The following is a 144,179-nucleotide window of genomic DNA, read 5'->3' as shown; positions in this document are numbered from 1 at the left end:
ATACAGATGTAACTCTGTGAGATGAATTAACAGAACACTAAGCAGTTTCACAGAAAGCTTCTTTCCAGATTCCATCTGAGGATATTTCCTTTTTCACCATAGCCCTCTATGGGCTTCCAAATATCACTTTGCCAATTCCACAAGAACTGTCTTAGCGAAAGGCTTCTTGAGGGGAAAGCTGTAACTCTGTGACATGATTTCACAGAACACAAAGAAGTTTCTCAGAAAGATTCTTTCTCTTTGTTATCGGAGGATATTTCCTTTGGCCCAATAGTTTTCCAAGGGATCCGTAATATCTGTTCTCAGATTCCACAGAAATAAGGCTAGCAAAGAGATCCGCGACATACAGATGTAACTCTGTGAGATGAATTAACAGAACACTAAGCAGTTTCTCAGAAAGCTTCTTTACAGATTTCATCTGAGGATATTTCCTTTTTCACCATACCCCTCATTGGGCTTCAAAATATCACTTTACCAATTCCACAAGAACTGTCTTAGCGAAATGCTCCTTGAGGCGAAACCTGTAACTCTGTAAGATGATTTGAGAGAACGCAAAGAAATTTCTCAGAAAGCTTCTTCTCTTTGTTATCGGAGGATATTACCTTTGGCCCTATAGTCTTCCAAGGGATCCGAAATATCTGTTCTCAGATTCCACAGAAATAAGGCTAGCAAAGAGATCCACGAAATACCGATGTAACTCTGTGAGATGAATTAACAGAACACTAAGCAGTTTCTCAGAAGACTTCTTTCCAAATTTCATCTCAGGATATTTCCTTTTTCACCATAGCCCTCTATGTTCTTACAAATATCACTTTGCCAATTCCACAAGAACTGTCTTAGCGAAAGGCTTCTTGAGAGGAAAGCTGTAACTCTGTGAGATAATTTCACAGAACACAAAGAAGTTTCTCAGAAAGCATCCTTCTCTTTGTTATCGGAGGATAGTTCCTTTGGCCCTACAGTCTTCAAAGGGATCCGAAATATCTGTTCTCAGATTCCACAGAAGTAAGGCTAGCAAAGAGATCCACGAAATACAGATGTAACTCTGTGAGATGTATTAACAGAACACTAAGCAGTTCCTCAGAAAGCTTCTTTCCAGATTTCATCTGAGGATATTTCCTTTTTCACCATAGCCCTCTATGGGGTTCCAAATATCACTTTGCCAATTCCACAAGAACTGTCTTAGCGAAAGGCTTCTTGAGGGGAAAGCTGTGACTCTGTGAGATGATTTCACAGAACAGAAAGAAGTTTCTCAGAAAGCTTCTTTCTCTTTGTTCTCGGAGGATATTTCCTTTGGCCCTATAGTCTTCCGAGGGATCCGAAATATCTTTTCTCAGATTCCACAGAAATAAGGCTAGCAAAGAGATCCACGAAATACAGATGTAACTCAGTGAGATGAATTAACAGAACACTAAGCAGTTTCTCAGAAAGCTTCTTTCCAGATTTCATCTGAGGATATTTCCTTTTTCACCATAGCCCTCTATGGGCTTCCAAATATCAGTTTGCTAATTCTTCAAGAACTGTCTTAGCGAAAGGCTTCTTGAGGGGAAAGCTGCAACTCTGTGAGATGATTTCACAGAACACAAAGAAGTTTCTCAGAAAGCTTCTTTCTCTTTGTTATCGGAGGATATTTCCTTTGGCCCTATAGTCTTCCAAGGGATCCGAAATATCTGTTTTCACATTCCACAGAAATAAGGCTAGCCAAGAGATCCACGAAATACAGATGTAACTCTGTGAGATGAATTAACAGAAGACTAAGCAGTTTCTCAGAAAGCTTCTTTCCAGATCTCATCTGAGGATATTTCCTTTTTCACCATAGCCCTCTAAGGGCTTCCAAATATCACTTTGCCAATTCCACAAGAACTGTCTTAGCGTAAGGCTTCTTGAGGGGAAAGCTGTAACTCTGTGAGATGATTTCACAGAACACAAAGAAGTTTCTCAGAAAGCTTCTTTCTCTTTGTTATCGGAGGATATTTCCTTTGGCCCTACAGTCTGCAAAGGGATCTGAAATATCTGTTATCAGATTCCACAGAAGTAAGGCTAGCAAAGAGATCCACGAAATACAGATGTAACTCTGTGAGATGTATTAACAGAACCCTAAGCAGTTTCTCAGAAAGCTTCTTTCCAGATTTCATCTGAGGATATTTCCTTTTTCACCATAGCCCTCTATGGACTTCCAAATATCACTTTGCCAATTCCACAAGAACTATCTTAGCGTAAGGCTTCTTGAGGGGAAAGCTGTAACTCTGTGAGATGATTTCACAGAACACAAAGAAGTTTCTCAGAAAGCTTCTTTCTCTTTCTTATCGGAGGATATTTCCTTTGGCCCTATAGTCTTCCAAGGGATCCGAAATATCTGTTCTCAGATTCCACAGAAATAAGGCTAGCAAAGAGATCCACGAAATACAGATGTAACTCTGTGAGATGATTAACAGAACACTAAGCAGTTTCTCAGAAAGCTTCTTTCCAGATTTCACCTGAGGATATTTCCTTTTTCACCAGAGCCCTCTATGGGCTTCCAAATATCACTTTGCCTATTCCACAAGAACTGTCTTAGCGAAAGGCTTCTTGAGGGGAAAGCTGTAACTCTGTGAGATGATTTCACAGAACACAAAGAAGTTAATCAGAAGGCTTCTTTCTCTTTGTTATCGGAGGATATTTCCTTTGGCCCTATAGTCTTCCAAGGGATCCGAAATATCTCTTCTCAGATTCCACAGAAATAAGGCTAGCAAAGAGATCCACGAAATACAGATGTAACTCTGTGAGATGAATTAACAGAACACTAAGCAGTTTCTCAGAAAGCTTCTTTCCAGATTTCCTCTGAGGAAACTTCCGTTTTCACCATAGAACTCTATGGGCTTCCGAATATCACTTTGCCAATTCCACAAGAACTGTCTTAGCGAAAGGCTTCTTGAGGGGAAAGCTGTAACTCTGTGAGATGATTTCACAGAACACAAAGAAGTTTCTCAGAAAGCTTCTTTCTCTTTGTTATCGGAGGATATTTCCTTTGGCCCTATAGTCTTCCAAGGGATCCGAAATATCTGTTCTCAGATTCCACAGAAATAAGGCTAGCAAAGAGATCCACGAAATACAGATGTAACTCTGTGAGATGAACTAACAGAACACTAAGCAGTTTCTCAGAAAGCTTCTTTCCAGATTTCACCTGAGAATATTTCCTTTTTCACCATAGCCCTCTATGGGCTTCCAAATATCACTTTGCCAATTCCACAAGAACTGTCTTAGCCAAAGGCTTCTTGAGGGGAAAGCTGTAACTCTGTGACATGATTTCACAGAACACAAAGAAGTTTCTCAGAAAGATTCTTTCTCTTTGTTATCGGAGGATATTTCCTTTGGCCCAATAGTCTTCCAAGGGATCCGTAATATCTGTTCTCAGATTCCACAGAAATAAGGCTAGCAAAGAGATGCGCGACATACAGATGTAACTCTGTGAGATGAATTAACAGAACACTAAGCAGTTTCTCAGAAAGCTTCTTTCCAGATTTCATCTGAGGATATTTCCTTTTTCACCATAGCCCTCTATGGGCTTCCAAATATCACTTTACCAATTCCACAAGAACTGTCTTAGCGAAATGCTCCTTGAGGCGAAACCTGTAACTCTGTGAGATGATTTGAGGGAACGCAAAGAAATTTCTCAGAAAGTTTCTTCTCTTTGTTATCGGAGGATATTACCTTTGGCCCTATAGTCTTCCAAGGGATCCGAAATATCTGTTCTCAGATCCATAGAAATAAGGCTAGCAAAGAGATCCACGAAATACAGATGTAACTCTGTGAGATGATTAACAAAACACTAAGCGGTTTCTCAGAAAGCTTCTTTCCAGATTTCATCTGAGGATATTTCCTTTTTCACCATAGCCCTCTATGGGCTTCCAAATATCACTTTGCAAATTCCACAAGAACTGTCTTAGCGAAAGGCTTCTTGAGGGGAAAGCTGTAACTCTGTGAGATGATTTCACAGAACACAAAGAAGTTTCTCAGAAAGCTTCTTTCTCTTTGTTATCGGAGGATATTTCCTTAGGCCCTATAATCTTCAAAGGGATCCGAAATATCTGATCTCAGATTCCACATAAATAAGGCTAGCAAAGAGATCCACGAAATACAGATGTAACTCTGTGAGATGAATTAACAGAACACTAAGCAGTTTCACAGAAAGCTTCTTTCCAGATTTCATCTGAAGATATTTCCATTTTCTCCGTTGTCCTCTATGGGCTTCCAAATATCACATTGCCAATTCCACAAGAACTGTCTTAGCGAAAGGCTTCTTGAGGGGAAAGCTGTAACTCTGTGAGATGATTTCACAAAACACAAAGAAGTTTCTCAGAAAGCTTCTTTCTCTTTGTTATCGGAGGATATTTCCTTTGGCCCTATAGTCTTCCAAGTTATCCGACATATCTGTTCTCAGATTCCACAGAAATAAGGCTAGCAAAGAGATCCAAGAAATACAGATGTAACTCTGTGAGATAAATTAACAGAACACTAAGCAGTTTCTCAGAAACCTTCTTTCCAGATTTCATCTGAGGATATTTCCATTTTCACCATACCCCTCTATGGGCTTCCAAATATCACTTTGCCAATTCCACAAGAACTGTCTTAGCGAAAGGCTTCTTGAGGGGAAAGCTGTAACTCTGTGAGATGATTTCACAGAACACAAAGAAGTTTCTCATAAAGCTTCTTTCTCTTTGTTATCGGAGGATATTTCCTTTGGCCCTATAGTCTTCAAAGGGATCCGAAATATTTGTTCTCAGATTCCACAGAAATAAGGCTAGCAAAGAGATCCACGAAATACAGATGTAACTCTGTGAGATGAATTACCAGAACACTAAGCAGTTTCTCAGAAAGCTTCTTTCCAGATTCCATCTGAGGATATTTCCTTTTTCACCATAGCCCTCTAAGGGCTTCCAAATATCACTTTGCAAATTCCACAAGAACTGTAATAGCGAAAGGCTTCTTGAGGGGAAAGCTGTAACTCTGTGAGATGATTTCACAGAACACAAAGAAGTTTCTCAGAAAGCTCCTTTCTCTTTGTTATCGGAGGATACTTCCTTTGGCCCTATAGTCTTCAAAGGGATCCGAAATATCTGATCTCAGATTCCACAGAAATAAGGCTAGCAAAGACATCCACGAAATACAGATGTAACTCTGTGAGATGAATTAACAGAACACTAAGCAGTTTCACAGAAAGCTTCTTTCCAGATTTCTTCTGAAGATATTTCCATTTGCACCGTTGTCCTCTATGTTCTTCCAAATATCACATTGCCAATTCCACAAGAACTGTCTTAGCGAAAGGCTTCTTGAGGGGAAAGCTGTAACTCTGTGAGATGATTTCACAGAACACAAAGAAGTTTCTCAGAAAGCTTCTTTCTCTTTGTTATCGGAGGATATTTCCTTTGGCCCTATAGTCTTCCAAGGGATCCGAAACATCTGTTCTCAGATTCCACAGAAATAAGGCTAGCAAAGAGATCCACGAAATACAGATGTAACTCTGTGAGATAAATTAACAGAACACCAAGCGGTTTCTCATAAAGCTTCTTTCCAGATCTCATCTGAGGATATTTGCTTTTTCACCATAGCCCTCTAAGGGCTTCCAAATATCACTTTGCCAATTCCACAAGAACTGTCTTAGCGTAAGGCTTCTTGAGGGGAAAGCTGTAACTCTGTGAGATGATTTCACAGAACACAAAGAAGTTTCTCAGAAAGCTTCTTTCTCTTTGTTATCGGAGGATATTTCCTTTTGCCCTATAGTCTTCCAAGGGATCCGAAATATCTGTTCTCAGATTCCATAGAAATAAGGCTAGCAAAGAGATCCACGAAATACAGATGTAACTCTGTGAGATGATTAACAAAACACTAAGCGGTTTCTCAGAAAGCTTCTTTCCAGATTTCATCTGAGGATATTTCCTTTTTCACCATAGCCCTCTATGGGCTTCCAAATATCACTTTGCAAATTCCACAAGAACTGTCTTAGCGAAAGGCTTCTTGAGGGGAAAGCTGTAACTCTGTGAGATGATTTCACAGAACACAAAGAAGTTACTCAGAAAGCTTCTTTCTCTTTGTTATCGGAGGATATTTCCTTAGGCCCTATAATCTTCAAAGGGATCCGAAATATCTGATCTCAGATTCCACAGAAATAAGGCTAGCAAAGAGATCCACGAAATACAGATGTAACTCTGTGAGATGAATTAACAGAACACTAAGCAGTTTCACAGAAAGCTTCTTTCCAGATTTCATCTGAAGATATTTCCATTTTCTCCGTTGTCCTCTATGGGCTTCCAAATATCACATTGCCAATTCCACAAGAACTGTCTTAGCGAAAGGCTTCTTGAGGGGAAAGCTGTAACTCTGTGAGATGATTTCACAGAACACAAAGAAGTTTCTCAGAAAGCTTCTTTCTCTTTGTTATCGGAGGATATTTCCTTTGGCCCTATAGTCTTCCAAGTTATCCGAAATATCTGTTCTCAGATTCCACAGAAATATGGCTAGCAAAGAGATCCAAGAAATACAGATGTAATTCTGTGAGATAAATTAACAGAACACTAAGCAGTTTCTCAGAAAGCTTCTTTCCAGATTTCTTCTGAGGATATTTCCATTTTCACCATACCCCTCTATGGGCTTCCAAATATCACTTTGGCAATTCCACAAGAACTGTCTTGGCGTAAGGCTTCTTGAGGGGAAAGCTGTAACTCTGTGAGATGATTTCACAGAACACAAAGAAGTTTCTCATAAAGCTTCTTTCTCTTTGTTATCGGAGGATATTTCCTTTGGCCCTATAGTCTTAAAGGGATCCGAAATATTTGTTCTCAGATTCCACTGAAATAAGGCTAGCAAAGAGATCCACGAAATACAGATGTAACTCTGTGAGATGAATTACCAGAACACTAAGCAGTTTCTCAGAAAGCTTCTTTCCAGATTCCATCTGAGGATATTTCCTTTTTCACCATAGCCCTCTATGGGCTTCCAAATATCACTTTGCAAATACCACAAGAACTGTAATAGCGAAAGGCTTCTTGAGGGGAAAGCTGTAACTCTGTGAGATAATTTCACAGAACACAAAGAAGTTTCTCAGAAAGCTTCTTTCTCTTTGTTATCGGAGGATATTTCCTTTGGCCCTACAGTCTTCAAAGGGATCCAAAATATCTGTTCTCAGATTCCACAGAAGTAAGGCTAGCAAAGAGATCCACGAAATACAGATGTAACCCTGTGAGATGTATTAACAGAACACTAAGCAGTTCCTCACAAAGCTTCTTTCCAGATTTCATCTGAGGATATTTCCTTTTTCACCATAGCCCTCTATGGGGTTCCAAATATCACTTTGCCAATTCCAGAAGAACTGTCTTAGCGAAAGGCTTCTGGAGGGGAAAGCTGTAACTCTGGGAGATGATTTCACAGAACACAAAGAAGTTTCTAAGAAAGCTTCTTTCTCTTTGTTGTCGGAGGATATTATCTTTGGCCCTATAGTCTTCCAAGGGATCCGAAATATCTGTTCTCAGATTCCACAGAAATAAGGCTAGCCAAGAGATCCACGAAATACAGATGTAACACTGTGAGATGAATTAACAGAACACTAAGCAGTTTCTCAGAAAGCTTCTTTCCAGATCTCATCTGAGGATATTTCCTTTTTCACCATAGCCCTCTAAGGGCTTCCAAATATCACTTTGCCAATTCCACAAGAACTGTCTTAGCGAAAGGCTTCTTGAGGGGAAAGCTGTAACTCTGTGAGATGATTTCACAGAACACAAAGAAGTTTCTCAGAAAGCTTCTTTCTCTTTGTTATCGGAGGATATTTCCTTTGGCCCTATAGTCTTCCAAGGGATACGAAATATCTGTTCTCAGATTCCACAGAAATAAGGCTAGCAAAGAGATCCACGAAATACAGATGTAACTCTGTGAGATGATTAACAGAACACTAAGCAGTTTCTCAGAAAGCTTCTTTCAAGATTTCACCTGAGAATATTTCCTTTTTCACCATAGCCCTCTATGGGCTTCCAAATATCACTTTGCCAATTCCACAAGAACCGTCTTAGCCAAAGGCTTCTTGAGGGGAAAGCTGTAACTATGTGAGATGATTTCACAGAACACAAAGAAGTTTCTCAGAAAGCTTCTTTCTCTTTGTTATGGAGGATATTTCCTTTGGCCCTATAGTCTTCCAAGGGATCCGAAATATCTGTTATCAGATTCCACAGAAATAAGACTAGCAAAGAGATCCACGAAATACAGATGTAATTCTCTGAGATGAATTAACAGAACACTAAGCAGTTTCTCAGAATGCTTCTTTCCAGATTTCCTCTGAGGAAATTTCCATTTTCACCATAGCCCTCTATGGGCTTCCGAATATCACTTTGCCAATTCCACAAGAACTGTCTTAGCGAAAGACTTCTTGAGGGGAAAGCTGTATCTCTGTGAGATGATTTCACAGAACTCAAAGAAGTTTCTCAGAAAGCTTCTTTCTCTTTGTTATCGGAGGATATTTCCTTTGGCCCTATAGTCCTCAAAGGGATCCGAAATATCTGTTTTCAGATTCCACAGAAATAAGGCTAGCAAAGAGAAACGCGAAATACAGATGTAACTCTGTGAGATGAATTAACAGAACACTAAGCAGTTTCTCAGAAAGCTTCTTTCCAGATTCCATCTGAGGATATTTCCTTTTTCACCATAGCCCCCTATGGGCTTCCAAATATCACTTTGCCAATTCCACAAGAACTGTCTTAGCGAAAGGCTTCATGAGGGGCAAGCTGTAACTCTGTGACATGATTTCACAGAACACAAAGAAGTTTCTCAGAAAGATTCTTTCTATTTGTTATCCGAGGATATTTCCTTTGGCCCTATAGTCTTCCAAGGGATCCGTAATATCTGTTCTCAGATTCCACAGAAATAAGGCTAGCAAAGAGATCCACGAAATACAGATGTAACTCTGTGAGATGAATTAACAGAACACTAAGCAGTTTCACAGAAAGCCTCTTTCCAGATTCCATCTGAGGATATTTCCTTTTTCACCATAGCCCTCTATGGGCTTCCAAATATCACTTTGCCAATTCCACAAGAACTGTCTTAGCGAAAGGCTTCTTGAGGGGAAAGCTGTAACTCTGTGACATGATTTCACAGAACACAAAGAAGTTTCTCAGAAAGATTCTTTCTCTTTGTTATCGGAGGATATTTCCTTTGGCCCAATAGTCTTCCAAGGGATCCGTAATATCTGTTCTCAGATTCCACAGAAATAAGGCTAGCAAAGAGATCCGCGACATACAGATGTAACTCTGTGAGATGAATTAACAGAACACTAAGCAGTTTCTCAGAAAGCTTCTTTCCAGATTTCATCTGAGGATATTTCCTTTTTCACCATAGCCCTCATTGGGCTTCAAAATATCACTTTACCAATTCCACAAGAACTGTCTTAGCGAAATGCTCCTTGAGGCGAAACCTGTAACTCTGTGAGATGATTTGAGAGAACGCAAAGAAATTTCTCAGAAAGCTTCTTCTCTTTGTTATCGGAGGATATTACCTTTGGCCCTATAGTCTTCCAAGGGATCCGAAATATCTGTTCTCAGATTCCACAGAAATAAGGCTAGCAAAGAGATGCACGAAATACAGATGTAACTCTGTGAGATGAATTAACAGAACACTAAGCAGTTTCTCAGAAGACTTCTTTCCAAATTTCATCTCAGGATATTTCCTTTTTCACCATAGCCCTCTATGTTCTTACAAATATCACTTTGCCAATTCCACAAGAACTGTCTTAGCGAAAGGCTTCTTGAGAGGAAAGCTGTAACTCTGTGAGATAATTTCACAGAACACAAAGAAGTTTCTCAGAAAGCATCCTTCTCTTTGTTATCGGAGGATAGTTCCTTTGGCCCTACAGTCTTCAAAGGGATCCGAAATATCTGTTCTCAGATTCCACAGAAGTAAGGCTAGCAAAGAGATCCACGAAATACAGATGTAACTCTGTGAGATGTATTAACAGAACACTAAGCAGTTCCTCAGAAAGCTTCTTTCCAGATTTCATCTGAGGAAATTTCCATTTTCACCATAGCCCTCTATGGGCTTTCGAATATCACTTTGCCAATTCCACAAGAACTGTCTTAGCGAAAGACTTCTTGAGGGGAAAGCTGTATCTCTGTGAGATGATTTCACAGAACTCAAAGAAGTTTCTCAGAAAGCTTCTTTCTCTTTGTTATCGGAGGATATTTCCTTTGGCCCTATAGTCCTCAAAGGGATCCGAAATATCTGTTTTCAGATTCCACAGAAATAAGGCTAGCAAAGAGAAACGCGAAATACAGATGTAACTCTGTGAGATGAATTAACAGAACACTAAGCAGTTTCTCAGAAAGCTTCTTTCCAGATTCCATCTGAGGATATTTCCTTTTTCACCATAGCCCCCTATGGGCTTCCAAATATCACTTTGCCAATTCCACAAGAACTGTCTTAGCGAAAGGCTTCATGAGGGGCAAGCTGTAACTCTGTGACATGATTTCACAGAACACAAAGAAGTTTCTCAGAAAGATTCTTTCTCTTTGTTATCCGAGGATATTTCCTTTGGCCCTATAGTCTTCCAAGGGATCCGTAATATCTATTCTCAGATTCCACAGAAATAAGGCTAGCAAAGAGATCCACGAAATACAGATGTAACTCTGTGAGATGAATTAACAGAACACTAAGCAGTTTCACAGAAAGCTTCTTTCCAGATTCCATCTGAGGATATTTCCTTTTTCACCATAGCCCTCTATGGGCTTCCAAATATCACTTTGCCAATTCCACAAGAACTGTCTTAGCGAAAGGCTTCTTGAGGGGAAAGCTGTAACTCTGTGACATGATTTCACAGAACACAAAGAAGTTTCTCAGAAAGATTCTTTCTTTTTGTTATCGGAGGATATTTCCTTTGGCCCAATAGTCTTCCAAGGGATCCGTAATATCTGTTCTCAGATTCCACAGAAATAAGGCTAGCAAAGAGATCCGCGACATACAGATGTAACTCTGTGAGATGAATTAACAGAACACTAAGCAGTTTCTCAGAAAGCTTCTTTCCAGATTTCATCTGAGGATATTTCCTTTTTCACCATAGCCCTCATTGGGCTTCAAAATATCACTTTACCAATTCCACAAGAACTGTCTTAGCGAAATGCTCCTTGAGGCGAAACCTGTAACTCTGTGAGATGATTTGAGAGAACGCAAAGAAATTTCTCAGAAAGCTTCTTCTCTTTGTTATCGGAGGATATTACCTTTGGCCCTATAGTCTTCCAAGGGATCCGAAATATCTGTTCTCAGATTCCACAGAAATAAGGCTAGCAAAGAGATCCACGAAATACAGATGTAACTCTGTGAGATGAATTAACAGAACACTAAGCAGTTTCTCAGAAGACTTCTTTCCAAATTTCATCTCAGGATATTTCCTTTTTCACCATAGCCCTCTATGTTCTTACAAATATCACTTTGCCAATTCCACAAGAACTGTCTTAGCGAAAGGCTTCTTGAGAGGAAAGCTGTAACTCTGTGAGATAATTTCACAGAACACAAAGAAGTTTCTCAGAAAGCATCCTTCTCTTTGTTATCGGAGGATAGTTCCTTTGGCCCTACAGTCTTCAAAGGGATCCGAAATATCTGTTCTCAGATTCCACAGAAGTAAGGCTAGCAAAGAGATCCACGAAATACAGATGTAACTCTGTGAGATGTATTAACAGAACACTAAGCAGTTCCTCAGAAAGCTTCTTTCCAGATTTCATCTGAGGATATTTCCTTTTTCACCATAGCCCTCTATGGGGTTCCAAATATCACTTTGCCAATTCCACAAGAACTGTCTTAGCGAAAGGCTTCTTGAGGGGAAAGCTGTGACTCTGTGAGATGATTTCACAGAACAGAAAGAAGTTTCTCAGAAAGCTTCTTTCTCTTTGTTCTCGGAGGATATTTCCTTTGGCCCTATAGTCTTCCGAGGGATCCGAAATATCTTTTCTCAGATTCCACAGAAATAAGGCTAGCAAAGAGATCCACGAAATACAGATGTAACTCAGTGAGATGAATTAACAGAACACTAAGCAGTTTCTCAGAAAGCTTCTTTCCAGATTTCATCTGAGGATATTTCCTTTTTCACCATAGCCCTCTATGGGCTTCCAAATATCAGTTTGCTAATTCTTCAAGAACTGTCTTAGCGAAAGGCTTCTTGAGGGGAAAGCTGCAACTCTGTGAGATGATTTCACAGAACACAAAGAAGTTTCTCAGAAAGCTTCTTTCTCTTTGTTATCGGAGGATATTTCCTTTGGCCCTATAGTCTTCCAAGGGATCCGAAATATCTGTTTTCACATTCCACAGAAATAAGGCTAGCCAAGAGATCCACGAAATACAGATGTAACTCTGTGAGATGAATTAACAGAAGACTAAGCAGTTTCTCAGAAAGCTTCTTTCCAGATCTCATCTGAGGATATTTCCTTTTTCACCATAGCCCTCTAAGGGCTTCCAAATATCACTTTGCCAATTCCACAAGAACTGTCTTAGCGTAAGGCTTCTTGAGGGGAAAGCTGTAACTCTGTGAGATAATTTCACAGAACACAAAGAAGTTTCTCAGAAAGCTTCTTTCTCTTTGTTATCGGAGGATATTTCCTTTGGCCCTATAGTCTTCCAAGGGATCCGAAATATCTGTTCTCAGATTCCATAGAAATAAGGCTAGCAAAGAGATCCACGAAATACAGATGTAACTCTGTGAGATGATTAACAAAACACTAAGCGGTTTCTCAGAAAGCTTCTTTCCAGATTTCATCTGAGGATATTTCCTTTTTCACCATAGCCCTCTATGGGCTTCCAAATATCACTTTGCAAATTCCACAAGAACTGTCTTAGCGAAAGGCTTCTTGAGGGGAAAGCTGTAACTCTGTGAGATGATTTCACAGAACACAAAGAAGTTACTCAGAAAGCTTCTTTCTCTTTGTTATCGGAGGATATTTCCTTAGGCCCTATAATCTTCAAAGGGATCCGAAATATCTGATCTCAGATTCCACAGAAATAAGGCTAGCAAAGAGATCCACGAAATACAGATGTAACTCTGTGAGATGAATTAACAGAACACTAAGCAGTTTCACAGAAAGCTTCTTTCCAGATTTCATCTGAAGATATTTCCATTTTCTCCGTTGTCCTCTATGGGCTTCCAAATATCACATTGCCAATTCCACAAGAACTGTCTTAGCGAAAGGCTTCTTGAGGGGAAAGCTGTAACTCTGTGAGATGATTTCACAGAACACAAAGAAGTTTCTCAGAAAGCTTCTTTCTCTTTGTTATCGGAGGATATTTCCTTTGGCCCTATAGTCTTCCAAGTTATCCGAAATATCTGTTCTCAGATTCCACAGAAATATGGCTAGCAAAGAGATCCAAGAAATACAGATGTAATTCTGTGAGATAAATTAACAGAACACTAAGCAGTTTCTCAGAAAGCTTCTTTCCAGATTTCTTCTGAGGATATTTCCATTTTCACCATACCCCTCTATGGGCTTCCAAATATCACTTTGGCAATTCCACAAGAACTGTCTTGGCGTAAGGCTTCTTGAGGGGAAAGCTGTAACTCTGTGAGATGATTTCACAGAACACAAAGAAGTTTCTCATAAAGCTTCTTTCTCTTTGTTATCGGAGGATATTTCCTTTGGCCCTATAGTCTTAAAGGGATCCGAAATATTTGTTCTCAGATTCCACTGAAATAAGGCTAGCAAAGAGATCCACGAAATACAGATGTAACTCTGTGAGATGAATTACCAGAACACTAAGCAGTTTCTCAGAAAGCTTCTTTCCAGATTCCATCTGAGGATATTTCCTTTTTCACCATAGCCCTCTATGGGCTTCCAAATATCACTTTGCAAATACCACAAGAACTGTAATAGCGAAAGGCTTCTTGAGGGGAAAGCTGTAACTCTGTGAGATAATTTCACAGAACACAAAGAAGTTTCTCAGAAAGCTTCTTTCTCTTTGTTATCGGAGGATATTTCCTTTGGCCCTACAGTCTTCAAAGGGATCCAAAATATCTGTTCTCAGATTCCACAGAAGTAAGGCTAGCAAAGAGATCCACGAAATACAGATGTAACCCTGTGAGATGTATTAACAGAACACTAAGCAGTTCCTCACAAAGCTTCTTTCCAGATTTCATCTGAGGATATTTCCTTTTTCACCATAGCCCTCTATGGGGTTCCAAATATCACTTTGCCAATTCCACAAGAACTGTCTTAGCGAAAGGCTTCTTGAGGGGAAAGCTGTAACTCTGTGAGATGATTTCACAGAACAGAAATAAGTTTCTCAGAAAGCTTCTTTCGCTTTGTTATCGGAGGATATTTCCTTTGGCCCTATAGTCTTCCAAGGGATCCGAAATATCTTTTCTCAGATTCCACAGAAATAAGGCTAGCAAAGAGATCCACGAAATACAGATGTAACTCAGTGAGATGAATTAACAGAACACTAAGCAGTTTCTCAGAAAGCTTCTTTCCAGATTTCATCTGAGGATATTTCCTTTTTCATCATAGCCCTCTATGGGCTTCCAAATATCAGTTTGCCAATTCCAGAAGAACTGTCTTAGCGAAAGGCTTCTGGAGGGGAAAGCTGTAACTCTGTGAGATGATTTCACAGAACACAAAGAAGTTTCTAAGAAAGCTTCTTTCTCTTTGTTGTCGGAGGATATTATCTTTGGCCCTATAGTCTTCCAAGGGATCCGAAATATCTGTTCTCAGATTCCACAGAAATAAGGCTAGCCAAGAGATCCACGAAATACAGATGTAACACTGTGAGATGAATTAACAGAACACTAAGCAGTTTCTCAGAAAGCTTCTTTCCAGATCTCATCTGAGGATATTTCCTTTTTCACCATAGCCCTCTAAGGGCTTCCAAATATCACTTTGCCAATTCCACAAGAACTGTCTTAGCGAAAGGCTTCTTGAGGGGAAAGCTGTAACTGTGTGAGATGATTTCACAGAACACAAAGAAGTTTCTCAGAAAGCTTCTTTCTCTTTGTTATCGGAGGATATTTCCTTTGGCCCTATAGTCTTCCAAGGGATACGAAATATCTGTTCTCAGATTCCACAGAAATAAGGCTAGCAAAGAGATCCACGAAATACAGATGTAACTCTGTGAGATGATTAACAGAACACTAAGCAGTTTCTCAGAAAGCTTCTTTCAAGATTTCACCTGAGAATATTTCCTTTTTCACCATAGCCCTCTATGGGCTTCCAAATATCACTTTGCCAATTCCACAAGAACCGTCTTAGCCAAAGGCTTCTTGAGGGGAAAGCTGTAACTATGTGAGATGATTTCACAGAACACAAAGAAGTTTCTCAGAAAGCTTCTTTCTCTTTGTTATGGAGGATATTTCCTTTGGCCCTATAGTCTTCCAAGGGATCCGAAATATCTGTTATCAGATTCCACAGAAATAAGACTAGCAAAGAGATCCACGAAATACAGATGTAATTCTCTGAGATGAATTAACAGAACACTAAGCAGTTTCTCAGAATGCTTCTTTCCAGATTTCCTCTGAGGAAATTTCCATTTTCACCATAGCCCTCTATGGGCTTCCGAATATCACTTTGCCAATTCCACAAGAACTGTCTTAGCGAAAGACTTCTTGAGGTGAAAGCTGTATCTCTGTGAGATGATTTCACAGAACTCAAAGAAATTTCTCAGAAAGCTTCTTTCTCTTTGTTATCGGAGGATATTTCCTTTGGCCCTATAGTCCTCAAAGGGATCCGAAATATCTGTTTTCAGATTCCACAGAAATAAGGCTAGCAAAGAGAAACGCGAAATACAGATGTAACTCTGTGAGATGAATTAACAGAACACTAAGCAGTTTCTCAGAAAGCTTCTTTCCAGATTCCATCTGAGGATATTTCCTTTTTCACCATAGCAACCTATGGGCTTCCAAATATCACTTTGCCAATTCCACAAGAACTGTCTTAGTGAAAGGCTTCATGAGGGGCAAGCTGTAACTCTGTGACATGATTTCACAGAACACAAAGAAGTTTCTCAGAAAGATTCTTTCTCTTTGTTATCCGAGGATATTTCCTTTGGCCCTATAGTCTTCCAAGGGATCCGTAATATCTGTTCTCAGATTCCACAGAAATAAGGCTAGCAAAGAGATCCACGAAATACAGATGTAACTCTGTGAGATGAATTAACAGAACACTAAGCAGTTTCACAGAAAGCTTCTTTCCAGATTCCATCTGAGGATATTTCCTTTTTCACCATAGCCCTCTATGGGCTTCCAAATATCACTTTGCCAATTCCACAAGAACTGTCTTAGCGAAAGGCTTCTTGAGGGGAAAGCTGTAACTCTGTGACATGATTTCACAGAACACAAAGAAGTTTCTCAGAAAGATTCTTTCTCTTTGTTATCGGAGGATATTTCCTTTGGCCCAATAGTCTTCCAAGGGATCCGTAATATCTGTTCTCAGATTCCACAGAAATAAGGCTAGCAAAGAGATCCGCGACATACAGATGTAACTCTGTGAGATGAATTAACAGAACACTAAGCAGTTTCTCAGAAAGCTTCTTTCCAGATTTCATCTGAGGATATTTCCTTTTTCACCATACCCCTCATTGGGCTTCAAAATATCACTTTACCAATTCCACAAGAACTGTCTTAGCGAAAGGCTTCTTGAGAGGAAAGCTGTAACTCTGTGAGATAATTTCACAGAACACAAAGAAGTTTCTCAGAAAGCATCCTTCTCTTTGTTATCGGAGGATAGTTCCTTTGGCCCTACAGTCTTCAAAGGGATCCGAAATATCTGTTCTCAGATTCCACAGAAGTAAGGCTAGCAAAGAGATCCACGAAATACAGATGTAACTCTGTGAGATGTATTAACAGAACACTAAGCAGTTCCTCAGAAAGCTTCTTTCCAGATTTCATCTGAGGATATTTCCTTTTTCACCATAGCCCTCTATGGGGTTCCAAATATCACTTTGCCAATTCCACAAGAACTGTCTTAGCGAAAGGCTTCTTGAGGGGAAAGCTGTGACTCTGTGAGATGATTTCACAGAACAGAAAGAAGTTTCTCAGAAAGCTTCTTTCTCTTTGTTCTCGGAGGATATTTCCTTTGGCCCTATAGTCTTCCGAGGGATCCGAAATATCTTTTCTCAGATTCCACAGAAATAAGGCTAGCAAAGAGATCCACGAAATACAGATGTAACTCAGTGAGATGAATTAACAGAACACTAAGCAGTTTCTCAGAAAGCTTCTTTCCAGATTTCATCTGAGGATATTTCCTTTTTCACCATAGCCCTCTATGGGCTTCCAAATATCAGTTTGCTAATTCTTCAAGAACTGTCTTAGCGAAAGGCTTCTTGAGGGGAAAGCTGCAACTCTGTGAGATGATTTCACAGAACACAAAGAAGTTTCTCAGAAAGCTTCTTTCTCTTTGTTATCGGAGGATATTTCCTTTGGCCCTATAGTCTTCCAAGGGATCCGAAATATCTGTTTTCACATTCCACAGAAATAAGGCTAGCCAAGAGATCCACGAAATACAGATGTAACTCTGTGAGATGAATTAACAGAAGACTAAGCAGTTTCTCAGAAAGCTTCTTTCCAGATCTCATCTGAGGATATTTCCTTTTTCACCATAGCCCTCTAAGGGCTTCCAAATATCACTTTGCCAATTCCACAAGAACTGTCTTAGCGTAAGGCTTCTTGAGGGGAAAGCTGTAACTCTGTGAGATGATTTCACAGAACACAAAGAAGTTTCTCAGAAAGCTTCTTTCTCTTTGTTATCGGAGGATATTTCCTTTGGCCCTACAGTCTGCAAAGGGATCTGAAATATCTGTTATCAGATTCCACAGAAGTAAGGCTAGCAAAGAGATCCACGAAATACAGATGTAACTCTGTGAGATGTATTAACAGAACACTAAGCAGTTTCTCAGAAAGCTTCTTTCCAGATTTCATCTGAGGATATTTCCTTTTTCACCATAGCCCTCTATGGACTTCCAAATATCACTTTGCCAATTCCACAAGAACTATCTTAGCGTAAGGCTTCTTGAGGGGAAAGCTGTAACTCTGTGAGATGATTTCACAGAACACAAAGAAGTTTCTCAGAAAGCTTCTTTCTCTTTCTTATCGGAGGATATTTCCTTTGGCCCTATAGTCTTCCAAGGGATCCGAAATATCTGTTCTCAGATTCCACAGAAATAAGGCTAGCAAAGAGATCCACGAAATACAGATGTAACTCTGTGAGATGATTAACAGAACACTAAGCAGTTTCTCAGAAAGCTTCTTTCCAGATTTCACCTGAGGATATTTCCTTTTTCACCAGAGCCCTCTATGGGCTTCCAAATATCACTTTGCCTATTCCACAAGAACTGTCTTAGCGAAAGGCTTCTTGAGGGGAAAGCTGTAACTCTGTGAGATGATTTCACAGAACACAAAGAAGTTAATCAGAAGGCTTCTTTCTCTTTGTTATCGGAGGATATTTCCTTTGGCCCTATAGTCTTCCAAGGGATCCGAAATATCTCTTCTCAGATTCCACAGAAATAAGGCTAGCAAAGAGATCCACGAAATACAGATGTAACTCTGTGAGATGAATTAACAGAACACTAAGCAGTTTCTCAGAAAGCTTCTTTCCAGATTTCCTCTGAGGAAACTTCCGTTTTCACCATAGAACTCTATGGGCTTCCGAATATCACTTTGCCAATTCCACAAGAACTGTCTTAGCGAAAGGCTTCTTGAGGGGAAAGCTGTAACTCTGTGAGATGATTTCACAGAACACAAAGAAGTTTCTCAGAAAGCTTCTTTCTCTTTGTTATCGGAGGATATTTCCTTTGGCCCTATAGTCTTCCAAGGGATCCGAAATATCTGTTCTCAGATTCCACAGAAATAAGGCTAGCAAAGAGATCCACGAAATACAGATGTAACTCTGTGAGATGAACTAACAGAACACTAAGCAGTTTCTCAGAAAGCTTCTTTCCAGATTTCACCTGAGAATATTTCCTTTTTCACCATAGCCCTCTATGGGCTTCCAAATATCACTTTGCCAATTCCACAAGAACTGTCTTAGCCAAAGGCTTCTTGAGGGGAAAGCTGTAACTCTGTGACATGATTTCACAGAACACAAAGAAGTTTCTCAGAAAGATTCTTTCTCTTTGTTATCGGAGGATATTTCCTTTGGCCCAATAGTCTTCCAAGGGATCCGTAATATCTGTTCTCAGATTCCACAGAAATAAGGCTAGCAAAGAGATGCGCGACATACAGATGTAACTCTGTGAGATGAATTAACAGAACACTAAGCAGTTTCTCAGAAAGCTTCTTTCCAGATTTCATCTGAGGATATTTCCTTTTTCACCATAGCCCTCTATGGGCTTCCAAATATCACTTTACCAATTCCACAAGAACTGTCTTAGCGAAATGCTCCTTGAGGCGAAACCTGTAACTCTGTGAGATGATTTGAGGGAACGCAAAGAAATTTCTCAGAAAGTTTCTTCTCTTTGTTATCGGAGGATATTACCTTTGGCCCTATAGTCTTCCAAGGGATCCGAAATATCTGTTCTCAGATTCCACAGAAATAAGGCTAGCAAAGAGATCCACGAAATACAGATGTAACTCTGTGAGATGAATTAACAGAACACTAAGCAGTTTCTCAGAAAGCTTCTTTCCAGATTTCATCTGAGGATATTTCCTTTTTCACCATAGCCCTCTATGGGCTTCCAAATATCAGTTTGCCAATTCCAGAAGAACTGTCTTAGCGAAAGGCTTCTGGAGGGGAAAGCTGTAACTCTGTGAGATGATTTCACAGAACACAAAGAAGTTTCTAAGAAAGCTTCTTTCTCTTTGTTGTCGGAGGATATTATCTTTGGTCCTATAGTCTTCCAAGGGATCCGAAATATCTGTTCTCAGATTCCACAGAAATAAGGCTAGCCAAGAGATCCACGAAATACAGATGTAACACTGTGAGATGAATTAACAGAACACTAAGCAGTTTCTCAGAAAGCTTCTTTCCAGATCTCATCTGAGGATATTTCCTTTTTCACCATAGCCCTCTAAGGGCTTCCAAATATCACTTTGCCAATTCCACAAGAACTGTCTTAGCGAAAGGCTTCTTGAGGGGAAAGCTGTAACTGTGTGAGATGATTTCACAGAACACAAAGAAGTTTCTCAGAAAGCTTCTTTCTCTTTGTTATCGGAGGATATTTCCTTTGTCCCTATAGTCTTCCAAGGGATACGAAATATCTGTTCTCAGATTCCACAGAAATAAGGCTAGCAAAGAGATCCACGAAATACAGATGTAACTCTGTGAGATGATTAACAGAACACTAAGCAGTTTCTCAGAAAGCTTCTTTCAAGATTTCACCTGAGAATATTTCCTTTTTCACCATAGCCCTGTATGGGCTTCCAAATATCACTTTGCCAATTCCACAAGAACCGTCTTAGCCAAAGGCTTCTTGAGGGGAAAGCTGTAACTATGTGAGATGATTTCACAGAACACAAAGAAGTTTCTCAGAAAGCTTCTTTCTCTTTGTTATGGAGGATATTTCCTTTGGCCCTATAGTCTTCCAAGGGATCCGAAATATCTGTTATCAGATTCCACAGAAATAAGACTAGCAAAGAGATCCACGAAATACAGATGTAATTCTCTGAGATGAATTAACAGAACACTAAGCAGTTTCTCAGAATGCTTCTTTCCAGATTTCCTCTGAGGAAATTTCCATTTTCACCATAGCCCTCTATGGGCTTCCGAATATCACTTTGCCAATTCCACAAGAACTGTCTTAGCGAAAGACTTCTTGAGGGGAAAGCTGTATCTCTGTGAGATGATTTCACAGAACTCAAAGAAGTTTCTCAGAAAGCTTCTTTCTCTTTGTTATCGGAGGATATTTCCTTTGGCCCTATAGTCCTCAAAGGGATCCGAAATATCTGTTTTCAGATTCCACAGAAATAAGGCTAGCAAAGAGAAACGCGAAATACAGATGTAACTCTGTGAGATGAATTAACAGAACACTAAGCAGTTTCTCAGAAAGCTTCTTTCCAGATTCCATCTGAGGATATTTCCTTTTTCACCATAGCCCCCTATGGGCTTCCAAATATCACTTTGCCAATTCCACAAGAACTGTCTTAGCGAAAGGCTTCATGAGGGGCAAGCTGTAACTCTGTGACATGATTTCACAGAACACAAGGAAGTTTCTCAGAAAGATTCTTTCTCTTTGTTATCCGAGGATATTTCCTTTGGCCCTATAGTCTTCCAAGGGATCCGTAATATCTGTTCTCAGATTCCACAGAAATAAGGCTAGCAAAGAGATCCACGAAATACAGATGTAACTCTGTGAGATGAATTAACAGAACACTAAGCAGTTTCACAGAAAGCTTCTTTCCAGATTCCATCTGAGGATATTTCCTTTTTCACCATAGCCCTCTATGGGCTTCCAAATATCACTTTGCCAATTCCACAAGAACTGTCTTAGCGAAAGGCTTCTTGAGGGGAAAGCTGTAACTCTGTGACATGATTTCACAGAACACAAAGAAGTTTCTCAGAAAGATTCTTTCTCTTTGTTATCGGAGGATATTTCCTTTGGCCCAATAGTCTTCCAAGGGATCCGTAATATCTGTTCTCAGATTCCACAGAAATAAGGCTAGCAAAGAGATCCGCGACATACAGATGTAACTCTGTGAGATGAATTAACAGAACACTAAGCAGTTTCTCAGAAAGCTTCTTTCCAGATTTCATCTGAGGATATTTCCTTTTTCACCATAGCCCTCATTGGGCTTCAAAATATCACTTTACCAATTCCACAAGAACTGTCTTAGCGAAATGCTCCTTGAGGCGAAACCTGTAACTCTGTGAGATGATTTGAGAGAACGCAAAGAAATTTCTCAGAAAGCTTCTTCTCTGTGTTATCGGAGGATATTACCTTTGGCCATATAGTCTTCCAAGGGATCCGAAATATCTGTTCTCAGATTCCACAGAAATAAGGCTAGCAAAGAGATCCACGAAATACAGATGTAACTCTGTGAGATGAATTAACAGAACACTAAGCAGTTTCTCAGAAGACTTCTTTCCAAATTTCATCTCAGGATATTACCTTTTTCACCATAGCCCTCTATGTTCTTACAAATATCACTTTGCCAATTCCACAAGAACTGTCTTAGCGAAAGGCTTCTTGAGAGGAAAGCTGTAACTCTGTGAGATAATTTCACAGAACACAAAGAAGTTTCTCAGAAAGCATCCTTCTCTTTGTTATCGGAGGATAGTTCCTTTGGCCCTACAGTCTTCAAAGGGATCCGAAATATCTGTTCTCAGATTCCACAGAAGTAAGGCTAGCAAAGAGATCCACGAAATACAGATGTAACTCTGTGAGATGTATTAACAGAACACTAAGCAGTTCCTCAGAAAGCTTCTTTCCAGATTTCATCTGAGGATATTTCCTTTTTCACCATAGCCCTCTATGGGGTTCCAAATATCACTTTGCCAATTCCACAAGAACTGTCTTAGCGAAAGGCTTCTTGAGGGGAAAGCTGTGACTCTGTGAGATGATTTCACAGAACAGAAAGAAGTTTCTCAGAAAGCTTCTTTCTCTTTGTTATCGGAGGATATTTCCTTTGGCCCTATAGTCTTCCGAGGGATCCGAAATATCTTTTCTCAGATTCCACAGAAATAAGGCTAGCAAAGAGATCCACGAAATACAGATGTAACTCAGTGAGATGAATTAACAGAACACTAAGCAGTTTCTCAGAAAGCTTCTTTCCAGATTTCATCTGAGGATATTTCCTTTTTCACCATAGCCCTCTATGGGATTCCAAATATCAGTTTGCTAATTCTTCAAGAACTGTCTTAGCGAAAGGCTTCTTGAGGGGAAAGCTGCAACTCTGTGAGATGATTTCACAGAACACAAAGAAGTTTCTCAGAAAGCTTCTTTCTCTTTGTTATCGGAGGATATTTCCTTTGGCCCTATAGTCTTCCAAGGGATCCGAAATATCTGTTTTCACATTCCACAGAAATAAGGCTAGCCAAGAGATCCACGAAATACAGATGTAACTCTGTGAGATGAATTAACAGAAGACTAAGCAGTTTCTCAGAAAGCTTCTTTCCAGATCTCATCTGATGATATTTCCTTTTTCACCATAGCCCTCTAAGGGCTTCCAAATATCACTTTGCCAATTCCACAAGAACTGTCTTAGCGTAAGGCTTCTTGAGGGGAAAGCTGTAACTCTGTGAGATGATTTCACAGAACACAAAGAAGTTTCTCAGAAAGCTTCTTTCTCTTTGTTATCGGAGGATATTTCCTTTGGCCCTACCGTCTGCAAAGGGATCTGAAATATCTGTTATCAGATTCCACAGAAGTAAGGCTAGCAAAGAGATCCACGAAATACAGATGTAACTCAGTGAGATGTATTAACAGAACCCTAAGCAGTTTCTCAGAAAGCTTCTTTCCAGATTTCCTCTGTGGATATTTCCTTTTTCACCATAGCCCTCTATGGACTTCCAAATATCACTTTGCCAATTACACAAGAACTATCTTAGCGTAAGGCTTCTTGAGGGGAAAGCTGTAACTCTGTGAGATGATTTCACAGAACACAAAGAAGTTTCTCAGAAAGCTTCTTTCTCTTTCTTATCGGAGGATATTTCCTTTGGCCCTATAGTCTTCCAAGGGATCCGAAATATCTGTTCTCAGATTCCACAGAAATAAGGCTAGCAAAGAGATCCACGAAATACAGATGTAACTCTGTGAGATGATTAACAGAACACTAAGCAGTTTCTCAGAAAGCTTCTTTCCAGATTTCACCTGAGGATATTTCCTTTTTCACCAGAGCCCTCTATGGGCTTCCAAATATCACTTTGCCTATTCCACAAGAACTGTCTTAGCGAAAGGCTTCTTGAGGGGAAAGCTGTAACTCTGTGAGATGATTTCACAGAACACAAAGAAGTTAATCAGAAGGCTTCTTTCTCTTTGTTATCGGAGGATATTTCCTTTGGCCCTATAGTCTTCCAAGGGATCCGAAATATCTCTTCTCAGATTCCACAGAAATAAGGCTAGCAAAGAGATCCACGAAATACAGATGTAACTCTGTGAGATGAATTAACAGAACACTAAGCAGTTTCTCAGAAAGCTTCTTTCCAGATTTCCTCTGAGGAAACTTCCGTTTGCACCATAGAACTCTATGGGCTTCCGAATATCACTTTGCCAATTCCACAAGAACTGTCTTAGCGAAAGGCTTCTTGAGGGGAAAGCTGTAACTCTGTGAGATGATTTCACAGAACACAAAGAAGTTTCTCAGAAAGCTTCTTTCTCTTTGTTATCGGAGGATATTTCCTTTGGCCCTATAGCCTTCCAAGGGATCCGAAATATCTGTTCTCAGATTCCACAGAAATAAGGCTAGCAAAGAGATCCACGAAATACAGATGTAACTCTGTGAGATGATTAACAGAACACTAAGCAGTTTCTCAGAAAGCTTCTTTCCAGATTTCACCTGAGAATATTTCCTTTTTCACCATAGCCCTCTATGGGCTTCCAAATATCACTTTGCCAATTCCACAAGAACTGTCTTAGCCAAAGGCTTCTTGAGGCGAAAGCTGTAACTCTGTGACATGATTTCACAGAACACAAAGAAGTTTCTCAGAAAGATTCTTTCTCTTTGTTATCGGAGGATATTTCCTTTGGCCCAATAGTCTTCCAAGGGATCCGTAATATCTGTTCTCAGATTCCACAGAAATAAGGCTAGCAAAGAGATGCGCGACATACAGATGTAACTCTGTGAGATGAATTAACAGAAAACTAAGCAGTTTCTCAGAAAGCTTCTTTCCAGATTTCATCTGAGGATATTTCCTTTTTCACCATAGCCCTCTATGGGCTTCCAAATATCACTTTACCAATTCCACAAGAACTGTCTTAGCGAAATGCTCCTTGAGGCGAAACCTGTAACTCTGTGAGATGATTTGAGGGAACGCAAAGAAATTTCTCAGAAAGTTTCTTCTCTTTGTTATCGGAGGATATTACCTTTGGCCCTATAGTCTTCCAAGGGATCCGAAATATCTTTTCTCAGATTCCACAGAAATAAGGCTAGCAAAGAGATCCACGAAATACAGATGTAACTCAGTGAGATGAATTAACAGAACACTAAGCAGTTTCTCAGAAAGCTTCTTTCCAGATTTCATCTGAGGATATTTCCTTTTTCATCATAGCCCTCTATGGGCTTCCAAATATCAGTTTGCCAATTCCAGAAGAACTGTCTTAGCGAAAGGCTTCTGGAGGGGAAAGCTGTAACTCTGTGAGATGATTTCACAGAACACAAAGAAGTTTCTAAGAAAGCTTCTTTCTCTTTGTTGTCGGAGGATATTATCTTTGGTCCTATAGTCTTCCAAGGGATCCGAAATATCTGTTCTCAGATTCCACAGAAATAAGGCTAGCCAAGAGATCCACGAAATACAGATGTAACACTGTGAGATGAATTAACAGAACACTAAGCAGTTTCTCAGAAAGCTTCTTTCCAGATCTCATCTGAGGATATTTCCTTTTTCACCATAGCCCTCTAAGGGCTTCCAAATATCACTTTGCCAATTCCACAAGAACTGTCTTAGCGAAAGGCTTCTTGAGGGGAAAGCTGTAACAGTGTGAGAAGATTTCACAGAACACAAAGAAGTTTCTCAGAAAGCTTCTTTCTCTTTGTTATCGGAGGATATTTCCTTTGGCCCTATAGTCTTCCAAGGGATACGAAATATCTGTTCTCAGATTCCACAGAAATAAGGCTAGCAAAGAGATCCACGAAATACAGATGTAACTCTGTGAGATGATTAACAGAACACTAAGCAGTTTCTCAGAAAGCTTCTTTCAAGATTTCACCTGAGAATATTTCCTTTTTCACCATAGCCCTCTATGGGCTTCCAAATATCACTTTGCCAATTCCACAAGAACCGTCTTAGCCAAAGGCTTCTTGAGGAGAAAGCTGTAACTATGTGAGATGATTTCACAGAACACAAAGAAGTTTCTCAGAAAGCTTCTTTCTCTTTGTTATGGAGGATATTTCCTTTGGCCCTATAGTCTTCCAAGGGATCCGAAATATCTGTTATCAGATTCCACAGAAATAAGACTAGCAAAGAGATCCACGAAATACAGATGTAATTCTCTGAGATGAATTAACAGAACACTAAGCAGTTTCTCAGAAAGCTTCTTTCCAGATTTCCTCTGAGGAAATTTCCATTTTCACCATAGCCCTCTATGGGCTTCCGAATATCACTTTGCCAATTCCACAAGAACTGTTTTAGCGAAAGACTTCTTGAGGGGAAAGCTGTATCTCTGTGAGATGATTTCACAGAACTCAAAGAAGTTTCTCAGAAAGCTTCTTTCTCTTTGTTATCGGAGGATATTTCCTTTGGCCCTATAGTCTTCCAAGGGATCCGAAATATCTGTTCTCAGATTCCACAGAAATAAGGCTAGCAAAGAGATGCGCGACATACAGATGTAACTCTGTGAGATGAATTAACAGAACACTAAGCAGTTTCTCAGAAAGCTTCTTTCCAGATTCCATCTGAGGATATTTCCTTTTTCACCATAGCCCCCTATGGGCTTCCAAATATCACTTTGCCAATTCCACAAGAACTGTCTTAGCGAAAGGCTTCATGAGGGGCAAGCTGTAACTCTGTGACATGATTTCACAGAGCACAAAGAAGTTTCTCAGAAAGATTCTTTCTCTTTGTTATACGAGGATATTTCCTTTGGCCCTATAGTCTTCCAAGGGATCCGTAATATCTGTTCTCAGATTCCACAGAAATAAGGCTAGCAAAGAGATCCACGAAATACAGATGTAACTCTGTGAGATGAATTAACAGAACACTAAGCAGTTTCACAGAAAGCTTCTTTCCAGATTCCATCTGAGGATATTTCCTTTTTCACCATAGCCCTCTATGGGCTTCCAAATATCACTTTGCCAATTCCACAAGAACTGTCTTAGCGAAAGGCTTCTTGAGGGGAAAGCTGTAACTCTGTGACATGATTTCACAGAACACAAAGAAGTTTCTCAGAAAGATTCTTTCTCTTTGTTATCGGAGGATATTTCCTTTGGCCCAATAGTCTTCCAAGGGATCCGTAATATCTGTTCTCAGATTCCACAGAAATAAGGCTAGCAAAGAGATCCGCGACATACAGATGTAACTCTGTGAGATGAATTAACAGAACACTAAGCAGTTTCTCAGAAAGCTTCTTTCCAGATTTCATCTGAGGATATTTCCTTTTTCACCATAGCCCTCATTGGGCTTCAAAATATCACTTTACCAATTCCACAAGAACTGTCTTAGCGAAATGCTCCTTGAGGCGAAACCTGTAACTCTGTGAGATGATTTGAGAGAACGCAAAGAAATTTCTCAGAAAGCTTCTTCTCTGTGTTATCGGAGGATATTACCTTTGGCCATATAGTCTTCCAAGGGATCCGAAATATCTGTTCTCAGATTCCACAGAAATAAGGCTAGCAAAGAGATCCACGAAATACAGATGTAACTCTGTGAGATGAATTAACAGAACACTAAGCAGTTTCTCAGAAGACTTCTTTCCAAATTTCATCTCAGGATATTACCTTTTTCACCATAGCCCTCTATGTTCTTACAAATATCACTTTGCCAATTCCACAAGAACTGTCTTAGCGAAAGGCTTCTTGAGAGGAAAGCTGTAACTCTGTGAGATAATTTCACAGAACACAAAGAAGTTTCTCAGAAAGCATCCTTCTCTTTGTTATCGGAGGATAGTTCCTTTGGCCCTACAGTCTTCAAAGGGATCCGAAATATCTGTTCTCAGATTCCACAGAAGTAAGGCTAGCAAAGAGATCCACGAAATACAGATGTAACTCTGTGAGATGTATTAACAGAACACTAAGCAGTTCCTCAGAAAGCTTCTTTCCAGATTTCATCTGAGGATATTTCCTTTTTCACCATAGCCCTCTATGGGGTTCCAAATATCACTTTGCCAATTCCACAAGAACTGTCTTAGCGAAAGGCTTCTTGAGGGGAAAGCTGTGACTCTGTGAGATGATTTCACAGAACAGAAAGAAGTTTCTCAGAAAGCTTCTTTCTCTTTGTTATCGGAGGATATTTCCTTTGGCCCTATAGTCTTCCGAGGGATCCGAAATATCTTTTCTCAGATTCCACAGAAATAAGGCTAGCAAAGAGATCCACGAAATACAGATGTAACTCAGTGAGATGAATTAACAGAACACTAAGCAGTTTCTCAGAAAGCTTCTTTCCAGATTTCATCTGAGGATATTTCCTTTTTCACCATAGCCCTCTATGGGATTCCAAATATCAGTTTGCTAATTCTTCAAGAACTGTCTTAGCGAAAGGCTTCTTGAGGGGAAAGCTGCAACTCTGTGAGATGATTTCACAGAACACAAAGAAGTTTCTCAGAAAGCTTCTTTCTCTTTGTTATCGGAGGATATTTCCTTTGGCCCTATAGTCTTCCAAGGGATCCGAAATATCTGTTTTCACATTCCACAGAAATAAGGCTAGCCAAGAGATCCACGAAATACAGATGTAACTCTGTGAGATGAATTAACAGAAGACTAAGCAGTTTCTCAGAAAGCTTCTTTCCAGATCTCATCTGAGGATATTTCCTTTTTCACCATAGCCCTCTAAGGGCTTCCAAATATCACTTTGCCAATTCCACAAGAACTGTCTTAGCGTAAGGCTTCTTGAGGGGAAAGCTGTAACTCTGTGAGATGATTTCACAGAACACAAAGAAGTTTCTCAGAAAGCTTCTTTCTCTTTGTTATCGGAGGATATTTCCTTTGGCCCTACCGTCTGCAAAGGGATCTGAAATATCTGTTATCAGATTCCACAGAAGTAAGGCTAGCAAAGAGATCCACGAAATACAGATGTAACTCAGTGAGATGTATTAACAGAACCCTAAGCAGTTTCTCAGAAAGCTTCTTTCCAGATTTCCTCTGTGGATATTTCCTTTTTCACCATAGCCCTCTATGGACTTCCAAATATCACTTTGCCAATTCCACAAGAACTATCTTAGCGTAAGGCTTCTTGAGGGGAAAGCTGTAACTCTGTGAGATGATTTCACAGAACACAAAGAAGTTTCTCAGAAAGCTTCTTTCTCTTTCTTATCGGAGGATATTTCCTTTGGCCCTATAGTCTTCCAAGGGATCCGAAATATCTGTTCTCAGATTCCACAGAAATAAGGCTAGCAAAGAGATCCACGAAATACAGATGTAACTCTGTGAGATGATTAACAGAACACTAAGCAGTTTCTCAGAAAGCTTCTTTCCAGATTTCACCTGAGGATATTTCCTTTTTCACCAGAGCCCTCTATGGGCTTCCAAATATCACTTTGCCTATTCCACAAGAACTGTCTTAGCGAAAGGCTTCTTGAGGGGAAAGCTGTAACTCTGTGAGATGATTTCACAGAACACAAAGAAGTTAATCAGAAGGCTTCTTTCTCTTTGTTATCGGAGGATATTTCCTTTGGCCCTATAGTCTTCCAAGGGATCCGAAATATCTCTTCTCAGATTCCACAGAAATAAGGCTAGCAAAGAGATCCACGAAATACAGATGTAACTCTGTGAGATGAATTAACAGAACACTAAGCAGTTTCTCAGAAAGCTTCTTTCCAGATTTCCTCTGAGGAAACTTCCGTTTGCACCATAGAACTCTATGGGCTTCCGAATATCACTTTGCCAATTCCACAAGAACTGTCTTAGCGAAAGGCTTCTTGAGGGGAAAGCTGTAACTCTGTGAGATGATTTCACAGAACACAAAGAAGTTTCTCAGAAAGCTTCTTTCTCTTTGTTATCGGAGGATATTTCCTTTGGCCCTATAGCCTTCCAAGGGATCCGAAATATCTGTTCTCAGATTCCACAGAAATAAGGCTAGCAAAGAGATCCACGAAATACAGATGTAACTCTGTGAGATGATTAACAGAACACTAAGCAGTTTCTCAGAAAGCTTCTTTCCAGATTTCACCTGAGAATATTTCCTTTTTCACCATAGCCCTCTATGGGCTTCCAAATATCACTTTGCCAATTCCACAAGAACTGTCTTAGCCAAAGGCTTCTTGAGGCGAAAGCTGTAACTCTGTGACATAATTTCACAGAACACAAAGAAGTTTCTCAGAAAGATTCTTTCTCTTTGATATCGGAGGATATTTCCTTTGGCCCAATAGTCTTCCAAGGGATCCGTAATATCTGTTCTCAGATTCCACAGAAATAAGGCTAGCAAAGAGATGCGCGACATACAGATGTAACTCTGTGAGATGAATTAACAGAACACTAAGCAGTTTCTCAGAAAGCTTCTTTCCAGATTTCATCTGAGGATATTTCCTTTTTCACCATAGCCCTCTATGGGCTTCCAAATATCACTTTACCAATTCCACAAGAACTGTCTTAGCGAAATGCTCCTTGAGGCGAAACCTGTAACTCTGTGAGATGATTTGAGGGAACGCAAAGAAATTTCTCAGAAAGTTTCTTCTCTTTGTTATCGGAGGATATTACCTTTGGCCCTATAGTCTTCCAAGGGATCCGAAATATCTGTTCTCAGATTCCACAGAAATAAGGCTAGCAAAGAGATCCACGAAATACAGATGTAACTCTGTGAGATGAATTAACAGAACACTAAGCAGTTTCTCAGAAAGCTTCTTTCCAGATTTCATCTGAGGATATTTCCTTTTTCACCACAGCCCTCTATGGGCTTCCAAATATCACTTTGCCAATTCCACAAGAACTGTCTTAGCGAAAGGCTTCTTGAGGGGAAAGCTGTAACTCTGTGAGATGATTTCACAGAACACAAAGAAGTTTCTCAGAAAGCTTCTTTCTCTTTGTTATCGGAGGATATTTCCTTTGGCCCTATAATCTTCAAAGGGATCCGAAATATCTGATATCAGATTCCACAGAAATAAGGCTAGCAAAGAGATGCACGAAATACAGATGTAACTCTGTGAGATGATTAACAAAACACTAAGCGATTTATCAGAAAGCTTCTTTCCAGATTTCATCTGAGGATATTTCCTTTTTCATCATAGCCCTCTATGGGCTTCCAAATATCACTTTGCCAATTCCACAAGAACTGTCTTAGCGAAAGGCTTCTTGAGGGGAAAGCTGTAACTCTGTGAGATGATTTCACAGAACAGAAAGAAGTTTCTCAGAAAGCTTCTTTCGCTTTGTTATCGGAGGATATTTCCTTTGGCCCTATAGTCTTCCAAGGGATCCGAAGTATCTTTTCTCAGATTCCACAGAAATAAGGCTAGCAAAGAGATCCACGAAATACAGATGTAACTCAGTGAGATGAATTAACAGAACACTAAGCAGTTTCTCAGAAAGCTTCTTTCCAGATTTCATCTGAGGATATTTCCTTTTTCATCATAGCCCTCTATGGGCTTCCAAATATCAGTTTGCCAATTCCAGAAGAACTGTCTTAGCGAAAGGCTTCTGGAGGGGAAAGCTGTAACTCTGTGAGATGATTTCACAGAACACAAAGAAGTTTCTAAGAAAGCTTCTTTCTCTTTGTTGTCGGAGGATATTATCTTTGGTCCTATAGTCTTCCAAGGGATCCGAAATATCTGTTCTCAGATTCCACAGAAATAAGGCTAGCCAAGAGATCCACGAAATACAGATGTAACACTGTGAGATGAATTAACAGAACACTAAGCAGTTTCTCAGAAAGCTTCTTTCCAGATCTCATCTGAGGATATTTCCTTTTTCACCATAGCCCTCTAAGGGCTTCCAAATATCACTTTGCCAATTCCACAAGAACTGTCTTAGCGAAAGGCTTCTTGAGGGGAAAGCTGTAACAGTGTGAGATGATTTCACAGAACACAAAGAAGTTTCTCAGAAAGCTTCTTTCTCTTTGTTATCGGAGGATATTTCCTTTGGCCCTATAGTCTTCCAAGGGATACGAAATATCTGTTCTCAGATTCCACAGAAATAAGGCTAGCAAAGAGATCCACGAAATACAGATGTAACTCTGTGAGATGATTAACAGAACACTAAGCAGTTTCTCAGAAAGCTTCTTTCAAGATTTCACCTGAGAATATTTCCTTTTTCACCATAGCCCTCTATGGGCTTCCAAATATCACTTTGCCAATTCCACAAGAACCGTCTTAGCCAAAGGCTTCTTGAGGAGAAAGCTGTAACTATGTGAGATGATTTCACAGAACACAAAGAAGTTTCTCAGAAAGCTTCTTTCTCTTTGTTATGGAGGATATTTCCTTTGGCCCTATAGTCTTCCAAGGGATCCGAAATATCTGTTATCAGATTCCACAGAAATAAGACTAGCAAAGAGATCCACGAAATACAGATGTAATTCTCTGAGATGAATTAACAGAACACTAAGCAGTTTCTCAGAAAGCTTCTTTCCAGATTTCCTCTGAGGAAATTTCCATTTTCACCATAGCCCTCTATGGGCTTCCGAATATCACTTTGCCAATTCCACAAGAACTGTCTTAGCGAAAGACTTCTTGAGGGGAAAGCTGTATCTCTGTGAGATGATTTCACAGAACTCAAAGAAGTTTCTCAGAAAGCTTCTTTCTCTTTGTTATCGGAGGATATTTCCTTTGGCCCTATAGTCTTCCAAGGGATCCGAAATATCTGTTCTCAGATTCCACAGAAATAAGGCTAGCAAAGAGATGCGCGACATACAGATGTAACTCTGTGAGATGAATTAACAGAAAACTAAGCAGTTTCTCAGAAAGCTTCTTTCCAGATTTCATCTGAGGATATTTCCTTTTTCACCATAGCCCTCTATGGGCTTCCAAATATCACTTTACCAATTCCACAAGAACTGTCTTAGCGAAATGCTCCTTGAGGCGAAACCTGTAACTCTGTGAGATGATTTGAGGGAACGCAAAGAAATTTCTCAGAAAGTTTCTTCTCTTTGTTATCGGAGGATATTACCTTTGGCCCTATAGTCTTCCAAGGGATCCGAAATATCTGTTCTCAGATTCCACAGAAATAAGGCTAGCAAAGAGATCCACGAAATACAGATGTAACTCTGTGAGATGAATTAACAGAACACTAAGCAGTTTCTCAGAAAGCTTCTTTCCAGATTTCATCTGAGGATATTTCCTTTTTCACCACAGCCCTCTATGGGCTTCCAAATATCACTTTGCCAATTCCACAAGAACTGTCTTAGCGAAAGGCTTCTTGAGGGGAAAGCTGTAACTCTGTGAGATGATTTCACAGAACACAAAGAAGTTTCTCAGAAAGCTTCTTTCTCTTTGTTATCGGAGGATATTTCCTTTGGCCCTATAATCTTCAAAGGGATCCGAAATATCTGATATCAGATTCCACAGAAATAAGGCTAGCAAAGAGATGCACGAAATACAGATGTAACTCTGTGAGATGATTAACAAAACACTAAGCGATTTATCAGAAAGCTTCTTTCCAGATTTCATCTGAGGATATTTCCTTTTTCATCATAGCCCTCTATGGGCTTCCAAATATCACTTTGCCAATTCCACAAGAACTGTCTTAGCGAAAGGCTTCTTGAGGGGAAAGCTGTAACTCTGTGAGATGATTTCACAGAACAGAAAGAAGTTTCTCAGAAAGCTTCTTTCGCTTTGTTATCGGAGGATATTTCCTTTGGCCCTATAGTCTTCCAAGGGATCCGAAATATCTTTTCTCAGATTCCACAGAAATAAGGCTAGCAAAGAGATCCACGAAATACAGATGTAACTCAGTGAGATGAATTAACAGAACACTAAGCAGTTTCTCAGAAAGCTTCTTTCCAGATTTCATCTGAGGATATTTCCTTTTTCATCATAGCCCTCTATGGGCTTCCAAATATCAGTTTGCCAATTCCAGAAGAACTGTCTTAGCGAAAGGCTTCTGGAGGGGAAAGCTGTAACTCTGTGAGATGATTTCACAGAACACAAAGAAGTTTCTAAGAAAGCTTCTTTCTCTTTGTTGTCGGAGGATATTATCTTTGGTCCTATAGTCTTCCAAGGGATCCGAAATATCTGTTCTCAGATTCCACAGAAATAAGGCTAGCCAAGAGATCCACGAAATACAGATGTAACACTGTGAGATGAATTAACAGAACACTAAGCAGTTTCTCAGAAAGCTTCTTTCCAGATCTCATCTGAGGATATTTCCTTTTTCACCATAGCCCTCTAAGGGCTTCCAAATATCACTTTGCCAATTCCACAAGAACTGTCTTAGCGAAAGGCTTCTTGAGGGGAAAGCTGTAACAGTGTGAGATGATTTCACAGAACACAAAGAAGTTTCTCAGAAAGCTTCTTTCTCTTTGTTATCGGAGGATATTTCCTTTGGCCCTATAGTCTTCCAAGGGATACGAAATATCTGTTCTCAGATTCCACAGAAATAAGGCTAGCAAAGAGATCCACGAAATACAGATGTAACTCTGTGAGATGATTAACAGAACACTAAGCAGTTTCTCAGAAAGCTTCTTTCAAGATTTCACCTGAGAATATTTCCTTTTTCACCATAGCCCTCTATGGGCTTCCAAATATCACTTTGCCAATTCCACAAGAACCGTCTTAGCCAAAGGCTTCTTGAGGAGAAAGCTGTAACTATGTGAGATGATTTCACAGAACACAAAGAAGTTTCTCAGAAAGCTTCTTTCTCTTTGTTATGGAGGATATTTCCTTTGGCCCTATAGTCTTCCAAGGGATCCGAAATATCTGTTATCAGATTCCACAGAAATAAGACTAGCAAAGAGATCCACGAAATACAGATGTAATTCTCTGAGATGAATTAACAGAACACTAAGCAGTTTCTCAGAAAGCTTCTTTCCAGATTTCCTCTGAGGAAATTTCCATTTTCACCATAGCCCTCTATGGGCTTCCGAATATCACTTTGCCAATTCCACAAGAACTGTCTTAGCGAAAGACTTCTTGAGGGGAAAGCTGTATCTCTGTGAGATGATTTCACAGAACTCAAAGAAGTTTCTCAGAAAGCTTCTTTCTCTTTGTTATCGGAGGATATTTCCTTTGGCCCTATAGTCTTCAAAGGGATCCGAAATATCTGTTCTTAGATTCCACAGAAATAAGGCTAGCAAAGAGAAACGCGAAATACAGATGTAACTCTGTGAGATGAATTAACAGAACACTAAGCAGTTTCTCAGAAAGCTTCTTTCCAGATTCCATCTGAGGATATTTCCTTTTTCACCATAGCCCCCTATGGGCTTCCAAATATCACTTTGCCAATTCCACAAGAACTGTCTTAGCGAAAGGCTTCATGAGGGGCAAGCTGTAACTCTGTGACATGATTTCACAGAGCACAAAGAAGTTTCTCAGAAAGATTCTTTCTCTTTGTTATACGAGGATATTTCCTTTGGCCCTATAGTCTTCCAAGGGATCCGTAATATCTGTTCTCAGATTCCACAGAAATAAGGCTAGCAAAGAGATCCACGAAATACAGATGTAACTCTGTGAGATGAATTAACAGAACACTAAGCAGTTTCACAGAAAGCTTCTTTCCAGATTCCATCTGAGGATATTTCCTTTTTCACCATAGCCCTCTATGGGCTTCCAAATATCACTTTGCCAATTCCACAAGAACTGTCTTAGCGAAAGGCTTCTTGAGGGGAAAGCTGTAACTCTGTGACATGATTTCACAGAACACAAAGAAGTTTCTCAGAAAGATTCTTTCTCTTTGTTATCGGAGGATATTTCCTTTGGCCCAATAGTCTTCCAAGGGATCCGTAATATCTGTTCTCAGATTCCACAGAAATAAGGCTAGCAAAGAGATCCGCCACATACAGATGTAACTCTGTGAGATGAATTAACAGAACACTAAGCAGTTTCTCAGAAAGCTTCTTTCCAGATTTCATCTGAGGATATTTCCTTTTTCACCATAGCCCTCATTGGGCTTCAAAATATCACTTTACCAATTCCACAAGAACTGTCTTAGCGAAATGCTCCTTGAGGCGAAACCTGTAACTCTGTGAGATGATTTGAGAGAACGCAAAGAAATTTCTCAGAAAGCTTCTTCTCTTTGTTATCGGAGGATATTACCTTTGGCCCTATAGTCTTTCAAGGGATCCGAAATATCTGTTCTCAGATTCCACAGAAATAAGGCTAGCAAAGAGATCCACGAAATACAGATGTAACTCTGTGAGATGAATTAACAGAACACTAAGCAGTTTCTCAGAAGACTTCTTTCCAAATTTCATCTCAGGATATTACCTTTTTCACCATAGCCCTCTATGTTCTTACAAATATCACTTTGCCAATTCCACAAGAACTGTCTTAGCGAAAGGCTTCTTGAGAGGAAAGCTGTAACTCTGTGAGATAATTTCACAGAACACAAAGAAGTTTCTCAGAAAGCATCCTTCTCTTTGTTATCGGAGGATAGTTCCTTTGGCCCTACATTCTTCAAAGGGATCCGAAATATCTGTTCTCAGATTCCACAGAAGTAAGTCTAGCAAAGAGATCCACGAAATACAGATGTAACTCTGTGAGATGTATTAACAGAACACTAAGCAGTTCCTCAGAAAGCTTCTTTCCAGATTTCATCTGAGGATATTTCCTTTTTCACCATAGCCCTCTATGGGGTTCCAAATATCACTTTGCCAATTCCACAAGAACTGTCTTAGCGAAAGGCTTCTTGAGGGGAAAGCTGTGACTCTGTGAGATGATTTCACAGAACAGAAAGAAGTTTCTCAGAAAGCTTCTTTCTCTTTGTTATCGGAAGATATTTCCTTTGGCCCTATAGTCTTCCGAGGGATCCGAAATATCTTTTCTCAGATTCCACAGAAATAAGGCTAGCAAAGAGATCCACGAAATACAGATGTAACTCAGTGAGATGAATTAACAGAACACTAAGCAGTTTCTCAGAAAGCTTCTTTCCAGATTTCATCTGAGGATATTTCCTTTTTCACCATAGCCCTCTATGGGCTTCCAAATATCAGTTTGCTAATTCCACAAGAACTGTCTTAGCGAAAGGCTTCTTGAGGGGAAAGCTGCAACTCTGTGAGATGATTTCACAGAACACAAAGAAGTTTCTCAGAAAGCTTCTTTCTCTTTGTTATCGGAGGATATTTCCTTTGGCCCTATAGTCTTCCAAGGGATCCGAAATATCTGTTTTCACATTCCACAGAAATAAGGCTAGCCAAGAGATCCACGAAATACAGATGTAACTCTGTGAGATGAATTAAAAGAAGACTAAGCATTTTCTCAGAAAGCTTCTTTCCAGATCTCATCTGAGGATATTTCCTTTTTCACCATAGCCCTCTAAGGGCTTCCAAATATCACTTTGCCAATTCCACAAGAACTGTCTTAGCGTAAGGCTTCTTGAGGGGAAAGCTGTAACTCTGTGAGATGATTTCACAGAACACAAAGAAGTTTCTCAGAAAGCTTCTTTCTCTTTGTTATCGGAGGATATTTCCTTTGGCCCTACAGTCTGCAAAGGGATCTGAAATATCTGTTATCAGATTCCACAGAAGTAAGGCTAGCAAAGAGATCCACGAAATACAGATGTAACTCTGTGAGATGTATTAACAGAACCCTAAGCAGTTTCTCAGAAAGCTTCTTTCCAGATTTCATCTGAGGATATTTCCTTTTTCACCATAGACCTCTATGGACTTCCAAATATCACTTTGCCAATTCCACAAGAACTATCTTAGCGTAAGGCTTCTTGAGGGGAAAGCTGTAACTCTGTGAGATGATTTCACAGAACACAAAGAAGTTTCTCAGAAAGCTTCTTTCTCTTTCTTATCGGAGGATATTTCCTTTGGCCCTATAGTCTTCCAAGGGATCCGAAATATCTGTTCTCAGATTCCACAGAAATAAGGCTAGCAAAGAGATCCACGAAATACAAATGTAACTCTGTGAGATGATTAACAGAACACTAAGCAGTTTCTCAGAAAGCTTCTTTCCAGATTTCACCTGAGGATATTTCCTTTTTCACCAGAGCCCTCTATGGGCTTCCAAATATCACTTTGCCTATTCCACAAGAACTGTCTTATCGAAAGGCTTCTTGAGGGGAAAGCTGTAACTCTGTGAGATGATTTCACAGAACACAAAGAAGTTAATCAGAAGGCTTCTTTCTCTTTGTTATCGGAGGATATTTCCTTTGGCCCTATAGTCTTCCAAGGGATCCGAAATATCTCTTCTCAGATTCCACAGAAATAAGGCAAGCAAAGAGATCCACGAAATACAGATGTAACTCTGTGAGATGAATTAACAGAACACTAAGCAGTTTCTCAGAAAGCTTCTTTCCAGATTTCCTCTGAGGAAACTTCCGTTTGCACCATAGAACTCTATGGGCTTCCGAATATCACTTTGCCAATTCCACAAGAACTGTCTTAGCGAAAGGCTTCTTGAGGGGAAAGCTGTAACTCTGTGAGATGATTTCACAGAACACAAAGAAGTTTCTCAGAAAGCTTCTTTCTCTTTGTTATCGGAGGATATTTCCTTTGGCCCTATAGTCTTCCAAGGGATCCGAAATATCTGTTCTCAGATTCCACAGAAATAAGGCTAGCAAAGAGATCCACGAAATACAGATGTAACTCTGTGAGATGATTAACAGAACACTAAGCAGTTTCTCAGAAAGCTTCTTTCCAGATTTCACCTGAGAATATTTCCTTTTTCACCATAGCCCTCTATGGGCTTCCAAATATCACTTTGCCAATTCCACAAGAACTGTCTTAGCCAAAGGCTTCTTGAGGGGAAAGCTGTAACTCTGTGACATGATTTCACAGAACACAAAGAAGTTTCTCAGAAAGATTCTTTCTCTTTGTTATCGGAGGATATTTCCTTTGGCCCAATAGTCTTCCAAGGGATCCGTAATATCTGTTCTCAGATTCCACAGAAATAAGGCTAGCAAAGAGATGCGCGACATACAGATGTAACTCTGTGAGATGAATTAACAGAACACTAAGCAGTTTCTCAGAAAGCTTCTTTCCAGATTTCATCTGAGGATATTTCCTTTTTCACCATAGCCCTCTATGGGCTTCCAAATATCACTTTACCAATTCCACAAGAACTGTCTTAGCGAAATGCTCCTTGAGGCGAAACCTGTAACTCTGTGAGATGATTTGAGGGAACGCAAAGAAATTTCTCAGAAAGTTTCTTCTCTTTGTAATCGGAGGATATTACCTTTGGCCCTATAGTCTTCCAAGGGATCCGAAATATCTGTTCTCAGATTCCACAGAAATAAGGCTAGCAAAGAGATCCACGAAATACAGATGTAACTCTGTGAGATGAATTAACAGAACACTAAGCAGTTTCTCAGAAAGCTTCTTTCCAGATTTCATCTGAGGATATTTCCTTTTTCACCATAGCCCTCTATGGGCTTCCAAATATCACTTTGCCAATTCCATAAGAACTGTCTTAGCGAAAGGCTTCCTGAGGGGAAAGCTGTAACTCTGTGAGATAATTTCAGAGAACACAAAGAAGTTTCTCAGAAAACTTCTTTCTCTTTGTTATCGGAGGATAGTTCCTTTGGCCCTACAGTCTTCAAAGGGATCCGAAATATCTGTTCTCAGATTCCACAGAAGTAAGGCTAGCAAAGAGATCCACGAAATACAGATGTAACTCTGTGAGATGTATTAAGAGAACACTAAGCAGTTCCTCAGAAAGCTTCTTTCCAGATTTCATCTGAGGATATTTCCTTTTTCACCATAGCCCTCTATGGGCTTCCAAATATCACTTTGCCAATTCCACAAGAACTGTCTTAGCGAAAGGCTTCTTGAGAGGAAAGCTGTAACTCTGTGAGATGATTTCACAGAACAGAAAGAAGTTTCTCAGAAAGCTTCTTTCTCTTTGTTATCGGAGGATATTTCCTTTGGCCCTATTGTCTTCCGAGGGATCCGAAATATCTTTTCTCAGATTCCACAGAAATAAGGCTAGCAAAGAGATCCACGAAATACAGAGGTAACTCTGTGAGATGAATTAACAGAACACTAAGCAGTTTCTCAGAAAGCTTCTTTCCAGATTTCATCTGAGGATATTTCCTTTTTCACCATAGCCCTCTAAGGGCTTCCAAATATCACTTTGCCAATTCCACAAGAACTGTCTTAGCGAAAGGCTTCTTGAGGGGAAAGCTGTAACTCTGTGAGATGATTTCACAGAACACAAAGAAGTTTCTCAGAAAGCTTCTTTCTCTTTGTTATCGGAGGATATTTCCTTTGGCCCCATAATCTTCAAAGGGATCCGAAATATCTGATCTCAGATTCCACAGAAATAAGGCTAGCAAAGAGATGCACGAAATACAGATGTAACTCTGTGAGATGATTAACAAAACACTAAGCGATTTATCAGAAAGCTTCTTTCCAGATTTCATCTGAGGATATTTCCTTTTTCATCATAGCCCTCTATGGGCTTCCAAATATCACTTTGCCAATTCCACAAGAACTGTCTTAGCGAAAGGCTTCTTGAGGGGAAAGCTGTAACTCTGTGAGATGATTTCACAGAACAGAAAGAAGTTTCTCAGAAAGCTTCTTTCGCTTTGTTATCGGAGGATATTTCCTTTGGCCCTATAGTCTTCCAAGGGATCCGAAATATCTTTTCTCAGATTCCACAGAAATAAGTCTAGCAAAGAGATCCACGAAATACAGATGTAACTCAGTGAGATGAATTAACAGAACACTAAGCAGTTTCTCAGAAAGCTTCTTTCCAGATTTCATCTGAGGATATTTCCTTTTTCATCATAGCCCTCTATGGGCTTCCAAATATCAGTTTGCCAATTCCAGAAGAACTGTCTTAGCGAAAGGCTTCTGGAGGGGAAAGCTGTAACTCTGTGAGATGATTTCACAGAACACAAAGAAGTTTCTAAGAAAGCTTCTTTCTCTTTGTTGTCGGAGGATATTATCTTTGGCCCTATAGTCTTCCAAGGGATCCGAAATATCTGTTCTCAGATTCCACAGAAATAAGGCTAGCCAAGAGATCCACGAAATACAGATGTAACACTGTGAGATGAATTAACAGAACACTAAGCAGTTTCTCAGAAAGCTTCTTTCCAGATCTCATCTGAGGATATTTCCTTTTTCACCATAGACCTCTAAGGGCTTCCAAATATCACTTTGCCCATTCCACAAGAACTGTCTTAGCGAAAGGCTTCTTGAGGGGAAAGCTGTAACTGTGTGAGATGATTTCACAGAACACAAAGAAGTTTCTCAGAAAGCTTCTTTCTCTTTGTTATCGGAGGATATTTCCTTTGGCCCTATAGTCTTCCAAGGGATACGAAATATCTGTTCTCTGATTCCACAGAAATAAGGCTAGCAAAGAGATCCACGAAATACAGATGTAACTCTGTGAGATGATTAACAGAACACTAAGCAGTTTCTCAGAAAGCTTCTTTCAAGATTTCACCTGAGAATATTTCCTTTTTCACCATAGCCCTCTATGGGCTTCCAAATATCACTTTGCCAATTCCACAAGAACCGTCTTAGCCAAAGGCTTCTTGAGGAGAAAGCTGTAACTCTGTGAGATGATTTCACAGAACACAAAGAAGTTTCTCAGAAAGCTTCTTTCTCTTTGTTATGGAGGATATTTCCTTTGGCCCTATAGTCTTCCAAGGGATCCGAAATATCTGTTATCAGATTCCACAGAAATAAGACTAGCAAAGAGATCCACGAAATACAGATGTAATTCTCTGAGATGAATTAACAGAACACTAAGCAGTTTCTCAGAAAGCTTCTTTCCAGATTTCCTCTGAGGAAATTTCCATTTTCACCATAGCCCTCTATGGGCTTCCGAATATCACTTTGCCAATTCCACAAGAACTGTCTTAGCGAAAGACTTCTTGAGAGGAAAGCTGTATCTCTGTGAGATGATTTCACAGAACTCAAAGAAGTTTCTCAGAAAGCTTCTTTCTCTTTGTTATCGGAGGATATTTCCTTTGGCCCTATAGTCTTCAAAGGGATCCGAAATATCTGTTCTCAGATTCCACAGAAATAAGGCGAGCAAAGAGAAACGCGAAATACAGATGTAACTCTGTGAGATGAATTAACAGAACACTAAGCAGTTTCTCAGAAAGCTTCTTTCCAGATTCCATCTGAGGATATTTCCTTTTTCACCATAGTCCCCTAAGGGCTTCCAAATATCACTTTGCCAATTCCACAAGAACTGTCTTAGCGAAAGGCTTCATGAGGGGCAAGCTGTAACTCTGTGACATGATTTCACAGAACACAAAGAAGTTTCTCAGAAAGATTCTTTCTCTTTGTTATCCGAGGATATTTCCTTTGGCCCTATAGTCTTCAAAGGGATCCGAAATATCTGTTCTCAGATTCCACAGAAATAAGGCTAGCAAAGAGATCTACGAAATACAGATGTAACTCTGTGAGATGAATTAACAGAACACTAAGCAGTTTCACAGAAAGCTTCTTTCCAGATTCCATCTGAGGATATTTCCTTTTTCACCATAGCCCTCATTGGGCTTCAAAATATCACTTTACCAATTCCACAAGAACTGTCTTAGCGAAATGCTCCTTGAGGCGAAACCTGTAACTCTGTGAGATGATTTGAGAGAACGCAAAGAAATTTCTCAGAAAACTTCTTCTCTTTGTTATCGGAGGATATTACCTTTGGCCCTATAGTCTTCCAAGGGATCCGAAATATCTGTTCTCAGATTCCACAGAAATAAGGCTAGCAAAGAGATCCACGAAATACAGATGTAACTCTGTGAGATGAATTAACAGAACACTAAGCAGTTTCTCAGAAGACTTCTTTCCAAATTTCATCTCAGGATATTACCTTTTTCACCATAGCCCTCTATGTTCTTACAAATATCACTTTGCCAATTCCACAAGAACTGTCTTAGCGAAAGGCTTCTTGAGAGGAAAGCTGTAACTCTGTGAGATAATTTCACAGAACACAAAGAAGTTTCTCAGAAAGCATCCTTCTCTTTGTTATCGGAGGATAGTTCCTTTGGCCCTACATTCTTCAAAGGGATCCGAAATATCTGTTCTCAGATTCCACAGAAGTAAGGCTAGCAAAGAGATCCACGAAATACAGATGTAACTCTGTGTGATGTATTAACAGAACACTAAGCAGTTCCTCAGAAAGCTTCTTTCCAGATTTCATCTGAGGATATTTCCTTTTTCACCATAGCCCTCTATGGGGTTCCAAATATCACTTTGCCAATTCCACAAGAACTGTCTTAGCGAAAGGCTTCTTGAGGGGAAAGCTGTGACTCTGTGAGATGATTTCACAGAACAGAAAGAAGTTTCTCAGAAAGCTTCTTTCTCTTTGTTATCGGAGGATATTTCCTTTGGCCCTATAGTCTTCCGAGGGATCCGAAATATCTTTTCTCAGATTCCACAGAAATAAGGCTAGCAAAGAGATCCACGAAATACAGATGTAACTCAGTGAGATGAATTAACAGAACACTAAGCAGTTTCTCAGAAAGCTTCTTTCCAGATTTCATCTGAGGATATTTCCTTTTTCACCATAGCCCTCTATGGGCTTCCAAATATCAGTTTGCTAATTCTTCAAGAACTGTCTTAGCGAAAGGCTTCTTGAGGGGAAAGCTGCAACTCTGTGAGATGATTTCACAGAACACAAAGAAGTTTCTCAGAAAGCTTCTTTCTCTTTGTTATCGGAGGATATTTCCTTTGGCCCTATAGTCTTCCAAGGGATCCGAAATATCTGTTTTCACATTCCACAGAAATAAGGCTAGCCAAGAGATCCACGAAATACAGATGTAACTCTGTGAGATGAATTAACAGAAGACTAAGCAGTTTCTCAGAAAGCTTCTTTCCAGATCTCATCTGAGGATATTTCCTTTTTCACCATAGCCCTCTAAGGGCTTCCAAATATCACTTTGCCAATTCCACAAGAACTGTCTTAGCGTAAGGCTTCTTGAGGGGAAAGCTGCAACTCTGTGAGATGATTTCACAGAACACAAAGAAGTTTCTCAGAAAGCTTCTTTCTCTTTGTTATCGGAGGATATTTCCTTTGGCCCTATAGTCTTCCAAGGGATCCTAAATATCTGGTCTCAGATTCCAGAGAAATAAGGCTAGCCAAGAGATCCACGAAATACAGATGTAACTCTGTGAGATGAATTAACGGAACACTAAGCAGTTTCTCAGAAAGCTTCTTTCCAGATTTCCTCTGAGGATATTTCCTTTTTCACCATAGCCCTCTATGGGCTTCCGAATATCACTTTGCCAATTCCACAAGAACTGTCTTAGCGAAAGGCTTCTTGAGGGGAAAGCTGTAACTCTGTGACATGATTTCATAGAACACAAAGAAGTTTCTCAGAAATCTTCTTCTCTTTGTTATCGGAGGATATTTCCTTTGGCCCTATAGTCTTCAAAGGGATCCGAAATATCTGTTCTCAGATTCCACAGAAATAAGGCTAGCAAAGAGATCCACGAAATACAGATGTAACTCTGTGAGATGAATTAACAGAACACTAAGCAGTTTCTCAGAAAGCTTCTTTCCATATTTCATCTGAGGATATTTCCTTTTTCACCATAGCCCTCTATGGGCTTCCAAATATCACTTTGCCAATTCCACAAGAACTGTCTTAGCCAAAGGCTTCTTGAGGGGAAAGCTGTAACTCTGTGACATGATTTCACAGAACACAAAGAAGTTTCTCAGAAAGATTCTTTCTCTTTGTTATCGAAGGATATTTCTTTTGGCCCAATAGTCTTCCAAGGGATCCGTAATATCTGTTCTCAGATTCCACAGAAATAAGGCTAGCAAAGAGATCCGCGACATACAGATGTAACTCTGTTAGATGAATTAACAGAACACTAAGCAGTTTCTCAGAAAGCTTCTTTCCAGATTTCATCTGAGGATATTTCCTTTTTCACCATAGCCCTCTATGGGCTTCCAAATATCACTTTACCAATTCCACAAGAACTGTCTTAGCGAAATGCTCCTTGAGGCGAAACCTGTAACTCTGTGAGATGATTTGAGGGAACGCAAAGAAATTTCTGAGAAAGCTTCTTCTCTTTGTTATCAGAGGATATTACCTTTGGCCCTATAGTCTTCAAAGGGATCCGAAATATCTGATCTCAGATTCCACAGAAATATGGCTAGCAAAGAGATCTACGAAATACAGATGTAACTCTGTGAGATGAATTAACAGAACACTAAGCAGTTTCACAGAAAGCTTCTTTCCAGATTTCATCTGAAGATATTTCCATTTGCACCGTTGTCCTCTATGGGCTTCCAAATATCACATTGCCAATTCCACAAGAACTGTCTTAGCGAAAGGCTTCTTGCGGGGAAATCTGTAACTCTGTGAGATGATTTCACAGAACACGAAGAAGTTTCTCAGAAAGCTTCTTTCTCTTTGTTATCGGAGGATATTTCCTTTGGCCCTATAGTCTTCCAAGGGATCCGAAATATCTGTTTTCAGATTCCACAGAAATAAGGCTAGCAAAGAGATCCACGAAATACAGATGTAACTCTGTGAGATGAATTAACAGAACACTAAGCAGTTTCTCAGAAAGCTTCTTTCCAGATTTCATCTGAAGATATTTCCATTTTCACCGTTGCCCTCTATGGGCTTCCAAATATCAGTTTGCCAATTCCACAAGAACTGTCTTAGCGAAAGGCTTCTTGAGGGGAAAGCTGTAACTCTGTGAGATGATTTCACAGAACACAGAGAAGTTTCTCAGAAAGCTTCTTTCTCTTTGTTATCGGAGGATATTTCTTTTGGCCCTATAGTCTTCCAAGGGATCCGAAATATCTGTTTTCAGATTCCACAGAAATAAGGCTAGCAAAGAGATCCACGAAATACAGATGTAACTCTGTGAGATGAATCAACAGAACACTAAGCAGTTTCTCAGAAAGCTTCTTTCCAGATTTCATCTGAGGATATTTCCTTTTTCACCGTAGCCCTCTATGGGCTTCCAAATATCACTTTGCCAATTCCACAAGAACTGTCTTAGCGAAAGGCTTCTTGAAGGGAAAGCTGTAACTCTGTGAGATGATTTCACAGAACACAAAGAAGTTTCTCAAAAAGCTTCTTTCTCTTTGTTATCGGAGGATATTTTCTTTGGCTCTATAGTCTTCCAAGGGATCCTAAATATCTGGTCTCAGATTCCACAGAAATAAGGCTAGCCAAGAGATCCACGAAATACAGATGTAACTCTGTGAGATGAATTAACAGAACACTAAGCAGTTTCTCAGAAAGCTTCTTTCCAGATTTCATCTGAGGATATTTCCTTTTTCACCATAGCCCTCTATGGGCTTCCAAATATCACTTTGCCAATTCCACAAGAACTGTCTTAGCGAAAGGCTTCTTGTGGGGAAAGCTGTAACTCTGTGAGATGATTTCACAGAACACAAAGAAGTTTCTCAGAAAGCTTCTTTCTCTTTGTTATCGGAGGATATTTCCTTTGGCCCTATAGTCTTCCAAGGGATCCGAAATATCTGTTCTCAGATTCCATAGAAATAAGGCTAGCAAAGAGATCCACGAAATACAGATGTAACTCTGTGAGATGATTAACAAAACACTAAGCGGTTTCTCAGAAAGCTTCTTTCCAGATTTCATCTGAGGATATTTCCTTTTTCACCACAGCCCTCTATGGGCTTCCAAACATCACTTTGCCAATTCCACAAGAACTGTCTTAGAGAAAGGCTTCTTGAGGGGAAAGCTGTAACTCTGTGAGATGATTTCACAGAACACAAAGAAGTTTCTCAGAAAGCTTCTTTCTCTTTGTTATCGGAGGATATTTCCTTTGGCCCTATAATCTTCAAAGGGATCCGAAATATCTGATCTCAGATTCCACAGAAATAGGCTAGCAAAGAGATCCACGAAATACACATGTAACTCTGTGAGATGAATTAACAGAACACTAAGCAGTTTCACAGAAAGCTTCTTTCCTGATTTCATCTGAAGATATTTCCATTTTCACCGTTGTCCTCTAAGGGCTTCCAAATATCATATTGCCAATTCCACAAGAACTGTCTTAGCGAAAGGCTTCTTGAGGGGAAAGCTGTAACTCTGTGAGATGATTTCACAGAACACAAAGAAGTTTCTCAGAAAGCTTCTTTCTCTTTGTTATCGGAGGATATTTCCTTTGGCCCTATAGTCTTCCAAGTTATCCGAAATATCTGTTCTCAGATTCCACAGAAATAAGGCTAGCAAAGATATACAAGAAATACAGATGTAACTCTGTGAGATACATTAACAGAACACTAAGCAGTTTCTCAGAAAGCTTCTTTCCAGATCTCATCTGAGGATATTTGCTTTTTCACCATAGCCCTCTAAGGGCTTCCAAATATCACTTTGCCAATTCCACAAGAACTGTCTTAGCGTAAGGCTTCTTGAGGGGAAAGCTGTAACTCTGTGAGATGATTTCACAGAACACAAAGAAGTTTCTCAGAAAGCTTCTTTCTCTTTGATATCGGAGGATATTTCCTTTGGCCCTATAGTCTTCCAAGGGATCCGAAATATCTGTTCTCAGATTCCATAGAAATAAGGCTAGCAAAGAGATCCACGAAATACAGATGTAACTCTGTGAGATGATTAACAAAACACTAAGCGGTTTCTCAGAAAGCTTCTATCCAGATTTCTTCTGAGGATATTTCCTTTTTCACCATAGCCCTCTATGGGCTTCCAAATATCACTTTGCCAATTCCACAAGAACTGTCTTAGCGAAAGGCTTCTTGAGGGGAAAGCTGTAACTCTGTGACATGATTTCACAGAACACAAAGAAGTTTCTCAGAAAGCTTCTTTCTCTTTGTTATCGGAGGATATTTCCTTTGGCCCTATAGTCTTCCAAGAGTTCCGAAATATCTGTTCTCAGATTCCACAGAAATAAGGCTAGCAAAGAGATCCAAGAAATACAGATGTAACTCTGTGAGATGAATTAACAGAACACTAAGCAGTTTCTCAGAAAGCTTCTTTCCAGATTTCCTCTGAGGAAATTTCCATTTTCACCATAGCCCTCTATGGGCTTCCGTATATCACTTTGCCAATTCCACAAGAACTGTCTTAGCGAAAGGCTTCTTGAGGGGAAAGCTGTAATTCTGTGAGATGATTTCACAGAACACAAAGAAGTTTCTCAGAAAGCTTCTTTCTCTTTGTTATCGGAGGATATTTCCTTTGGCCCTATAGTCTTCCAAGGGATCCGAAATATCTGTTCTCAGATTCCACAGAAATAAGGCTAGCAAAGAGATCCACGAAATACAGATGTAACTCTGTGAGATGATTAACAGAACACTAAGCAGTTTCTCAGAAAGCTTCTTTCCAGATTTAACCTGAGAATATTTCCTTTTTCACCATAGCCCTCTATGGGCTTCCAAATATCACTTTGCCAATTCCACAAGAACTGTCTTAGCCAAAGGCTTCTTCAGGGGAAAGCTCTAACTATGTGAGATGATTTCACAGAACACAAAGAAGTTTCTCAGAAAGCTTCTTTCTCTTTGTTATCGGAGGATATTTGCTTTGGCCCTATAGTCTTCCAAGGGATCCGAAATATCTGTTATCAGATTCCACAGAAATAAGACTAGCAAAGAGATCCGCGACATACAGATGTAACTCTGTGAGATGAATTAACAGAACACTAAGCAGTTTCTCAGAAAGCTTCTTTCCAGATTTCATCTGAGGATATTTCCTTTTTCACCATAGCCCTCTATGGGCTTCCAAATAACACTTTACCAATTCCACAAGAACTGTCTTAGCGAAATGCTCCTTGAGGCGAAACCTGTAACTCTGTGAGATGATTTCAGAGAACGCAAAGAAATTTCTCAGAGAGCTTCTTCTCTTTGTTATCGGAGGATATTATTTTTGGCCCTATAGTCTTCCAAGGGATCCGAAATATCTGTTCTCAGATTCCACAGAAATAAGGCTAGCAAAGAGATCCACGAAATACAGATTTAACTCTGTGAGATGAATTAACAGAACACTAAGCAGTTTCTCAGAAAGCTTCTTTCCAAATTTCATCTCAGGATATTTCCTTTTTCACCATAGCCCTCTATGGGCTTACAAATATCACTTTGCCAATTCCACAAGAACTGTCTTAGCGAAAGGCTTCCTGAGGGGAAAGCTGTAATTCTGAGAGATAATTTCACAGAACACAAAGAAGTTTCTCAGAAAGCTTCTTTCTCTTAGTTATCGGAGGATATTTCCTTTGGCCCTACAGTCTTCAAAGGGATCCGAAATATCTGTTCTCAGATTCCACAGAAGTAAGGCTAGCAAAGAGATCCACGAAATACAGATGTAACTCTGTGAGATGTATTAACAGAACACTAAGAAGTTCCTCAGAAAGCTTCTTTCCAGATTTCATCTGAGGATATTTCCCTTTTCACCATAGCCCTCTATGGGGTTCCAAATATCACTTTGCCAATTCCACAAGAACTGTCTTAGCGAAAGGCTTCTTGAGGGGAAAGCTGTAACTCTGTGAGATGATTTCACAGAACAGAAAGAAGTTTCTCAGTAAGCTTCTTTCTCTTTGTTATCGGAGGATATTTCCTTTGGCCCTATAGTCTTCAGAGGGATCCGAAATATCTTTTCTCAGATTCCACAGAAATAAGGCTAGCAAAGAGATCCACGAAATACAGATGTAACTCAGTGAGATAAATTAACAGAACACTAAGCAGTTTCTCAGAAAGCTTCTTTCCAGATTTCATCTGAGGATATTTCCTTTTTCACCATAGCCCTCTATGGGCTTCCAAATATCAGTTTGCTAATTCCACAAGAACTGTCTTAGCGAAAGGCTTCTTGAGGGGAAAGCTGTAACTGTGTGAGATGATTTCACAGAACACAAAGAAGTTTCTCAGAAAGATTCTTTCTCTTTGTTATCCGAGGATATTTCCTTTGGCCCTATAGTCTTCCAAGGGATCCGTAATATCTGTTCTCAGATTCCACAGAAATAAGGCTAGCAAAGAGATCCACGAAATACAGATGTAACTCTGTGAGATGAATTAACAGAACACTAAGCAGTTTCACAGAAAGCTTCTTTCCAGATTCCATCTGAGGATATTTCCTTTTTCACCGTAGCCCTCTATGGGCTTCCAAATATCACTTTGCCAATTCCACAAGAACTGTCTTAGCGAAAGGCTTCTTGAGGGGAAAGCTGTAACTCTGTGACATGATTTCACAGAACACAAAGAAGTTTCTCAGAAAGCTTCTTTCTCTTTGTTATCGGAGGATAGTTCCTATGGCCCTACAGTCTTCAAAGGGATCCGAAATATCTGTTCTCAGATTCCACAGAAGTAAGGCTAGCAAAGAGATCCACGAAATACAGATGTAACTCTGTGAGATGTATTAAGAGAACACTAAGCAGTTCCTCAGAAAGCTTCTTTCCAGATTTCATCTGAGGATATTTCCTTTTTCACCATAGCCCTCTATGGGCTTCCAAATATCACTTTGCCAATTCCACAAGAACTGTCTTAGCGAAAGGCTTCTTGAGAGGAAAGCTGTAACTCTCTGAGATGATTTCACAGAACAGAAAGAAGTTTCTCAGAAAGCTTCTTTCTCTTTGTTATCGGAGGATATTTCCTTTGGCCCTATTGTCTTCCGAGGGATCCGAAATATCCTTTCTCAGATTCCACAGAAATAAGGCTAGCAAAGAGATCCACGAAATACAGATGTAACTCTGTGAGATGAATTAACAGAACACTAAGCAGTTTCTCAGAAAGCTTCTTTCCAGATTTCATCTGAGGATATTTCCTTTTTCACCATAGCCCTCTAAGGGCTTCCAAATATCACTTTACCAATTCCACAAGAACTGTCTTAGCGAAATGCTCCTTGAGGCGAAACCTGTAACTCTGTGAGATGATTTGAGGGAACGCAAAGAAATTTCTCAGAAAGCTTCTTCTCTTTGTTATCAGAGGATATTACCTTTGGCCCTATAGTCTTTCAAGGGATCCGAAATATCTGTTCTCAGATTCCACAAAAATAAGGCTAGCAAAGAGATCCACGAAATACAGATGTAACTCTGTGAGATGAATTAACAGAACACTAAGCAGTTTCTCAGAAAGCTTCTTTCCAGATTTCATCTGCGGATATTTCCTTTTTCACCATAGCCCTCTATGGGCTTCCAAATATCACTTTGCCAATTCCACAAGAACTGTCTTAGCGAAAGGCTTCCTGAGGGGAAAGCTGTAACTCTGTGAGATAATTTCACAGAACACAAAGAAGTTTCTCAGAAAGCTTCTTTCTCTTTGTTATCGGAGGATAGTTCCTTTGGCCCTACAGTCTTCAAAGGGATCCAAAATATCTGTTCTCAGATTCCACAGAAGTAAGGCTAGCAAAGAGATCCACGAAATACAGACGTAACTCTGTGAGATGAATTAACAGAACACTAAGCAGTTTCTCAGAAAGCTTCTTTCCAGATTTCATCTGAGGATATTTCCTTTTTCACCATAGCCCTCTATGGGCTTCCAAATATCACTTTGCCAATTCCACAAGAACTGTCTTCGCGAAAGGCTTCTTGAGGGGAAAGCTGTAACTCTGTGAGATGATTTCACAGAACACAAAGAAGTTTCTCAAAAAGCTTCTTTCTCTTTGTTATCGGAGGATATTTCCTTTGGCCCTATAGTCTTCCAAGGGATCCTAAATATCTGGTCTCAGATTCCACAGAAATAAGGCTAGCCAAGAGATCCACGAAATAGAGATGTAACTCTGTGAGATGAATTAACAAAACACTAAGCAGTTTCTCAGAAAGCTTCTTTTCAGATTTCCTCTGAGGATATTTCCTTTTTCACCATAGCCCTCTATGGGCTTCCAAATATCACTTTGCCAATTCCACAAGAACTGTCTTAGCGAAAGGCTTCTTGCGGGGAAAGCTGTAACTCTGTGAGATGATTTCACAGAACACAAAGAAGTTTCTCAGAAATCTTCTTTCTCTTTGTTAACGGAGGATATTTCCTTTGGCCCCATAGTCTTCCAAGGGATCCGAAATATCTGTTCTCAGATTCCACAGAAATAAGGCTAGCAAAGAGATCCACGAAATAGAGATGTAACTCTGTGAGATGAATTAACAGAACACTAAGCAGTTTCTCAGAAAGCTTCTTTCGATATTTCATCTGAGGATATTTCCTTTTTCACCATAGCCCTCTATGGGCTTCCAAATATCACTTTGCCAATTCCACAAGAACTGTCTTAGCGAAAGGCTTCTTGAGGGGAAAGCTGTAACTCTGTGAGATGATTTCACAGAACACAAAGAAGTTTCTCAGAAAGCTTCTTTCTCTTTGTTATCGGAGGATATTTCCTTTGGCCCTATAGTCTTCCAAGTTATCCGAAATATCTGTTCTCAGATTCCACAGAAATAAGGCTAGCAAAGATATACAAGAAATACAGATGTAACTCTGTGAGATACATTAACAGAACACTAAGCAGTTTCTCAGAAAGCTTCTTTCCAGATCTCATCTGAGGATATTTGCTTTTTCACCATAGCCCTCTAAGGGCTTCCAAATATCACTTTGCCAATTCCACAAGAACTGTCTTAGCGTAAGGCTTCTTGAGGGGAAAGCTGTAACTCTGTGAGATGATTTCACAGAACACAAAGAAGTTTCTCAGAAAGCTTCTTTCTCTTTGATATCGGAGGATATTTCCTTTGGCCCTATAGTCTTCCAAGGGATCCGAAATATCTGTTCTCAGATTCCATAGAAATAAGGCTAGCAAAGAGATCCACGAAATACAGATGTAACTCTGTGAGATGATTAACAAAACACTAAGCGGTTTCTCAGAAAGCTTCTATCCAGATTTCTTCTGAGGATATTTCCTTTTTCACCATAGCCCTCTATGGGCTTCCAAATATCACTTTGCCAATTCCACAAGAACTGTCTTAGCGAAAGGCTTCTTGAGGGGAAAGCTGTAACTCTGTGACATGATTTCACAGAACACAAAGAAGTTTCTCAGAAAGCTTCTTTCTCTTTGTTATCGGAGGATATTTCCTTTGGCCCTATAGTCTTCCAAGAGTTCCGAAATATCTGTTCTCAGATTCCACAGAAATAAGGCTAGCAAAGAGATCCAAGAAATACAGATGTAACTCTGTGAGATGAATTAACAGAACACTAAGCAGTTTCTCAGAAAGCTTCTTTCCAGATTTCCTCTGAGGAAATTTCCATTTTCACCATAGCCCTCTATGGGCTTCCGTATATCACTTTGCCAATTCCACAAGAACTGTCTTAGCGAAAGGCTTCTTGAGGGGAAAGCTGTAATTCTGTGAGATGATTTCACAGAACACAAAGAAGTTTCTCAGAAAGCTTCTTTCTCTTTGTTATCGGAGGATATTTCCTTTGGCCCTATAGTCTTCCAAGGGATCCGAAATATCTGTTCTCAGATTCCACAGAAATAAGGCTAGCAAAGAGATCCACGAAATACAGATGTAACTCTGTGAGATGATTAACAGAACACTAAGCAGTTTCTCAGAAAGCTTCTTTCCAGATTTAACCTGAGAATATTTCCTTTTTCACCATAGCCCTCTATGGGCTTCCAAATATCACTTTGCCAATTCCACAAGAACTGTCTTAGCCAAAGGCTTCTTCAGGGGAAAGCTCTAACTATGTGAGATGATTTCACAGAACACAAAGAAGTTTCTCAGAAAGCTTCTTTCTCTTTGTTATCGGAGGATATTTGCTTTGGCCCTATAGTCTTCCAAGGGATCCGAAATATCTGTTATCAGATTCCACAGAAATAAGACTAGCAAAGAGATCCGCGACATACAGATGTAACTCTGTGAGATGAATTAACAGAACACTAAGCAGTTTCTCAGAAAGCTTCTTTCCAGATTTCATCTGAGGATATTTCCTTTTTCACCATAGCCCTCTATGGGCTTCCAAATAACACTTTACCAATTCCACAAGAACTGTCTTAGCGAAATGCTCCTTGAGGCGAAACCTGTAACTCTGTGAGATGATTTCAGAGAACGCAAAGAAATTTCTCAGAGAGCTTCTTCTCTTTGTTATCGGAGGATATTATTTTTGGCCCTATAGTCTTCCAAGGGATCCGAAATATCTGTTCTCAGATTCCACAGAAATAAGGCTAGCAAAGAGATCCACGAAATACAGATTTAACTCTGTGAGATGAATTAACAGAACACTAAGCAGTTTCTCAGAAAGCTTCTTTCCAAATTTCATCTCAGGATATTTCCTTTTTCACCATAGCCCTCTATGGGCTTACAAATATCACTTTGCCAATTCCACAAGAACTGTCTTAGCGAAAGGCTTCCTGAGGGGAAAGCTGTAATTCTGAGAGATAATTTCACAGAACACAAAGAAGTTTCTCAGAAAGCTTCTTTCTCTTAGTTATCGGAGGATATTTCCTTTGGCCCTACAGTCTTCAAAGGGATCCGAAATATCTGTTCTCAGATTCCACAGAAGTAAGGCTAGCAAAGAGATCCACGAAATACAGATGTAACTCTGTGAGATGTATTAACAGAACACTAAGAAGTTCCTCAGAAAGCTTCTTTCCAGATTTCATCTGAGGATATTTCCCTTTTCACCATAGCCCTCTATGGGGTTCCAAATATCACTTTGCCAATTCCACAAGAACTGTCTTAGCGAAAGGCTTCTTGAGGGGAAAGCTGTAACTCTGTGAGATGATTTCACAGAACAGAAAGAAGTTTCTCAGTAAGCTTCTTTCTCTTTGTTATCGGAGGATATTTCCTTTGGCCCTATAGTCTTCAGAGGGATCCGAAATATCTTTTCTCAGATTCCACAGAAATAAGGCTAGCAAAGAGATCCACGAAATACAGATGTAACTCAGTGAGATAAATTAACAGAACACTAAGCAGTTTCTCAGAAAGCTTCTTTCCAGATTTCATCTGAGGATATTTCCTTTTTCACCATAGCCCTCTATGGGCTTCCAAATATCAGTTTGCTAATTCCACAAGAACTGTCTTAGCGAAAGGCTTCTTGAGGGGAAAGCTGTAACTGTGTGAGATGATTTCACAGAACACAAAGAAGTTTCTCAGAAAGATTCTTTCTCTTTGTTATCCGAGGATATTTCCTTTGGCCCTATAGTCTTCCAAGGGATCCGTAATATCTGTTCTCAGATTCCACAGAAATAAGGCTAGCAAAGAGATCCACGAAATACAGATGTAACTCTGTGAGATGAATTAACAGAACACTAAGCAGTTTCACAGAAAGCTTCTTTCCAGATTCCATCTGAGGATATTTCCTTTTTCACCGTAGCCCTCTATGGGCTTCCAAATATCACTTTGCCAATTCCACAAGAACTGTCTTAGCGAAAGGCTTCTTGAGGGGAAAGCTGTAACTCTGTGACATGATTTCACAGAACACAAAGAAGTTTCTCAGAAAGCTTCTTTCTCTTTGTTATCGGAGGATAGTTCCTATGGCCCTACAGTCTTCAAAGGGATCCGAAATATCTGTTCTCAGATTCCACAGAAGTAAGGCTAGCAAAGAGATCCACGAAATACAGATGTAACTCTGTGAGATGTATTAAGAGAACACTAAGCAGTTCCTCAGAAAGCTTCTTTCCAGATTTCATCTGAGGATATTTCCTTTTTCACCATAGCCCTCTATGGGCTTCCAAATATCACTTTGCCAATTCCACAAGAACTGTCTTAGCGAAAGGCTTCTTGAGAGGAAAGCTGTAACTCTCTGAGATGATTTCACAGAACAGAAAGAAGTTTCTCAGAAAGCTTCTTTCTCTTTGTTATCGGAGGATATTTCCTTTGGCCCTATTGTCTTCCGAGGGATCCGAAATATCCTTTCTCAGATTCCACAGAAATAAGGCTAGCAAAGAGATCCACGAAATACAGATGTAACTCTGTGAGATGAATTAACAGAACACTAAGCAGTTTCTCAGAAAGCTTCTTTCCAGATTTCATCTGAGGATATTTCCTTTTTCACCATAGCCCTCTAAGGGCTTCCAAATATCACTTTACCAATTCCACAAGAACTGTCTTAGCGAAATGCTCCTTGAGGCGAAACCTGTAACTCTGTGAGATGATTTGAGGGAACGCAAAGAAATTTCTCAGAAAGCTTCTTCTCTTTGTTATCAGAGGATATTACCTTTGGCCCTATAGTCTTTCAAGGGATCCGAAATATCTGTTCTCAGATTCCACAAAAATAAGGCTAGCAAAGAGATCCACGAAATACAGATGTAACTCTGTGAGATGAATTAACAGAACACTAAGCAGTTTCTCAGAAAGCTTCTTTCCAGATTTCATCTGCGGATATTTCCTTTTTCACCATAGCCCTCTATGGGCTTCCAAATATCACTTTGCCAATTCCACAAGAACTGTCTTAGCGAAAGGCTTCCTGAGGGGAAAGCTGTAACTCTGTGAGATAATTTCACAGAACACAAAGAAGTTTCTCAGAAAGCTTCTTTCTCTTTGTTATCGGAGGATAGTTCCTTTGGCCCTACAGTCTTCAAAGGGATCCAAAATATCTGTTCTCAGATTCCACAGAAGTAAGGCTAGCAAAGAGATCCACGAAATACAGACGTAACTCTGTGAGATGAATTAACAGAACACTAAGCAGTTTCTCAGAAAGCTTCTTTCCAGATTTCATCTGAGGATATTTCCTTTTTCACCATAGCCCTCTATGGGCTTCCAAATATCACTTTGCCAATTCCACAAGAACTGTCTTCGCGAAAGGCTTCTTGAGGGGAAAGCTGTAACTCTGTGAGATGATTTCACAGAACACAAAGAAGTTTCTCAAAAAGCTTCTTTCTCTTTGTTATCGGAGGATATTTCCTTTGGCCCTATAGTCTTCCAAGGGATCCTAAATATCTGGTCTCAGATTCCACAGAAATAAGGCTAGCCAAGAGATCCACGAAATAGAGATGTAACTCTGTGAGATGAATTAACAAAACACTAAGCAGTTTCTCAGAAAGCTTCTTTTCAGATTTCCTCTGAGGATATTTCCTTTTTCACCATAGCCCTCTATGGGCTTCCAAATATCACTTTGCCAATTCCACAAGAACTGTCTTAGCGAAAGGCTTCTTGCGGGGAAAGCTGTAACTCTGTGAGATGATTTCACAGAACACAAAGAAGTTTCTCAGAAATCTTCTTTCTCTTTGTTAACGGAGGATATTTCCTTTGGCCCCATAGTCTTCCAAGGGATCCGAAATATCTGTTCTCAGATTCCACAGAAATAAGGCTAGCAAAGAGATCCACGAAATAGAGATGTAACTCTGTGAGATGAATTAACAGAACACTAAGCAGTTTCTCAGAAAGCTTCTTTCGATATTTCATCTGAGGATATTTCCTTTTTCACCATAGCCCTCTATGGGCTTCCAAATATCACTTTGCCAATTCCACAAGAACTGTCTTAGCGAAAGGCTTCTTGAGGGGAAAGCTGTAACTCTGTGAGATGATTTCACAGAACACAAAGAAGTTTCTCAGAAAGCTTCTTTCTCTTTGTTATCGGAGGATATTTCCTTTGGCCCTATAGTCTTCCAAGGGATCCGAAATATCTGTTCTCAGATTCCACAGAAATAAGGCTAGCAAAGAGATCCACGAAATACAGATGTAACTCTGTGAGATAAATTAACGGAACACCAAGCAGTTTCTCAGAAAGCTTCTTTCCAGATCTCATCTGAGGATATTTGCTTTTTCACCATAGCCCTCTAAGGGCTTCCAAATATCACTTTGCCAATTCCACAAGAACTGTCTTAGCGTAAGGCTTCTTGAGGGGAAAGCTGTAACTCTGTGAGATGATTTCACAGAACACAAAGAAGTTTCTCAGAAAGCTTCTTTCTCTTTGTTATCGGAGGATATTTCCTTTGGCCCTATAGTCTTCCAAGGGATCCGAAATATCTGTTCTCAGATTCCACAGAAATAAGGCTAGCAAAGAGATCCACGAAATACAGATGTAACTCTGTGAGATGATTAACAAAACACTAAGCGGTTTCTCAGAAAGCTTCTTTCCAGATTTCATCTGAGGATATTTCCTTTTTCACCATAGCCCTCTATGGGCTTCCAAATATCACTTTGCCAATTCCACAAGAACTGTCTTAGCGAAAGGCTTCTTGAGGGGAAAGCTGTAACTCTGTGAGATGATTTCACAGAACACAAAGAAGTCTCTCAGAAAGCTTCTTTCTCTTTGTCATCGGAGGATACTTCCTTTGTCCCTATAGTCTTCAAAGGGATCCGAAATATCTGATCTCAGATTCCACAGAAATATGGCTAGCAAAGAGATCCACGAAATACAGATGTAACTCTGTGAGATGAATTAACAGAACACTAAGCAGTTTCACAGAAAGCTTCTTTCCAGATTTCATCTGAAGATATTTCCATTTGCACCGTTGTCCTCTATGGGCTTCCAAATATCACATTGCCAATTCCACAAGAACTGTCTTAGCGAAAGGCTTCTTGCGGGGAAAGCTGTAACTCTGTGAGATGATTTCACAGAACACGAAGAAGTTTCTCAGAAAGCTTCTTTCTCTTTGTTATCGGAGGATATTTCCTTTGGCCCTATAGTCTTCCAATGGATCCGAAATATCTGTTTTCAGATTCCACAGAAATAAGGCTAGCAAAGAGATCCACGAAATACAGATGTAACTCTGTGAGATGAATTAACAGAACACTAAGCAGTTTCTCAGAAAGCTTCTTTCCAGATCTCATCTGAGGATATATCCTTTTTCACCATAGCCCTCTATGGGCTTCCAAATATCACTTTGCCAATTCCACAAGAACTGTCTTATCGAAAGGCTTCTTGAGGGGAAAGCTGTAACTCTGTGAGATGATTTCACAGAACACAAAGAAGTTTCTCAGAAAGCTTCTTTCTCTTTGTTATCGGAGGATATTTCCTTTGGCCCTATAGTCTTCCAAGGGATCCGAAATATCTGTTCTCAGATTCCACAGAAATAAGGCTAGTCAAGAGATCCACGAAATACAGATGTAACTCTGTGAGATAAATTAACAGAACACCAAGCAGTTTCTCAGAAAGCTTCTTTCCAGATCTCATCTGAGGATATTTGCTTTTTCACCATAGCCCTCTAAGGGCTTCCAAATATCACTTTGCCAATTCCACAAGAACTGTCTTAGCGTAAGGCTTCTTGAGGGGAAAGCTGTAACTCTGTGAGATGATTTCACAGAACACAAAGAAGTTTCTCAGAAAGCTTCTTTCTCTTTGTTATCGGAGGATATTTCCTTTGGCCCTATAGTCTTCCAAGGGATCCGAAATATCTGTTCTCAGATTCCACAGAAATAAGGCTAGCAAAGAGATCCACGAAATACAGATGTAACTCTGTGAGATGATTAACAAAACACTAAGCGGTTTCTCAGAAAGCTTCTTTCCAGATTTCATCTGAGGATATTTCCTTTTTCACCATAGCCCTCTATGGGCTTCCAAATATCACTTTGCCAATTCCACAAGAACTGTCTTAGCGAAAGGCTTCTTGAGGGGAAAGCTGTAACTCTGTGAGATGATTTCACAGAACACAAAGAAGTCTCTCAGAAAGCTTCTTTCTCTTTGTCATCGGAGGATACTTCCTTTGGCCCTATAGTCTTCAAAGGGATCCGAAATATCTGATCTCAGATTCCACAGAAATATGGCTAGCAAAGAGATCCACGAAATACAGATGTAACTCTGTGAGATGAATTAACAGAACACTAAGCAGTTTCACAGAAAGCTTCTTTCCAGATTTCATCTGAAGATATTTCCATTTGCACCGTTGTCCTCTATGGGCTTCCAAATATCACATTGCCAATTCCACAAGAACTGTCTTAGCGAAAGGCTTCTTGCGGGGAAAGCTGTAACTCTGTGAGATGATTTCACAGAACACGAAGAAGTTTCTCAGAAAGCTTCTTTCTCTTTGTTATCGGAGGATATTTCCTTTGGCCCTATAGTCTTCCAATGGATCCGAAATATCTGTTTTCAGATTCCACAGAAATAAGGCTAGCAAAGAGATCCACGAAATACAGATGTAACTCTGTGAGATAAATTAACAGAACACCAAGCAGTTTCTCAGAGCGCTTCTTTCCAGATCTCATCTGAGGATATTTGCTTTTTCACCATAGCCCTCTAAGGGCTTCCAAATATCACTTTGCCAATTCCACAAGAACTGTCTTAGCGTAAGGCTTCTTGAGGGGAAAGCTGTAACTCTGTGAGATGATTTCACAGAACACAAACAAGTTTCTCAGAAAGCTTCTTTCTCTTTGTTATCGGAAGATATTTTCTTTGGCCCTATAATCTTCCAAGGGATCCGAAATATCTGTTCTCAGATTCCACAGAAATAAGGCTAGCAAAGAGATCCACGAAATACAGATGTAACTCTGTGAGATGATTAACAAAACACTAAGCGGTTTCTCAGAAAGCTTCTTTCCAGATTTCATCTGAGGATATTTCCTTTTTCACCATAGCCCTCTATGGGCTTCCAAATATCACTTTGCCAATTCCACAAGAACTGTCTTAGCGAAAAGCTTCTTGAGGGGAAAGCTGTAACTCTGTGAGATGATTTCACAGAACACAAAGAAGTCTCTCAGAAAGCTTCTTTCTCTTTGTTATCGGAGGATACTTCCTTTGGCCCTATAGTCTTCAAAGGGATCCGAAATATCTGATCTCAGATTCCACAGAAATATGGCTAGCAAAGAGATCCACGAAATACAGATGTAACTCTGTGAGATGAATTAACAGAACACTAAGCAGTTTCACAGAAAGCTTCTTTCCAGATTTCATCTGAAGATATTTCCATTTGCACCGTTGTTCTCTATGGGCTTCCAAATATCACATTGCCTATTCCACAAGAACTGTCTTAGCGAAAGGCTTCTTGCGGGGAAAGCTGTAACTCTGTGAGATGATTTCACAGAACACAAAGAAGTTTCTCAGAAAGCTTCTTTCTCTTTGTTATCAGAGGATATTTCCTTTGGCCCTATAGTCTTCCAAGGGATCCGAAATATCTGTTCTCAGATTCCACAGAAATAAGGCTAGCAAAGAGATCCACGAAATACAGATGTAACTCTGTGAGATGAATTAACAGAACACTAAGCAGTTTCTCAGAAAGCTTCTTTCCAGATTTCATCTGAAGATATTTCCATTTTCACCGTTGCCCTCTATGGGCTTCCAAATATCACTTTGCCAATTCCACAAGAACTGTCTTAGCGAAAGGCTTCTTGAGGGGAAAGCTGTAACTCTGTGAGATGATTTCACAGAACACGAAGAAGTTTCTCAGAAAGCTTCTTTCTCTTTGTTATCGGAGGATATTTCCTTTGGCCCTATAGTCTTCCAAGGGATCCGAAATATCTGTTCTCAGATTCCATAGAAATAAGCCTAGCAAAGAGATCCACGAAATACAGATGTAACTCTGTGAGATGATTAACAGAACACTAAGCGGTTTCTCAGAAAGCTTCTTTCCAGATTTCATCTGAGGATATTTCCTTTTTCACCACAGCCCTCTATGGGCTTCCAAATATCACTTTGCCAATTCCACAAGAACTGTCTTAGCGAAAGGCTTCTTGAGGGGAAAGCTGTAACTCTGTGAGATGATTTCACAGAACACAAAGAAGTTTCTCAGAAAGCTTCTTTCTCTTTGTTATCGGAGGATATTTCCTTTGGCCCTATAATCTTCAAAGGGATCCGAAATATCTGATCTCAGATTCCACAGAAATAAGGCTAGCAAAGAGATCCACGAAATACAGATGTAACTCTGTGAGATGAATTAACAGAACACTAAGCAGTTTCTCAGAAAGCTTCTTTCCAGATTCCATCAGAGGATATTTCCATTTTCACCATAGCCCTCTATGGGCTTCCAAATATCACTTTGCAAATTCCACAAGAACTGTAATAGCGAAAGGCTTCTTGAGGGGAAAGCTGTAACTCTGTGAGATGATTTCACAGGACACAAAGAAGTCTCTCAGAAAGCTTCTTTCTCTTTGTTATCGGAGGATACTTCCTTTGGCCCTATAGACTTCAAAGGGATCCGAAATATCTGATCTCAGATTCCACAGAAATATGGCTAGCAAAGAGATCCACGAAATACAGATGTAACTCTGTGAGATGAATTAACAGAACACTAAGCAGTTTCACAGAAAGCTTCTTTCCAGATTTCATCTGAAGATATTTCCATTTGCACCGTTGTCCTCTATGGGCTTCCAAATATCACATTGCCTATTCCACAAGAACTGTCTTAGCGAAAGGCTTCTTGCGGGGAAAGCTGTAACTCTGTGAGATGATTTCACAGAACACAAAGAAGTTTCTCAGAAAGCTTCTTTCTGTTTTTTATCGGAGGATATTTCCTTTGGCCCTATAGTCTTCCAAGGGATCCGAAATATCTGTTCTCAGATTCCACAGAAATAAGGCTAGCAAAGAGATCCACGAAATACAGATGTAACTCTGTGAGATGAATTAACAGAACACTAAGCAGTTTCTCAGAAAGCTTCTTTCCAGATTTCCTCTGAGGATATTTCCTTTTTCAACATAGCCCTCTATGGGCTTCCAAATATCACTTTGCAAATTCCACAAGAACTGTCTTAGCGAAAGGCTTCTTGAGGGGAAAGCTGTAACTCTGTGAGATGATTTCACAGAACACAAAGAAGTTTCTCAGAAATCTTCTTTCTCTTTGTTAACGGAGGATATTTCCTTTGGCCCCATAGTCTTCCAAGGGATCCGAAATATCTGTTCTCAGATTCCACAGAAATAAGGCTAGCAAAGAGATCCACGAAATAGAGATGTAACTCTGTGAGATGAATTAACAGAACACTAAGCAGTTTCTCAGAAAGCTTCTTTCCATATTTCATCTGAGGATATTTCCTTTTTCACCATAGCCCTCTATGGGCTTCCAAATATCACTTTGCCAATTCCACAAGAACTGTCTTAGCGAAAGGCTTCTTGAGGGGAAAGCTGTAACTCTGTGAGATGATTTCACAGAACACAAAGAAGTTTCTCAGAAAGCTTCTTTCTCTTTGTTATCGGAGGATATTTCCTTTGGCCCTATAGTCTTCCAAGGGATCCGAAATATCTGTTCTCAGATTCCATAGAAATAAGGCTAGCAAAGAGATCCACGAAATACAGATGTAACTCTGTGAGATGATTAACAAAACACTAAGCGGTTTCTCAGAAAGCTTCTTTCCAGATTTCATCTGAGGATATTTCCTTTTTCACCACAGCCCTCTATGGGCTTCCAAACATCACTTTGCCAATTCCACAAGAACTGTCTTAGCGAAAGGCTTCTTGAGGGGAAAGCTGTAACTCTGTGAGATGATTTCACAGGACACAAAGAAGTCTCTCAGAAAGCTTCTTTCTCTTTGTTATCGGAGGATACTTCCTTTGGCCCTATAGTCTTCAAAGGGATCCGAAATATCTGATCTCAGATTCCACAGAAATATGGCTAGCAAAGAGATCCACGAAATACACATGTAACTCTGTGAGATGAATTAACAGAACACTAAGCAGTTTCACAGAAAGCTTCTTTCCTGATTTCATCTGAAGATATTTCCATTTTCACCGTTGTCCTCTAAGGGCTTCCAAATATCATATTGCCAATTCCACAAGAACTGTCTTAGCGAAAGGCTTCTTGAGGGGAAAGCTGTAACTCTGTGAGATGATTTCACAGAACACAAAGAAGTTTCTCAGAAAGCTTCTTTCTCTTTGTTATCGGAGGATATTTCCTTTGGCCCTATAGTCTTCCAAGTTATCCGAAATATCTGTTCTCAGATTCCACAGAAATAAGGCTAGCAAAGATATACAAGAAATACAGATGTAACTCTTTGAGATACATTAACAGAACACTAAGCAGTTTCTCAGAAAGCTTCTTTCCAGATCTCATCTGAGGATATTTGCTTTTTCACCATAGCCCTCTAAGGGCTTCCAAATATCACCTTGCCAATTCCACAAGAACTGTCTTAGCGTAAGGCTTCTTGAGGGGAAAGCTGTAACTCTGTGAGATGATTTCACAGAACACAAAGAAGTTTCTCAGAAAGCTTCTTTCTCTTTGTTATCGGAGGATATTTCCTTTGGCCCTATAGTCTTCCAAGGGATCCGAAATATCTGTTCTCAGATTCCATAGAAATAAGGCTAGCAAAGAGATCCACGAAATACAGATGTAACTCTGTGAGATGATTAACAAAACACTAAGCGGTTTCTCAGAAAGCTTCTATCCAGATTTCTTCTGAGGATATTTCCTTTTTCACCATAGCCCTCTATGGGCTTCCAAATATCACTTTGCCAAATCCACAAGAACTGTCTTAGCGAAAGGCTTCTTGAGGGGAAAGCTGTAACTCTGTGACATGATTTCACAGAACACAAAGAAGTTTCTCAGAAAGCTTCTTTCTCTTTGTTATCGGAGGATATTTCCTTTGGCCCTATAGTCTTCCAAGAGTTCCGAAATATCTGTTCTCAGATTCCACAGAAATAAGGCTAGCAAAGAGATCCACGAAATACAGATGTAACTCTGTGAGATGAATTAACAGAACACTAAGCAGTTTCTCAGAAAGCTTCTTTCCAGATTTCCTCTGAGGAAATTTCCATTTTCACCATAGCCCTCTATGGGCTTCCGTATATCACTTTGCCAATTCCACAAGAACTGTCTTAGCGAAAGGCTTCTTGAGGGGAAAGCTGTAATTCTGTGAGATGATTTCACAGAACACAAAGAAGTTTCTCAGAAAGCTTCTTTCTCTTTGTTATCGGAGGATATTTCCTTTGGCCCTATAGTCTTCCAAGGGATCCGAAATATCTGTTCTCAGATTCCACAGAAATAAGGCTAGCAAAGAGATCCACGAAATACAGATGTAACTCTGTGAGATGATTAACAGAACACTAAGCAGTTTCTCAGAAATCTTCTTTCCAGATCTCATCTGAGGATATTTCCATTTTCACCATAGCCCTCTAAGGGCTTCCAAATATCACTTTGCCAATTCCACAAGAACTGTCTTAGGGTAAGGCTTCTTGAGGGGAAAGCTGTAACTCTGTGAGAGGATTTCACAGAACACAAAGAAGTTTCTCAGAAAGCTTCTTTCTCTTTGTTATCGGAGGATATTTCCTTTGGCCCTATTTTCTTCCAAGGGATCCGAAATATCTGTTCTCAGATTCCACAGAAATAAGGCTAGCAAAGAGATCCACGAAATACAGATGTAACTCTGTGAGATGAATTAACAGAACACTAAGCAGTTTCTCAGAAAGCTTCTTTCCAGATTTCACCTGAGGATATTTCCTTTTTCACCGTAGCCCTCTATGGGCTTCCAAATATCACTTTGCCAATTCCACAAGAACTGTCTTAGCGAAAGGCTTCTTGATTGGAACGCTGTAACTCTGTGAGATGATTTCACAGAACACAAAGAAGTTTCTCAGAAAGATTGTTTCTCTTTGTTATCGGAGGATATTTCCTTTGGCCCAATAGTCTTCCAAGGGAACCGAAATATCTGTTCTCAGATTCCACAGAAATAAGGCTAGCAAAGAGATACAAGAAATACAGATGTAACTCTGTGAGATGAATTAACAGAACACTAAGCAGTTTCACAGAAAGCTTCTTTCCAGATTTCATCTGAGGATATTTCCTTTTTCACCATAGCCCTCTATGGGCTTCCAAATATCACTTTACCAATTCCACAAGAACTGTCTTAGCGAAATGCTCCTTGAGGCGAAACCTGAAACTCTGTGAGATGATTTCAGAGAACGCAAAGAAATTTCTCAGAAAGCTTCTTTCTCTTTGTTATCGGAGGATATTTCCTTTGGCCCTGTAGTCTTCCAAGGGATCCGAAATATCTGTTCTCAGATTCCACAGAAATAAGGCTAGCAAAGAGATACACGAAATACAGATGTAACTCTGTGAGATGATTAACAGAACACTAAGCAGTTTCTCAGAAAGCTTCTTTCCAGGTTTTACCTGAGGATATTTCCTTTTTCACCATAACCCTCTAAGGGCTTCCAAATATCACTTTGCCAATTCCACAAGAACTGTCTTAGCCAAAGGCTTCTTGAGGGGAAAGCTGTAACTCTGTGAGATGATTTCACGGAACACAAAGAAGTTTCTGAGAAAGCTTCTTTCTCTTTGTTATCGGAGGATATTTCCTTTGGCCCTATAGTCTTCCGAGGGATCCGAAATATCTTTTCTCAGATTGCACAGAAATAAGGCTAGCAAAGAGATCCACGAAATACAGATGTAACTCAGTGAGATGAATTAACAGAACACTAAGCAGTTTCTCAGAAAGCTTCTTTCCAGATTTCATCTGAGGATATTTCCTTTTTCACCATAGCCCTCTATGGGCTTCCAAATATCAGTTTGCTAATTCCACAAGAACTGTCTTAGCGAAAGGCTTCTTGAGGGGAAAGCTGCAACTCTGTGAGATGATTTCACAGAACACAAAGAAGTTTCTCAGAAAGCTTCTTTCTCTTTGTTATCGGAGGATATTTCCTTTGGCCCTATAGTCTTCCAAGGGATCCGAAATATCTGTTCTCAGATTCCACAGAAATAAGGCTAGCCATGAGATCCACGAAATACAGATGTAACTCTGTGAGATGAATTAACAGAACACTAAGCAGTTTCTCAGAAAGCTTCTTTCCAGATTTCCTCTGAGGAAACTTCCGTTTTCACCATAGAACTCGATGGGCTTCCGAATATCACTTTTCCAATTCCACAAGAACTGTCTTAGCGAAAGGTTCTTTAGGGGAAAGCTGTAACTCTGTGAGATGATTTCACAGAACACAAAGAAGTTTCTCAGAAAGCTTCTTTCTCTTTGTTATCGGAGAATATTTCCTTTGGCCCTATAGTCTTCCAAGGGATCCGAAATATCTGTTCTCAGATTCCACAGAAATAAGGCTAGCAAAGAGATCCACGAAATACAGATGTAACACTCTCAGATGAATTAACAGAACACTAAGCAGTTTCTCAGAAAGCTTCTTTCCAGATTTCCTCTGAGGAAATTTCCATTTTCACCATAGCCCTCTATGGGCTTCCGAATATCACTTTGCGAATTCCACAAGAACTGTCTTAGCGATATGCATCTTGAGGGGAAAGCTGTAACTCTGTGAGATGATTTCACAGAACACAAAGAAGTTTCTCAGAAAGCTTCTTTCTCTTTGTTATCGGAGAATATTTCCTTTGGCCCTATAGTCTTCCAAGGGATCCGAAATATCGCTTCTCAGATTCCATAGAAATAAGGCTAGCAAAGAGATCCACGAAATACAGATGTAACTCTGTGAGGTGATTAACAAAACACTAAGCGGTTTCTCAGAAAGCTTCTTTCCAGATTTCATCTGAGGATATTTCCTTTTTCACCGTAGCCCTCTATGGGCTTCCAAATATCACTTTGCCAATTCCACAAGAACTGTCTTAGCGAAAGGCTTCTTGAGGGGAAAGCTGTAACTCTGTGAGATGATTTCACAGAACACAAAGAAGTTTCTCAGAAAGCTTCTTTCTCTTTGTTATCGGAGGATATTTCCTTTGGCCCTATAATCTTCAAAGGGATCCGAAATATCTGATCTCAGATTCCACAGAAATAAGGCTAGCAAAGAGATCCACGAAATACAGATGTAACTCTGTGAGATTAATTAACAGAACACTAAGCAGTTTCACAGAAAGCTTCTTTCCAGATTTCATCTGAAGATATTTCAATTTTCACCGTTGTCCTCTATGGGCTTCCAAATATCACATTGCCAATTCCACAAGAACTGTCTTAGCGAAAGGCTTCTTTAGGGGAAAGCTGTAAATCTGTGAGATGATTTCACAGAACACAAAGAAGTTTCTCAGAAAGCTTCTTTCTCTTTGTTATCGGAGGATATTTCCTTTGGCCCTATAGTCTTCCAAGGGATCCTAAATATCTGGTCTCAGATTCCACAGAAAAAAGGCTAGCCAAGAGATCCACGAAATAGAGATGTAACTCTGTGAGATGAATTAACAGAACACTAAGCAGTTTCTCAGAAAGCTTCTTTCCAGATTTCCTCTTAGGATATTTCCTTTTTCACCATAGCACTCTATGGGCTTCCAAATATCACTTTGCCAATTCCACAAGAACTGTCTTAGCGAAAGGCTTCTTGAGGGGAAAGCTGTAACTCTGTGAGATGATTTCACAAAACACAAAGAAGTTTCTCAGAAATCTTCTTTTTGTCTTTGTTATCAGAGGATATTTCCTTTGGCCCTATAGTCTTCAAAGGGATCCGAAATATCTGTTCTCAGATTCCCCAGAAATAAGGCTAGCAAAGAGATCCACGAAATACAGATGTAACTCTGTGAGATGAATTAACAGAACACTAAGCAGTTTCTCAGAAAGCTTCTTTCCATATTTCATCTGAGGATATTTCCTTTTTCACCATAGCCCTCTATGGGCTTCCAAATATCACTTTGCCAATTCCACAAGAACTGTCTTAGCGAAAGGCTTCTTGAGGGGAAAGCTGTAACTCTGTGAGATGATTTCACAGAACACAAAGAAGTTTCTCAGAAAGCTTCTTTCTCTTTGTTATCGGAGGATATTTCCTTTGGCCCTATAGTCTTCCAAGTTATCCGAAATATCTGTTCTCAGATTCCACAGAAATAAGTCTAGCAAAGAGATCCACGAAATACAGATGTAACTCTGTGAGATAAATTAACAGAACACTAAGCAGTTTCTCAGAAAGCTTCTTTCCATATCTCATCTGAGGATATTTGCTTTTTCACCATAGCCCTCTAAGGGCTTCCAAATATCACTTTGCCAATTCCACAAGAACTGTCTTAGCGAAAGGCTTCTTGAGGGGAAAGCTGTAACTCTGTGAGATGATTTCACAGAACACAAAGAAGTTTCTCAGAAAGCTTCTTTCTCTTTGTTATCGGAGGATATTTCCTTTGGCCCTATAGTCTTCCAAGGGATCCGAAATATCTGTTCTCAGATTCCATAGAAATAAGGCTAGCAAAGAGATCCACGAAATACAGATGAAACACTGTGAGATGAATTAACAGAACACTAAGCAGTTTCTCAGAAAGCTTCTTTCCAGATCTCATCTGAGGATATTTCCTTTTTCACCATAGCCCTCTAAGGGCTTCCAAATATCACTTTGCCAATTCCACAAGAACTGTCTTAGCGTAAGGCTTCTTGAGGGGAAAGCTGTAACTCTGTGAGATGATTTCACAGAACACAAAGAAGTTTCTCAGAAAGCTTCTTTCTCTTTGTTATCAGAGGATATTTCCTTTGGCCCTATAGTCTTCCAAGGGATCCGAAATATCTGTTCTCAGATTCCACAGAAATAAGGCTAGCAAAGAGATCCACGAAATACAGATGTAACTCTGTCAGATGAATTAACAGAACACTAAGCAGTTTCTCAGAAAGCTTCTTTCCAGATTTCATCTGAGAATATTTCCTTTTTCACCATAGCCCTCTATGGGCTTCCAAATATCACTTTGCCAATTCCACAAGAACTGTCTTAGCGAAAGGCTTCTTGAGGGAAAAGCTGTAACTCTGTGACATAATTTCACAGAACACGAAGAAGTTTCTCAGAAAGATTCTTTCTCTTTGTTATCGGAGGATATTTCCTTTGGCCCAATAGTCTTCCAAGGGATCCGTAATATCTGTTCTCAGATTCCACAGAAATAAGGCTAGCAAAGAGATCCGCGACATACAGATGTAACTCTGTGAGATGAATTAACAGAACACTAAGCAGTTTCTCAGAAAGCTTCTTTCCAGATTTCATCTGAGGATATTTCCTTTTTCACCATAGCCCTCTATGGGCTTCCAAATATCACTTTACGAATTCCACAAGAACTGTCTTAGCGAAATGCTCCTTGAGGCGAAACCTGTAACTCTGTGAGATGATTTGAGAGAACGCAAAGAAATTTCTCAGAAAGCTTCTTCTCTTTGTTATCGTAGGATATTACCTTTGGCCCTATAGTCTTCCAAGGGATCCGAAATATCTGTTCTCAGATTCCACAGAAATAAGGCTAGCAAAGAGATCCACGAAATACAGATGTAACTCTATGAGATGAATTAACAGAACACTAAGCAGTTTCTCAGAAAGCTTCTTTCCAGATTTCATCTGAGAATATTTCCTTTTTCACCATAGCCCTCTATGGCCTTCCAAATATCACTTTGCCAATTCCACAAGAACTGTCTTAGCGAAAGGCTTCCTGAGGGGAAACCTGTAACTCTGTGAGATAATTTCACAGAACACAAAGAAGTTTCTCAGAAAGCTTCTTTCTCTTTGTTATCGGAGGATAGTTCCTTTGGCCCTACAGTCTTCAAAGGGATCCGAAATATCTGTTCTCAGATTCCACAGAGGTAAGGCTAGCAAAGAGATCCACGAAATACAGATGTAACTCTGTGAGATGTATTAACAGAACACTAAGCAGTTCCTCAGAAAGCTTCTTTCCAGATTTCATCTGAGGATATTTCCTTTTTCACCATAGCCCTCTATGGGCTTCCAAATATCAGTTTGCTAATTCCACAAGAACTGTCTTAGCGAAAGGCTTCTTGAGGGGAAAGCTGTAACTCTGTGAGATGATTTCACAGAACACAAAGAAGTTTCTCAGAAACCTTCTTTCTCTTTGTTATCGGAGGATATTTCCTTTGGCCCTATAGTCTTCCAAGGGATCCGAAATATCTTTTCTCAGATTCCACAGAAATAAGGCTAGCCAAGAGATCCACGAAATACAGATGTAACTCTGTGAGATGAATTAACAGAACACTAAGCAGTTTCTCAGAAAGCTTCTTTCCAGATCTCATCTGAGGATATTTCCTTTTTCACCATAGCCCTCTAAGGGCTTCCAAATATCACTTTGCCAATTCCACAAGAACTGTCTTAGCGTAAGGCTTCTTGAGGGGAAAGCTGTAACTCTGTGAGATGATTTCACAGAACAAAAAGAAGTTTCTCAGAAAGCTTCTTTCTCTTTGTTATCAGAGGATATTTCCTTTGGCCCTACAGTCTTCAAGGGATCCGAAATATCTGTTATCAGATTCCACAGAAGTAAGGCTAGCAAAGAGATCCACGAAATACAGATGTAACTCTGTGAGATGTATTAACAGAACCCTAAGCAGTTTCTCAGAAAGCTTCTTTCCATATTTCATCTGAGGATATTTACTTTTTCACCGTTGTCCCCTATGGGCTTCCAAATATCACATTGCCAATTTCACAAGAACTGTCTTAGCGAAAGGCTTCTTGAGGGGAAAGCTGTAACTCTGTGAGATGATTTCACAGAACACAAAGAAGTTTCTCAGAAAGCTTCTTTCTCTTTGTTATTGGAGGATATTTCCTTTGGCCCTATAGTCTTCCAAGGGATCCGAAATATCTGTTCTCAGATTCCACAGAAATAAGGCTAGCAAAGAGATCCACGAAATAAAGATGTAACTCTAAGAGATGAATTAACAGAACACTAAGCAGTTTCGCAGAAAGCTTCTTTCCAGATTTCATCTGAAGATATTTCCATTTTCACCGTTGCCCTCTATGGGCTTCCAAATATCACTTTGCCAATTCCACAAGAACTGTCTCAGCGAAAGGCTTCTTGAGGGGAAAGCTGTAACTCTGTGAGATGATTTCACAGAATACAAAGAAGTTTCTCAGAAAGCTTCTTTCTCTTTGTTATCGGAGGATATTTCCTTTGGCCCTATAGTGTTCCAAGAGATCCGAAATATCTGTTCTCAGATTCCACAGAAATAAGGCTAGCCAAGAGATCCACGAAATACAGATGTAACTCTGTGAGATGAATTAACAGAACACTAAGCAGTTTCTCAGAAAGCTTCTTTCCAGATCTCATCTGAGGATATTTCCTTTTTCACCATAGCCCTCTAAGGGATTCCAAATATCACTTTGCCAATTCCACAAGAACTGTCTTAGCGTAAGGCTTCTTGAGGGGAAAGCTGTAACTCTGTGAGATGATTTCACAGAACACAAAGAAGTTTCTCAGAAAGCTTCTTTCTCTTTGTTATCGGAGGATATTTCCTTTGTCCCTATTTTCTTCCAAGGGATCCGAAATATCTGTTCTCAGATTCCACAGAAATAAGGTAGCAAAGAGATCCACGAAAAACAGATGTAACTCTGTGAGATGAATTAACAGAACACTAAGCAGTTTCTCAGAAAGCTTCTTTCCAGATTTCACCTGAGGATATTTCCTTTTTCACCATAGCCCTCTATGGGCTTCCAAATATCACTTTGCCAATTCCACAAGAACTGTCTTAGCGAAAGGCTTCTTGAGGGGAAAGCTGTAACTCTGTGAGATGATTTCACAGAACACAAGGAAGTTTCTCAGAAAGATTGTTTCTCTTTGTTATCGGAGGATATTTCCTTTGGCCCAATAGTCTTCCAAGGGAACCGAAATATCTGTTCTCAGATTCCACAGAAATAAGGCTAGCAAAGAGATACACGAAATACAGATGTAACTCTGTGAGATGAATTAACAGAACACTAAGCAGTTTCTCAGAAAGCTTCTTTCGAGATTTCCTCTGAGGATATTTCCTTTTTCACCATAGCCCTCTATGGGCTTCCAAATATCACTTTACAAATTCCACAAGAACTGTCTTAGCGAAATGTTCCTTGAGGCGAAACCTGTAACTCTGTGAGATGATTTCAGAGAACGCAAAGAAATTTCTCAGAAAGCTTCTTTCTCTTTGTTATCGGAGGATATTTCCTTTGGCCCTATAGTCTTCCAAGGGATCCGAAATATCTGTTCTCAGATTCCACAGAAATAAGGCTAGCAAAGAGATACACGAAATACAGATGTAACTCTGTGAGATGATTAACAGAACACTAAGCAGTTTCTCAGAAAGCTTCTTTCCAGGTTTTACCTGAGGATATTTCCTTTTTCACCATAACCCTCTAAGGGCTTCCAAATATCACTTTGCCAATTCCACAAGAAATGTCTTAGCCAAAGGCTTCTTGAGGGGCAAGCTGTAACTCTGTGAGATGATTTCACGGAACACAAAGAAGTTTCTGAGAAAGCTTCTTTCTCTTTGTTATCGGAGGATATTTCCTTTGGCCCTATAGTCTTCCAAGGGATCCGAAATATCTGTTCTCAGATTCCACAGAAATAATACTAGCAAAGAGATCTACGAAATACAGATGTAACTCTGTGAGATGAATTAAAAGAACACTAAGCAGTTTCTCAGAAAGCTTCTTTCCAGATTTCCTCTGAGGAAATTTCCATTTTCACCACAGCCCTCTATGGGCTTCCGAATATCACTTTGCCAATTCCACAAGAACTCTCTTAGCGAAAGGCTTCGTGAGGGGAAAGCTGTATCTCTGTGAGATGATTTCACAGAACTCAAAGAAGTTTCCCAGAAAGCTTCTTTCTCTTTGTTATCGGAGGATATTTCCTTTGGCCCTATAGTCTTCAAAGGGATCCGAAATATCTGTTCTCAGATTCCACAGAAATAAGGCTAGCAAAGAGAACCCCGAAATACAGATGTAACTCTGTGAGATGAATTAACAGAACATTAAGCAGTTTCTCAGAAAGCTTCTTTCCAGATTTCCTCTGAGGATATTTCCTTTTTCACCCTAGCCCTCTATGGCCTTCCAAATATCACTTTGCCAATTCAACAAGAACTGTCTTAGCCAAAGGCTTCTTGAGGGGAAAGCTGTAACTCTGTGAGATGATTTCACAGAACACAAAGAAGTTAATCAGAAGGCTTCTTTCTCTTTGTTATCGGAGGATATTTCCTTTGGCCCTATAGTCTTCCAAGGGATCCGAAATATCTGTTCTCAGATTCCACAGAAATAAGGCTAGCAAAGAGATCCACGAAATACAGATGTAACTCTGTGAGATGAATTAATAGTACACTAAGCAGTTTCTCAGAAAGCGTCTTTCCAGATTTCATCTGAAGATATTTCCATTTTCACCGTTGCCCTCTATTGGCTTCCAAATATCACTTTGCCAATTCCACAAGAACTGTCTTAGCGAAAGGCTTCTTGAGGGGAAAGCTGTAACTCTGTGAGATGATTTCACAGAACACAAAGAAGTTTCTCAGAAAGCTTCTTTCTCTTTGTTATCGGAGGATATTTCCTTTGGCCCTATAGTCTTCCAAGGGATCCGAAATATCTGTTCTCAGATTCCACAGAAATAAGGCTAGCAAAGAGATCCACGAAATACAGATGTAACTCTAAGAGATGAATTAACAGAACACTAAGCAGTTTCTCAGAAAGCTTCTTTCCAGATTTCATCTGAAGATATTTCCATTTTCACCGTTGCCCTCTATGGGCTTCCAAATATCACTTTGCCAATTCCACAAGAACTGTCTCAGCGAAAGGCTTCTTGAGGGGAAAGCTGTAACTCTGTGAGATGATTTCACAGAATACAAAGAAGTTTCTCAGAAAGCTTCTTTCTCTTTGTTATCGGAGGATATTTCCTTTGGCCCTATAGTGTTCCAAGAGATCCGAAATATCTGTTCTCAGATTCCACAGAAATAAGGCTAGCCAAGAGATCCACGAAATACAGATGTAACTCTGTGAGGTGATTAACAAAACACTAAGCGGTTTCTCAGAAAGCTTCTTTCCAGATTTCATCTGAGGATATTTCCTTTTTCACCGTAGCCCTCTATGGGCTTCCAAATATCACTTTGCCAATTCCACAAGAACTGTCTTAGCGAAAGGCTTCTTGAGGGGAAAGCTGTAACTCTGTGAGATGATTTCACAGAACACAAAGAAGTTTCTCAGAAAGCTTCTTTCTCTTTGTTATCGGAGGATATTTCCTTTGGCCCTATAATCTTCCAAGTTATCCGAAATATCTGTTCTCAGATTCCACAGAAATAAGGCTAGCAAAGAGATCCACGAAATACAGATGTAACTCTGTGAGATAAATTAACAGAACACTAAGCAGTTTCTCAGAAAGTTTCTTTCCATATCTCATCTGAGGATATTTGCTTTTTCACCATAGCCCTCTAAGGGCTTCCAAATATCACTTTGCCAATTCCACAAGAACTGTCTTAGCGAAAGGCTTCTTGAGGGGACAGCTGTAACTCTGTGAGATGATTTCACAGAACACAAAGAAGTTTCTCAGAAAGCTTCTTTCTCTTTGTTATCGGAGGATATTTCCTTTGGCCCTATAGTCTTCCAAGGGATCCGAAATATCTGTTCTCAGATTCCATAGAAATAAGGCTAGCAAAGAGATCCACGAAATACAGATGAAACACTGTGAGATGAATTAACAGAACACTAAGCAGTTTCTCAGAAAGCTTCTTTCCAGATCTCATCTGAGGATATTTCCTTTTTCACCATAGGCCTCTAAGGGCTTCCAAATATCACTTTGCCAATTCCACAAGAACTGTCTTAGCGTAAGGCTTCTTGAGGGGAAAGCTGTAACTCTGTGAGATGATTTCACAGAACACAAAGAAGTTTCTCAGAAAGCTTCTTTCTCTTTGTTATCAGAGGATATTTCCTTTGGCCCTATAGTCTTCCAAGGGATCCGAAATATCTGTTCTCAGATTCCACAGAAATAAGGCTAGCAAAGAGATCCACGAAATACAGATGTAACTCTGTCAGATGAATTAACAGAACACTAAGCAGTTTCTCAGAAAGCTTCTTTCCAGATTTCATCTGAGAATATTTCCTTTTTCACCATAGCCCTCTATGGGCTTCCAAATATCACTTTGCCAATTCCACAAGAACTGTCTTAGCGAAAGGCTTCTTGAGGGGAAAGCTGTAACTCTGTGACATAATTTCACAGAACACGAAGAAGTTTCTCAGAAAGATTCTTTCTCTTTGTTATCGGAGGATATTTCCTTTGGCCCAATAGTCTTCCAAGGGATCCGTAATATCTGTTCTCAGATTCCACAGAAATAAGGCTAGCAAAGAGATCCGCGACATACAGATGTAACTCTGTGAGATGAATTAACAGAACACTAAGCAGTTTCTCAGAAAGCTTCTTTCCAGATTTCATCTGAGGATATTTCCTTTTTCACCATAGCCCTCTATGGGCTTCCAAATATCACTTTACGAATTCCACAAGAACTGTCTTAGCGAAATGCTCCTTGAGGCGAAACCTGTAACTCTGTGAGATGATTTGAGAGAACGCAAAGAAATTTCTCAGAAAGCTTCTTCTCTTTGTTATCGGAGGATATTACCTTTGGCCCTATAGTCTTCCAAGGGATCCGAAATATCTGTTCTCAGATTCCACAGAAATAAGGCTAGCAAAGAGATCCACGAAATACAGATGTAACTCTATGAGATGAATTAACAGAACACTAAGCAGTTTCTCAAAAAGCTTCTTTCCAGATTTCATCTGAGAATATTTCCTTTTTCACCATAGCCCTCTATGGCCTTCCAAATATCACTTTGCCAATTCCACAAGAACTGTCTTAGCGAAAGGCTTCCTGAGGGGAAACCTGTAACTCTGTGAGATAATTTCACAGAACACAAAGAAGTTTCTCAGAAAGCTTCTTTCTCTTTGTTATCGGAGGATAGTTCCTTTGTCCCTACAGTCTTCAAAGGGATCCGAAATATCTGTTCTCAGATTCCACAGAGGTAAGGCTAGCAAAGAGATCCACGAAATACAGATGTAACTCTGTGAGATGTATTAACAGAACACTAAGCAGTTCCTCAGAAAGCTTCTTTCCAGATTTCATCTGAGGATATTTCCTTTTTCACCATAGCCCTCTAAGGGCTTCCAAATATCACTTTGCCAATTCCACAAGAACTGTCTTAGCGTAAGGCTTCTTGAGGGGAAAGCTGTAACTCTGTGAGATGATTTCACAGAACAAAAAGAAGTTTCTCAGAAAGCTTCTTTCTCTTTGTTATCAGAGGATATTTCCTTTGGCCCTACAGTCTTCAAGGGATCCGAAATATCTGTTATCAGATTCCACAGAAGTAAGGCTAGCAAAGAGATCCACGAAATACAGATGTAACTCTGTGAGATGTATTAACAGAACCCTAAGCAGTTTCTCAGAAAGCTTCTTTCCAGATCTTATCTGAGGATATTTCCTTTTTCACCATAGCCCTCTAAGGGATTCCAAATATCACTTTGCCAATTCCACAAGAACTGTCTTAGCGTAAGGCTTCTTGAGGGGAAAGCTGTAACTCTGTGAGATGATTTCACAGAACACAAAGAAGTTTCTCAGAAAGCTTCTTTCTCTTTGTTATCGCAGGATATTTCCTTTGTCCCTATTTTCTTCCAAGGGATCCGAAATATCTGTTCTCAGATTCCACAGAAATAAGGTAGCAAAGAGATCCACGAAATACAGATGTAACTCTGTGAGATGAATTAACAGAACACTAAGCAGTTTCTCAGAAAGCTTCTTTCCAGATTTCACCTGAGGATATTTCCTTTTTCACCATAGCCCTCTATGGGCTTCCAAATATCACTTTGCCAATTCCACAAGAACTGTCTTAGCGAAAGGCTTCTTGAGGGGAAAGCTGTAACTCTGTGAGATGATTTCACAGAACACAAGGAAGTTTCTCAGAAAGATTGTTTCTCTTTGTTATCGGAAGATATTTCCTTTGGCCCAATAGTCTTCCAAGGGAACCGAAATATCTGTTCTCAGATTCCACAGAAATAAGGCTAGCAAAGAGATACACGAAATACAGATGTAACTCTGTGAGATGAATTAACAGAACACTAAGCAGTTTCTCAGAAAGCTTCTTTCGAGATTTCCTCTGAGGATATTTCCTTATTCACCATAGCCCTCTATGGGCTTCCAAATATCACTTTACAAATTCCACAAGAACTGTCTTAGCGAAATGTTCCTTGAGGCGAAACCTGTAACTCTGTGAGATGATTTCAGAGAACGCAAAGAAATTTCTCAGAAAGCTTCTTTCTCTTTGTTATCGGAGGATATTTCCTTTGGCCCTATAGTCTTCCAAGGGATCCGAAATATCTGTTCTCAGATTCCACAGAAATAAGGCTAGCAAAGAGATACACGAAATACAGATGTAACTCTGTGAGATGATTAACAGAACACTAAGCAGTTTCTCAGAAAGCTTCTTTCCAGGTTTTACCTGAGGATATTTCCTTTTTCACCATAACCCTCTAAGGGCTTCCAAATATCACTTTGCCAATTCCACAAGAAATGTCTTAGCCAAAGGCTTCTTGAGGGGCAAGCTGTAACTCTGTGAGATGATTTCACGGAACACAAAGAAGTTTCTGAGAAAGCTTCTTTCTCTTTGTTATCGGAGGATATTTCCTTTGGCCCTATAGTCTTCCAAGGGATCCGAAATATCTGTTCTCAGATTCCACAGAAATAATACTAGCAAAGAGATCCACGAAATAGAGATGTAACTCTGTGAGATGAATTAACAGAACACTAAGCAGTTTCTCAGAAAGCTTCTTTCCAGATTTCATCTGAGGATATTTCCTTTTTCACCCTAGCCCTCTATGGGCTTCCAAATATCACTTTGCCAATTACACAAGAACTGTCTTAGCGAAAGGCTTCTTGAGGGGAAAGCTGTAACTCTGTGAGATGATTTCACAGAACACAAAGAAGTTTCTCAGAAAGCTTCTTTCTCTTTGTTATCGGAGGATATTTCCTTTGGCCCTATAGTCTTCCAAGGGATCCGAAATATCTGCTTTCAGATTCCACAGAAATAAGGCTAGCAAAGAGATCCACGAAATACAGATGTAACTCTGTGAGATGAATTAACAGAACACTAAGCAGTTTCTCAGAAAGCTTCTTTCCAGATTTCATCTGAGGATATTTTCTTTTTCACCATAGCCCTCTATGGGCTTCCAAATATCACTTTGCCAATTCCACAAGAACTGTCTTAGCGAAAGGCTTCTTGAGGGGAAAGCTGTAACTCTGTGAGATGATTTCACAGAACACAAAGAAGTTTCTCAGAAAGCTTCTTTCTCTTTGTTATCAGAGGATATTTCCTTTGGCCCTATAGTCTTCCAAGGGATCCGAAATATCTGTTCTCAGATTCCACCGAAATAAGGCTAGCAAAGAGATCCACGAAATACAGATGTAACTCTGTGAGATGAATTAACGGAACACTAAGCAGTTTCTCAGAAAGCTTCTTTCCAGATTTCATCTGAGGATATTTCCATTTTCACCATAGCCCTCTATGGGCTTCCGAATATCACTTTGCCAATTCCAGAAGAACTGTCTTAGCGAAAGGCTTCTTGAGGGGAAAGCTGTAACTCTGTGAGATGGTTTCACAGAACACAAAGAAGTTTCTCAGAAAGCTTCTTTCTCTTTGTTATCGGAGGATATTTCCTTTGGCCCTATAGTCTTCCAAGGGATCGGAAATATCTGTTCTCAGATTCCACAGAAATAAGGCTAGCAAAGAGATCCACGAAATACAGATGTAACTCTGTGAGATGAATTAACAGAACACTAAGCAGTTTCTCAGAAAGCTTCTTTACAGATTTCATCTGAGGATATTTGCTTTTTCACCATAGCCCTCTATGGGTTTTCAAATATCACTTTGCCAATTCCACAAGAACTGTCTTAGCGAAAGGCTTCTTGAGGGGAAAGCTGTAACTCTGTGAGATGATTTCACAGAACACAAAGAAGTTTCTCAGAAACCTTCTTTCTCTTTGTTATCGGAGGATATTTCCTTTGGCCCTATAGTCTTCCAAGGGATCGGTAATATCTGTTCCCAGATTCCACAGAAATAAGGCTAGCAAAGAGATCCACGAAATACAGATGTAACTCTGTGAGATGAATTAACAGAACACTAAGCCGTTTCTCAGAAAGCTTCTTTCCAGATTTCCTCTGAGGATATTTCCTTTTTCACCCTAGCCCTCTATGGGCTTCCAAATATCACTTTGCCAATTACACAAGAACTGCCTTAGCGAAAGGCTTCTTGAGGGGAAAGCTGTAACTCTGTGAGGTGATTTCACAGAACACAAAGAAGTTTCTTAGAAAGATTCTTTCTCTTTGTTATCGGAGGATAATTCCTTTGGCCGTATAGTCTTCCAAGGGATCCAAAATATCTGTTCTCATATTCCACAGAAATAAGGCTAGCAAAGAGATCCACGAAATACAGATGTAACTCTGTGAGATGAAATAATAGAACACTAAGCAGTTTCTAAGAAAGCTTCTTTCCAGATTTCATCTGAGGATATTTTTTTTTTCACCATAGCCCTCTGTGGGCTTCCAAATATCACTTTGCCAATTACACAAGAACTGTCTTAGCGAAAGGCTTCTTGAGGGGAAAGCTGTAACTCTGTGAGATGATTTCACAGAACACAAAGAAGTTTCTCAGAAAGCTTCTTTCCCTTTGTTATCGGAGGATATTTCCTTTGGCCCTATAGTCTTCCAAGTGATTCGAAATATCTGTTCTCATATTCCACAGAAATAAGGCTAGTAAAGAGATCCACGAAATAGAGATGTAACTCTGTGAGATGAATTAACAGAACACTAAGCAGTTTCTCAGAAAGCTTCTTTCCAGATTTCATCAGTGGATATTTCCTTTTTCACCATAGCCCTCTATGGGCTCCCAAATATCACTTTGCCAATTCCACAAGAACTGTCTTAGCGAAAGGCTTCTTGAGGGGAAAGCTGTAACTCACTGAGATGATTTCACAGAACAGAATGAAGTTTCTCAGAAAGCCTCTTTCTCTTTGTTTTCGGAGGATATTTCCTTTGACCCTATACTCTTCCAAGGGATCCGAAATATCTGTTCTCAGATTCCACAGAAATAAGGCTAGCAAAGAGATTGACGAAATACAGATGTAACTCTGTGAGATGATTAACAGAACACTAAGCAGTTTCTCAGAAAGCTGCTTTCCAGATATCACCTGAGGATATTTCCTTTTTCACCATAGCCCTCTATGGGCTTCCAAATATCACTTTGAAATTCCACAAGAACTGTCTTAGCGAAAGGCTTCTTGAGGGGAAAGCTGTAACTCTGTGAGATGATTTCACAGAACACAAAGAAGTTTCTCAGAAAGCTTCTTTCTCTTTGTTATCGGAGGACATTTCCTTTGGCCCTATAGTCTTCCAAGGGATCCGAAATATTTGTTCTCAGATTCCACAGAAATAAGGCTAGCAAGAGATCCACAAAATACAGATGTAACTCTGTGCGATGAATTAACAGAACACTAAGCAGTTTCTCAGAAAGCTTCCTTCCAGATTTCATCTGAGGATATTTCCTTTTTCACCATAGCCCTCTATGGGCTTCCAAATATCACTTTTCCAATTCCACAATAACTGTCTTAGCGAAAGGCTTCTTGAGAGGAAAGCTGTAACTCTGTGAGTTGATTTCACAGAACACAAAGAAGTTTCTCAGAAATCTTCTTTCTCTTTGTTATCGGAGGATATTTCCTTTGGCCCTATAGTCTTCCAAGGGATCCGAAATATCTGTTCTCAGATTCCACAGAAATAAGGCTAGCAAAGAGATCCACGAAATACAGATGTAACTCTGTGAGATGAATTAACAGAACACTGAGCAGTTTCTCAGAAAGCTTCTTTCCAGATTTCATCTGAGGATATTTCCTTTTTCACCATAGCCCTCTAGGTGCTTCCAAATATCACTTTGCCAATTCCACAAGAACTGTCTTAGCGAAAGGCTTCTTGAGGGTAAAGCTGTAACTCTGTGAGATGATTTCACAGAAGTCAAAGAAGTTCTCAGAAACCTTCTTTCTCTTTGTTATCGGGGGATATTTCCTTTGGCCCTATAGTCTTTTAAGGGATCTGTAATATTTGTTCTCAGATTCCACAGAAATAAGGCTAGCAAAGAGATCCACGAAATACAGATGTAACTCTGTGAGGTGAATTAACAGAACACTAAGCAGTTTTTCAGAAAGCTTCTTTCCAGATTTCATCTGAGGATATTTCCTTTTTCACCATAGCCCTCTATGGGCTTCCAAATATCACTTTGCCAAATCCACAGGAACTGTTTAGCGAAAGGCTTCTTGAGGGGAAAGCTGTAACTCTGTGAGATGATTTCACAGAACACAAAGAAGTTTCTCAGAAAGCTTCTTTCAATTTGTTATCGGAGGATATTTCCTTTGGCCCTATAGTCTTCCAAGTGATTCGAAATATCTGTTATCATATTCCACAGAAATAAGGCTAGCAAAGAGATCCACGAAATAGAGACGTAACTCTGTGAGATGAATTAACAGAACACTAAGCAGTTTCTCAGAAAGCTTTTTTCCAGATTTCATCTGTGGATATTTACTTTTTCACCATAGCCCTCTATGGGCTCCCAAATATCACTTTGCCAATTCCACAAGAACTGTCTTAGCGAAAGGCTTCTTGAGGGGAAAGCTGTAACTCTGTGAGATGATTTCACAGAACACAAAGAAGTTTCTCAGAAAGCTTCTTTCTCTTTGTTATCGGAGGATATTTCCTTTGGCCCTATAGTCTTCAAAGGGATCCGAAATATATGTTCTCAGATTCCACAGAAATAAGGCTAGCAAAGAGATCCACGAAATACAGATGTAACTCTGTGAGATGAATTAACAGAACACTATGCAGTGTCTCAGAAAGCTTCTTTCCAGATTTCATCTGAGGATATTTCCTTTTTCACCATTGCCCTCTATGGGCTTCCAAATATCACTTTGCCAATTCCACAAGAACTATCTTAGCGTAAGGCTTCTTGAGGGGAAAGCTGTAACTCTGTGAGATGATTACACAGAACACAAAGAAGTTTCTCAGAAAGCTTCTTTCTCTTTGTTATCGGAGGATATTTCCTTTGGCCCTATAGTCTTCCAAGGGATCCGAAATATCTGTTCTCAGATTCCACAGAAATAAGGCTAGCAAAGAGATCCACGAAATACAGATGTAACTCTGTGAGATGATCAACAGAACACTAAGCAGTTTCTTAGAAAGCTTCTTTCCAGATTTCACCTGAGGATATTTCCTTTTTCACCAGAGCCCTCTAAGGGCTTCCAAATATCACTTTGCCAATTCCACAAGAACTGTCTTAGCGAAAGGCGTCTTGAGGGGAAAGCTGTAACTGTGTGAGATGATTTCACAGAACACAAAGAAGTTTCTCAGAAAGCTTCTTTCTCTTTGTTATCGGAGGATATTTCCTTTGGCCCTATAGTCTTCCAAGGGATCCGAAATATCTGTTCTCAGATTGCACAGAAATAAGGCTAGCAAAGAGATCCACGAAATACAGATGTAACTCTGTGAGATGAATTAACAGAACACTAAGCAGTTTCTCAGAAAGCTTCTTTCCAGATTTCACCTGAGGATATTTCCTTTTTCACCAGAGACCTCTAAGGGCTTCCAAATATCACTTTGCCAATTCCACAAGAGCTGTCTTAGGGAAAGGCTTCTTGAGGGGAAAGCTGTAACTCAGTGAGATGATTTCACCGAACAGAATGAAGTTTCTCAGAAAGCTTCTTTCTCTTTGTTTTCGGAGGATATTTCCTTTGACCCTATACTCTTCCAAGGGATCCGAAATATCTGTTCTCAGATTCCACAGAAATAAGGCTAGCAAAGAGATCCACGAAATACAGATGTAACTCTGTGAGATGATTAACAGAACACTAAGCAGTTTCTCAGAAAGCTGCTTTCCAGATATCACCTGAGGATATTTCCTTTTTCACCATAGCCCTCTATGGGCTTCCAAATATCACTTTGAAATTCCACAAGAACTGTCTTAGCGAAAGGCTTCTTGAGGGGAAAGCTGTAACTCTGTGAGATGATTTCACAGAACACAAAGTAGTTTCTCAGAAAGCTTCTTTCTCTTTGTTATCGGAGGATATTTCCTTTGGCCCTATAGTCTTCAAAGGGATCCGAAATATCTGTTCTCAGATTGCACAGAAATAAGGCTAGCAAAGAGAACCACGAAATACAGATGTAACTCTGTGAGATGAATTAACAGAACACTAAGCAGTTTCTCAGAAAGCTTCCTTCCAGATTTCATCTGAGGATATTTCCTTTTTCACCATAGCCCTCTATGGGCTTCCAAATATCACTTTTCCAATTCCACAATAAGTGTCTTAGCGAAAGGCTTCTTGAGAGGAAAGCTGTAACTCTGTGAGTTGATTTCACAGAACACAAAGAAGTTTCTCAGAAATCTTCTTTCTCTTTGTTATCGGAGGATATTTCCTTTGGCCCTATAGTCTTCCAAGGGATCCGAAATATCTGTTCTCAGATTCCACAGAAATAAGGCTAGCAAAGAGATCCACGAAATACAGATGTAACTCTGTGAGATGAATTAACAGAACACTAAGCAGTTTCTCAGAAAGCTTCTTTCCAGATTTCATCTGAGGATATTTACTTTTTCACCATAGCCCTCTATGGGCTTCCAAATATCACTTTGCCAATTCCACAAGAACTGTCTTAGCGAAAGGCTTCTTGAGGGGAAAGCTGTAACTCTGTGAGATGATTTCACAGAAGACAAAGAAGTTCTCAGAAACCTTCTTTCTCTTTGTTATCGGAGGATATTTCCTTTGGCCCTATAGTCTTTTAAGGGATCCGTAATATTTGTTCTCAGATTCCACAGAAATAAGGCTAGCAAAGAGATCCACGAAATACAGATGTAACTCTGTGAGGTGAATTAACAGAACACTAAGCAGTTTTTCAGAAAGCTTCTTTCCAGATTTCATCTGAGGATATTTCCTTTTTCACCATAGCCCTCTATGGGCTTCCAAATATCACTTTGCCAAATCCACAGGAACTGTTTAGCGAAAGGCTTCTTGAGGGGAAAGCTGTAACTCTGTGAGATGATTTCACAGAACACAAAGAAGTTTCTCAGAAAGCTTCTTTCAATTTGTTTTCGGAGGATATTTCCTTTGGCCCTATTGTTTTCCAAGTGATCCGAAATATCTGTTCTCATATTCCACATAAATAAGGCTAGCAAAGAGATCCACGAAATAGAGATGTAACTCTGTGAGATGAATTAACAGAACACTAAGCAGTTTCTCAGAAAGCTTCTTTCCAGATTTCATCCGAGGATATTTCCATTTTCACCATCGCCCTCTATGGGCTCCCAAATATCACTTTGCCAATTCCACAAGAAGTGTCTTAGCGAAAGGCTTCTTGAGGGGAAAGCTATAACTCTTTGAGATGATTTCACAGAACACAAAGAAGTTTCTCAGAAAGCTTCTTTCTCTTTGTTATCGGAGGATATTTCCTTTGGCCCTATAGTCTTCGAAGGGATCTGAAATATCTGTTCTCAGATTCCACAGAAATAAGGCTAGCAAAGAGATCCACAAAATACAGACGTAACTCTGTGAGATGAATTAACAGAACACTAAGCAGTTTCTCAGAAAGCTTCTTTCCAGATTTCATCTGAGGATATTTCCTTTTTCACCATAGCCCTCTAGGTGCTTCCAAATATCACTTTGCCAATTCCACAAGAACTGTCTTAGCGAAAGGCTTCTTGAGGGAAAGCTGTAACTCTGTGACATGATTTCACAGAACACAAAGAAGTTTCTCAGAAAGCTTCTTTCTCTTTGTTATCGGAGGATAGTTACTTTGGCCCTAGAGTCTTTAAAGGGATCCGAAATATCTGTTCTCAGATTCCACAGCAGTAAGGCTAGCAAAGAGATCCAGGAAACACAGATGTAACTCTGTGAGATGTATTAACAGAACACTAAGCAGTTTCTCAGAAAGCTTCTTTCCAGATTTCATCTGAGGATATTTCTTTTTTCACCATAGCCCTCTTTGGGCTTCCAAATATCACTTTGCCTATTCCACAAGAACTGTCTTAGGGAAAGGCTTCTTGAGGGGAAAGCTGTAAATCAGTGAGATGATTTCACAGAACACAAAGAAGTTTCTCAGAAAGCTTCTTTCTCTTTGTTTTCGGAGGATATTTCCTTTGACCCTATAGTCTTCCAAGGGATCCGAAATATCTGTTCTCAGATTCCACAGAAATAAGGCTAGCAAAGAGATCCACGAAATACAGATGTAACTCTGTGAGATGATTAACAGAACACTAAGCAGTTTCTCAGAAAGCTTCTTTCCAGATATCACCTGAGGATATTTCCTTTTTCACCATAGCCCTCTATGGGCTTCCAATTATCACTTTGAAATTCCACAAGAACTGTCTTAGCGAAAGGCTTCTTGAGGGGAAAGCTGTAACTCTGTGAGATGATTTCACAGAACACAAAGAAGTTTCTCAGAAAGCTTCTTTCTCTTTGTTACCGTAGGATATTTCCTTTGGCCCTATAGTCTTCCAAGGGATCCGAAATATTTGTTCTCAGATTCCACAGAAATAAGGCTAGCAAAGAGATCCACGAAATACAGATGTAACTCTGTGCGATGAATTAACAGAACACTAAGCAGTTTCTCAGAAAGCTTCTTTCCAGATTTCCTCTGAGGATATTTCCTTTTTCACCCTAGCCCTCTATGGGCTTCCAAATATCACTTTGCCAATTCAACAAGAACTGTCTTAGCGAAAGGCTTCTTGAGGGGAAAGCTGTAACTGTGTGAGATGATTTTACAGAACACAAAGAAGTTTCTCAGAAAGATTCTTTCTCTTTGTTATCGGAGGATATTTCCTTTGGCCCTATAGTCTTCGAAGGCATCCGAAATATCTGTTCACATATTCCACAGAAATAAGGCTAGCAAAGAGATCCACGAAACACAGATGTAACTCTGTGAGATGAATTAACAAAACACTAAGCAGTTTCTCAGAAATCTTCTTTCCAGATTTCATCTGAGGAAATTTCCTTTTTCACCATAGCCCTCTATGGGCTTCCAAATATCACTGTGCCAAATCCACAAGAACTGTTTAGCGAAAGGCTTCTTGAGGGGAAAGCTGTAACTCTGTCAGATGATTTCACAGGACACAAAGAAGTTTCTCAGAATGCTTCTTTCTCTTTGTTATCGGAGAATATTTCCTTTGGCCCTATAGTCATCCAAGGGATCCGAAATATCTGTTCTCATATTCCACAGAAATAAGGCTAGCAAAGAGATCCACGAAATAGAGATGTAACTCTGTGAGATGAATTAACAGAACACTAAGCAGTTTCTCAGAAAGCTTCTTTCCAGATTTCATCTGAGGATATTTCCTTTTTCACCATAGCCCTCTAGGTGCTTCCAAATATCACTTTGCCAATTCCACAAGAACTGTCTTAGCGAAAGGCTTCTTGAGGGGAAAGCTGTAACTCTGTGAGATGATTTCACAGAACACAAAGAATTTTCTCAGAAAGCTTCTTTCTCTTTGTTATCGGAGAATATTTCCTTTGGCCCTATAGTCTTCCAAGGGATCCGAAATATCTGTTCTCAGATTCCACAGAAATAAGGCTAGCAAAGAGATCCACGAAATACAGATGTAACTCTGTGAGATGAATTTACAGAACACTAAGCAGTTTCTCAGAAAGCTTCTTTCCAGATTTCATCTGAAGATATTTCCATTTTCACCGTAGCCCTCTATGGGCTTCCAAATATCACTTTGCCAATTCCACAAGAACTGACTTAGCGAAAGGCTTATGAGATGAAAGCTGTAACTCTGTGAGATGATTTCACAGAACACAAAGAAGTTTCCCAGAAAGCTTCTTTCTCTTTCTTATCGGAGGATATTTCCTTTGGCCCTATTGTCTTCCAAGGGATCCGAGATATCTGTTCTCACATTCCACAGAAATAAGGCTAGCAAAGAGATCCACGAAATCCTGATGTAACTATGTGAGATGAATTAACAGAACACTAAGCAGTTTCTCAGAAAGCTTCTTTCCAGATTTCATCTGAGGATATTTCCTTTTTCACCATAGCTCTCTATGGGCTTCCAAATATCACTTTGCCAATTCCACAAGAACTGTCTTAGCGAAAAGCTTCTTGAGGGGAAAGCTGTAAGTCTGTGAGATAATTTCACAGAACACAAAGAAGTTTCTCAGAAACCTTCTTTCTCTTTCTTATCGGAGGATATTTCCTTTTCCCTATAGTCTTCAAAGAAATCCGAAATATCTGTTCTCAGATTCCACAGAAATAAGGCCAGCAAAGACATCCCCGAAATACAGGTGTAACTCTCTGAGATGAATTAACAGATTACTAAGCAGTTTCTCAGAAAGCTTCTTTCCAGATTTCATCTGAGGTTATTTCCTTTTTCATCATAGTCCTCTACGGGCTTCCAAATATCACTTTGCCAAATCCACAAGAACTGTCTTAGCGAAAGGCTTCTTGAAGGGAAAGCTGTAACTCTGTGAGGTGATTTCACAGAACACAAAGAAGTTTCTCAGAAAGCTTCTTTCTATTTGTTATCAGAGGATATTTCCTTTGGCCCTATAGTCTTCAAAGGGATCTGAAATATCTGTTCTCAGATTCCACAGAAATAAGGCTGGCAAAGAGATCCACGAAATACAGATGTAACTCTGTGAGATTAATTAACAGAACACTAAGCAGTTTCTCAGAAAGCTTCTTTCCAGATTTCATCTGAGGATATTTCCTTTTTCACCATAGCCCTCTAGGTGCTTCCAAATATCACTTTGCCAATTCCACAAGAACTGTCTTAGCGAAAGGCTTCTTGAGGGGAAAGCTGTAACTCTGTGAGATGATTTCACAGAACAAAAAGAAGTTTCTCAGAAAGCTTCTTTCTCTTTGTAATCGGAGAATATTTCCTTTGGCCCTAGAGTCTTCCAAGGGATCCGAAATATCTGTTCTCAGATTCCACAGAAATAAGGCTAGCAAAGAGATCCACGAAATACAGATGTAACTCTGTGAGATGAATTAACAGAACACTAAGCAGTTTCTCAGAAAGCTTCTTTCCAGATTTCAACTGAAGATATTTCCATTTCACCGTATCCCTCTATGGGCTTCCAAATATCACTTTGCCAATTCCACAAGAACTGACTTAGTGAAAGGCTTATGAGAGGAAAGCTGTAACTCTGTGAGATGATTTCACAGAACACAAAGAAGTTTCTCAGAAAGCTTCTTTCTCTTTGTTATCGGAGGATATTTCCTTTGGCCCTATAGTCTTCCAAGGGATCCGAAATATCTGTTCTCAGATTCCACAGAAATAAGGCTAGCAAAGAGATCCACGAAATACAGATGTAACTCTGTGAGATGAATTAACAGAACACTAAGCAGTTTCTCAGAAAGCTTCTTTCCAGATTTCATCTGAGGATATTTCCTTTTTCACCATAGCTCTCTATGGGCTTCCAAATATCACTTTGCCAATTCTACAAGAACTGTCTTAGCGAAAGGCTTCTTGAGGGGAAAGCTGTAAGTCTGTGAGATAATTTCACAGAACACAAAGAAGTTTCTCAGAAACCATCTTTCTCTTTCTTATCGGAGGATATTTCCTTTTCCCTATAGTCTTCAAAGAAATCCGAAATATCTCTTCTCAGATTCCACAGAAATAAGGCCAGCAAAGACATCCCCGAAATACAGGTGTAACTCTCTGAGATGAATTAACAGAATACTAAGCAGTTTCTCAGAAAGCTTCTTTCCAGATTTCATCTGAGGATATTTCCTTTTTCATCATAGTCCTCTACGGGCTTCCAAATATCACTTTGCCAATTCCACAAGAACTGTCTTAGCAAAAGGCTTCTTGAGATGAAAGCTGTAACTCTGTGAGATGATTTCACAAAACACAAAGAAGTTTCTCAGAAAGCTTGTTTCTCTTTGTTATCGGAGGATACTTCCTTTGGCCCTATACTCTTCAAAGGGATCCGAAATATCTGTTCTCAGATTCCACAGAAATAAGGCTACCAAAGAGATCCACGAAATACAGATGTAACTCTGTGAGATGAATTAACAGAACACTAAGCCGTTTCTCAGAAAGCTTCTTTCCAGATTTCATCTGAGGATATTTCCTTTTTCACCATAGCCCTCTATGGGCTTCCAAATATCACTTTGCCAATTAGACAAGAACTGTCTTAGCGAAAGGCTTCTTGAGGAGAAAGCTGTAACTCTGTGAGATGATTTCACAGAACACAAAGAAGTTTCTCAGAAAGCTTCTTTCTCTTTGTTATCGGAGGATATTTCCTTTGGCCCTATAGTCTTCCAAATGATCCGAAATATCTGTTCTCAGATTTCACAGAAAGAAGGCTAGCAAAGAGATCCACGAAATACAGATGAAACTCTGTTACTGGAAGTCACAAATCACACAGCAGTTTCTCAGAAAGCTTCTTTCCAGATTTCATCTGAGGATATTTCCTTTTTCACCATAGCCCTCTATAGCCTTCCAACTATCACTTTGACAATTCCACAAGAACTGTCTTGGCGAAAGGCTTCTTGAGGGGAAAGCTGTAACTCTGTGAGATGATTTCACAGAACACAAAGAAGTTTCTCAGAAAGCTTCCTTCTCTTTGTTATCGGAGGCTATTTCCTTTGGCCCTATAGTTTTCAAAGGGATCCGAAATATCTGTTCTCAGATTCCACAGAAATAAGGCTAGCAAAGAGATCTACGAAATACAGATGTAACTCTGTGAGATGAATTAACGGAACACTAAGCAGTTTCTCAGAAAGCTTCTTTCCATATTTCATCTGAGGATATTTCATTTTTCACCATAGCCCTCTAGGGCTTTCCAAATATCACTTTGCCAATTCCACAAGAACTGTCTTAGCGAAAGGCTTCTTGAGGAGAAAGCTGTAACTCTGTGAGATGATTTCACAGAACACAAAGTAGTTTCTCAGAAAGCTTCTTTCTCTTTTTTATCGGAGGATATTTCCTTTGGCCCTATAGTCTTCCAAGGGATCCGAAATATCTGTTCTCAGATTCCACAGAAATAAGGCTAGCAAAGAGATCCACGAAATACAGATGTAACTCTGTGAGATGAATTAACAGAACACTAAGCAGTTTCTCAGAAAGCTTCCTTCCAGATTTCATCTGAGGATATTTCCTTTTTCACCATAGCCCTCTATGGGCTTCCAAATATCACTTTTCCAATTCCACAATAACTGTCTTAGCGAAAGGCTTCTTGAGAGGAAAGCTGTAACTCTGTGAGATGATTTCACAGAACACAAAGAAGTTTCTCAGAAATCTTCTTTCTCTTTGTTATCGGAGGATATTTCCTTTGGCCCTATAGTCTTCCAAGGGATCCGAAATATCTGTTCTCAGATTCCACAGAAATAAGGCTAGCAAAGAGATCCCCGAAATACAGATGTAACTCTGTGAGATGAATTAACAGAACACTAAGCAGTTTCTCAGAAAGCTTCTTTACAGATTTCATCTGAGGATATTTACTTTTTCACCATAGCCCTCTATGGGCTTCCAAATATCACTTTGCCAATTCCACAAGAACTGTCTTAGCGAAAGGCTTCTTGAGGGGAAAGCTGTAACTCTGTGAGATGTTTTCACAGAAGACAAAGAAGTTCTCAGAAACCTTCTTTCTCTTTGTTATCGGAGGATATTTCCTTTGGCCCTATAGTCTTTTAAGGGATCCGTAATATCTGTTCTCAGATTCCACCATAATAAGGCTAGCAAAGAGATCCACGAAATACAGATGTAACTCTGTGAGATGAATTAACAGAACACTAAGCAGTTTTTCAGAAAGCTTCTTTCCAGATTTCATCTGAGGATATTTCCTTTTTCACCATAGCCCTCTATGGGCTTCCAAATATCACTTTGCCAAATCCACAGGAACTGTTTAGCGAAAGGCTTCTTGAGGGGAAAGCTGTAACTCTGTGAGATGATTTCACAGAACACAAAGAAGTTTCTCAGAAAGCTTCTTTCTCTTTGTTATCGGAGGATATTTCCTTTGGCCCTATTGTTTTCCAAGTGATCCGAAATATCTGTTCTCATATTCCACAGAAATAAGGCTAGCAAAGAGATCCACGAAATAGAGATGTAACTCTGTGAGATGAATTAACAGAACACTAAGCAGTTTCTCAGAAATCTTCTTTCCAGATTTCATCCGAGGATATTTCCATTTTCACCATCGCCCTCTATGGGCTTCCGAATATCACTTTGCCAATTCCAGAAGAACTGTCTTAGCGAAAGGCTTCTTGAGGGGAAAGCTGTAACTCTGTGAGATGATTTCACAGAACACAAAGAAGTTTCTCAGAAAGCTTGTTTCTCTTTGTTATCGAAGGATATTTCCTTTGGCCCTATAGTCTTCCAAAGGATCCGAAATATGTGTTCTCAGATTCCACAGAAATAAGGCTAGCAAAGAGATCCGCGAAATACAGATGTAACTCTGTGAGATGAATTAACAGAACACTAAGCAGTTTCTCAGAAAGCTTCTTTCCAGATTTCATCTGAGGATATTTCCTTTTTCTCCATAGCCCTCTATGGGCTTCCAAATATCATTTTGCCAATTCCACAAGAACTGTCTTAGCGAAAGGCTTCTTGAGGGGAAAGCTGTAACTCTGTGAGATGATTTCACAGAACACAAAGAAGTTTCTCAGAAAGCTTCTTTCTCTTTGTTATCGGAGGATATTTCCTTTGGCCCTATAGTCTTCCAAGGGATCCGAAATATCTGTTCTCAGATTCCACAGAAATGAGGCTAGCAAAGAGATCCACGAAATACAGATGTAACTCTGTGAGATGAATTAACAGAACACTAAGCAGTTTCTCAGAAAGCTTCTTTCCAGATTTCATCTGAGGATATTTACTTTTTCACCATAGCCCTCTATGGGCTTCCATATATCACTTTGCCAATTACACAAGAACTGTCTTAGCGAAAGGCTTCTTGAGGGGAAAGCTGTAACTCTGTGAGATGATTTCACAGAACACAAAGAAGTTTCTCAGAAACCTTCTTTCTCTTTGTTATCGGAGGATATTTCCTTTGGCCGTATAGTCTTCCAAGGGATCCGTAATATCTCTTCTCAGATTCCACAGAAATAAGGCTAGCAAAGAGATCCACGAAATACAGATGTAACTCTGTGAGATGAATTAACAGAACACTAATCAGTTTCTCAGAAAGCTTCTTTCCAGATTTCATCTGAGGGTATTTCCTTTTTCACCATAGCCCTCTAGGTGCTTCCAAATATCACTTTGCCAATTCCACAAGAACTGTCTTAGCGAAAGGCTTCTTGAGGGGAATGCTGTAACTCTGTGAGATGATTTCACAGAACACAAAGAAGTTTCTCAGAAAGCTTCTTTCTCTTTGTTATCGGAGAATATTTCCTTTGGCCCTATAGTCTTCCAAGGGATCCGAAATATCTGTTCTCAGATTCCACAGAAATAAGGCTAGCAAAGAGATCCACGAAATACTGATGTAACTCTATGAGTGGAAGTCAGATATCACAGAGCAGTTTCTCAGAAAGCTTCTTTCCAGAATTCATCTGAGGATATTTCCTTTTCCACCATAGCCCTCTACGGGCTTCCAAATATCACTTTGCCAATTCCACAAGAAATGTCTTAGCGAAAGTCTCTTCTGGAGAAAGCTGTAACTCTGTGACATGATTTCACAGAACACAAAGAAGTTTGTCAGAAAGCTTCTTTCTCTTTGCTATCGGAGGATATTTCCTTTGGCCCTATAGTTTTCAAAGGGATCCGAAATATCTGTTCTCAGATTCCACAGAAATAAGGCTAGCAAACAGAACCACGAAATACAGACGTTACTCTGTGAGTGGAAGTCAGTTATCACATAGCATTTTCTCAGAAAGCTTCTTTCCAGATTTCATCTAAGGATAGTTCCTTTTTCAACATAGCCCTCTAGGGCCTTCCAAATATCAATTTGCCAATTCCACAAGAACTGTCTTAGCGAAAGGCTTCCTGAGGGGAAAGCTGTAACTCTGTGAAATGTTTTCACAGAACAGAAAGAAGTTTATCAGAAAACTTCTTTCTCTTTGTTATCGGAGGATATTTCCTTTGGCCCTGTAGTCTTCAAAGGCATCCGAAATATCTGTTCTCAGTTTCCTCAGAAATAAGGCTAGCAAAGAGATGTACGAAATATAGAAGTAACTCTGTGAGATGAATTAACAGAAGGCTAAGCAGTTTCTCAGAAAGCTTCTTTCCAGATTTCATCTGAGGATATTTCCTTTTTCAACATAGCCATCTATGGACTTCCAAATATCACTTTGCCAATTCCACAAGAACTGTCTTAGCGAAAATCTTCTTGAGGGGAAAGCTGTAATTTTGTGAGATGATTACTCAGAACACAAAGAAGTTTCTCAGAAAGCTTCTTCCCAGATTTCATCTGAGGATATTTCCACTTTCACCATAGCCCTCTATGGGCTTCCAAATATCACTTTGCCAATTCCAGAAGAACTGACTTAGCGAAAGTCTAATGAGAGGAAAGCTGTAACTCTGTGAGATGATTTCACAGAACACAAAGAAGTTTCTCAGAAAGCTTCTTTCTCCTTGTTATCAGAAGATATTTCCTTTGGCCCTATAGTCTTCCAAGGGATCCAAAATATCTGTTCTCAGATTCCACAGAAATAAGGCTAGCAAAGAGATCCACGAAATACAGATGTAACTCTGTGAGATGAAGTAACAGAACACTAACCAGTTTCTCAGAAAGATTCTTTCCAGATTTCATCTGAGGATATTTCCTTTTTCACCCTAGCCCTCTAAGGGCTCTCAAATATCACTTTGCCAATTCCACAAGAACGGTCTTAGCGAAAGTCTTCTTGAGGGGAAAGCTGTAACTCTGTGAGATGATTTCACAGAACACCAAGAAGTTTCTCAGAAACCTTCTTTCACTTTGTTATCGGAGGAAATTTCCTTTGGCCCTATAGTCTTCGAAGGGATCTGAAATATCTGTTCTCAGATTCCACAGAAATAAGGCTAGCAAAGAGATCCACGAAATACAGATGTAACTCTGTGAGATGAATTAACAGAACACTAAGTAGTTTCTTAGAAAGCTTCTTTCCAGATTTCATCTGAGGATATTTACTTTTTCACCATAGCCCTCTATGGGCTTCCATATATCACTTGGCCAATTCCACAAGAACTGTCTTAGCGAAAGGCTTCTTGAGGGGAAAGCTGTAACTCTGTGAGATGATTTCACAGAACACAAAGAAGTTTCTCAGAAACCTTCTTTCTCTTTGTTATCGGAGGATATTTCCTTTGGCCGTATAGTCTTCCAAGGGATCCGAAATATCTGCTTTCAGATTCCACAGAAATAAGGCTAGCAAAGAGATCCACGAAATACATATGTAACTCTGTGAGATGAATTAACAGAACACTAAGCAGTTTCTCAGAAAGCTTCTTTCCAGATTTCATCTGAGGATATTTTCTTTTTGATCATAGCCCTCTATGGGCTTCCAAATATCACTTTGCCAATTCCACAAGAACTGTCTTAGCGAAAGGCTTCTTGAGGGGAAAGCTGTAACTCTGTGAGATGATTTCACAGAACACAAAGAAGTTTCTCAGAAAGCTTCTTTCTCTTTGTTATCGGAGGATATTTCCTTTGGCCCTATAGTCTTCCAAGGGATCCGAAATATCTGTTCTCAGATTCCACCGAAATAAGGCTAGCAAAGAGATCCACGAAATACAGATGTAACTCTGTGAGATGAATTAACGGAACACTAAGCAGTTTCTCAGAAAGTTTCCTTCCAGATTTCATCTGAGGATATTTCCATTTTCACCATAGCCCTCTATGGGCTTCCGAATATCACTTTGCCAATTCCAGAAGAACTGTCTTAGCGAAAGGCTTCTTGAGGGGAAAGCTGTAACTCTGTGAGATGATTTCACAGAACACCAAGAAGTTTCTCAGAAAGCTTGTTTCTCTTTGTTATCGGAGGATATTTCCTTTGGCCCTATAGTCTTCCAAAGGATCCGAAATATGTGTTCTCAGATTCCACAGAAATAAGGCTAGCAAAGAGATCCGCAAAATACAGATGTAACTCTGTGAGATGAATTAACAGAACACTAAGCAGTTTCTCAGAAAGCTTCTTTCCAGATTTCATCTGAGGATATTTCCTTTTTCTCCATAGCCCTCTATGGGCTTCCAAATATCATTTTGCCAATTCCACAAGAACTGTCTTAGCGAAAGGCTTCTTGAGGGGAAAGCCGTAACTCTGTGAGATGATTTCACAGAACACAAAGAAGTTTCTCAGAAAGCTTCTTTCTCTTTGTTATCGGAGGATATTTCCTTTGGCCGTATAGTCTTCCAAGGGATCCGTAATATCTGTTCTCAGATTCCACAGAAATAAGGCTAGCAAAGAGATCCACGAAATACAGATGTAACTCTGTGAGATGAATTAACAGAACACTAATCAGTTTCTCAGAAAGCTTCTTTCCAGATTTCATCTGAGGGTATTTCCTTTTTCACCATAGCCCTCTAGGTGCTTCCAAATATCACTTTGCCAATTCCACAAGAACTGTCTTAGCGAAAGGCTTCTTGAGGGGAATGCTGTAACTCTGTGAGATGATTTCACAGAACACAAAGAAGTTTCTCAGAAAGCTTCTTTCTCTTTGTTATCGTAGAATATTTCCTTTGGCCCTATAGTCTTCCAAGGGATCCGAAATATCTGTTCTCAGATTCCACAGAAATAAGCCTAGCAAAGAGATACACGAAATACAGATGTAACTCTGTGAGATGAATTAACAGAACACTAACCAGTTTCTCAGAAAGCTTATTTCCAGATTTCATCTGAGGATATTTCCTTTTTCACCATAGCCGTCTATGGGCTTCCAAATATCACTTTGCCAATTCCACAAGAACTGTCTTAGCGAAAGGCTTCTTGAGGGGAAAGCTGAAACTCTGTGAGATGATTTCAGAGAACACAAGGTAGTTTCTCAGAAATCTTCTTTCTCTTTGTTATCGGAGGATATTTCCTTTGGCTCTATAGTCTTCAAAGGGATCCGAAATATCTGTTTTAACATTCCACAGAAATAAGGCTAGCAGAGATATCCACGAAATACAGATTTAACTCTGTGAGATGAATTAACAGAACACTAAGCAGTTCTCAGAAAGCTTCTTTCCAGATTTGATCTGAGGGTATTTCGTTTTTCACCATAGCCCTCTACGGGCTTCCAAATATCACTTGCCAATTCCACAAGAACTGTCTTACCTAAAGGCTTCTTGAGGGGAAAGCTGTAACTCTGTGAGATGATTTCACAGAACACAAAGAAGTTTCTCAGAAAGCTTCTTTCTCTTTGTTATCGGAGGATATTTCCTTTGGCCTTATAGTCTTCCAAGGGATCCGAAATATCTGTTCTCAGATTCCACAGAAATAAGGCTAGCAAATAGATGCACGAAATACTGATGTAACTCTATGGTGGAAGTCACATATCACAGAGCAGTTTCTCAGAAAGCTTCTTTCCAGATTTCATCTGAGGATATTTCCTTTTTCACCATAGCCCTCTATGGGCTTCCAAATATCACTTTGCCAATTCCACAAGAACTGTCTTAGCGAAAGGCTTCTTGAGGGGAAAGCGGTAAGTCTGTGAGGTGATTTCAAAGAACACAAAGAAGTTTCTCAGAAAGCTTCTTTCTCTTTGTTATCGGAGGATATTTCCTTTGGCCCTATAGTCTTCCAAGGTATCCTAAATATCTGTTCTCAGATTCCACAGAAATAAGGCTAGCAAAGAGATCCACGAAATTCAGATGTAACTCTGTGAGATGAATTAACAGAACACTAAGCAGTTTCTCAGAAAGCTTCTTTCCAGATTTCATCTGAGGATGCTACCTTTTTCACCACAGCCCTGCATGGGCTTCCAAATATCACTTTGCCAATTCCACAAGAACTGTCTTAGCGAAAAGCTTCTTGAGGGGAAAGCTGTAACTCTGTGAGATGATTTCACAGAACACAAAGAAGTTTCTCAGAAAGCTTCTTTCTCTTTGTTATCGGAGGATATTTCCTTTGGCCCTATAGTCTTCCAAGGGATCCGAAATATCTGTTCTCAGATTCCACAGAAATAAGGCTAGCAAAGAGATGCACGACATACTGATGTAACTCTATGAGTGGAAGTCACATATCACAGAGCAGTTTCTCAGAAAGCTTCTTTCCAGATTTCATCTGAGGATATTTCCTTTTTCACCGTAGCCCTCAATGGGCTTCCTAATATCACTTTGCCAATTCCACAAGAACTGTCCTAGCCAAAGGTATCTTGAGGTGAAAGCTGTAACTCCGTGAGATGATTTCACAGAACACAAAGAAATTTCTCAGAAAGCTTCTTTCTCTTTTTTATAGGAGGATATTTCCTTTGGCCCTGTTTTCTTCAAAGGGATCCAAAATATCTGTTCTCAGTTTCCACAGAAATAAGGCTACCAAGGAGATCCACGAAATACAGATGTAACTCTGTGAGATGAATTAACAGAACACTAAGCAGTTTCTCAAAAAGCTTCCTTCCAGATTTCATCTGAGGATATTTCCTTTTTCACCATAGCAATCTAAGGGCTTCCACATATCACTTTGCCAATTCCAAAAGAACTGTCTTAGCGAAAGGCTTCTTGTGGGGAAAGCTGTAACTCTTTGAGATGATTTCACAGAACACTAAGAAGTTTCTCAGAAAGCTTCTTCCTCTTTGTTATCGGAGGATATTTCCATTGGCCCTATAGTCTTCCAAGGGATCTGAAATATCTGTTCTCAGATTCCACAGAAATAAGGCTAGCAAAGTGATCCACGAAATACAGATGTAACTCTGTGAGTTGAATTAACAGAACACTAAGCAGTTTCTCAGAAAGCTTCTTTCCAGATTTCATCTGAGGATATTTCCTTTTTCACCATAGTCCTCTATGGGATTCCAAATATCACTTTGCCAATTCCACAAGAACTGTCTTAGCGAAAGGCTTCTTGAGGGGAAAGCTGTAACTCTGTGAGATGATTTCACAGAACACAAAGAAGTTTCTCAGAAAGCTTCCTTCTCTTTCTTTTGGGCGGATATTTCCTTTGGCCCTATAGTCTTCGAAGGGATCTGAAATATCTGCTCTCAGATTCCAGAGAAATAAGGCTAGCAAAGTGATCCACGAAATACGGATGTAACTCTGTGAGTTGAATTAACAGAACACTAAGCAGTTTCTCAGAAAGCTTCTTTCCAGGTTTCATCTGAGGATATTTCCTTTTTCACCATAGTCCTCTATGGGCTTCCAAATATCACTTTGCCAATTCCACAAGAACTGTCTTAGCGAAAGGCTTCTTGAGGGGAAAGATGTAATTCTGTGAGATGATTTCACAGAACACAAAGAAGTTTCTCAGAAACCTTCTTTCTCTTTGTTATCGGAGGATATTTCCTTTGGCCCTATAGTCTTCAAAGGTATCCGAAATATCTATTCTCAAATTCCACAGAAATAATGCTAGCAAAGAGATCCACGAAATACTGATGTAACTCTATGAGTGGAAGTCACATATCACAGAGCAGTTTCTCCGAAAGTTTCTTTCCAGATGTCATCTGAGGATATTTCCTTTTTCACCGTAGCCCTCTAAGGTCTTCCAAATATCACTTTGCCAATTCCACAAGAACTGTCTTAGCGAAAGGCTTCTTGAGGGGAAAGCGGTAACTTTGTGAGATGATTTCGAAGAACACAAAGAAGTTTCTCAGAAAGTTTCTTTCTCTTTGTTATCAGAGGATATTTCCTTTGGCCCTATAGTCTTCCAAGGGATACGAAATATCTGTTCTCAGATTCCACAGAACTAAGGCTAGCAAAGTGATCCACGAAATACGGATGTAACTCTGTGAGATGAATTAACAGAACACTAAGCAGTTTCTCAGAAAGCTTCTTACCAGATTTCATCTGAGGATATTTCCTTTTTCACCATAGCTTTCTATGGGCTTCCAAATATCACTTTGCCAATTCCACAAGAAGTGTCTTAGCGAAAGGCTTCTTGAGGGGAAAGCTGAAACTCTGTGAGATGATTTCACAGAACACAAGGAAGTTTCTCAGAAGTCTTCTTTCTCTTTGTTATCGGAGGATATTTCCTTTGGACCTATAGTCTTCCAAGGGATCCGAAATATCTGTTCTCAGATTCCACAGAAATAAGGCTACCAAAGAGATCCACGAAATACAGATGTAACTCGGTGAGTGGAAATCACATATAACAGAGCAGTTTCTCAGAAAGCTTCTTTCCAGATTTCATCTGAGGATATTTCCTTTTTCACCATAGCCCTCTAGGTGCTTCCAAATATCACTTTGCCAATTCCACAAGAAGTGTCTTAGCCAAAGGCTTCTTGAGGGGAAAGCTGTAACTCTGTGAGATGATTTCACAGGACACAAAGAAGTTTCTCAAAAAGCTTCTTTCTCTTTGTTATCGGAGGATATTTCCTTTGGCCGTATAGTCTTCAAAGGGATCCGAAATATCTGTTGTCAGATTCCACAGAAATAAGGCTAGCAAGGAGATCCACGAAATACAGATGTAACTCTGTGAGATGAATTAACAGAACTCTAACTAGTTTCTCAGAAAGCTTCTTTCCAGATTTCATCTGAGGATATTTCCTTTTACACCATAGCCCTCTACGGGCTTCGAAATACCACTTTGCCAATTCCACAAGAACTGTCTTAGCGAAAGGCTTCTTGAGGGGAAAGCTGTAACTCTGTGAGATGATTTCACAGAACACAAAGAAATTTCTCAGAAAGCTTCTTTCTCTTTGTTATCGGAGGATATTTCCTGTGGCCCTATAGTCTTCAAAGGGATCCGAAATATCTGTTCTCAGATTCCACAGAAATAAGGCTAGCAAAGAGATCCACGAAATACTGATGTAACTCTATGAGTGGAAGTCACATATCACAGAGCAGTTTCTCAGAAAGCTTCTTTCCAGATTTCATCTGAGGATATTTCCTTTTTCACCATAGCCCTCTATGGGCTTCCAAATATCACATTGCCAATTCCACAAGAACTGTCTTAGCGAAAGGCTTCTTGAGGGGAAAGCTGTAACTCTGTGAGATGATTTCACAGAACAATAAGAAGTTTCTCAGAAAGCTTCTTTCTCTTTGTTATTGGAGGATATTTCCATTGGCCCTATAGTCTTCCAAGGGATCTGAAATATCTGTTCTCAGATTCCACAGAAATAAGGCTAGCAAAGTGATCCACGAAATACAGATGTAACTCTGTGAGTTGAATTAACAGAACACTAAGCAGTTTCTCAGAAAGCTTCTTTCCAGATTTCATCTGAGGATATTTCCTTTTTCACCATAGTCCTCTATGGGATTCCAAATATCACTTTGCCAATTCCACAAGAACTGTCTTAGCGAAAGGCTTCTTGAGGGGAAAGCTGTAACTCTGTGACATGATTTCACAGAACACAAAGAAGTTTCTCAGAAAGCTTCCTTCTCTTTCTTATCGGCGGATATTTCCTTTGGCCCTATAGTCTTCGAAGGGATCTGAAATATCTGCTCTCAGATTCCAGACAAATAAGGCTAGCAAAGTGATCCACGAAATACGGATGTAACTCTGTGAGTTGAATTAACAGAACACTAAGCAGTTTCTCAGAAAACTTCTTTCCAGATTTCATCTGAGGATATTTCCTTTTTCACCATAGTCCTCTATGGGCTTCCAAATATCACTTTGCCAATTCCACAAGAACTGTCTTAGCGAAAGGCTTCTTGAGGGGAAAGCTGTAATTCTGTGAGATGATTTCACAGAACACAAAGAAGTTTCTCAGAAACCTTCTTTCTCTTTGTTATCGGAGGATATTTCCTTTGGCCCTATAGTCTTCAAAGGGATCCGAAATATCTATTCTCAAATTCCACAGAAATAATGCTAGCAAAGAGATCCACGAAATACTGATGTAACTCTATGAGTGGAAGTCACATATCACAGAGCAGTTTCTCCGAAAGTTTCTTTCCAGATGTCATCTGAGGATATTTCCTTTTTCACCGTAGCCCTCTAAGGTCTTCCAAATATCACTTTGCCAATTCCACAAGAACTGTCTTAGCGAAAGGCTTCTTGAGGGGAAAGCGGTAACTTTGTGAGATGATTTCGAAGAACACAAAGAAGTTTCTCAGAAAGTTTCTTTCTCTTTGTTATCAGAGGATATTTCCTTTGGCCCTATAGTCTTCCAAGGGATACGAAATATCTGTTCTCAGATTCCACAGAAATAAGGCTTGCAAAGTGATCCACGAAATACGGATGTAACTCTGTGAGATGAATTAACAGAACACTAAGCAGTTTCTCAGAAAGCTTCTTACCAGATTTCATCTTAGGATATTTCCTTTTTCACCATAGCTTTCTATGGGCTTCCAAATATCACTTTGCCAATTCCACAAGAAGTGTCTTAGCGAAAGGCTTCTTGAGGGGAAAGCTGAAACTCTGTGAGATGATTTCACAGAACACAAGGAAGTTTCTCAGAAATCTTCTTTCTCTTTGTTATCGGAGGATAATTCCTTTGGCCCTATAATCTTCCAAGGGATCAGAAGTACCTGCTCTCAGATTCCACAGAAATAAGGCTAGCAAAGAGATACACGAAATTCAAAAGTAACTCTGTGAGGGATGTCACATATCACAGAGCAGTTTCTCAGAAAGCTTCTTTCCAGATTTCATCTGAGGATATTTCCTTTTCCACCATAGCCTTCAATGGGCTTCCAAATATCACTTTGCCAATTCCACAAGAACTGTCTTAGCGAAATACTTCTTGGGGGTAAAGCTGTAATATGTGAGATGATTTCACAGAACACAAAGAAGTTTCTCAGAAAGCTTCTTTCTCTTTGTTATCGGAGGATATTTCCTTTGGACTTATAGTTTTCAAAGGGATCCGAAATATCTGTTCTCAGATTCCACAGAAATAAGGCTAGCAAAGAGATCCACGAAATATAGATGTAACTCTGTGAGATGAATTAAGAGAACACTAAGCAGTTTCTCAGAACTTCTTTCCAGTTTTCATCTGAGGATATTTCCTTTTTCACCATAGCCCTCAATGGCCTTCCAAATATCACTTTGCCAATTCCACAAGAACTGTCTTAGCGAAAGGCTTCTTGAGGGGAAAGCTGTAACTCTGTGAGATCATTTCACAGAACACAAACAAGTTTCTCAGAAAGCTTCTTTCTCTTTGTTATCGGAGGATATTTCCTTTGGCCCTATTGTCTTCCACGGGATCCGAAATATCTGTTCTCAGATTACACAGAAATAAGGCTAGCAAAGTGATCCACGAAATGCAGATGTAACTCGGTGAGTTGAATTAACAGAACACTAAGCAGTTTCTCAGAAAGCTTCTTTCCAGATTTCATCTGAGGATATTTCCTTTTTCACCATAGTCCTCTAGGGTCTTCCAAATACCACTTTGCCAATTCCACAAGAACTGTCTTAGCGAAAGGCTTCTTGAGGGGAAAGCTGTAATTCTGTGAGATGATTTCACAGAACACAAAGAAGTTTCTCAGAAACCTTCTTTCTCTTTGTTATCGGAGGATATTTCCTTTGGCCCTATAGCCATCCAAGGGATCCGAAATATCTGTTCTCAGATTCCACAGAAATAAGGCTACCAAGGTGATCCAGGAAATACAGATGTAACTCTGTGAGTGGAAGTCACATATCACAGAGCAGTTTCTCAGAAAGCTTCCTTCAGATTTCAACTGATGATATTTCCTTTTTCACCACAGCCCTCTATTGGCTTCCAAATATCACTTTGCCAATTCCACAAGAACTGTCTTAGCGAAAGGCTTCTTGAGGGGAAAGCTGTAACTCTGTGAGGTGATTTTACAGAACACAAGGACGTTTCTCAGAAAGCTTCTTTCTCAATGTTATCGGAGGATAATTCCTTTGGCTCTATAACCTTCAAAGGGATCCGAAATATCTGTTCTCAGATTCCACAGAAATAAGGCTAGCAAAGAGATCCACGAAATATAGATGTAACTCTGTGAGATGAATTAACAGAACACTAAGCAGATTCTCAGAAAGCTTCTTTCCAGATTTCATCGGAGGATATTTCCTTTTTCACCATAGCCCTCTATGGGCTTCCAAATATCACTTTGCCAATTCCACAAGAACTGTCTTAGCGAAAAGCTTCTTGAGGGGAAAGCTGTAACTCTGTGAGATGATTTCCCAGAACACAAAGAAGTTTCTCAGAAAGCTTCTTTCTCTTTGTTATCGGAGGATATTTCCTCTGGCCCTATAGTCTTCCAAGGGATCCTAAATGTCTGTTCTCAGATTCCACAGAAAAAAGTCTAGCAAAGAGATCCCCGAAACACAGATGTAAATCTGTGTGTTGAATTAACGGAACACTAACCAGTTTCTCAGAAAGCTTCCTTCCAGATTTCATCGGAGGATATTTCCTTTTTCACCTTAGCCCCCTAAAGGCTTCCAAATATCACTTTGCCAATTCCACAAGAACTGTCTTAGCGAAAGGCTTCTTGAGGGGAAAGCTGTAACTCTGTGACATGATTTCACAGAACACTAAGAAGTTTCTCAGAAAGCTTCTTTCTCTTTGTTATCGGAGGATATTTCCTTTGGCCCTATAGTCTTCCAAGGGATCAGAAATACCTGCTCTCAGATTCCACAGAAATAAGGCTAGCCAAGAGATCCACGAAATACAGATGTAACTCTGTGAGGGAAGTCACATATCACAGAGCAGTTTCTCAGAAAGCTTCTTTCCAGATTTCATCTGAGGATATTTCCTTTTTCACCATAGCCCTCTATGGGCTTCCATATATCACTTTGCCAATTCCACAAGAACTGTCTTAGCGAAAAAGTTCTTGGGGGGAAAGCTGTAAACCTGTGAGATGATTTCACAGAACACTAAGAACTTTCTCAGAAAGCTTCTTTCTCTTTGTTATCGGAGGATATTTCCTTTGGCCCTATAGTCTTCAAAGGGATCCGAAATATCTGTTCTCAGATTCCACAGAAATAAGGCTAGCAAAGAGATCGACGAAATAGAGAGGTAAATCTGTGAGATGAATTAACAGAACACTACGCAGTTTCTCAGAAAGCCTTTTTCCGGATTTCATCTGAGGATATTTCCTTTTTCACCGTAGCCCTCTATGGGCTTCCAAATATCACTTTGCCAATTCCACAAGAACTATCTTAGCGAAAGGCTTCTTGAGGGGAAAGCTGTAACTCTGTGAGATGATTTCACAGAACACAAGGACGTTTCTCAGAAAGATTCTTTCTCAATGTTATCGGAGGATTATTCCTTTGGCCCTATAATCTTCAAAGGGATCCGAAATATCTGTTCTCAGATTCCACAGAAATAAGGTTTGCAAAGAGATCCAAGAAATATAGATGTAACTCTGTGAGATGAATTAACAGAACACTAAGCAGTTTCTCAGAACTTCTTTGCACATTTCATCTGAGGATATTTCCTTTTTCGCCATAGCCCTCTATGGGCTTCCAAATATCACTTTGGCAATTCCACAAGAACTGTCTTAGCGAAAGGCTTCTTGAGGGGAAAGCTGTAACTCTTTGAGATCATTTCACAGAACACAAAGAAGTTTCTCAGAAAGCTTCTTTCTCTTTGTTATCGGAGGATATTTCCTTTGGACCTACAGTCTTCCACGGGATCCGAAATATCTGTTCTTAGATTCCACAGAAATAAGGCTAGCAAAGAGATCCACGAAAAACAGATGTAACTCTGTGAGATGAATTAACAGAACACTAAGCAGTTTCTCACAAAGCTTCTTTCCAGATTTCATCTGAGGATATTTCCTTTTTCACCATAGCCCTCTGAGGCTTCCAAATATCACTTTGCCAATTCCACAAGAACTGTCTTAGCGAAAGGCTTCTTGAGGTTAAAGCTGTAACTCTGTGAGATGATATCACAGAACACAAGGACGTTTCTCAGAAAGTTTCTTTCTCAATGTTATCGGAGGATAATTCCTTTGGCCCTATAGTCTTCAAAGAGATCCGAAATATCTGTTCTCAGATTCCACAGAAATAAGGCTAGCAAAGAGATCCACGAAATATAGATGTAACTCTGTGAGATGAAATAACAGAACACTAAGCAGTTTCTCAGAACTTCTTTCCAGATTTCATCTGAGGATATTTCCTTTTTCACCATAGACCTCTATGGGCTTCCAAATATCACTTTGCCAATTCCACAAGGACTGTCTCAGCGAAAGGCTTCTTGAGCGGAAAGCTGTAACTCTGTGAGATCATTTCACAGAACACAAAGAAGTTTCTCAGAAAGCTTCTTTCTGTTTGTTATCGGAGGATATTTCCTTTCGCCCTATAGTCTTACACGGGATCCGAAATATCTGTTCTCAGATTCCACAGAAATAAGGCTAGCCAAGAGATCCACGAAATACAGATGTAACTCTGTGAGATTAATTAACAGAACACTAAGCAGTTTCTCAGAAAGCTTCTTTCCGGATTTCATCTGAGGATATTTCCTTTTTCACCATAGCCCTCAATGGGCTTCCAAATATCACTTTGCCAATTCCACAAGAACTGTCTTAGCCAAAGGCTTCTTGAGGGTAAAGCTGTAACTGTGTGAGATGATGTCAGAGAAGACAAGGAAGTTTCTCAGAAAGCTTCTTTCTCTTTGTTATCGGAGGATATTTCCTTTGGCCCTATTGTCTTCAAACGGATCCGAAATATCTGTTCTCGGATTCCACAGAAATAAGGCTACAAAGAGATCCACGAAATACAGTTGTATCTCTGTGAGATGAATTAAGAGAACACTAACCAGTTTGTCAGAGGGCTTCCTTCCAGATTTCATCTGAGGATATTTCCTTTTTCAGCCTAGCCCTCTATGGGCTTCCAAATATCACTTTGCCAATAACACAAGAACTGTCTTAGCGAAAGGCTTCTTGAGGGGAAAGCTGTAACTCTGTGAGATAATTTCACAGAACCAAGGAAGTTTCTCAGAAGGCATCTTTCTCTTTGTTATCGGAGGATATTTCCTTTGGCACTGTACTCTTCCAAGGGATCCCAAATATCTGTTCACAGATTCCACAGAAATAAGGCTAGCAAAGAGATCCATGAAATACAGATGTGACTCTGTGAGTGGAAGTCACATATTACAGAGCAGTTTCTCAGAAAGCTTCTTTCCAGTTTTCATCTGAGGATATTTCCTTTTTCACCATAGCCCTCTATGGGCTTCCAAATATCACTTTGCCAATTCCACAAGAACTGTCTTAGCGAAAGGCTTCTTGAGGGGAAAGCTGTAACTATGTGAGATGATTTCACAGAAGACAAACAAGTTTCTCAGAAAGCTTCTTTCTCTTTGTTATCGGAGGATATTTTCTTTGGCCCTATAGTCTTCCACGGGATATGAAATATCTGTTCTCAGAATCCACAGAAATAAGGCTAGCAAGGAGATCCACGAAATACAGATGTAACTCTGCGAGGTGAATAAGCAGAACACTAAGCAGTTTCTCAGAAAGCTTCTTTCCAGATATCATCTGAGGTTATTTCCTTTTTCACCATAGCCCCCTAAGGGCTTCCAAATATCACTTTGCAAATTCCACAAGAACTGTCTTAGCGAAAGGCTTCTTGAGGGCAAAGCTGTAAGTCTGTGAGATGATTTCACAGAACACAACGAAGTTTCTCAGAAAGCTTCTTTCTCTTTGTTATCGGAGGATATTTCCTTTGGCCCTATAGTCTTCCAAGGGATCCGAAATATCTGTTCTCAGATTCCACAGAAATAAGGCTAGCAAAGAGATCCAAGAAATGCAGATGTAACTCTGTGAGATGAATTAAAAGAACACTAAGTAGTTTCTCAGAAAGCTTCTTTCCAGATTTCATCTGAGGATATTTCCTTTTTCACCAGAGCCCTCCATGGGCTTCCAAATATCACTTTGCCAATTCCACAAGAACTGTCTTAGCGAATGGCTTCTTGAGGGGAAAGATGTAACTCTGTGAGACGATTTCACAGAACACAAAGCAGTTTCTCAGAAAGCTTGTTTCTCCTTGTTATCGGAGGATATTTCCTTTGGCCTTATAGTCTTCAAAGGAATCCGAAATATCTGTACTCAGATTCAACAGAAATAAGGCTAGCAAAGAGATCCACGAAATACAGATGTAACTCTGTGAGATGAATTAACAGAACACTAAGCAGTTTCTCAGACAGCTTCTTTCCAGATTTCTTCTGAGGTTATTTCCTTTTTCACCATAGCCCTCTATGGGCTTCCAAATATCACTTTGCCAATTCCACAAGAATTGTCTTAGCGAAAGGCTTCTTGAGGGGAAATCTGTAACTCTGTGAGATGATTTCACAGACACAAAGAAGTTTCTCAGAAAGCTTCTTTCTCTTTGTTATCGGATGATATTTCCTTTGGCCCTATAGTCTTCAACGTGATCCGAAATATCTGTTTTCAGATTCCACAGAAATAAGGCTATCAAAGAGGTCCACGAAATACTGATGTAACTCCATGGGTGGAAGTCACATATCACAGAGCAGTTTCTCAGAAAGCTTCTTTCCGGATTTCATCTGAGGATATTTCCTTTTTCACCATTGCCCTCTATGGGCTTCCAAATTTCACTTTATAAATTCCACAAGATCTGTCTGAGAGAAAGGCTTCTTGAGGGGAAAGCTGTAACACTGTGAGTTGATTTCACAGAACACAAGATGTTTCTCAGAAAGCTTCTTTCTCTTTGTTATCGGAGGATATTTCCTTTGGCCCTATAGTCTTCCAAGGAATCCAAAATATCGGTTCTCAGATTCCACAGAAATAAGGCTAGAAAAGAGATCCACGAAATACAGATGTAACTCTGTGAGATGAATTAAAAGAACACTAAACAGTTTCTCAGAGAGCTTCTTTCCAGATTTCATCTGAGGATATTTCCTTTTTCACCATAGCCCTCTATGGGCTTCCAAATATCACTTTTCCAATTCCACAAGAACTGTCTTAGCGAAAGGATTCTGAGGGGAAAGCTGTAACTATGTGAGATGATTTCACAGAACACAAAGAAGTTTCTCAGAAAGCTTCTTTCTCTTTGTTATCGGAGGATATTTCCTTGGACCCTATAGTCTTCAAAAGGATCCGAAATATCTGTTTTCAGATTCCACAGAAATAAGGCTAGCATAGAGATCCACGAAATACTGATGTAACTCTATGAGTGGATGTCACATATCACAGAGCAGTTTCTCAGAAAGCTTCTTTCCAGATTTCATCTGAAGATATTTCCTTTTTCACCATAGCCCTCTATGGTCTTCCAAATTTCACTTTGTCAATTCCACAAGAACTGTCTGAGCGAAAGGCTTCTAGAGGGGAAAGCTGTAACACTGTGAGATGATTTCACAGAACACAACGAAGTTTCTCAGAAAGCTTCTTTCTCTTTGTTATCGGAGGATATTTCCTTTGGCCTTATAGTCTTCCAAGGGATCCGAAATATCTGCTCTGAGATTCCACAGAAATAAGGCTAGCAAAGAGATCCACGAAATACAGATGTAACTCCGTGAAAGGAATTAACAGAACACTAAGCAGTTTCTCAGAAAGCTTCTTTCCAGATTTCATCAGAGGATATTTCCTTCTTCACCATAGCACTCTATGGGCTTCAAATATCACTTTGTCAATTCCACAAGAAATGTGTTAGCGAAAGGCTTCATGAGGGGAAAGCTGTAAGTGTGTGAGATGATTTCAAAGAACACAAAGAAGTTTCCAAGAAAGCTTCTTTCTCTTTGTTATCTGAGGATACTTCCTTTGGCCCTATAGTCTTCAAAAGGATCCGAAATATCTGTTCTCAGATTCCAAAGAAATAAGCTAGCAAAGAGATCCACGAAATACAGATGTAACTCTGTTAGATGAATTAACAGAACACTAAGCAGTTTCTCAGAAAGCTTCTTTCCAGATTTCATCTGAGGATATTTCCTTTTTCACCATAGCCCTCTATGGGCTTCCAAATATCACTTTGCCAATTCCAAAAGAACTGTCTTAGCAAAAGGCTTCTTGAGGGGAAAGCTGTAACTCTGTGAGACGATTTCACAGAACACAAAGAAGTTTCTCAGAAAGCTTCTTTCTCTTTGTTATCGGAGGATATTTCCTTTGGCCCTATAGTCTTCCAAGGGATCCGAAATATCTGTTCTCAGATTCCATAGAAATAAGGCTAGCATAGAGATCCACGAAATACTGATTTATCTCTATGAGTGGATGTCACATATCAAAGAGCAGTTTCTCAGGAAGCTTCTTTCCAAATTTCATCTAAAGATATTTCCTTTTTTACCGTAGCCCTCAATGGGCTTCCAAATTTCACTTTGTCAATTCCACAAGAACTGTCTGAGAGAAAGGCTTCTTGAGGGGAAAGCTGTAACCCTGTGAGATGATTTCAAAGAACACAAAGAAGTTTCTCAGAAAGCTTCTTTCTCTTTGTTATCGGAGGATATTTCCTTTGGCCCTATAGTCTTCAAAGGGACCGAAATATCTGTTCTCAGATTCCACAGAAATAAGCTCGCAAAGAGATCCATGAAATACAGATGTAACTCTGTTAGATGAATTAACAGAACAGTAAGCAGTTTCTCAGAAAGCTTCTTTCCAGATTTCAACTGAGTATATTTCCTTTTTCACCATAGCCCTCCATGGGCTTCTAAATATCACTTTGCCAATTCCACAAGAACTGTCTTAGTGAAAGGCTTTTTGAGGGGAAAGCTGTAACTCTGTGAGACGATTTCACAGAACACAAAGAAGTTTCTCAGAAAGCTTCTTTCTCTTTGTTATCGCAGGATATTTCTTTTGCCCCTATAGTCTTCAAAGGGATCCGAAATATCTGTTCTCAGATTCCACAGAAATAAGGCTAGCAAAGAGATCCACGAAATACAGATGTAATTCTGTGAGATGAATTAACAGAACACTAAGCAGTTTCTCAGAAAGCTTCTTTCCAGATTTCATCTGAGGATATTTCCTTTTTCGCCATAGCCCTCTATGGGCTTCCAAATATCACTTTGCCAATTCCACAAGAACTGCCTTAGCGAAAGGCTTCTTGAGGGGAAAGCTGTAACTCTGTGAGATGATTTCACAGAACACAAAGAAGTTTCTCAGAAAGCTTCTTTCTCGTTGTTATCGGAGGATATTTCCTTTGGCCCTATAGTCTTCTTAGGGATCCAAATTATCTGTTCTCATATTCCACAGAAATAAGGCTAACAAAGAGATCCACGAAATACAGAAGTAACTCTTTGAGATGAATTAACAGAACACTAAGCAGTTTCTCATTAAGCTTCTTTCCACATTTCATCTGAGGATATTTCCTTTTTCACCATAGCCCTCTATGGGCTTCCAAATATCACTTTGCCAATTCCAAAAGAATTGTCTTAGCGAAAGGCTTCTTGAGGGGAAAGCTGTAACTCTGTGAGATGATTTCACAGAACACAAAGAAGTTTCTCAGAAAGCTTCTTTCTCTTTGTTAACGGAGGATATTTCCTTTGACCCTATAGTCTTCAAAGGGATCCGAAATATCTGTTTTCAGATTCTACAGAAATAAGGCTAGCATAGAAATCCACGAAATACTGATGTAACTCTATGAGTGGATTTCACATATCACAGAGCAGTTTCTCAGAAAGCTTCTTTCCAGATTTCATCTGAAGATATTTCCTTTTTCACCATAGCCCTCTATGGGCTTACAAATTTCACTTTGTCAATTCCACAAGAACTGTCTGAGCGAAAGGCTTCTAGAGGGGAAAGCTGTAACACTGTGAGATGATTTCACAGAACACAAAGAAGTTCCTCAGAAAGCTTCTTTCTCTTTGTTATCGGAGGATATTTCCTTTGGCCCTATAGTCTTCCAAGGGACCCGAAATATCTGTTCTCAGATTCCACAGAAATAAGGCTAACAAAGAGATCCACGAAATACAGATGTAACTCTGTGAGAGGAATTAACAGAACACTAAGCAGTTTCTCAGAAAGCTTCTTTCCAGATTTCATCTGAGGATATTTCCTTGTTCACCATAGCCCTCTATGGGCTTCCAAATATCACTTTGCCAATTCCACAAGAACTGCCTTAGCGACAGACTTCTTGAGGGCAAAGCTGTAACTCTGTGAGATGATTTCACAGAACACAAAGAAGTTTCTCAGAAAGCTTCTTTTTCTTTGTTAACTGAGGATATTTCCTTTGGCCCTATAGTCTTCCAAGGGATCCGAAATGTCTGTTCTCAGATTCCACAGAAATAAGGTAGCAAAGAGATCCACGAAACACAGATGTAACTCTGTGAGATGAATTAACAGAACACTAAGCCGTTTCTCAGAAAGCTTCTTTCAGATTTCATCTGAGGATATTTCCTTTTTCACCATAGCCTTCTATGGGCTTCAAATATCACTTTGCCAACTCCACAAGACATGTGTTAGCGAAAGGCTTCTTGAGTAGAAAGTTGTAATCCTGTGAGATGATTTCAAAGAGCACAAAGAAGTTTCTCAGAAAGATTGTTTCTCTTTGTTATGGGAGGATATTTCCTTTGGCCCTATAGTCTTCAAAGGAATCCGAAATATCTGTTCTCAGATTCCACAGAAATAAGCTAGCAAAGAGATCCACGAAATACAGATGTAACTCTGTTAGATGAATTAACAGAACACTCAGCAGTTTCTCAGAAAGCTTCTTTCCAGATTTCATCAGAGGATATTTCCTTTTTCACCATAGCCCTCTATGGCCTTCCAAATATCACTTTGCCAATTCCACAAGAATTGTCTTAGCCAAAGGCTTCTTGAGGGGAATGCGGTAATTCTGTGAGATGATTTCACAGACACAAAGAAGTTTCTCAGAAAGATTCTTTCTCTTTGTTATCGGAGGATATTTCCTTTGGCCCTATATTCTTCAAATGGATCCGAAATATCTGTGTTCAGATTCCACAGAAATAAGGCTAGCGTAGAGATCCACGAAATACTGATGTAACTCTATCAGTCGATGTCACATATCACAGAGTATTTTCTCATTAAGCTTCTTTCCACATTTCATCTGAGGATATTTCCTTTTTCACCGTAGCCGACTATGGGCTTCCAAATATCACTTTGCCAATTCCACAAGAACTGATTTAGCGAAGGGCTTCTTGAGGGGAAAGCTGTAACTCTGAGAGATGATTTCACAGACACAAAGAAGTTTCTCAGAAAGCTTCTTTCTCTTTGTTATCAAAGATTATTTCCTTTTGCCCTATAGTCCACTAAGGGATTCGAAATATCTGTTCTCAGATTCCACAGAAGGAAGGCTAGCAAAGAGATCCACGAAATATATTTGTAACTCTGTGAGATGAATTAACAGAACACTAAGCAGTTTCTCAGAACTTCTTTCCAGTTTTCATCTGAGGATATTTCCTTTTTCATCTTAACCCTCTATGGGCTTCCAAATATCACTTTGCCAATTCCACATGAACTATCTTAGCGAAAGGCTTATAGAGGGGAAAGCTGTATCTCTGTGAGATGATTTCACAGAACACAAAGAAGTTTCTCAGAAAGCTTCTTTCTCTTTGTTATCGGAGGATATTTCCTTTGGCCCTATAGTCTTCAAGGGATCCGAAATATCTGCTCTCAGATTCCACAGAAATAAGTCTAGCAAAGAGATCCACGAAATACAGATGTAACTCTGTGAGATGAATTAACAGAACACGAAGCAGTTTCTCAGAAAGCTTCTTTCCATATTTCCTCTGAGGATATTTCCTTTTTCACCATAGCGCTCTATGGGCTTCCAAATATCACTTTGCCAATTCCACAAGAACTGTCTTAGCGAAAGGCTTCTTGAGGGGAAAGCTGTAACTCTGTGAGATGATTTCACAGAACACAAAGAAGTTTCTCAGAAAGCTTCTTTCTCTTTGTTATCGGTGGATATTTCCTTAGACCCTGTAGTCTTAAAAGGGATCCGAAATATCTGTTCTCAGATTCCACAGAAATAATTCTAGCAAAGAGATCCACGAAATACAGATGTAACTCTGTGAGATGAATTAACAGAACACTAAGCAGTTTTTCAGAAAGCTTCTTTCCAGATTCCATCTGAGGATATTTCCTTTTTCACCATAGCCCTCTATGGGCTTCCAAATATCATGTTGCCAATTCAACAAGAACTGTCTTAGCGAAAGGCTTCTTGAGGGGAAAGTTGTAACTCTGTGAGATGATTTCAAAGAACTCAAAGAAGTTTCTCAGAAAGCTTCTTTCTCTTTTTTATCGGAGGATATTTTCTTTGGCCCTATAGTCTTCAAAGGGATCCGAAATATCTGTTCTCAGATTCCACAGAAATAAGGCTAGCAAAGTGATCCACGAAATACAGATGTAACTCTGTGACATGAATTAACAGAACACTCAGCAGTTTCTCAGAAAGCTTCTTTCAAGATTTCATCTCAGGATATTTCCTTTTTCACCAAAGCCCTCTATGGGCTTCCAAATATCACTTTGCCAATTCCACAAGAACTGTCTTAGCGAAAGGCTTCTTGAGGGGAAAGCTGTAGCTCTGTGAGATGATTTCACAGAATACAAAGAACTTTCTCAGAAAGCTTCTTTCTCTTTGTTTTCGGAAGTTATTTCCTTTGGCCCTGTAGTCCTCAAAGGGATCCGATATATCTGTTCTCAGATTCCCCAGAAATAAGGTTAGCAAAGAGATCCACGAAATACAGATGTAACTCTGTGAGATGAATTAACAGAACACTAAGCAGTTTCGCAGAAAGCTTCTTTCCAGATTTCATCTGAGGATATTTCCTTTTTCACCGTAGCCCTCTATGGGCTTCCAAATATCTCTTTGCCAATTCCACAGGAACTGTCTTAGTGAAAGGCTTCTTGAGGGGAAAGCTGTAAGTCTGTGAGATGATTTCACCGAACACAAAGAAGTTTCTCAGAAACTTCTTTCTCTTTGTTATCGGTGGATATTTCCTTTGGCCCTATAGTCTTCAAAGGGATCCGAAATATCTGTTCTCAGATTCCACAGAAATAAGGCTGGCAAAGAGATCCACGAAATACAGATGTAACTCTGTGAGATGAATTAAAGGAACACTAAGCAGTTTCTCAGAAAGCTTCTTTCCAGATTTCATCAGAGGATATTTCCTTTTTCACCGTAGCCCTCTATGGCCTTCGAAATATCACTTTGCCAATTCCACAATAACTGTCTTAGTGAAAGGCTTCTTGAGGGGAAAGCTGTAACTCTGTGAGATGATTTCACAGAACACAAAGAAGATTCTCAGAAAGCTTCTTTCTCTTTGTTATCGGAGGATATTTCCTTTGGCCCTATAGTCTTCCAAGGGATCCGAAATATCTGTTCTCAGATTCCACAGAAATAAGGCTAGCAAAGAGATCCACGAAATACAGATGTAAGTCTGTGAGATGAATTAACAGAACACTCAGCAGTTTCTCAGAAAGCTTCTTTCCAGATTTCATCTCAGGATATTTCCTTTTTCACCATAGCCCTCTATGGGCTTCCAAATATCACTTTGCCATTTCCAGAAGAACTGTCTTAGCGAAAGGCTTCTTGAGGGTAACGTTGTAACTCTGTGAGATGATTTCACAGAACACAAAGAAGTTTCTCCGAAAGCTTCTTTCTCTTTGTTATCGGAGGATATTTCCTTTGGCCTTATAGTCTTCAAAGGGATCCGAAATATCTGTTCTGAGATTCCACAGAAATAAGGCTAGCAAAGAGATCCACGAAATACAGATGTAACTCAGTGAGATGAATTAACAGAACACTAAGCGGTTTCTCAGAAAGCTTCTTTCCAGATTTCATCTGAGGATAATTCTTTTTTCACCATAGCCCTCTATGGGCTTCCAAATATCACTTTGCCAATTCCACAAGAACTGTCTTAGCGAAAGGCTTCTTGAGGGGAAAGCTGTAACTCTTTGAGATGATTTCACAGAACACAAAGAAGTTTCTCAGAAAGCTTCTTTCTCTTTGTTATCGGAGGATATTTCCTTTGGCCCTATAGTCTTCAAAGGGATCCGAAATATCTGTTCTCAGAGTAAACAGAAATAAGGCTAGCAAAGAGATACACGAAAAACCAATGTAACTCCGTGAGATGAATTAACAGAACACTAAGCCGTTTCTCAGAAAGCTTCTTTCCAGATTTCTTCTGAGGATATTTGCTTTTTCCCCATAGCCCTCTATGGTCTTCCAAATATCACTGTGCCAATTCCACAAGAACTGTCTTAGCGAAAGGCTTCTTGAGGAGAAAGCTGTAACTCTGTGAGATGATTTCGCAGAACACAAAGAAGTTTCTCAGAAAGCTTCTTTCTCTTTGTTATCGGAGGATATTTCCTTTGGCCCTATAGTCTTCTCAGGGATCCGTAATATCTGTTCTCAGATTCCACAGAAATAAGGCTAGCAAAGAGATCCACGAAATAGAGATGTAACACTGTGAGATGAATTAACAGAACACTAAGCAGTTTCTCAGAACTTCTTTCCAGATTTCATCTGAGGATATTTCCTTTTTCACCATAGCCCTCTAAGGGCTTCCAAATATCACTTTGCCAATTCCACAAGAACTGTCTTAGTGGAAGTCTTCTTGAGGGGAAAGCTGTAACTCTTTGAGATGATTTCACAGAACACAAAGAAGTTTCTCAGAAAGCTTCTTTCTCTTTGTTATCGGAGGATATTTCCTTTGGCCCTATAGTCTTCCAGGGATCCGAAATATCTGTTCTCAGATTGCAGAGAAATAAGGCTAGCAGACATTCACGAAAATCGGATGTAACACTGTGAGATGAATTAATAGAACACTAAGCAGTTTCTCAGAAAGCTTCTTTCCAGATTTCATCTGAGGATATTTCCTTTTTCACCATAGCCCTCTATGGGCTTCCAAATATCACTTTTCCAATTCCACAAGAACTGTCTTAGCGAAAGGCTTCTTGAGGGGAAAGCTGTAACTCTGTGAGATGATTTCACAGAACACAAAGAAGTTTCTCATAAAACTTCTTTCCCTTTGTTATCGGAGGATATTTCCTTTGGCCCTATAGTCTTCCAGGGATCCGAAATATCTGTTCTCAGATTGCACAGAAATAAGGCTAGCAAAGACATTCACGAAATACGGACGTAACTCTGTGAGATGAATTAATAGAACACTAAGCAGTTTCTCAGAAAGCTTCTTTCAAGATTTCATCTGAGGATATTTCCTTTTTTACCATAGCCCTCTATGGGCTTCCAAATATCACTTTGCCAATTACACAAGAACTGTCTTAGCGAAAGGCTTCTTGAGGGGAAAGCTGTAACTCTGTGAGGTGATTTCACAGAACACAAAGAAGTTTCTCAGAAAGCTTCTTTCCCTTTGTTATCGGAGGATATTTCCTTTGGCCCTATAGTCTTCCAAGGATCCGAAATATCTGTTCTCAGATTGCACAGACATGAGGCTAGCAAAGACATTCACGAAAAACGGATGTAACTCTGTGAGATGAATTAATAGACACTAAGCAGTTTCTCAGAAAGCTTCTTTCCAGATTTCATCTGAGGATATTTCCTTTTTCACCATAGCCCTCTATGGGCTTCCAAATATCACTTTGCCAATGCCACAAGAACTGTCTTAGCGAAAGGCTTCTTGAGGGGAAAGCTGTACTCTGTGAGATGATTTCACAGAACACAAAGAAGTTTCTCAGATACCTTCTTTTTCTTGTTATCGGAGGATATTTGCTTTCCCCTATAGTCTTCAAAGGGATCCGATATATCTGTTCTCAGATTCCACAGAAATAAGGCCAGCGAAGACATCCCGGAAATACAGATGTAACTCTCTGAGATGAATTAAGAGAATACTAAGCAGTTTCTCATCAAGCTTCTTTCCAGATTTCATCTGAGGATATTTCCTTTTTCACCATACTCCTCTATGGGCTTCCAAATATCACTTTGCCAATTCCACAAGAACTGTCTTAGCGAAAGGCTTATTGAGGGGAAAGCTGTAACTCTGTTAGATGATTTCACAGAATACAAATAAGTTTCTCAGAAAGCTTCTTTCTCTTTGTTATCGGAGGATATTTCCTTTGGCCCTATAGATTTCAAAGGGATCCGAAATATCTGTTCTCAGATTCCAAAGAAATAACGCTAGCAAAGAGATCCACGAAATACATATGTAAGTCTGTGAGTCGAATTCACATATCATAGAGCAGTTTCTCAGAAAGCTTCTTCCCAAATTTCGTCTGAGGATATTTCCTTTTTCGCCGTAGCCCTCTATGGCCTTCCAAATGTCACTTTGCCAATTCCACAAGAACTGTCTTAGCGAAAGGCTTCTTGAGAGCAAAGATTTAACTCTGTGAGATGATTTCACAGAACACAAAGAAGTTTCTCAGAAAGCTTCTTTCTCTTTGTTATCGGAGGATATTTCCTTTGGCCCTTAGTCGTCAAAGGGATCCGAAATATCAGTTCTCAGATTCCACAGAAATGACGCTAGCAAAGAGATCCACGAAATACAGATGTAACTCTGTGAGATGAAATAACAGAACACTAAGCAGTTTCTCAGAAAGCTTCTTTCCAGATTTCATCTGAGGATATTTCCTTTTCACCATAGCCCTCTATGGGCTTCCAAATATCACTTTGCCACTTCCACAAGAACTGTCTTAGCGAAAGGCTTCCTGAGGCGAAAGCTGTAACTCTGTGAGATGATTTCACAGAACACAAAGAAGTTTCTCAGAAAGCTTCTTTCTCTTTGTTATCGCAAGTTATTTCCTTTCGCCCTATAGTCTTCAAAGGGAACCGAAATATCTGTTCTCAGATTCCACAGAAATAAGGCTAGTAAAGAGATCCACGAAATACAGATGTAATCTGTGAGATGAATTAACAGACCACTAAGCAGTTTCTCAGAAAGCATCTTTCCATATTTCATCTGAGGAAATTTCCTTTTTCTCCATAGCCCTCTATGGGCTTCCAAATATCACTTTGCCAATTCCACAAGAACTGTCTTAGCGAAAGGCTTCTTGAGGGAAAAGCTGTAACTCTGTGAGAAGATTTCACCGAACATAAAGAAGTTTCTCAGAAATCTTCTTTCCCTTGTTATCGGAGGATATTTCCTTTGTCCCTATAGTCTTCAAAGGGATCCGATAAATCTGTTCTCAGATTCCACAGAAATAAGGCTACCAAAGAGATCCACGAAATACAGATGTAACTCTGTGAGTGGAAGTCACATATCACAGAGCAGTTTCTCAGAAAGCTTCTTCCCAGATTTCATCTGAGGATATTTCCTTTTTCACCATAGCCCTCTATGGGCTTCCAAATATCACTTTGCCAATTCCACAAGAACTGTCTTAGCGAAAGGCCTCTTGAGGGGAAAGCTGTAACTCTGTGAGATGATTTCACAGAACACAAAGAAGTTTCTAAGAAAGCTTCTTTCTCTTTGTTATCGGAGGATATTTCCTTTGGCCCTATAGTCTTCAAAGCGATCCGAAATAACTGTTCTCAGATTCCAAAGAAATAAGGCAAGCAAAGAGATCCACGAAATACAGATGTAACTCAGTGAGATGAATTAACAGAACACTAAGCAGTATCTCAGAAAGCTTCTTTCCGGATTTCATCTGAGGATATTTCCTTTTTCACCATATGCCTCTAAGGGCTTCCAAATATCACTTTGCCAAATCCACAAGAACTGTCTTAGCGAAAGGCTTCCGGAGGGGAAAGCTGTAACTCTGTGAGATGATTTCACAGACCACAAAGAAGTTTCTCAGAAAGCTTCTTTCTCTTTGTTATCGGAGGATATATCCTTTGGCCCTGTAGTCTTCAAAGGGATCCGAAATATCTGTTCTCAGATTCCACAGAAATAAGGCTAGCAAAGAGATCCACGAAATACAGATGTAACACTGCGAGATGAATTAACAGAACACTAAGTAGTTTCTCAGAAAGCTTCTTTCCACCTTTAATCTGAGGATATTTCCTTTTTCACCATAGCCCTCTATGGCCTTCCAAATATCACTTTGCCAATTCCACAAGAACTCTCTAAGCAAAAGACTTCTTGAGGGGAAAGCTGTAACTCTGTGAGATGATTTCACAGAACAAAAAGAACTTTTCAGAAAGCTTCTTTCTCTTTGTTATCTGAGGATATATCCTTTGGCCCTATATTCTTCAAAGGAATCCGAAATATCTGTTCTCAGATTCCAGAGAAATAAGGCTAGCAAAGAGATCCACGAAATACAGATGTATCTCTGTGAGTGGAAGTCACATATCACACAGCAGTTTTTCAGAAAGCTTCTTTCCAGATTTCGTCTCAGGATATTTCCTTTTTCACCATAGCCCTCTATTGCCTTCCAAATATCACTTTCCCAATTCCACAAGAACTGTCTTAGCGAAAGGCTTCTTGAGGGGAAAGCTGTAACTCTGTGAAATGATTTCACAGAACACGAAGAAGTTTCTCAGAAAGCTTCTTTCTCTTTGTTATTGGAAGTTATTTCCTTTGGCCCTATAATCTTCAAAGGCATCCGATATAAATGTTCTCAGATTCCACGGAAATAAGGCTAGCAAAGAGATCCACGAAATACAGATGTAATTCTGTGAGTGGGAGTCACATATCACAGAGCAGTTTCTCAGAAAGTTTCTTTCCAGATTTCATCTGAGGATATTTCCTTTTTCAGCATAGCCCTCTATTACCTTCCAAATATCACGTTGCCAATTCCACAAGAACTGTCTTAGCGAAAGGCTTCTTGTGGGGAAAGCTGTAACTCTGTGAGATGATTTCGCAGAACACAAAGAAGTTTCTCAGAAAGCTTCTTTCTCTTTGTTGTCGGAGGATATTTCCTTTGGCCCTATAGTCTTTAAACGGATCCGAAATATCTGTTCTAATATTCCACAGAAATAAGGCTAGCAAAGAGATTCATGAAATACAGTTGTAACTCTGTGAGCTGAATTAACACAACACTAAGCAGTTTATCAGAAAGCTTCTTTCCAGATTTCATCTGAGGATATTTCCTTTTTCACCATAGCCCTCTATGGGCTTCCAAATATCACTTTGCCAATTCCACGGAGGATATTTCTTGGGCCCTATAGTCTTCAAAGGGATCCGAAATATCTGTTCTCAGATTCCGCAGAAATAAGGCTAGCAAAGAGATCCACGAAATATATATGTAACTCTGTGAGTTGAATTAAGAGAACACTAAGCAGTTTCTCAGAAAGCTTCTTTCCAGATTTCATCTGAGGATATTTCCTTTTTCACCATACCCCTCTATGGGCTTCCAAATATCACTTTACCAATTCCACAAGAACTGTCTTAGCAAAAGGCTTCTTGAGGGGAAAGCTGTACTCTGTGAGATGATTTCACAGAACACAAAGAAGTTTCTCAGATACCTTCTTTCTCTTGTTATCGGAGGATATTTGCTTTCCCCTATATTCTTCAAAGGGATCCGAAATATCTGGTCTCAGATTCCACAGAAATAAGGTCAGCGAAGACATCCCAGAAATACAGATGTAACTCTCAGAGATGAATTAAGAGAATACTAAGCAGTTTCTCATCAAGCTTCTTTCCAGATTTCATCTGAGGATATTTCCTTTTTCACCATAGTCCTCTATGGGCTTCCAAATATCACTTTCCCAATTCCACAAGAACTGTCTTAGCGAAAGGCTTCTTGAGGGGAAAGCTGTATCTCTGTGAGATGATTTCACAGAACACAAAGAAGTTTCTCAGAAAGCTTCTTTCTCTTTGTTATCGGAGGATATTTCCTTTGGCCCTATAGTCTTCAAAGGGATCCGAATTATCTGTTCTTAGGTTCCACAGAAATAAGGCTCGCAAAGAGATCCACGAAATATAGATGTAAATCAGTAAGATGAATTATCAGAACACTAGGCAGTTTCTCAGAAAGCTTCTTTCCAGATTTCATCTGAGGATATTTCCTTTTTCACCATAGCCCTCTACGGGCTTCTAAATATCACTTTTCCAATTTCACAAGAACTGTCTTAGCGAAAGGCCTCTTGAGGGGAAAGCTGTAACTCTGTGAGATGATTTCACAGAACACAAAGAAGTTTCTCAGAAAGCTTCTTTCTCTTTGTTATCGGAGGATATTTCCTTTGGCCCTATAGTCTTCCAAGGGATCCGAAATATCTGTTCTCAGATTCCACAGAAATAAGGCGAGGAAAGAGATCCATGAAATACAGATGTAACTCTGTGAGATGAATTAATAGAACACTAAGCAGTTTCTCAGAAAACTTCTTTCCAGATTTCATCTGAGTATATTTCCTTTTTCACCATAGCCCTCTACGGGCTTCCAAATATCACTTTGCCAATTCCACAATAAGTGTCTTAGCGAAAGGCTTCTTGAGGGGAAAGCTGTAACTCTGTGAGATGATTTCACAGAATACAAAGAAGTTTCTCAGAAAGCTTCTTTCTCTTTTATATCGGAGGATATTTCCTTTGGCCTTGTAGTCTTCTAAAGGATCCGAAATATCTTTTCTCAGATTCCACAGAAATAAGGCTAGCAAAGAGATCCACGAAATACAGATGTAACTCTGTGAGTGGAAGTCACATATCACACAACAGTTTCTCAGAAAGCTTCTTTCCAGATATCATCTGAGAATATTTCCTTTTTCACCATAGCCCTCTATGGGCCTTCCAAATATCACTTTTCCAATTCCACAAGAACTGTCTTAGCGAAAGGCTTCTTGAGGGGAAATTATTGTAACTCTGTGAGATGATTTCACAGAACACAAAGAAGTTTCTCAGAAAGCTTCTTTCTCTTTGTTATCGGAGGATATTTCCTTTGGCCCTATAGTCTTCAAATGGATCCGAAATATCTGTTCTCAGATTCCACAGAAATAAGGCTAGCAAAGAGATCCACGAAATACAGATGTAACACTGTGAGATGAATTAACAGAACACTAAGAAGTTTCTCAGAAAGCTTCTTTCCAGATTTCATCTAAGGAGATTTCCATTTTCATCATAGCCCTCTATGGCCTTCCAAATATCACTTTGCCAATTCCACAAGAACTGTCTTAACGAAAGGCTTCTTGAGCGGAAAGTTGTAAATCTGTGAGCTGATTTCACAGAACACAAAGAAGTTTCTCAGAAAGCTTTTTTCTCTTTGTTATCGGAGGATATTTCCTATGGCCCTATAGTCTTCCAGGGATCCGAAATATCTGTTCTCAGATTGCAAAGAAATAAGGCTAGCAAAGACATTCACGAAAAACGGATGTAACACTGTGAGATGAATTAATAGAACACTAAGCAGTTTCTCAGAAAGTTTCTTTCCAGATTTCATCTAAGGATATTTCCTTTTTCACCATAGCCCTCTAAGGGCTTCCAAATATCACTTTGCCAATTCCACAAGAACTGTCTTAACAAAAGGCTTCTTGAGGGGAAAGCTGTAACTCTGTGAGATGATTTCACAGAACACAAAGAAGTTTCTCAGAAAGCTTCTTTCCCTTTGTTATCGGAGGATATTTCCTTTGGCCCTATAGTCTTCCAGGGATCCGAAATATCTGTTCTCAGATTGCACAGAAATAAGGCTAGCAAAGACATTCACGAAAAACGGATGTAACTCTGTGAGATGAATTAATAGAACACTAAGCAGTTTCTCAGAAAGCTTCTTTCCAGATTTCATCTGAGGATATTTCCTTTTTCACCATAGCCCTCTATGGGCTTCCAAATATCTCTTTTCCAATTCCACAAGAACTGTCTTAGCGAAAGGCTTCTTGAGGGGAAAGCTGTAACTCTGTGAGATGATTTCACAGAACACAAAGAAGTTTCTCAAAAAGCTTCTTTCCCTTTGTTATCGGAGGATATTTCCTTTGGCACTATAGTCTTCCAGGGATCCGAAATATCTGTTCTCAGATTGCACAGAAATAAGGCTAGCAAAGACATTCACGAAAAACGAACGTAACTCTGTGAGATGAATTAATAGAACACTAAGCAGTTTCTCAGAAAGCTTCTTTCCAGATTTCATCTGAGGATATTTCCTTTTTCACCATAGCCCTCTATGGGCTTCCAAATATCACTTTGCCAATTCCACAAGAACTGTCTTAGCGAAAGGCTTCTTGAGGGGAAAGCTGTAACTCTGTGAGATGATTTCACAGAATTAAAAGAAGTTTCTCAGAAAGCTTCTTTCTCTTTGTTATCCGAGGATATTTCCTTTGACTCTTCAGTCTTCCAAGGGATCCGAAATATCTGTTCTCAGATTCCACAGAAATAAGGATAGCAAAGAGATCCACGAAATACAGATGTAACTCTGTGAGATGATTTCACAGAACACAAAGAAGTTTCTCAGAAAGCTTCTTTCTCTTTGTTATCGGAGGATATTTCCTTTGGCCCTACAGTCTTCAAAGGGATCCGAAATATCTGTTCTCAGATTCCACAGAAGTAAGGCTAGAAAAGAGATCCACGAAATACAGATGTAACTCTGTGAGTGGAAGTCACATATCACACAACACTTTCTCAGAAAGCTTCTTTCCAGATATCATCTGAGAATATTTCCTTTTTCACCATAGCCCTCTAGGGCCTTCCAAATATCACTTTGCCAATTCCACAAGAACTGTCTTAGCGAAAGGCTTCTTGAGGGGAAAGCTGTAACTCTGTGAGATGATTTCACAGAACACAAAGGAGTTTCTCAGAAAGCTTTTTTCTCTTTGTTATCGGAGGATATTACCTTTTTCCGTATAGTCTTCAAAGGCATCCGATATATCTGTTCTCAGATTCCAAGGAAAGAAGGCTAGCAAAGAGATCCACGAAATACAGATGTAACTCTGTGAGATGAATTAACAGAACACTAAGCAGATTCTCAGAAAGCTTCTTTCCAGATTTCATCTGAGGATATTTCCTTTTTCACCATAGTCCTCTATGGGCTTCCAAATATCACTTTGCCAATTCCACAAGAACTGTCTTAGCGAAACGCTTCTTGAGGGGAAAGCTGTAAGTCTGTGAGATGATTTCACAGAACACAAAGAAGTTTCTCAGAAAGCTTCCTTCTCTTTTTTATCTGAGGATATTTCCTTTGGCCCTATAGTCTTGAAAGGGATCCGAAATATCTGTTCTCAGATTCCACGGAAATAAGGCTAGCAAAGAGATCCGCGAAATACAGATGTAACTCTGTGAGTGGAAGTCACATATCACAGAGCAGTTTCTCAGAAAACTTCTTTCCAGATTTCATCTGAGGATATTTCCTTTTTCACCATAGACTTCTATGGCCTTCCAAATATCACTTTGCCAATTCCACAAGAACTGTCTTAGCGAAAGGCTTCTTGAGGGGAAAGCTGTAACTCTGTGAGATGATTTCCCATAACACAAAGAAGTTTCTCAGAAAGCTTCTTTCTCTTTGTTATTGGAGGATATTTCCTTTGGCCCTATAGTCTTCAAAGGGATCCGAAATATCAGTTCTCAGATTCCACAGAAATAAGGCTAGCAAAGAGATCCACGAAATACAGATGTAACTCTGTGAGATGAATTAACAGAACACTAAGCAGTTTCTCAGAAAGCTTCTTTCCAGATTTCATCTGAAGATATTTCCATTTTCACCATAGCCCTCTATGGGCTCCCAAATATCACTTTGCCAATTCCACAGGAACTGTCTTAGCGAAAGGCTTCTTGAGGGGAAAGCTGTAACTCTGTGAGATGATTTCACAGAACACAAAGAAGTTTCTCAGAAAGCTTCTTTCTCTTTGTTAACGGAGGATATTTCTTTGGCCCTATAGTCTTCCAAGGGATCCGAAATATCTGTTCTCAGATTCCACAGAAATAAGGCTAGCAAAGAGATCCACGAAATACAGATGTAACTCTGTGAGATGAATTAACAGAACACTAAGCAGATTCTCAGAAAGCTTCTTTCCAGATTTCATCTGAGGAAATTTCCCTTTTCACCATAGCTCTCTACGGGCTTCCAAATATCACTTTGCCAATTCCACAAGAACTGTCTTAGCGAAAGGCTTCTTCAGGGGAAAGCTGTAACTCTGTAAGATGATTTCACAGAACACAAAGAAGTTTCTCAGAAAGCTTGTTTCTCTTTTTTATCGGAGGATATTTCCTTTCGACCTATAGTCTTCCAAGGGATCCGAAATATCTGTTCTCAGATTCCACAGAAAGAAGGCTAGCAAGGAGATCCACGAAATACAGATGTAACTCTGCGAGTGGAAGTCACATATCACAGAGCAGTTTCTCAGAAAGCTTCTTTCCAGATATCATCTGAGGATATTTTATTTTTCACCATAGCCCTCTAGGGCCTTCCAAATATCACTTTGCCAATTCCACAAGAACTGTCTTAGCGAAAGGCTTCTTGAGGGGAAAGCTGTAACTCTGTGAGATGATTTCACAGAACACAAAGAAGTTTCCCAGAAAGCTTGTTTCTCTTTGTTATCGGAGGATATTTCCTTTGGCCCTATAGTCTTCAAAGGGATCCGAAATATCTGTTCTCAGATTCCACAGAAATAAGGCTGGCAAAGAGATCCACGAAATAGAGATGTAACTCTGTGAGATGAATTAACAGAACACTAAGCAGTTTCTAAGAAAGCATCTTTCCAGATTTCATCTGAGGATATTTCCTTTTTCACCATAGCCGTCTATGGGCTTCCAAATATCACTTTGCCAATTCCACAAGAACTGTCTTATCGAAAGGCTTCTTGAGGGGAAAGCTGTAACTCTGTGAGATGATTGCAAAGAACACAAAGAAGTTTCTCAGAAAGCTTCTTTCTCATTGTTTTCGGAAGTTATTTCCTTTGGCCGTATAGTCTTCAAAGGGATCCGAAATATCTGTTCTCAGATTCCACAGAAATAAGGCTAGCTAGGAGATCCACGAAATACAGATGTAACTCTGTGAGTGGAAGTCACATATCACAGAGCAGTTTTTCAGAAAGCTTCTTTCCAGATTTCATCTGAGGATATTTCCTTTTTCACCATAGCCCTCTAGGGCCTTCCAAATAACACTTTGCCATTTCCACAAGAACTGTCTTAGCGAAAGGCTTCTTGAGGGGAAAACTGTAACTCTGTGAGATGATTTCACAGAACACAAAGAAGTTTCTCAGAAAGCTTCTTTCTCTTTGTTATCGGAAGTTATTTCCTTTGGCCCTATAGCCTTCAAAGGGATCCGAAATATCTGTTCTCAGATTCCACAGAAATAAGGCTAGCAAAGATATCCACGAAATACATATGTAAATCTGTGAGTGGAAGTCACATATCACAGAGCAGTTTCTCAGAAAGCTTCTTTCCATATTTCATCTGAGGATATTTCCTTTTTCACCATAGCCCTCTATGGCCTTCCAAATATCACTTTGCCAATTCCACAAGAACTGTCTTAGCGAAAGGCATCTTGAGGGGAAAGCTCTAACTCTGTGAGATGATTTCACAGAACACAAAGAAATTTCTCAGAAAGCTTCTTTCTCTTTGTTAACGGAGGATTTTTCCTTTGGCCCTATAGTCTTCCAAGGGTTCCGAAATATCTGTTCTCAGATTCCACAGGATTAAGGCTAGCAAAAACATCCACGAAATACAGATGTAACTCTGAGAGATGAATTAACAGAACACTAAGCAGTTTCTCAGAAAGCTTCTTTCCAGATTTCGTCTGAGGATATTTCTTTTTTCACCATAGCCCTCTATGGCCTTACAAATATCACTATGCCAATTCCACAAGAACTGTCTTAGCGAAAATCTTCTTGAGGGGAAAGCTGTAACTCTGTGAGATGATTTCACTGAACACAAAGAAGTTTCTCAGAAAGCTTCTTTCTCTTTGTTATCGGAGGATATAACCTTTGGCCCTATAGTCTTCAAAGGGAACCGGAATATCTGTTCTCAGATTCCACAGAAATAAGGCTAGCAAGGAGATCCACGAAATGCAGATGTAACTCTGTGATTGGAAGTCACATATCACAGGGCAGTTTCTCAGAAAGCTTCTTTCCAGATTTCATCTGAGGATATTTCCATTTTCAACATAACCATCTACAGACTCCCAAATATCACTTTGCCAATTCCACAAGAACTGTGTTAGCGAAAATCTTCTTGAGGGGAATGCTGTAATTTTGTAAGATGATTACTCAGAACACAAAGAAGTTTCTCAGAAAGCTTCTTCCCAGATTTCATCTGAGGATATTTCCTTTTTCACCTTAGCCCACTACGGGCTACCAATATCACTTTGCCATTTCCACAAGAACTGTCTTAGCGAAAGGCTTCTTGAGGGGAAAGCTGTACGTCTCTGAGATGATTTCACAAAACACAAAGAAGTTTCTCAGAAAGCTTCTTTCTCGTTGTTATCGGAGGATATTTCCTTTGGCACATTAGTCTTCAAAGGGATCCGAAATATCTGTTCTCAGATTCCACAGAAATAAGGCTGGCAAAGAGATGCACGAAATACAGATGTAACTCTGTGAGATGAATTAACAGAACACTAAGCAGTTTCTCAAAAAGCTTCTTTCCAGATTTCATTTGAGGATATTTCCTTTTTCACCATAGCCCTCTTTGGGCTTCCAAACATCACTTTGCCAATTCCACAAGAACTCTCTTAGCGAAAGGCTTCTTGAGGGGAAAGCTGTAACTGTGTGAGATGATTTCACAGAACACAAAGAAGTTTCCCAGAAAGCTTCTTTCTCTTTGTTATCGGAGTATATTTCCTTTGGCCCTGTAGTCTTCAAAGAAATCCGAAATATCTGTTCTCAGATTCCACAGAAATAAGGCTAGCAAAGAGATCCAGGAAATACAGATGTAACTCTGTGAGATGAATTAACAGAACACTAACTAGTTTCTCAGAAAGCTTCTTTCCAGATTTCATCTGAGGATATTTCCTTTTTCACCATAGCCCTCTAGGGCCTTCCAAATATCACTTTGGCAATTCCACAAGAACTGTCTTAGCGAAAGGCTTCTTGAGGGGAAAACTGTAACTCTGTGAGATGATTTCACAGAACACAAAAAAGTTTCTCAGAAAGCTTCTTTCTCTTTGTTATCAGAAGTTATTTCCTTTGGCCCTATAGTCTTCAAAGGGATCCGAAATATCTGTTCTCAGATTCCACAGAAATAAGGCTAGCAAAGACATTCACGAAAAACGGATGTAACTCTGTGAGATGAATTAATAGAATACTAAGCAGTTTCTCAGAAAGCTTCTTTCCAGATTTCATCTGAGGATATTTCCTTTTTCACCATAGCCCTCTATGGGCTTCCAAATATCACTTTGCCAATTCCACAAGAACTGTCTTAGCGAAAGGCTTCTTGAGGGGAAAGCTGTAACTCTGTGAGATGATTTCACAGAACACAAAGAAGTTTCTCAGAAAGCTTCTTTCCCTTTGTTATCGGAGGATATTTCCTTTGGCCCTATAGTCTTCCAGTGATCCGAAATATCTGTTGTCAGATTGCACAGAAATAAGGCTAGCAAAGACATTCACGAAAAACGGATGTAACTCTGTGAGATGAATTAATAGAATACTAAGCAGTTTCTCAGAAAGCTTCTTTCCAGATTTCATCTGAGGATATTTCCTTTTTCACCATAGCCCTCTATGGGCTTCCAAATATCACTTTGCCAATTCCACAAGAACTGTCTTAGCGAAAGGCTTCTTGAGGGGAAAGCTGTAACTCTGTGAGATGATTTCACAGAAAACAAAGAAGTTTCTAAGAAAGCTTCTTTCTCGTTGTTATGGGAGGATATTTCTTGGGCCCTGTAGTCTTCAAAGGGATCCGAAATATCTGTTCTCAGATTCCGCAGAAATAAGGCTAGCAAAGAGATCCACGAAATACATATGTAACTCTGTGAGTTGAATTAACAGAACACTAAGCAGTTTCACAGAAAGCTTCTTTCCAGATTTCATCTGAGGATATTTCCGTTTTCACCATACGCCTCTATGGGCTTCCAAATATCACTTTACCAATTCCACAAAAACTGTCTTAGCAAAAGGCTTCTTGAGGGGAAAGCTGTACTCTGTGAGATGATTTCACAGAACACAAAGAAGTTTCTCAGATACCTTCTTTCTCTTGTTATCGGAGGATATTTGCTTTCCCCTATAGTCTTCAAAGGGATCCGAAATATCTGTTCTCAGATTCCACAGAAATAAGGCCAGCGAAGACATCCCGGAAATACAGATGTAACTGTCTGAGAAAAATTCAGAGAATACTAAGCAGTTTCTCATCAAGCTTCTTTCCAGATTTCATCTGAGGATATTTCCTTTTTCACCATAGTCGTCTACGGGCATCCAAATATCACTATGCCAATTCCACAAGAACTGTCTTAGCGAAAGGCTTCTTGAGGGGAAAGCTGTATCTCTGTGAGATGATTTCACAGAACACAAAGAAGTTTCTCAGAAAGCTTCTTTCTCTTTGTTATCGGAGGATATTTCCTTTGGCCCTATAGTCTTCAAAGGGATCCGAATTATCTGTTCTTAGATTCCACAGAAATAAGGCTCGCAAAGAGATCCACGAAATATAGTTGTAAATCTGTGAGATGAATTAACAGAACACTAAGCAGTTTCTCAGAAAGCTTCTTTCCAGATTTCATCTGAGGATATTTCCTTTTTCACCATAGCCCTCTAGGTGCTTCCAAATATCACTTTTCCAATTCCACAAGAACTGTCTTAGTGAAAGGCTTCTTGATGGGAAAGCTGTAACTCTGTGAGATGATTTCACAGAACACAAAGAAGTTTCTCAGAAAGCTTCTTTCCCTTTGTTATCGGAGGATATTTCCTTTGGCCCAATAGTCTTCAAAGAGATCCGAAATATCTGTTCTCAGATTCCACAGAAATAAGGCTAGCAAAGAGATCCACGAAATACAGATGTAATTCTTGAGATGACTTAACAGAACACTAAGCAGTTTCTCAGAAAGCTTCTTTCCAGATTTCATCTGAGGATATTTCCTTTTTCACCATAGCCCACTACGGGCTTCCAAATATCACTTTGCCAATTCCACAAGAACTGTCTTAGCGAAAGGCTTCTTGAGGGGAAAGCTGTAACTCTGTGAGATGATTTCACAGAATACAAAGAAGTTTCTCAGAAAGCTTCTTTCTTTTTGTTATCGGAGGATATTTCCTTTGGCCCTATAGTCTTCCACGGGATCCGAAATATCTGTTCTCAGATTCCACAGAAATAAGGCGAGGAAAGTGATCCACGAAATACAGATGTAACTCTGTGAGATGAATTAACAGAACACTAAGCAGTTTCTCAGAAAGCTTCTTCCCAGATTTCATCTGAGGATATTTCCTTTTTCACCATAGCCCTCTATGGCCTTCCAAATATCACTTTGCCAATTCCACAAGAACTGTCTTACCGAAAGGCTTCTTGAGGGGAAAGCTGTAACTCTGTGAGATGATTTCACAGAACACAAAGAAGTTTTTCAGAAAGCTTCTTTCTCTTTGTTATCGGAGGATATTTCCTTTGACTCTACAGTCTTCAAAGGGATCCGAAATATCTGTTCTCAGATTCCACAGAAATAAGGCTAGCAAAGAGATCTAGGAAATACAGATGTAACTCTGTGAGTGGAAGTCACATATCACACAGCAGTTTCTCAGAAAGCTTGTTTCCAGATATCATCTGAGAATATTTCCTTTTTCACCCTAGCCCTCTAGGGCCTTCCAAATATCCCTTTGCCAATTCCACAAGAACTGTCTTAACGAAAGGCTTCTTGAGCGGAAAGCTGTAAATCTGTGAGCTGATTTCACAGAACACAAAGAAGTTCCTCAGAAAGCTTTTTTCTCTTTGTTATCGAAGGATATTTCCTATGGCCCTATAGTCTTCAAAGGGATCCAAAATATCTGTTCTCAGATTCCACAGAAATAAGGCTGGATAAGAGATCCACGAAATACAGATGTAACTCTGTGAGATGAATTAACAGATACTAAGCAGATCCTCAGAAAGCTTTTTTCCAGATTTCATCTGAGGATATTTCCTTTTTCACCATAGCCCTCTACGGGCTTCCAAATATCACTTTGCCAATTACAGAAGAAGTGTCTTAGCGAAAGGCTTCTTGAGGGGAAAGCTGTAACTCTGTGAGATTATTTCACAGACCACAATTAAGTTTCTCAGAAAGCTTCTTTCTCTTTGTTATTGGAGGATATTTCCTTTGGCCCTATAGTCCTCAAAGGGATCCGAAATATCTGTTCTCAGATTCCACAGAAATAAGGCTAGCAAAGAGATCCACGAAATACAGATGTAACACTGTGAGATGTATTAAAGAACACTAAGCAGTTTCTCAGAAAGCTTCTTTCCAGATTTCATCTGAGGATATTTCCTTTTTCACCATAGCCCTCTTTGGGCTTCCAAATATCACTTTGCCAATTCCACTGAACTGTCTTAGCGAAAGGTTTCTTGAGGGGAAAGCTGTAACTCTGTGAGATGATTTCACAGAATACAAAGAAGTTTCTCAGAAAGCTTCTTTCTCTTTGATATCCGAGGATATTTCCTTTGGCCCTGTAGTCTTCAAAGGGATCCGAAATATCTGTTCTCAGATTCCACAGAAATAAGGCTAGCAAAGAGATCCACGAAATACAGATGTAACTCTGTGAGATGAATTAATGGAACACTAAGCAGTTTCTCAGAAAGCTTCTTTACATATATCATCTGAGGATATTTCATTTTTCACCATAGCCCTCTAGGGCCTTCCAAATATCACTTTGGCAATTCCAGAAGTACTGTCTTAGCGAAAGGCTTCTTGAGGGGAGAGCTGTAACTCTGTGAGGTGATTTCACAGAACACAAAGAAGTTTCTCAGAAAGCTTCTTTCTCTTTGTTATCGGAAGTTATTTCCTTTGGCCCTATAGTCTTCAAAGGGATCCGAAATATCTCTTCTCAGATTCCACAGAAATAAGGCTAGCAAAGAGATCCACGAAATACATATGTAAATCTGTGAGTGGAAGTAACATATCATAGAGCAGTTTCTCAGAAACCTTCTTTCCATATTTCTTCTAAGGATATTTCCTTTTTCACCATAGCCCTCTATGGGCTTCCAAATATCACTTTGCCAATTCCAGAAGAACTGTCTTAGCGAAAGGATTCTTGAGGGGAGAGCTGTAACTCTGTGAGATGATTTCACAGAACACAAGGAAGTTTCTCAGAAAGCTTCCTTCTCTTTGTTATTGCAGGATATTTCCTTTGGCCCTATAGTCTTCAAAGGGATCCGAAATATCTGTTCTCAGATTCCACAGAAATAAGGCTAGCAAAGAGATCCACGAAATACAGATGTAACTCTGTGAGATGAATTAACAGAACACTAAGCAGATTCTGAGAAAGCTTCTTTCCAGATTTCATCTGAGAATATTTCCTTTTTCACCATAACCCTCTATGGGCTTCCAAATATCACTTTGCCGTTTCCACAAGAACTGTCTTAGCGAAAGGCTTCCTGAGGGGAAAGCTGTAACTCTGTGAGATGATTTCACAGAACACAAAGAAGTTTCTCAGAAAGCTTCTTTCTCTTTGTTATCGGAAGTTATTTCCTTTGACCCTATAGTCTTCAAAGGCATCCGATATATCTGTTCTCATTTCCACAGAAATAAGGCTAGTAAAGAGAATCACGAAATACAGATGTAACTCTGTGAGTGGAAGTCACAAATCACAGAGTAGTTTCTCAGAAAGCTTCTTTCCAGATTTCATCTGCGGATACTTCCTTTTTCACCATTGCCTTCTATGGGCTTCCAAATATCACTTTGCCAATTCCACAAGAACTGTCTTAGCGAAAGGCTCCTTGAGGAGAAAGCTGTAATTCTGTGAGATGATTTCACAGAACACAAAGAATTTTCTCAGAAAGCTTCTTTCTCTTTGTTATCGGAGGATATTTCCTTTGGCCCTATAGTCTTCTCAGGGATCCGAAATATCTGGTTTCAGATTCCACAGAAATAACGCTAGCAAAGAGATCCCCGAAATACGGATGTAACTCTGTGAGATGAATTAACAGAACACTAAGCAGTTTCTCAGAAAGCTTCTTTCCAGATTTCATCTGAGGATATTTCCTTTTTCACCATAGCCCTCCAAGGGCTTCCAAATATCACTTTGCCAATTCCACAAGAAGTGTCTTAGCGAAAGGCTTCTTGAAGGGAAAGCTGTAACTCTGTGAGATGATTTCACAGAACACAAAGAAGTTTCTCAGAAAGCTTCTTTCTCTTTGTTATCGGAGGATATTTCCTTTGGCCCTATAGTCTTCAAAGGGATCCGAAATATCTGTTCTCAGATTCCACAGAAATAAGGCTAGCAAAGAGATCCACGAAATACACATGTAACTCTGTGAGTGGAAGTCACATATCACAGAGCAGTTTCTCAGAAAGCTTCTTTCCAGATTTCATCTTAGGATATTTCCTTTTTCACCATAGACCACTATGGGCTTCCAAATATCACTTTGCCAATTCCACAAGAACTGTCTTACCGAAAGTCTTCTTGAGGGGAAAGCTGTAACTCTGTGAGATGATTTCACAGAACACAAAGAAGTTTCTCAGAAAGCTTCTTTCTCTTTGTTACCGAACGATATATCCTTTAGCACTGCAGTCTACCAAGGGATCCGAAATATCTGTTCTCAGATTCCACGGAAATAAGGCTAGCAAAGAGATCCACGAAATACACATGTAACTCTGGGAGTGGAAGACACATGTCACAGAGCAGTTTCTGACAAAGCTTCTTTCCAGATTTCATCTGATGATATTTCCTTTTTCACCAAAGCCCTCTATGGGCTTCCAAATATCACTTTGCCAATTCCACAAGAACTGTCTTAGCGAAAGGCTTTTTGAGGGGAAAACTGTAATTCCGTGAGATGATTTCACAGAACACAAAGAAGTTTCTCAGAAAGCTTCCTTCTCTTTTTTATCGGAGGATATTTCCTTTCGCCCTATAGTCTTTAAAGGGATCCGAAATATCTGTTCTCAGATTCCACAGAAATAAGGTTAGCAAAGAGATCCACGAAATACAAATGTAACTCTGTGAGATGAATTAACAGAACACTAAGCAGTTTCTCAGAAAGCTTCTTTCCAGATTTCATCTGAGGATATTTCCTTTTTCATCATAGCCCTCTATGGGCTTCCAAATATAACTTTGCCAATTCCACAAAAACTGTCCTTCGAAAGGCTTCTTGAGGGGAAAGCTGTAACTCTGTCAGATGATTCCACTGAACACAAAGAAGTTTCTCAGAAAGCTTCTTTCTCTTTGTTAACGGAGGATATGTCCTTTGGCCCTATAGTCTTCAAAGGGATCCGAAATATCTGTTCTCAGATTCCACACAAATAAGGGTAACAAAGAGATCCACGAAATACAGATGTAACTATGTGAGATGAATTAACAGAACACTAAGCAGTTTCTCAGAAAGGTTCTTTCCAGATTTCATCTGAGGATATTTCCTTTTTCACCATGGCACTCTCTGGGCTTCCAAATATCACTTTGCCAATTCCACAAGAACTGTCTTAGAGAAAGGCTTCTTGAGGGGAAAGCTGTAACTCTGTGAGATGATTTCAAAGAACACAAAGAAGTTTCTCGGAAAGCTTCTTTCTCTTTGTTTTCTTAGGATATGTCCTTTGGCCCTATAGTCTTCCAAGCGTTCCGAAATATCTGTTCTCAGATTCCACAGAAACAAGGCTAGCAAAGAGATCCACGAAATACAGATGTAACTCTGTGAGATGAATTAACAGAACACTAAGCAGTTTCTCAGAAAGCTTCTTTCCAGATTTCATTTGAGGATATTTCCTTTTTCACCATAGCCCTCAATGGGCTTCCAAATATAACTTTGCCAATTCCACAAGAACTGTCTTAGCGAAAGGCTTCCTAAGGGGAAAGCTGTAACTCTGTGAGATGATTTCACAGAACACAAAGAAGTTTCTTAGAAAGCTTCTTTCTCTTTGTAATCGGATGATATTTCCTTTGGCCCAATAGTCCTCTAAGGTATCCGAAATATCTGTTCTCAGATTCCACAGAAATAAGGCTAGGAAAGAGATCCACGAAATACAGATGTATATATATGTGTGGAAGACCCATATGACAGAGCAGTTTCTCAGAAAGCTTCTTTCTAGATTTCATCTGAGGATATTTCCTTTTTCACCATAGCCCTCTATGGGCTTCCAAATATCACTTTGCCAATTCCACAAGAACTGTCTTAGCGAAAGGCTTCTTGAGGGGAAAGCTAAAACTCTGTGAGATGATTTCACAGAACACAAGGAAGTTTCTCAGAAAGCTTCTTTCTCTTTGTTATCGGAGGATATGTCCTTTGGCCCTATAGTCTTCAAAGGGATCCGAAATACCTCTTCTCAGATTCCACAGAAATAAGGCTAGCAAAGAGATCCACGAAACAAAGATGTAACTCTGTGAGATGAATTAACAGAACACTAAGCAGTTTCTCAGAAAGCTTCTTTCCAGATTTCATCTGAGGATATTTCCTTTTTCATCTTAACCCCCTATGGGCTTCCAAATATAACTTTGCCATTTCAACAATAACTGTCTTAGCGAAAGGCTTCTTGAGGGGAAAGCTGTAACTCTGTGAGATGATTTGACAGAACACCAAGAATTTTCTCAGAAGGCTTCTTTCTCTTTGTTATCGGAGGATATTTCCTTTGTCCCTATAGTCTTCAAAGGGATCCGAAATATCTGTTCTCAAACTCCACAGAAATAAGGCTAGCAAAGAGATGCCCGAAATACTGATGTAACTCTGTGAGATGAATTAACAGAACACTTAGCAGTTTCTTAGAAAGCTTCTTTCCAGATTTCATCTGAGGATATTTCCTTGTTCACCTTAGCCCTCTATGGGCTTCCAAATATCACTTTGCCAATTCCACAAGAACTGTCTTAGCGAAAGGCTTCTTGAGGAGAAAGATGTAACCCTGTGTGTTGATTTCACAGAACACAAAGAAGTTTCTCGGGAGGCTTCTTTCTCTTTGTTATCGAGGGTATTTCCTTTAGCGCTATAGTCTTCAAAGGGAACCGAAATATCTGTTCTCAGATTCCACAGAAATAAGGCTAGCAAAGAGATCCACGACATACACAGGTAACTCTGTGAGATGAATTAACAGAACACTAAGCAGTTTCTCAGAAAGCTTCTTTCCAGAATTCATCTGAGGATATTTCCTTTTTCACCATAGCCCTCTATGGGCTTCCAAATATCACTTTGCCAATTCCACAAGAACTGTCTTAGTGAAAGGCTTCTTGAGGGCAAAGCTGTAACTCTGTGAGATGATTTCAGAGAACACAAAGAAGTTTCTCAAGAACCTTCTTTCTCTTTGTTATCGGAGGATATGTCCTTTGGCCCTATAGAATTCAACGGGATCCGAAATATCTGTTCTCAGATTCCACAGAAATAAGGCTAGCAAAGAGATCCACGAAATACGGATGTAACTCTGTGAGTGGAAGTCACATATCACAGAGCAGTTTCTCAGAAAGCTTCTTTCCAGATTTCTTCTGAGGATATTTCCTTTTTCACCATAGCCCTCTATGGGCTTCCAAATATTACTTTGCCAATTACACAAGAACTCTTTGAGTGAAAGGCTTCTTGAAGGGAAAGCTGTAACACTGTGAGATGATTTCAGAGAACACAAAGAAGTTTCTCAAGAAGCTTCTTTCTCTTTGTTATCGGAGGATATGTCCTTTGGCCCTATAGTCTTCAAAGGGATGCGAAATATCTGTTCTCAGATTAAAGAGAAATAAGGCTAGCAAAGAGATACAGAAAAACCAATGTAACTCTGTGAGACGAATTAACAGAACACTAAGCAGTTTCTCAGAAAGCTTCTTTCCAGATTTCATCTGAGGATATTTCCTTTTTCCCCTTAGCCCTCTATGGTCTTCCAAATATCACTTTGCCAATTCCACAAGAACTGTCTTAGCGAAAGGCTTCTTGAGGAGAAAGCTGTAACTCTGTGAGATGATTTCGCAGAACACAAAGAAGTCTCTCAGAAAGCTTCTTTGTCTTTGTTATCGGAGGATATTTCCTTTGGCCCTATAGTCTTCTCAGGGATCCGAAATATCTGTTCTCAGATTCCACAGAAATAAGGCTAGCAAAGAGATCCACGAAATACGGATGTATCTCTGTGAGATGAATTAACAGAACACTAAGCAGTTTCTCAGAAAGCTTCTATCCAGATTTCATCTGAGGATATTTCCTTTTTCACCATAGCCCTCTAAGGGCTTCCAAATATCACTTTGCCAATTCCACAAGAACTGTCTTAGCGAAAGGCTTGTTGAGGGGAAAGCTGTAACTCTGTGAGATGATTTCACAGAACACAAAGAAGTTTCTCAGAAAGCTTCTTTCTCTTTGTTATCGGAGGATATTTCCTTTGGCCCTATAGTCTTCAAAGGGATCCGAAATATCTGTTCTCAGATTCCACAGAAATAAGGCTAGCAAAGAGATCCACGAAATACACATGTAACTCTGTAAGTGGAAGTCACATATCACAGAGCAGTTTCTCAGAAAGCTTCTTTCTAGATTTCATCAGAGGATATTTCCTTTTTCACCATAGCCCTCTATGGGCTTCCAAATATCACTTTGCCAATTCCACAAGAACTGTCTTAGCGAAAGGCTTCTTGAGGGGAAAGCTGTAACTCTGTGAGACGATTTCACAGAACACAAAGAAGTTTCTCAGAAAGCTTCCTTCTCTTTGTTATCGGAGGATATTTCCTTTCGCCCTATAGTCTTTAAAGGGATCCGAAATATCTGTTCTCAGATTCCACAGAAATAAGGCTAGCAAAGAGATCCACTAAATACAGATGTAACTCTGTGAGATGAATTAACAGAACACTAAGCAGTTTCTCAGAAAGCTTCTTTCCAGATTTCATCAGAGGATATTTCCTTTTTTACCATAGCCCTCTAGGGGCTTCCAAATATCACTTTGCCAATTCCACAAGAACTGTCTTAGTGGAAGTCTTCTTGAGGGGAAATCGGTAACTCTGTGAGATGATTTGACAGAAGACCACGAAGTTTCTCAGAAAGCTTCTTTCTCTTTGTTACCGAACGATATTTCCTTTGGCACTGCAGTCTACCAAGGGATCCGAAATATCTGTTCTCAGATTCCACAGAAATAAGGCTAGCAAAGAGATCCACGAAATACACATGTAACTCTGGGAGTGGAAGTCACATGTCACAGAGCAGTTTCTCACAATGCTTCTTTCCAGATTTCATCTGATGATATTTCCTTTTTCACCAAAGCCCTCTATGGGCTTCCAAATATCACTTTGCCAATTCCACAAGAACTGTCTTTGCGAAAGGCTTCTTGAGGGGAAAGCTGTAACTCTGTGAGATGATTTCGCAGAACACAAAGAAGTGTCTCAGAAAGCTTCTTTCGCTTTGTTATCGGAGGATATTTCCTTTGGCCCTGTTGTCTTCAAAGGGATCCGAAATATCTGTTCTCAGATTCCACTGAAATAAGGCTAGCGAAGAGATCCAGGAAATGCAGATGTATAACTATGAGTGGAAGACACATATCACAGAGCAGTTTCTCACAAAGTTTCTTTCCAGATTTCATCTGAGGATATTTCCTTTTTCACCATAGCCCTCTATGGGCTTCCAAATATCACTTTGCCAATTCCACAAGAACTGTCTTAGCGAAAGGCTTCTTGAAGGGAAAGCTGTAACTCTGTGAGATGATTTCACAGAACACAAAGAAGTTTCTCAGAAAGCTTCTTTCTCTTTGTTATCGGAGGATATTTCCTTTGGCCGTATAGTCTTTAAAGGGATCCGAAATATCTGTTCTCAGATTCCACAGAAATAAGGCTAGAAAAGAGATCCACGAAATACACAGGTAACTCTGTGAGATGAATTAACAGAACACTAAGCAGTTTCTCAGAAAGCTTCTTTCCAGATTTCATCTGAGGATATTTCCTTTTTCACCATAGCCCCCTATGGGCTTCCAAATATCACTTTGCCAATTCCACAAAAACTGTCTTAGCGAAAGGCTTCTTTAGGGGAAAGCTGTAACTCTGTCAGATGATTTCACTGAACACAAAGAAGTTTCTCAGAAAGCTTCTTTCTCTTTGTTAACAGAGGATATGACCTTTGGCCCTATAGTCTTCAAAGGGATCCTAAATATCTGTTCTCAGATTCCACACAAATAAGGGTAGCAAAGAGATCCACGAAATACAGATGTAACTCTGTGAGATGAATTAACAGAACACTAAGCAGTTTCTCAGAAAGGTTCTTTCCAGATTTCATCTGAGGATATTTCCTTTTTCACCGTAGCCCTCTCTGGGCTTCCAAATATCACTTTGCCAATTCCACAAGAACTGTCTTAGCGAAAGGCTTCTTGAGGGGAAAGCTGTAACTCTGTGAGATGATTTCACAGAACACAAAGAAGTTTCTCAGAAAGCTTCTTTCTCTTTGTTATCGGAGGATATTTCCTTTGGCCCTATAGTCTTTAAAGGGATCCGAAATATCTGTTCTCAGATTCCACTGAAATAAGGCTAGCAAAGAGATCCACGAAATACACATGTAATTCTGTGAGTGGAAGTCACATGTCACAGAGCAGTTTCCCACAAAGCTTCTTTCCAGATTTCATCTGATGATATTTCCTTTTTCACCAAAGCCCTCTATGGGCTTCCAAATATCACTTTGCCAATTCCACAAAAACTGTCTTAGCTAAAGGCTTCTTGAGGGGAAAGCTGTAACTCTGTGAGATGATTTCGCAGAACACAAAGAAGTTTCTCAGAAACCTTCTTTCTCTTTTTATCGGAGGATATTTCTTTGGCCCTATAGTCTTCAAAGGGATGCGGAATATCTGTTCTCAGATGCCGCAGAAATAAGGCTAGCAAAGAGATCCAGGAAATGCAGATGTATAACTATGTGTGGAAGACACATATCACAGAGCAGTTTCTCAGAAAGCTTCTTTCCAGATTTCATCTGAGGATATTTCCTTTTTCACCATAGCCCTCAAAGGGCTTCCAAATATCACTTTGCCAATTCCACAAGAACTGTCTTAGCGAAAGGCTTCTTGAGGGGAAAGTTGTAACTCTGTGAGATGATTTCACAGAACACAAAGAAGTTTCTCAGAAAGCTTCTTTCTCTTTGTTATCGGAGGATATTTCCTTTGGCCCTATAGTCTTTAAAGGGATCCGAAATATCTGTTCTCAGATTCCACAGATATAAGGCCAGCAAAGAGATCCACGAAGTGCAGATGTATATCAATGAGTGGAAGACACATATCACAGAGCAGTTTCTCAGAAAGCTTCTTTCCAGATTTCATCTGAGGATATTTCCTTTTTCATCATAGCCCTCTAAGGGCTTCCAAATATCACTTTGCCAACTCCACAAGAACTGTCTCAGCGAAAGGCTTCTTGAGGGGAAAGCTGTAACTCTGTGAGATGATTTCACAGAACACAAAGAAGTTTCTCAGAAAGCTTCTTTCTCTTTGTTATCGGAGGATATTTCCTTTGGCCGTATAGTCTTTAAAGGGATCCGAAATATCTTTTCTCAGATTCCACAGAAATAAGGCTAGCAAAGAGATCCACAAACTGCAGATATATATCTATGAGTGGAAGACACATATCACAGAGCAGTTTCTCAGAAAGCTTCTTTCCAGATTTCATCTCAGGATATTTCCTTTTTCACCATAGCCCTCTATGGGTTTCCAAATATCACTTTGCCTATTCCACAAGAACTGTCTTAGCGAAAGGCTTTTTCAGGGGAAAGCTGTAATTCCGTGACATGATTTCTCAGAACACAAAGAAGTTTCTCAGAAAGCTTCCTTCTCTTTTTTATCGGAGGATATTTCCTTTCGCCTTATACTCTTTAAAGGGATCCGAAATATCTGTTCTCAGATTCCACAGAAATAAGGCTAGCAAAGAGATCCACGAAATACACATGTAACTCTGTGAGATGAATTAACAGAACACTAAGCAGTTTCTCAGAAAGCTTCTTTCCAGATTTCATCTGAGGATATTTCCTTTTTCACCATAGCCCTCTATGGGCTTCCAAATATCACTTTGCCACTTCCACAAGAACTGTCTTAGCGAAAGGCTTCTTGAGTGGAAAGCTGTAACTCTGTGAGATGATTTCGCAGAACACAAAGAAGTTTCTCAGAAACCTTCTTTCTCTTTGTTATCGGAGGATATTTCCTTTGGCCCTATAGTCTTCAAAGGGATCCGAAATATCTGTTCTCAGATTCCGCAGAAATAAGGCTAGCAAAGAGATCCAGGAAATGCAGATGTATAACTATGAGTGGAAGACACATATCACAGAGCAGTTTCTCAGAAAGCTTCTTTCCAGATTTCATCTGAAAATATTTCCTTTTTCACCATAGCCCTCTATGTGCTTCCAAATATCACTTTGCCAATTCCACAAGAACTGTCTTAGCGAAAGGCTTCTTGAGGGGAAAGCTGTAACTCTATGAGATGATTTCACAGAACACAAAGAAGTTTCTCAGAAAGCTTCTTTCTCTTTGTTATCGGAGGATATTTCCTTTGGCCCTATAGTTTTCCAAGGGATCCGATATATCTGTTCTCAGATTCCACAGAAATAAGGCTAGCAAAGAAATCCACGAAATACAGATGTAACTCTGTGAGTTGAATTAGCAGAACACTAAGTAGTTTCTCAGAAAGCTTCTTTCCAGATTTCATCTAAGTATATTTCCTTTTTCACCATAGCCCTCTATGGGCTTCCAAATATCACTTTGCCATTCCACAAGAACTGTCTTAGCGAAAGTCTTCTTGAGGGGAAACCTGTAACTCTGTGAGATGATTTCACAGAACACAAAGAAGTTTCTCAGAAAGCTTCTTTCTCTTTGTTGTCGGAGGATATGTCCTTTGGCCCTTTAGTCTTCAAAGGGATCCAAAGTATCTGTTCTCAGATTCCACAGAAATAAGGCTAGCAAAGAGATCCACGAAATACACATGTAACTCTGTGAGATGAATTAACAGAACACTAAGCAGTTTCTCAGAAAGCTTCTTTCCAGATTTCATCTGCGGATATTTCCTTTTTCACCATAGCTTTCTAAGGGCTTCCAAATATCACTTTGCCAATTCCACAAGAACAGTCTAAGCGAAAGACTTCTGGAGGGGAAACCTGTAACTCTGTGAGATGATTTCACAGAACACAAAGAAGTTTCTCAGAAAGCTTCTTTCTCTTTGTTATCGGAGGATATTTCCTTTGGCCCTATTGTCTTCCAAGGGATCCGATATATCTGTTCTCAGATTCCACAGAAGTAAGGCTAGCAAAGAAATCCACGAAATGCAGATGTAATTCTGTGAGTTGAATTAACAGAAAACTAAGCAGTTTCTCAGAAAGCTTCTTTCCAGATTTCATCTAAGTATATTTCCTTTTTCACCATAGCCCTCTATGGGTTTCCAAATACCACTTTGCCAATTCCACAAGAACTGTCTTAGCGAAAGGTTTCTTGAGGGGAAAGCAGTAACTCTATGAGATGATTTCACAGAACTCAAAGAAGTTTCTCAGAAAGCTTCTTTCTGTTTGTTATCGGAGGATATTTCCTTTGTTCCTATAGTCTTAAAAGGGATCCGAAATATGTGTTCTCAGATTCCACAGAAATAAGGCTAGCAAAGAGATCCATGAAATATACATGTACCTCTGTGAGTGAAAGTCACATTGACAGAGCAGTTTCTCAGAAAGCTTCTTTCCAGATTTCATCTGAGGATATTTCCTTTTTCACCATAGCCCTCTATGGGCTTCCAAATATCACTTTGCCAATTCACAAGAACTGTCTTAGCGAAAGGCTTCTTGAAGGGAAAGCTGTAACTCTGTGAGGTGATTTCACAGAACACAAAGAAGTTTCTCAGAAAGCTTCTTTCTCTTTGTTGTCGGAGGATATGTCCTTTGGCCCTTTAGTCTTCAAAGGGATCCAAAGTATGTGTTCTCAGATTCCACAGAAATAAGGCTAGCAAAGAGATCCACGAAATACACATGTAAATCTGTGAGATGAATTAACAGAACACTAAGCAGTTTCTCAGAAAGCTTCTTTCCAGATTTCATCTGCGGATATTTCCTTTTTCACCATAGCTTTCTAAGGGCTTCCAAATATCACTTTGCCAATTCCACAAGAACAGTCTAAGCGAAAGACTTCTGGAGGGGAAAGCTGTAACTCTGTGAGATGATTTCACAGAACACAAAGAAGTTTCTCAGAAAGCTTCTTTCTCTTTGTTATCGAAGGATATTTCCTTTGGCCCTATAGTCTTCCAAGGGATCCGATATATCTGTTCTCAGATTCCACAGAAGTAAGGCTAGCAAAGAAATCCACGAAATGCAGATGTAATTCTGTGAGTTGAATTAACAGAAAACTAAGCAGTTTCTCAGAAAGCTTCTTTCCAGATTTCATCTAAGTATATTTCCTTTTTCACCATAGCCCTCTATGGGTTTCCAAATACCACTTTGCCAATTCCACAAGAACTGTCTTAGCGAAAGGTTTCTTGAGGGGAAAGCAGTAACTCTATGAGATGATTTCACAGAACACAAAGAAGTTTCTCAGAAAGCTTCTTTCTGTTTGTTATCGGAGGATATTTCCTTTGTTCCTATAGTCTTAAAAGGGATCCGAAATATGTGTTCTCAGATTCCACAGAAATAAGGCTAGCAAAGAGATCCATGAAATATACATGTAACTCTGTGAGTGAAAGTCACATTGACAGAGCAGTTTCTCAGAAAGCTTCTTTCCAGATTTCATCTGAGGATATTTCCTTTTTCACCATAGCCCTCTATGGGCTTCCAAATATCACTTTGCCAATTCCACAAGAACTGTCTTAGCGAAAGGCTTCTTGAGGGGAAAGCTGTAACTCTGTGAGATGATTTCACAGAACACAAAGAAGTTTCTCAAAACTTCTTTTTCTTTGTTATCCGAGGATATTTCCTTTGGCCCTATAGTCTTCCAAGGGATCCGAAATATCTCTTCTAGATTCCACAGAAATAAGGCTAGCAAAGAGATCCACGAAATAGAGATGTTACTCTGTGAGTGGAAGTCACATATTACAGAGCAGTTTCTCAGAAAGCTTCTTTCTCTTTGTTATCGGAGGATATTTCCTTTGGCCCTATAGTATTCCAAGGGATCCGATATATCTGTTCTCAGATTCCACAGAAATAAGGCTAGCAAAGAAATCCACGAAATACAGATGTAACTCTGTGAGTTGAATTAGCAGAACACTAAGTAGTTTCTCAGAAAGCTTCTTTCCAGATTTCATCTAAGTATATTTCCTTTTTCACCATAGCCCTCTATGGGCTTCCAAATATCACTTTGCCAATTCTACAAGAACTGTCTTAGCGAAAGGCTTCTTGAAGGGAAAGCTGTAACTCTGTGACATGATGTCACAGAACACAAAGAAGTTTCTCAGAATGTTTCTTTCTCTTTGTTATTGGAGGATATTTCCTTTGGCCCTATAGTCTTCAAAGGGATCCAAATTATCTGTTCTCAGATTCCACAGAAATTAGGCTCCCAAAGAGATCCACGAAATACAGATGTAACTCTGTGTGATGAATTAACAGAACACTAAGAAGTTTCTTAGAAG

The sequence above is a fragment of the Macaca fascicularis genome, chromosome 13 (genome assembly GCF_037993035.2).
Source record: "Macaca fascicularis isolate 582-1 chromosome 13, T2T-MFA8v1.1".
Classification (NCBI taxonomy): Eukaryota; Metazoa; Chordata; class Mammalia; order Primates; family Cercopithecidae; genus Macaca; species Macaca fascicularis.
The sequence above is the reverse complement of the archived record's forward strand: the minus strand, read 5'-3'. Positions refer to the sequence as shown.